The sequence below is a fragment of the Eutrigla gurnardus genome (genome assembly GCF_963514095.1).
Source record: "Eutrigla gurnardus genome assembly, chromosome: 12".
Classification (NCBI taxonomy): Eukaryota; Metazoa; Chordata; class Actinopteri; order Perciformes; family Triglidae; genus Eutrigla; species Eutrigla gurnardus.
Genome location: NC_139926.1, coordinates 21,032,474 through 21,176,652, shown reverse-complemented (window position 1 = coordinate 21,176,652; position 144,179 = coordinate 21,032,474). Strand labels below are relative to the sequence as shown.

The 144,179-nt window shown below is 44.5% G+C and overlaps 6 protein-coding genes across 17 annotated transcripts in view; 4 read left to right on the top strand and 2 right to left on the bottom strand.

The window, feature by feature from the left end:
* The first annotated feature begins 15,741 nt into the window (after window positions 1–15,741).
* Window positions 15,742–21,617, top strand: ackr3a (atypical chemokine receptor 3a). Its single transcript, XM_084022645.1, has 2 exons — window positions 15,742–15,891; window positions 18,481–21,617. The coding sequence occupies exon 2, from the start codon at window positions 18,551–18,553 to the stop codon at window positions 19,688–19,690; it is 1,140 nt and encodes a 379-aa protein (XP_083878771.1). The 5' UTR covers window positions 15,742–15,891; window positions 18,481–18,550; the 3' UTR covers window positions 19,691–21,617.
* Window positions 21,618–29,696: 8,079 nt separating this feature from the next.
* Window positions 29,697–45,740, top strand: rpe (ribulose-5-phosphate-3-epimerase). 2 transcript variants are annotated; one of them, XM_084023305.1, is made up of 6 exons: window positions 43,114–43,292; window positions 43,666–43,745; window positions 43,845–43,984; window positions 44,091–44,225; window positions 44,891–44,977; window positions 45,074–45,740. In XM_084023305.1, the coding sequence occupies exons 1-6, from the start codon at window positions 43,171–43,173 to the stop codon at window positions 45,194–45,196; spliced, it is 687 nt and encodes a 228-aa protein (XP_083879431.1). In that variant the 5' UTR covers window positions 43,114–43,170; the 3' UTR covers window positions 45,197–45,740. The 2 variants fall into 2 exon arrangements, with proteins under 2 accessions (XP_083879432.1, XP_083879431.1); XM_084023306.1 differs by lacking the exons at window positions 43,114–43,292; window positions 43,666–43,745 and adding an exon at window positions 29,697–29,708 and having other exon boundaries at window positions 43,825–43,984.
* A 5,363-nt stretch (window positions 45,741–51,103) lies between these two features.
* On the bottom strand, window positions 51,104–112,794 carry igsf3 (immunoglobulin superfamily, member 3). The gene is made up of 9 exons (XM_084023287.1): window positions 112,556–112,794; window positions 97,256–97,636; window positions 77,618–78,037; window positions 74,677–75,063; window positions 72,049–72,456; window positions 68,872–69,297; window positions 58,117–58,527; window positions 56,062–56,502; window positions 51,104–55,466 (listed from the first exon to the last, which is right to left on the bottom strand). The coding sequence occupies exons 1-9, from the start codon at window positions 112,593–112,595 to the stop codon at window positions 55,216–55,218; spliced, it is 3,165 nt and encodes a 1,054-aa protein (XP_083879413.1). The 5' UTR covers window positions 112,596–112,794; the 3' UTR covers window positions 51,104–55,215.
* Window positions 112,795–127,732: 14,938 nt separating this feature from the next.
* Window positions 127,733–135,694, bottom strand: LOC311022194 (immunoglobulin superfamily member 2-like). The gene is made up of 10 exons (XM_084023286.1): window positions 135,431–135,694; window positions 134,314–134,688; window positions 133,782–134,198; window positions 133,220–133,624; window positions 132,671–133,042; window positions 131,068–131,436; window positions 130,584–130,976; window positions 129,995–130,402; window positions 129,192–129,584; window positions 127,733–129,088 (listed from the first exon to the last, which is right to left on the bottom strand). Exons 1-10 carry the CDS (start codon window positions 135,495–135,497, stop codon window positions 128,883–128,885), a joined length of 3,405 nt encoding a protein of 1,134 aa, XP_083879412.1. The 5' UTR covers window positions 135,498–135,694; the 3' UTR covers window positions 127,733–128,882.
* Window positions 135,695–136,876: 1,182 nt separating this feature from the next.
* On the top strand, window positions 136,877–142,922 carry klhl6 (kelch-like family member 6). Its single transcript, XM_084022223.1, has 7 exons — window positions 136,877–137,249; window positions 137,321–137,486; window positions 138,517–138,966; window positions 139,156–139,393; window positions 139,822–140,024; window positions 140,954–141,167; window positions 141,919–142,922. The coding sequence occupies exons 1-7, from the start codon at window positions 136,993–136,995 to the stop codon at window positions 142,215–142,217; spliced, it is 1,827 nt and encodes a 608-aa protein (XP_083878349.1). The 5' UTR covers window positions 136,877–136,992; the 3' UTR covers window positions 142,218–142,922.
* A 909-nt stretch (window positions 142,923–143,831) lies between these two features.
* The window catches only part of LOC311021579 (uncharacterized protein), an 8,238-nt gene continuing 7,890 nt past the window's right edge, over window positions 143,832–144,179 (top strand). For 8 of the 11 annotated variants that reach the window (XM_084022218.1, XM_084022217.1, XM_084022212.1 and 5 more), the window contains exon 1: window positions 143,833–144,077. In XM_084022218.1, coding sequence (XP_083878344.1) covers window positions 144,026–144,077 — 52 coding nt within the window. In that variant the 5' untranslated portion in view covers window positions 143,833–144,025. Of the gene's footprint in view, window positions 144,078–144,179 lie in introns of all 11 variants that reach the window. The other 3 variants (XM_084022211.1, XM_084022210.1, XM_084022216.1) reach the window with 2 other exon arrangements.

The window sequence follows — 144,179 nt, the reverse complement described above, 5'->3', positions numbered from 1 at the left end:
TAATAAATCTAAATATTAAAACCTATTTAATTTAATAAAAATATATTAAAATAAATGAAATAAATCAAAATATATCAATTATATTTTATTGTTATAGGAAAAAAAACACAATGCACAAATAAATACATAATGAATAAAGAATAAAGGTGATTGATGAATTAACTCGACATGGTTCAGCTACATTTCAGTAAAATATTACAAATTTACTTACAAGAATAAAACTTATGTATTTGTACCTTAAGATGTTTGGTTTGAAAGATTAAATACTTATGCAAATTACTCATTATGTGGTAGTTCATTCACTAGTCAGTGTTTTTTACAGTTCATACAAAGTTAAAGATACAAGCCCATAAAGTTGAAAGTATTTCCTGTTGTATTTTTTTCCTGGTGTTGGCTGTTAGTAAAAATGCTAAACCAACCAAAACCGTTATCGTAGTAAACGATCGTCTCCAATCACAAGGTATCTAACGAGCCAATTAATGACATTAACATGTGAGTGAAGTTTGTGATCCTTCACTTGTTTTGTTTATTAGGTGTGAAGTTAGATTGTTTAGACGCTGGCTGCAGGCATGCTAACGCTAGCACTACAGCTGCTGTGCTAATGCTAGCTGCAGCTGCTGTGGTGGATTCAGCTTTCAGACTGATAAACGGTGATAAACTCTTCAGCTTGTCGTTCCTCCGTATTCTGTGTGTTCTGGACGTGTTGACGTCTCCAGCTTCACGTTTCACATCACAAACTCTGCAGCTGTGAGGTCAGTGTGTCCGGCTCGAGTCTCGAACGCGACTGTTTCTGCTGCTCCGATTCCCTCAGACGACCATGAACGCAGCTTCGTTAGCGACGCAGCTTGGTGATGTAGTTCACTAGACGGACCGATGGTGCAACTACTATGACTGACTTACTGACTAACTCGGCCAGAGAGACACGTAGATGGCTGGCCCTCTACGGGGCAAACAAAAAAAAGCTTTCTTTCATGACTGTCGTGCCGGACTGTTCTATCTCTTTATTGGTGCAGTAACTTTTTATTTCCAGGTAGCTCTACATAAGGTAAGTGTCCTTTTTATTTACAGTTTGTTTTTTTTGGCCTATTTATCACATTGCTGATTTATCTTTACAACCGCTGTGCCACATGTGTCTTTATCTCAAATCAAGTTATATCATCAAACACCATGATAAACAATACAACATTTGATTAATGTCTTAGTTGCATAGCTGCAGAATTCAAGCAACAATAAATACTGCAGATTCATAAATTAAGTTTACAGATAAGTATTGAAACAATGAACAGAATCAGAATAAGTTTCAATGAGTCCTTAGTGTTTTTTAGTTTTTTTTCTATTTTATTTTATTGTTGCGTTGGATATTTAGCTCATATTCAAATTTGGATAATGACTATTTCATAAAGATATTGGAGCTTTACATAAATTGTACTATAAATTATACTGTAAATGATACGAGATAATGTAATTAAGGGGCAGGACAAGATGAGCTGTGCTTCCTCATGTCCCTCCTCGAACTTGAAATATTTTAGTGCTTTATTCTTGTTTTTTTCATATTTGTATGATGTATATCATGTCATGTAAATATTGTAATTAATATCGAGGAAAACAATGGGAAATCAAAACAAATACATGATCAGAATATAAGCGATATCAGTATGACTATATTATAGATCCGTTTTTTTTCTTGTGCCTTTACTACCAGCTTGTGTCAGTATTGGTGCAATAACATTTTCTTTTTTTCCCCAGGTATATCTACATAACATGTTAATTTTAGTTTTCTTCATTGGCCGCCCAGCCTTCAAATTGATCAGATTGTTTAAAAAATCAAATAGTTTTAATGTTGCATAGTAGTCGATCGAAGGATGATTCTTAGGTACCGATCTATAGACTAACTTAATAGAGGGTTCAAATAAATTTGGTAGAAATATTTTTCAATGCGTCAAATGACACCATATGCCCAGTATATAATAATAATAGTCATGTATATCAAGTGGACAAGTTAAAGCTTCTATATGTATCTACATATCCTCCGTGCCCTTTAATATCAGCTTGTGTCGATATTGGTGCAATAACTTTTTTTTTTCAGGTAGAACTACACACGGTGGGTATCCTATTATTTGAATTGTCTATCAATGAATCAATACAGCTCGGGCCGTGGTCATCTCTCAATTTAGTTTCATTGTCACATATATAGTCATACTCATTACAACATGCAATGAGAATTCTTAGGTGCTAATGTCCAGAATGCAACCCAACAATAAACCGATAAATAAATACATTTGTTTTACAGAAATTTATCAGACAATGAACCATTTTATCAGAATTATTTTCAATGAGTAGTTTGTTTCGCTTTAACTTTGTTTGTTTCAGATCTACCAAAGGTATGTATCATTTTAAGTTTTTTTGGTGTCTGCTCACTTTATTTCCTTTTATCTCTATCATTTAAATTCTCTATCATTATCCTTCTACATTCTTTGTCAATCATGCCATGTCTATCTCAAAGCAAATTAAGTATTGTCACATTCATGGTCTAAAACTGGGAAAGCCACTGACACTTTTAAATCCAAATTCTTAATTATTCCTGACTTGTTGGAAATTAGTCAAATAAATGTTATGTCAACAGTAGTTAAGAGCAGATAAAATCATTTGCTGGAGGAGAGAGAGAGCGAGACTGACTGACTGACTGACTGACTGACTGACTGACTGACTGACTGACTGACTGACTGACTGACTGACTGACTGACTGACTGACTGACTGGATTTTAATTGCTGCTTGTTGAGACTCAAAGTCAGCTCAGCCAATTGTGATTTCTGGGTTCAAAATACAGTTGGACGGATCGTTTCAGAGTCTGGAGATCCCAGATGGGTGTCAATGAATAAGGCTTCTATCTCTGGTCACCAAAGGAAGTAGGGGAGAGGGAAACTTTTGCCAGACCCCTGTGCAGGAGGTGGCTCAGATGTCTGACAAAAAAAATGTTTCTACAACATAATCCCATATCTTGATGATCTGGACCCAGTTCGATCCTCATCTATGAATGATTTCATACCTGCAAACCTTAAGTTCCTACAACGGACAGCATCGCAGCCAGGACTCGGCGTGCTAAACCAATCATCCTTTCCACACTCTTGCATGATGGGTTTAGACGGCTTGAAATTATTGGTGGATCCTTGATCTGGAGGGTAAGTTAAACAAAGACTTCGAAACAAAGGTCCTCATAGAGAATTTACTCAGTCTCTCTTCCAGAAAGACCCTTTCATTTCGATTCACAAGATGCTTCCATTCCTTTTGAAACCAAGTTCAGAGGAATTTACTTTTAACCTAGCAGGTAAGTTGTTCTAACAAACTAATGACTTTGTCAAGCGGTAAGTAACGAGGTAAGTTAAAGGGTTGGGATCTGTGACGACGATAAAGGTGTTGCTACACAGATGGCCCTGACATTTTTCAGTTATAGACCATTTCAGAATTCCAGTTTATCTCGATCCACTGCAGGACTAACCTGCAGTGCATGGTTTGGAGCATCACATCCAGGACTCGGCATGCAAGACCAGTCAACCTTTCCCACACTCATGCAGGATGAGTTTAGATGGTTTGAAACTACAGGTGGACCCTTGATCTTGAGGGTAAGTTAAACAAAGTACCTCCTGGAAGAATTTACTCCATCACAGTCTCTGTTCCAGAAATACCCTTTCATTTTGAATCTCAAGATGCTTCCATTCCTTTGAAACCAAGTACAGAGGAATTAACTTTTAACCTAGCAGGTAAGTTGTTCTCCTAACAAACTAATGACTTTGTCAAGCGGTAAGTAACGAGGTAAGTTAAAGGGTTGGGATCTGTGACGACGATAAAGGTGTTGCTACACAGATGGCCCTGACATTTTTCAGTTATGGACCATTTCAGAATTCCAGTTTATCTGGATCGACTGCAGGACTAACCTGCAGTGCATGGTTTGGAGCGTCACATCCAGGACTCGGCATGCAAGACCAGTCATCCTTTCCCACACTCATGCAGGATGAGTTTAGATGCTTTGAAACTACAGGTGGACCCTTGATCTTGAGGGTAAGTTAAACAAAGTACCTCCTGGTAGAATTTACTTTACTACAGTCTCTGTTCCAGAAATACCCTTTCATTTTGAATCTCAAGATGCTTCCATTCCTTTTGAACCCAAGTTCAGAGGAATTAACTTTTAACCTAGCAGGTAAGTTGTTCTCCTAACAAACTAATGACTTTGCCGATGACGGGGTCATCTCTGCATGTCTCAATGTGCTGGCTTTTCCCCCCAGGAAACCATGTCTTCCTACAGCAATCCTGGAGGCCATTTGAATAGACCATCAGGATTCTGTTATGCAAACAGTTTCTTTTGTCAGACATTCAAGCCACCTTCTGTACAGGGCTCTGGTAAAACTCTTCCCTGCCCCTACTTCCTTTGGGACGACCAGAGAGAAGCCTCATCTCTTGACACCCATCTGGGAATTCCAGACTCCAATGGGATTGGTCAAACTGTACTTTGAATCCAGAAATTGCAATAGGCTGAGCTGACTCTGAGTCTCAACAAATAGCAACTCAGACTCTGGACACTCTCTCTCTCTTTTCTCCTGGGCTTTGACTGGAGGGGTTGAACCCCCTCCAAGCAGCAGAACCAAGAAATCTGTCAGTTGAAGCCTGCTTCAGGCCTCCAAGCAACTATGAAGGCCCAGCACATTCTGGCCTTCTCTAAAGTCTTCATGTACAATGTGTCATCTCAAAATGTAATGATTAAAATGAGGTTTAATCCCACACTGATTCTAAGGGCCTTTGTGCCGCACCAAAATTACCTTGTTTCTGTTCCGTTTTCTGCATCCACCTGATACTGCACTGTGTGAAAATAACTTTTTTCCCCTTTATCAACTCGCAACAACTCACAAAACTTTCATTTTTAAGGGTGAGTAAGTGTGGGTACTTTTTTTGTGGTGTGTGGTTTGCGTAAGGCACGCTTCTATTTCGATTGTCCCGACTTGAGCTGTAATTGGTAAGTCTCCTGTATCACGTTACATTTTCTAAAGCCTGAGGTGCAGAAGTCCAGTTCTCCCTCATTTGCAGATGAAATGCCAGACACCCACCTCCCTGTCGAAACTGTTTTAGAGAAGGCTTGGATGCCATAGCGACTGTAGTCGTCCTTTAATATATCAAGGGGTTTTGTAAAAATCATGTTGGTGTGTTTGAACGACGAATGGTGGGGTTAAAAAAAAAGAGAATCATCTCACCGTGGACCCTATCGTGCCCACCCAGAGCCAGCATAACAAGACGACCAGCTTAACAAGACCTTGAACTTGAAAGTTATCACTTGGTGCAAGAAAGACGGATACATGTGCTTTTCAGTGAGACAGGTGCAAGTAGCAAAATAACTCCCCTAAAGGGAGATAAGGTTTTGAGATGAGACAGAAGCCAAAAACCTTTTCAAACGGTGTTGGAAATGGAATGGACTACCTGTGTGGAAACTAAAGTGCATGTTCCTGACTTCTAATTGCTTTTCTCACCAGCGAGAGGTTGAAAGGGCCGAGAGTCTGAGCTACAGCTCTCGTTGGGTAAGAGGAGGCCAGGCCGATCACAGCAGGAACCGGAGAACCGGCAAGACACCAAAGTAAAGTTTTGGATTGTTTTCTCCCGTCTGTTCTCTCCCCTGTTACATTTCCATCATTCCATCTCTTTCTCACTCTGCACAGCATCCTTCCTCCCAGTTCGACCTCCTTCGATCTAGTAACGCCCTTCCTGGTCATATCTGATCTTTCATTTCTTTCATTTGTTTCACCTCACCTGTAGCCACTTCGGGGTGGCTGACTAAAGACAAAAGAGCTTGCAGGCTGGTGTGAACGTGGTCACAGCTGTCCATGATTCGGTAGCCTAGTTTCACGCCAGGTAGGAGGCTTGAATTACGGTTCATTTCCTCCACTGCAAACACCATGGTCATCATCCAGCAGAAGGCTCTGGTCAAAGCTGGAGTGAATTGAATAAATGCAGATTCCGTAATTCAGTAGAGACAGAAAAAAACCTGATATCACATGAGCAGATCTTAATACAAAAAGAGCAATGAGGGGGAGGAAATCTTTCGATCTTGACGGGAAGGTGGCACCAACAGGTGGAAGGTGGAGGGCAGTTATGGGGACATTTGTTGTTGTTTTTTTGTGCTCTTCCTCTATCTTACGACCCGTTTTCTCCTCCCTTTCCCTATCTTGTGAATTACAGAGACAGTTTCATCTCAACAGGACGCTCGAGGCTGAAGATGTGGGATGTTCGAGGTGCAGCTGGCTTTCCCTGCTTTCCTTCACCACAGAGACGAATCATTCCCCGCCCCCATTGTACAGCTATATGCACTATATTCCAAGCCATTAGATAATAGAATCATAATAAATAATTTGTTGGTAATCCATTGAATCAAATTTCATCATTCTAAAACAATAAGCTAATATTTAATCTTAATGTTATTTAAAAAAAATGTTCTCCCATGTACAGGTATGCATTATTTTTCAAGCCATTTCATAATTGAATAAATCATTTGGGAATTACATGATTGTTTTATTCTGTATTCATCATTCTGAAACATTAACGCCACAAATGAATGATGGATGTTCACCTACAATTACGTTTTTTTTTTTTTTTTAAGTTCCATAACATCCATATGTAGGGTAGGGTCTGTCTGTTAAATCAGTTGTTAAATCTGTCAACTAATCAATGAATGTAAAAGGAAATGATTAAACTGATCCATATATTCATAATGGCTGATGGGTTATGTTTGTAGTGTTGTTCAGTTGTCGCATGTTGCACGTTTTCATGCATTTCAGAAAAAGAATTCTGATAATAAACTGATATTTGAACTTTTCCTGGTTGTGAACTGTTTTCTGCACACTGCTAAATGTGAGGACGGTGTGTACATGCTTATAAAAGACAAAGAAACAGATTTATATATATTTCTTTATTTATTCAGTCTTTGCTGTTCTTTCAACCCAAATATTTTTAAAATAAGACATGACATTAGAATTCAGAAAATATTGAATGTAAAGGAAAAACTTAAAATGTAAATCAAGGTGAAGACTGTACATCATACATATTATAGTGTATACTTGCCATCTTGACTCTTTCCAAATGTCCCGTTTTCAGGCTTGATTTTTTTTTTCATTAAATATTTCCTGGTGTTTTTCTCTGGCTTGAACAATATGATGAAACACTTTGGTGCAAATAAACACAGTATGAGTCCAAAACTGGAGGCCAAAATGGCAAATATCCCCACGGCGACAGTGAACTTTCCCGGAGAGCCGACGTACGCCGGGATGAAGGTGATCCACACCGAACAGAAGATCAGCATACTGAAGGTGATGAGCTTGGCTTTGTTGAAATTGTCGGGTAGCTTCCAAGCTAAGACGGTTAACGTGCAGCAGAAGACGGCTAGCAGGCTGATGTACCCGAGCCCAACGCACAATCCAGGACGATCCTCTCCTTATACGTTCTCAGGTTCTTCATCGGAAACGGTGGACTAACGACCACCCAAACGGTGCAAATCACAACTTGAATGAAGGTGAAAGACATGACGGTCATTCTTTGCTGCAGAGGACCGAACCACTTCATGACGTCATGACCCCTGAGCGTGGCCTTGAAGGCACCACGATGGTTTTCCCCAGGATACAGGACATGCAGAGGACGAAGGTGATATCTGCTCCATATTTTGCATGCATCTCAGACAGCAGTCAGGGAGATGGATGGCTTTGAATGTCGATCGATTGTGTCTAAACTTGCGCCACAAGAGGCCCAGCAGGGGTAGGCAACCGTGACACTGCCATGTGACCCCAGGCACTCCACGACCGCATGAGCGAGGGCCCGTCAGGACACTGCTTGCAGTTTTAATGGTTCTTCTTTCCGTGATTACGGCGGAATCTCTGTGTACAAAAAAAACTCGGCTTTGTGGAAATAGAGCGGTTGTGACGTCACTCGATGGCGGTAACGTATTAAATAGGTGTCGGAAATACGATTATCCCACTGACATACCGAAACTACAAGGGAAGGGGAACCGAGAGTTGTTTTTTTTGCTCGTCATGCACATTAGTACGGCTCTTCAAGCTCAAGAGAAGTTGTTGTGCATCATATACACCATGTTGATGAAACAATGGCCGCCTCACGTGAGCAACTGGCAACAAAACAGCAGTGTAACAGGCGCCTGTGTGTTTGCACCAGATGTCACAGGATTAACAACAGGCCAGCCATTAACACTATGACCCAAAACAGACAGGAGAGAGAGAGAGAGATGGTAAACTGCAGGAGGAAGGGAGCTCAACTGAGAAATGAGTCAAATTATTTATATCGACCGTTCTCACTCTTTCAGAGGCTACATTAAAATCCAATCAATTATGCCTCAACAAAAGTCACAGCTTGTTGAACTTTGCCTGTGTGAGAGTGTGTGAGAGAGTGCATGTGTGCACATACATGAGGAAACGGTTCCAAGCGGTTATATTAAGATTGGCAGCAGGAAAGGTTTGTAATGAAGTAACTGCACTGACGTTTCCCTTTATGCTTTAACTCAAGTTAACAAACGGCCCCCTTTACCTTCGCATCACAGAGTGTCCATTGTATGCTCCCCATCATTATGAAACGGAGGAATTTACTCTGACATCGGAGCACATTCATTCACTGAACTGCTCCAATCAGCCTCTTGAATCAGTTTATTTATTGCACCTAGATAAGTTCCCACAATTCCCATCACAGAGAAAAATGATGAGATGATGATAGCCTTGCTGTCCTGAAGCCACTATACAAAGCCTGAAATGTGATTAGCCTTTCTCATGAATTGAAAAAAACTGCTTGAGTATTTGAAAATGTGTGTGTGTGCATCAAAGATGAATTTCTCACGTCCCTATTTTGTGATCACAGCCTGAACAGCTGGTTGGATAAAATGATAAGTGGCAGCTGTGGAGGAACACAAGCACAAATAGAGCCAAGGAGCTCGTTATACAAGGTTCCCAAAAAACACGGGTGAAAAAATAATAACAATCACTGCCTCCTTCCTCTTTTCATGAACTCCTGCAGGATGTGTCTTTCATGCCCCGCTCTTTTCATCCTCACCTCCATCCTTCTTTTGTGTTGGTCTTCTCCTCTCACCAGTGTGAAAATACACAGGAAACTTTTTACCACAATGGGGACTTTTCACACATCTTTTGCTCATTAGGGATTTGAACGTTCACTGGAGACATATCCTCCAGAGGAACTGACTGTATTTCACCACATGTAAGCAAACTTTCACAAATCATCTGTAACATAAATCTGCTGGTAACAAATCACTGGCTCTCGAATCCACACACCCAGATGCACTAAATTGTAGAATAGTTTGCCATTAACAATTAGATCTTCCCCTTCCACATTACGTTTAAAAGACCTTTCTTCTTCTTATTGCTATAATTATTATAGCACTCATTTGTTGCTTTTATTCAATCTATTATTCATGTCTGTGTTTTTTAGTTAATTATTCAAAATCTCTTTGTAAAGCACTTTTTAAACATACTCTATAAGGAAACTTCATTTCAGGCTTGATAGGGACCAGACAACTATGAAACACTTACACGGACGGCCTGCCTCCACGGTTTTGATGAATGGATGGACATCAGGCTATTGGCCTCTATTCAGGCTCTGATGTATGGAGTGCCTGGTACGGGGAAGTTGATCTGATGCAGCAAAGCTGTTTTGTATTTGCGAGCGAGATTTGAATGTGGCTTGGAGGAAGCCTCTCGGTGGTTTGGGGCGTCAAAGTGACAGGGTTAAGACTGCAGAGAGCCATTATGCTCCTCTCTAAAGCCTTTTTTATACTGTAATGAGAAGCAGATCTCTGCTATCTCCACAGCCTGCAGAGGGATGAGAAAAAACACATGGTGAACACATACATCCTGTCCCTTCCCATCCACTTCGGTAAGATCCTCTCCTCCCAAGTTGACTCCTCTTCCCTTTTCAATCTCTGACTCAATCTTCTTTCTGGCTTTTGTTTCATGCATCTCCCTTGGACATTTCTCCCAACTGTCACATATCGGTTTGAACAATGTAAGACTACAAATGGCCTCATATGTTTTTGTCTGTGAGGAATAGAAGTAGCTGAAGCTCCGGGTTACAAATGAGACGATGAGGACAGACCAGATGAATGGGGGTGCTAGTGCCCCTTCACTAGGAGCTCCAGGCACGCAGGGCTCAACTCCAGATGCTGCGTTGGTTGCCACATCCTGGCTGTAATCCCCCAGCAGCGCTGCGTTCGCTTGTGTGTATGCGATCGGTGGCGAGACCATGAATGGAAACCACCTGGGACGGAGAAAAATGGCTTGAGGTAATTTTTCCATCAAATGTTGCTCTGGCGATTTTGATCATTTTGTGCAACAGGGTCATTTTTTAAAGGACGTAATATTTACAGTGTCATTTAGATCTTTCCCATTTAAGCAAGACAGGCTTCATTCCGCGAGCATGTTTATCCCTTATTAATTCCAAACGTCTTGTTTGAGTGCTGTGGAATCGTGTTTATATGCAATAAAGCCTGCAATGTTTGGTTTTTCCCTAAGTGCTCACGCTCTTATAAAACCGGACATTTCTTGTTTGCAAATGGAACGTCACGTTGTCTATGTTACACCGGCCTGTTTACCACCGATGCAAAGTTCCAAACTCCAGTTAAACCATGAACTTGATCCCAGTGACGGAGCATCGCCGAGGCTTTTTAAGCACAGCTCTAGGCCGGCAAGGCAACACCTAAAGGTAATGTAGCCGGCGAGGCTACTGCTGCAGGCTTCTCCAAAACACCAGCACATTCTAGCGGTGCTGATGGTCCATTTTTCATTGAGTGTGACAGGACAATAGGGGTGAAAGTTAGTCACCTTATCTGTGAACTCCTTGTCAGCGGCATGGAGAGGCAGCGTGTTTGTGAAGAATTCGTCAGGATTGTCAGGATAGGATTACTAGATTAGGGCTGCAGGCCCTCAGGGAGCACAGTGAGACGGACACCTTCTCATGCAGCCCGTGGACAGATTCTGTCATTCGCTAATCCATAGTGGACACTAACTGTCCCCCCGAGCAGGACTTTTCTTCATTTTACCCATTTTATATGATCCCAATGACCTGTCACCTGGCTCATGTTAATGAACATGATGTGTGTTGGTGTGCTGAAAGGTTGGAGGAGGAGGAGGGGGGCTTGAGGAAAGCAGATCATGCACTGTTTGAGTTACAGCTGCGTGCGGAGATGATAGACAGAGTCAATGGACTGTATGAGTCACAGCCGGTCATGGTCAAAAGCTAAGCCTGAATTCACTGACAGATTTGGTGAGCTCAGAGACGGAGAAGAGGAAAACAAGAAAAAACAGAGAGAGCTCCGCATGCAAGGCAGCGAGAGACTGTGAAAGGCAAGATTTTAAAATGTGTTTTTTGTAGGGATGGTCGTTGGACATGCTACACCTGCTGAACATCAACATGCTAACATTGTAATTGTGAGTATGTAGCATACTGTTGTTAGCATCCAGGACCAGCTGTTGGCTTTGTAGCCTCTTAGTCTATAACAATGGATCAAATGATTACAAAGGTTGTGGCAAAGCTTTAAATAGCCCACTATGCTTCTCAGCTAGCTGATGAAAATAGTGCAGCACTTTTCAGAGTCAGATATTTATGTACAGAGCCAAACAATGCAGATATTGAAGAGTTATATTTTCCAGTCAGCCAGAACCCCCAGTGTTCATCATATCGACGCAAAAGATACATTAAACATATGTTGTTTCCGCCGCCCCAAGTGGCCAGAAAAATCCAGTTTAACAAATGATTTATTTCACATTCCTGTTCAGCACAAAGCCTCTTCTCACTGATTTTTTTGCACATTTGACATTCGAGCTGTTCTCAGGTTACACTGATATACGAGGGGCTGCTGTGAAGGATGCTCTGTCTGTCAGTGGGAGGAATGCCTTGGTTACATTCCCTGACAGGGATGCACGCTTTTCTGCCAAACACGCACCTGCACGAACACATCCCCGAGAAAACACAAAAGATCACCTCATCACAGGCTCGCAAAAATATACGTAGCCACAAAACGCTGGCTCCAAAACCCCCAAAGACAAAGCCCAACTGAATAAACAGCTGCCAAGCTTTTCTCCTTTTTAATTATTTTGCTTCCTCGCGTTCAAACACTCCCTTCACACGCCCCATCCTCAACATGCGAGCACCGCTTTGAGCTTCATTCACGCAGGCCCTCGTCGTCCTAAAAGATAATTGTAAATGAATAAGTAATTAAGTGAAAAATGAGGGAAGGTCGAAGAGCAGGGGATAAGGAGGAATGTGAGGGAGTGGAGAAATGCAAGGGGGAGCCTCAGAGCGGGAGGGAGGGCGTCTGTTGATGGTAAAGATGTGGTTGAGAATGAGGTGGAGAGGCACCGGCTGAATGGAGATTTGCACAAAAATAGATTGTGTCTGTCGGACCCCCCACGTGATGCAGGACTAGACTACAATAGAAATGGCAGTCATTAGGAATAACTCTCTCAATCTTTCCTCAGCTCTTTTCCCACCCCCCTCCCCTCCTCTTTCTTTTACGTCATCACCAGCCTGTTTCCCCCTTGCAGTCGCCAACCATTTTCCATCCCCTTATCTCTTGATCATTCTGTTTGTCCTGTGTGTGAAAACTTGTACGACAAACTTGGCCTTGTTTTAAATACTGTAGGAATAGTTGAAAGGAGTCATACTGAGTGGGCTCACACGCACTTGTGTTTGAATCGTGTACAAATGAAACCCTGGATGTTGTTTTGAGCACGAACACATGTATCAGTAATAGAATAACAGTATTGAAGAAATGGAATTGCAGTTATTAAACCTGCATTCATTTTATTTTGGGTGCAATTTCTGGCAACATGCTCTCAAATCCACATTGACCTTTCACCTTTTAAGTTGAATTGGCACGCTCTTTAACAAGCGGTTGCCTATTTATACATTCAGCCCTCACACCATTACAATTCATTTGAAGCCACATGACGGATGTCCTCATACAACCGTCACTCTCTTTAAGCTCCGTGTTTGGTCTCTCCACTAACTGAGGAAAATATCTGGCTCATCAGCGAGGCGCTAACTTAGCATGTGTTCATTAGAGCGTTTTAACTGAAAACAGCTGTTTGCTGCTTCTAGAAACACATCTGATGGGAGCAATGAATTATTAAAAAAAAAAAAAAGATTAAAGTGTGAAAGGGTGAAACGGTTTGGAGGGAAAACTGTGGATCACAGAGATCAACCTTGTGATTGGATTAGCCTTAATTACACTTTTACTCTGCATTAAACACTATTTAGTGTTTACAGGTTGTAGCAGAAGTCACATGGTGGCTGGATGGCCTTTTTCTCAACACACACACACACACACACACACACACACACACACACACACACACACACACACACACACACACACACACACACTCATACACATACACACACACACACACACACACACACACACACACACACACACACACACACACACACACACACACACACACACACACACACAGCCACCCCTGCTGTTCCCAGTCCGGCCTCCCTGTGAATGAGGTCTGCAGAACAGAGGTTGGCAGTAGTCTGCAGGGCTACGGATGCTTATCAGAAAGGCTGACAAATCCCCCCCTGATGCTCCTGATATGGAGGACAATGGGTATGCGTGCGTAGCGGGAGCTCTCTTTAAAGCCTCATTGAAACCGACTTCATACTCTGCTCTTTAATGAGGTCAGGGTATGGCCTGCTGGCTGCATTTCATCACTGATTATAGGGCACACAGTCATAATTAACTTCAGTGGCGTGACAATTTATGAGTCAACAAATTCTGTTTTTTCTCTCTCCAAGAAAACACACTGGACATATTGTGGTTAAGTCAATACATCTTTGGACATGCCATAAAAATAATTAATTTCACTTTGGATCTCTGTCACGGCGTCTCAAACCCAATCAGTGTTTTATAAATTCCACCGTTTCTTCCCTCTCTCTTTGTGATTCAGTCTTTGTATTGAACTTGGGGTTAATTGCCCTGGTGGGAGCAGCTGTGAGGCCACCAGAGTTGCAGGTGAGCTTTCAGTAAACACATGAGCCTCCCACAATGCTTTGTGCCGCTTCCAGAGGATGTGACCGAAATGAGACTGAATAAGGCTCAAACGACAATGAAACAGCAAGGCTCCTGCAGCTGATGTTGTTGTTCATCGTTTCAAAACACGCAGTGCAAGTAAAAAAAAAAGAAAAAAATCACCTCAATTTGGTGCAAAACAACAGAAATGGCATCAAATTAAAATCCGGACTAAATGATGGATATGTGTTGTGGTTCGTTATTCAGGGTGTTTTCAGTTACCGGGCTGGGACGGGGTGTTGGGTTTAACCCGTTTGTGGGTTTTGGGTGGAAGCAGACGACAGCAGATACAGTTTACTGGCTGTCTGCGAGTCTGGTTTCATATTTATAATGAGGCGGGGCACCCTTGTAATATGGTTTGAGGTGGTGAATGTGTATTGTGTAATATGTTCATTATTTAAGTATATTGTGGTTTAACGGTTAGCATAATTTTAATGCAATCATCAAATCATGATAGAAATACAATGCAGTTTAAACATTTCTATAAGATTTGAAGTCAAATCTATACAGCTGTTTTTCTAATGTAATGCTATGATATGATAATACAGAATGCTTTCCTATATCTCATAGTATTATGAATACTTTACATGAATGATATGATTGAGGAAGGTATAGAGGTTGACATGCCTGCCATGTAAAAACTGCAAAATACTGCAGCATCTTAACAGGTATTCAAAATGTACATTTTCTGAGGTTTGCGTGAGGGTGTGTTCACACCGTCTGGCAGACGCTTCAGGAGTGTGAAAGTCAGAACAAGACTCAGAAAACTGTCGCACCCACAAGCCATCAGGCTGCTGAATGACTCTGTCACACACAAACCAACTCTGTGAACTGTGAAATGTATATTTGCACATTTGCACCAGGCTCAATGCACCATATTCATTCCACTATCCTTTTATATTTATAGCCATATCTTCATATTTGCACTATATCCATATCTTATCTGAGCCTATAGAAACCATGCTGCTAAACTGCACAGACTGTGAATACTTTATGTTCTTTTGTACATATATTTATACATGTATACCTTTCGTTATTAGTATATATTTGTATTCTTTTCTATCGTATTTGAGTAAACTGCAAAATAAAAATGTCACTGCTCAGTGGGAACTTTGTTTACTGTGTGTGAATACAAATCTTGAATTGTGAATATTATTATTACCGTAGGCCTACATGATAGCAGCAAGTCAATTATAGCAAAACTCATTTTTAAAGATCATTATTGCAGAAAAGCGTTTGGATTTTACGTAAAATGTACTATTTCTAACGTTTGCATATTAATATGCATTAATTGCATTTCTTACATGATAGTCTGTATGATACAACACAGACTATTGATGTACACTTGCAGTGCGGTGCATGCTAGTTTATAGTAGACATGTATAGACTTGCATGTCTTATGGAGCACATAGTTGAAATTGTTTTATTGTTTATTAAAACATATGGAGAGTCGTGAGCAGGAAATTCCACGTGTTCATTCCCTCCTTCTTGCTCGAAACTGGCCGGGCTGCTCGTTGTTTATTGAGCGCCGGAGGCGATGCCATGTCAATACGCGGGGTTGTTAGGACCAGCCTAGGAGGCGTAGCCCCGAGTATCAGCAAGTGCAGCACAAGGAACGGGCTCAGATCTGTTTAAGGAGGCGGAGGGGAGCGCACGCAAGTTTTACCACAGTGGAGGTGAAGTCAGCCTTCAGCGCCAAAGCGAAGCGAGCAACACATCTGTTCTTCTAAAGAGGAGACGTCAGAGAGGGAGCAGGAACCCCAAACAGGTAAGCTGCTTATTATATGAGCTCATTTTGGGGAAGAGAGTCAACGTACAAGAAGTTTCCGGGCTTTCTAACACTTAAAACAACAGAGATGCTCGATCCCAGCAACAACCAGGAATATGAGAATATACTTAATTTCCATTTAACAACTTTATTAACTCTTATCACTACATATATATACAAAAATGTAAAAATAAAATAGAAGCTGGGAGTTCCTATAGCAGTTTTGCATAATTTGAAGTGACTTTTTAATGTTATTTATCCAGCTTCCCCGCGTGCCCGTGCGCTGTTTATTTGCCTCCACGGAGCGGAGCTACTGTATACCGAGCGGACATGTGATAAGAGAGGTTTGTTCCGAGCCTGATAGGAATCAACAATGACAACAATGACGTGATGCGGGGTTTCGCCGTCAGCAACAGGAGTCTGGCTTCGTTCGCCGGCTCGTGTGTGCTGTGCGTAATGACGCACGCGGCAACACTTTTGACTTGCAATTTACGCAAAAAGCTGATGTCGATGCGACGTAAGTCAGTGCTCCCAAACTAAATCTGTCGATAGAGACTGACAGGAGGAACTTCTGACAAACAGCGCTGCACCTGCGCCATTCTTGTCGGGCGCATTAGCACATGAACATCGCCTCCGATCGCTTTTATTTGCTGTGTATTGAGTAACAAAAGAGGTTTCCAGCTAATTTGTAACTGGATGCTCGTGTTCTGAAAGGAGGAGGTACGGAGAGAGAGAAACCGAGAGAGAGAGGAAGAGGGAGATAGAGGGAGACAGAGAGAGAGAGAGAGAGAGAGATGGGCTACCTTTTGTTATCTGATGGTGTGGGTGTTAAGAGGTTAATTAGCTTGAAGCCTGTGGGTCTTCCTGGCACCTTCAGGTATTTTCCATATAATATAAGGGAATTACACAGAGACCATTGTGAGGTATTATCTCAGCAAACCTCTATTACAATGAATAGCACTCTCCAGTGTCTCCAAATAAAGTAAAAGTAAAATTAAATGTCAGGTTTCTGACATTTCTCTAAAGAGAAATCTCATTTTGTCGATTATTGAGTCCCGTCTTCATCAGATATATTCATTCATTCAATGTAAAATCCACCTCAGTAACAGCATCTTTGATGTTGCAGCTGTTGGGGCTTAATGGAACTACTTTTTTGGTATTTTAATAATTGACAATGTATCATATTTTACAAGCTTATCACATTTACACACTTTCAAGCCTGCAAACTAACTGTTAAATCGAGCCTTCACATAAATGTTCTGGATTAAAACCGTGTTTGCCCCTGAAATGTGGTGGAGTTGACGTATAAAGTAGCACAGAATGGAAGTGAGTTAACTGATAACAGATAAGAAAAGCAGCCGTAACACACACTAGACAGCCGCGCGTCTTAATCCGTTCCAGGTGTCCTTGGACACATTTTCACTTTGCCTCTTTCTTTCATCGTCCTCTGTGACTTTTGGGCCAATTATCCCGCGTGCAGCACAAGTCTCCTATGGACAGATGTCCGACGCGCTCACATTTCACTGCTTTCCGGCGTGCCGTGTCACCCAGTGGTCGGTGACCCTCGTTTTAACCTCGGTCGGACCATTTTGCAGGCGTCAAGCCTCCCGCTGATCTCTGCACACAATTCACTCTGTGGGCGTACAAGTCATTCGGGGGCAACAGGGGGGGGGTTAAGCCACTCGTGTTCTGATTTTGATCTATTACCTTTCACCTCTGACCTTCCACAGTGTGGCAGGCTGCCAGTTAGGGGAGCTGAGAAAGACATCACAGCAGAAAAATTGGAAGTGCAGACCATGCAAGGTCCCGGCGCTCCAGTGAATTATGCCAGGTTATTGGCGTGCCGAGGCGCTCCAGACCACCGCCTCTGTGATCTTGCTTATTGCTTCCGTCACCTCACTCGCAGCATTAAATGTACCTTATTTAAAATGTGTTCCCGTGTCATAAGATTCAGATGTGGAATAATGACGTATTCAAGGTTATGAGAGGCCTTTTCTTTGATCATCTGGGTGATGACAGCTCCTCTCTCGCCCTCTCCCTCAACAGCAGAAGAGAAACATTAGATTTCATTTATTTTAATTTTATTTTTTAACCATAACAAGCATGTTAAAGGAAAACATTCTTCAGAATGGCATCAGGTTTCCCACCCTGACCGACGCTTTATCTTGGAATGCCCGGAACGCTCCGGAAATACACCCTGTTTGGATTTCTCGATCCCACTTCCTTATGTCTAATCTGCACTCGGCGCTGGTGGAGCCAATGTAAACATTTATTGTACTGCCCCCCCGACGGCACATCAATCACAGGGACCTCGTAGGTTTGTGACGTGGCAACAGAGAGCTTCTATTAACCCATGAAAAAGCAATGTTTTAACAAGTTAACCGCATTAAGATTCTTCAGGATCTGGTGGCATACCGCAAGTGGCTTTATGTTTTATTAGCTCATGCACTTTGAGTCCACATGGGTGAAATAAGCCATGCTTTATGAATAGAAAATGTCTTCTTAAATATGATACCAGGAGGTAGCATAGTTGTTGGGATAAATCTAGTGTGCTGCAATAAATGATTGGTTGATGTCTTGTTTTTACAGGATCTGTCCGGGTCAGGAGTGGTGTGCGTTACCTCCCAGTGGTCTGTGGTCCTCTCCCAGTGGCTGAAAAATGAGTCTGAGCACCAGTGAGCTGGAGGATCTGTGGGCGTCGTTGGGGGACCTCAACTTCTCCGAAGTCTTCCCCAACATCTCGGGTGGCGTGGACGCCATGGTGTGTGCCACGGCCTTCAACCGTAACGCTCTGCTCTATTCCATGTGCGTCCTCTACACTTTCATCTTCATCGTCGGCGTCGCCGCCAACGCCCTGGTCCTCTGGGTCAACGTCCGTGCCCAAAGAGACTCCACCCCTCGCCACGAGACGCACATCTACATCGCCCACCTGGCGGTCGCAGACCTCTGCGTGTGCGCCACCCTCCCCGTGTGGGTGAGCTCGCTGGCCCAGCACGGCCACTGGCCCTTCGGCGAGGTGGCGTGTAAACTCACGCACCTGCTGTTCTCCGTCAACCTCTTCGGCAGCATCTTCTTCCTCGCCTGCATGAGCGTGGACCGCTACCTGAGCGTGGCGAAGCGCGGAGACAACGAGGGGGGCGCGCGCAGGAAGCTGATCCGCAACGTGGCGTGCGTAGGGGTGTGGCTCCTGGCTCTGGTCGCCTCCCTGCCAGACACCTACTTCCTGAGTACTGTGAAGTCGACACACGGGGACACCATGCTGTGCAGGCCCGTGTACCCGGAGGGAAACCCCCGGGAGTGGATGGTGGGCGTGCAGCTCAGCTTCATCCTGCTGGGCTTCGTCGTCCCCTTCCCTGTCATCGCGCTGTTTTACGCCATGCTCGCCAGCACACTGAGCCGCTCCTCTTCGTCGTCGTCGTCCTCCGCGGTGGAGCAGGAGTGTCGCGTGAGCCGCAGGGTGATCCTGGCCTACATCGTGGTGTTTCTGGGCTGCTGGGGCCCGTACCACGGCGTCCTCCTGGTCGACGCCCTGTCTCAGCTGGGGCTGGTGCGTCTGACCTGTGACCTGGAAAATGTGATCTACGTGGCCTTACACCTCACCCAGTGCCTGTCCTTGCTCCACTGCTGTTTCAACCCCATCCTCTACAACTTCCTCAACAGAAACTACCGCTATGACCTCATGAAGGCCTTCATCTTCAAATACTCCACGAGGACGGGCTTGGCTCGTCTCATCGAGGCTTCCAACATATCCGAGACCGAGTACTCCGCCGTAGCTGTGGACAACCCACCCCAGATCTGAATCTCTGACTTTTAACGCAGCATAAACATTTGAACAGCTGATTTGTTCTTATCAGAATCTGTCCACACGCGGCATCCTTTGTACAGAAATAAGAAATACGCTTTCCACGTAGAAAAGCTCAGCCCGTCAGCGTTGATGGGCCGATTAAAAAGCACTTAGAGAGCAGTTTTATTATTAACAGCTGTTACTGAAATCATATGAATAGTCACTCATTTGTAAAGCCAAAAACAAAAAAACAGTGGCCATAAATGTGTAAAATGATTGCTTGTGCTGTTTATGTATGACGTACTGTGTGTGTGTGTGTGTGTGTGTGTGTAATCTGACAGGCATTGAATATCGATAGTAGAGTAATATTGTTAATCTTTTGATATCAAGTTGTATTTATATACCGTATATTTGAACTGTTTGGCCTCTTTCATGTTGTAAGTCTTCAGACACTGATGTCTCCTCAGTGCTCCACTTCATACAATGCTGCTTCATCATTTTTTTACTCGAGCTACTGACTGGCTCAGTGTTTTAGTCCTGCTGTCTCATTGTTGATCATAACCTCATAATATCACTCACACCAGTCGGATCCTTTCCGACAAAAACAGTTAAAATCAATTTTCAGTCTTCCCTGCAACTGCAGTTTGTAAACTAAAAAAAGTGTGTTCTCTGTTGCATATTTAGAGGAATATTTTTTAGGGAAAGAGTTATATATCACTCTCATTTCCACTAAAGATGAAGCTGTAACCAGCTGCTCATAAGCCTAGCTTAGCATAAGTACTGGAAACAGGGGGGTATTATATTATATATTATTTTTTTTAGAGGTATTATATGCTGGACTATTTCTTGGCAATGACATTCTGTTGTCTTCCAGTCTTTGTGCCAAGGTGAGTTTAGATAATCACGCTGGCTTTAGTTTCACATTTGGTATACAAACATGAGAACGATGCATCGCCAGGTAGGAACTCTGCAAGAAAGCAACTGAGTGTATTTCTCAAAATGTCGAACTGTCCCTCAAAAGAAAGCAGAGTGATTCACATCGCACACGTGGCAAATTATTAACTTCTAAATATTTCCAGACATTTTCTGGTTGCCTCTGGGAGTACTGAGCTTAGAGAGCAAGATGTAGCTCCCGTGTCTTCTGAAACATACATTACTGTATGGTCACTATAGCATTAGTGCGAATAGTGTGTCTCTCTGGTATTAATCCTTCTGTTTCAGCACACAAGCCACAGACAGTGAAAGATTTATGACCAAATGACATGAAAGAATATTCTCGGGGCCTTCATGTAAGCAGCAGCTGTGGTGTGTAATGACCAAGTATTTACTAGAGACCAAATCACACAAAAAAAGCATCTTTTCTTCAGAGTTCTGCATATGTTTATGTATGCGTGTGTGCTGCAGCTCGGCATCCAGAAATTAAGTTTAGTGTGTCATAAACATTGAGTCGTACAGTTTACTCACTGTCAGTTGCAGGAAGCAACATATTCTTTGGATACGCTCACACATAGAGTACATTGTGTCGAGTGATTGGTTGCACATGTACGCTTTTACACTGAAAAGATTTCATTTTGGGATCAGAAAGGACCGGGAACACGAACATGTGTCTACAAGAACAGAGGCATTCCTTTGGTATTGTAACGTTTAACATGTGTTTTGTTATGCATTAAATACAGAAAAAAAAAATGTTTTTCCTCGGTGTTCCTCAGTTTCTTTGGCTCTTGTCAAAATAATCTCTCAACTTAATGTCTACCAGAGAATCCTGACGTATGAAAAAAAAACAGTGCTTTGACTGAAAAACGCAAATGGCATGTTTTTGGAAATGCTCCGTTTGAGGCATTGAATTAATTCATAACAAACAAACTCATCCAGCTAAAACATAACATCACTTTGTGTGGTTCGTCCCAGCTGGCATGAGATTCATGCTCCGGGCAGAGTCAGGGTTCAGCTCGGCTTTACTTTGACAGATTTACTTTTTTCACTGCATTGTCATACCAACTTTCTTTCCGACAACAAAAGAAGAAAGAAACATCCGTCCTGCAAATTTAAAGGCACAGTGACTTTTTTCCTTCCAACCATCCGGGTCAGATGATACCATTTATATGATTTAGTTCTCATCATTTCATGAGTAAATATTGAATATGCTAATATTCCCCTTAACAACTCATAGGGATATCGGTGAATGTCAATTTGCTGTCACACAGCTCACCAGTAGATTACTCCTTTAACCCCAGTGCTTGACCTACTCTCCTACAGGAGGGAAAACACCCCGCTGTTATCCACTGTTATCTTCAGGATACGTGACGCTCCTCCACACCGCCTCCTTGAAATCAGCTGCCGTTTGTGAGTACTTGAGGCTCCTTCAGGCAGCCTCTTCCTCCCCCTCCTCCTATAGGAGGATGAGCTCAATGGTGGCCTCACCGGGACCACCAGGAACATACCACTATAGTCTGAGTGGGGGGATGTGCTGAACTCCCTGGGAGATCCTCCTGCCAAGGTCAACTATAATGTTTAGTTGCATGCAGCTCCAACCAGGGAGACATTTGATCTTTGTTTTACACTGAAAAGTCATTATTGTTTGGGATTTCCTCACATTAAAACCACCTGAAAATGATTTTGACTTTTTCACCTCTCACCTACGTGTTTCCAGTGTTTTGGCCTCCCTTTCAGTCTCTCGTCATGACACCAGCAGTGTTGCCCTTGAGATAGTCCTGCTGACAGGATGTGTTGAAGGTAGTGCAGCCAGCCAGGCGGTCAGAGGTTACTCTGATGAGGAAGCTGTGCAGGGATTTCCAAAGGTCAAACCAAGTGTTCTGCTGATGATACTTTACCTTCTTCTCTGTGACACCGCCTTGATCTTGCGGCACTGCTGGTCACCTCTGCCACAACCAGGCACTTTGCTTTCTTGTCCTTTCTTATTGGAATGAGTTTCCCTACACGAGGCCTACCCGTCTGACCCGAACACAGTCAATCTTTCCCCCCATGTTGCAACCTGCTGAGGACTTGCTCCGGGTCAGTGAACTTCCACCAACTAACTCACGTAACAAGATGACATGTGTAAATTATACAGCTTTGTAGTCACTGGAATGCAGAAAAAGTGAGTTGTGAGGCCTTGTTAACCCCGCCACATGTTCCCCAACTTATAGTTTTAAGTTTATGAAAGGAAAATGTAAAAATGTTTAAGAATATGCAGAACAAGGGATTGCGTCCTTTTTTTATTCCACATAATCTTCTTATTTCCTTCCTGGTGCCTTTGTTATGGACAATACAACTCATGTGGCCTCGTGCTGCTAGTCTCGAGCTAAGGTGAGGAGCGGTAGAGGTCTGATGAACTCGATAGCTCTTCACCTCCATCTTGTTTTGAAACTCTTCAGCCCTGACTGACAGCTCCTGTTTAAAAGCTTTTGTGCAGCTTCCTCTGGAGCCACAACAAGCTTGATAATATCTTCACCTATTCAACACCACTCCCCAAAAACGTGTAAACAGACTTGTAAAATCAATGTAATTCCCCTTTAAAACCCACCCCATTCCAGTTTATATAAACCTATACATCAAAGTACCACAAAATAATTGCCAACCTCGGGGCTTTGGGGCTCTTGAGAGTCTGGGGCCCTGGAGCAGTTATCCTTTTTTTTTCTCAATTGGTAATCCAGCTTTGGACAGAGGTTGTTTAATTTTTTTTTTATCAAACACCCTAGAGCCGTATTGATAAAGTCTAGACACACAAACATGCTCTCTTGACGATGCACACTTTCATGGAAGTCAATAGCAGTTTTAAATATAATTTCACGTTAGACCAAAATCTCATAACAGGATTCCCAACGTCTCCAGCCACACAGTCGACCTCCAGGTGCTCCAATCATGTCTGAATGGACTTGAGGTGAACAAAGTGTAACACACACTTCATGCTGCTCCACAGCTGAACGGCCTGTGTTTTACTTGGCACGCATATATGCTGCGAAGTGCCTCGGCTTCCTTTTACAGCTTATGATTCTCCTCTGTTCCCATTATAAGTTGCTTATACAGGACGTGTCAAACACACTACAGAGGCAGTCTTCTCCTCGGACCCAAACACTCTACTGTGTAAAATTTAAACCTGGCTTCCCAGGCCTACACTCCCCTCATAACACTTAACTTCTAGACAGTTTCACTGTTTGCACTTTTTGTGTTTTCACTATCTGGAAGGCATACAATAATGTAAATCTGTCGTCTGTCCCAAACAAAGGAAAGATTTACAGTGGAATTAGTAAGACAAGCTCAGTGTTTCAAACCTGGACACTGAAATGTCCTTTTATTCTATAGCTGGAAGGTGTATGAGTTACTGTACACTCTTAATGGGGCTATCTATTTGATTTAAAAAGCATGGGAAATGAGCCAGAGATGCAGTCTATTAAGGGAGTGCTGCTTTATAGCAAGATGATAATCTATACCTTATGCTGAGATACCATTACTGAATGATGAAACAGGGAGAAGCTTGCAGTGGTGGAAAGTAATTTCAAATAACAGGACTTTTTTTTTATGTTCTCTCCTATAATTACACATATTCATGCATGCGTGTGTAGCTGTTAATGTGACTTAGGCTACATGATTTCTGGCCCGGTTCCAAGTATTTACACTAAGTTCAATTCCCAATCAAGTCTGTGCTTGTTTCTCTCTGTCTGGCAGGAATTCCACATGAGGACTTTTTATCGAATAAAGTGTCTTGAATTATTAACGAAGTAGAAAAGGAAAGCAGCAGCTGCTCGCGCTCACGGGGAGTTTTTGGTGTGGAAAAAAAGAAATAAGGGCAGAGGATAGGGTTAGTTTAGCACTCCACTCCCGTCAGGAGAGGAGGACAAGTGGTACGGCCAGATGTCGGACAGATGTTCAGTCAAAGGGGAACAGTTAGAGTTAAAAGACCATCTTGAATCTGGATCAAACAACACCAATGGCACATATCAATTTAGAAGGTCACGGCTGATTTAACCTTTCAAGCTCAGGCCTGATAATATTAAATTGAGGGCAGATTCTTTGAGCACACTGGAATGCATCAACAGCAACTGAGATCTAACCAAAGTTTGAATTTATGTTGCTGTGTTCAGGACGAATGGTGATACTGTAAGGATATTTGAGAGCAAATGGACCGTGCACGCTATATTTTCTGTTTCAGACAAGGAGCGGAGTGAAAAGTCCTACAGCTGAAAGACTCCAAAGGGAATTTTAAAAGGGGATTTTAAAGGATTGGGTCAAGTAAATTATAATAAAACATATTTCCTCACTTACCTTTTTTGGTATGTTGGTTTTATTTGTACATGATTTTGAGATATGTCTTCCAATATAATGGAGTATACACAATTATCATCAATTATATTTCCAGGGAAACACATTTTTTCCAAGACCAAACAGTCGCAGTTCAACAAGTTCAAACACATGGTTCAAGAAAAAAAATAAATGCTACAAAACTGTCTAAAACAGCAGTAAACTGGGTGAAAGCCCTGTGATTTTTAATCCATCCACCACCACAATCTCCTTCCTATGTGGACTTCCACCGGCTCATCTGAAGCTAATTTGTGATATGTCAACAGCAAGCGTTATCTACAATGAAATGTGTTTCCCTCGAAACATAATTCATAATGCAGTTTAATTGTGTTGGAACTTACTCTTCAGGAGACCAGGCTGGAACAAAGTGTGTCATGTGAATCATCCAGAATAGATGGGGTCATTGTTGCTGGAATGATTACTGTTGTAAAACTCCTCTTACATCATTTGTATTGTAGAGCTGGAAACCATATCTAAAAAATGTTCATGACTAAACATCCCTGGAAGGAAATGGGAAAATATAATAATTTGTAATTTGGGTGAACAACCCTTTATTTATTGGATATATTTATTACGGAAATAATTCTTAAGCACAATCAATCACAATAAAGATTATTTTCAAACCCACAGTAATACATTTTTTTTCTTTCAAACAGTTGCCTTTTCACTCATGCAGCAGCAGACACAGAAACATTCTACTTGGAGTCTAAATTCAATCCCTTTTTAGCTCTGTTTTTGGTCTCCACCAATTCCAGCAGGAAATATCTTGCTATTTAGCTGCTAAAAGCTCCTCTATGTTTGCCAGCTAGACACTAATTTTGTTTGTCAGCTATTTGGTGCTGGACAGGAAGTGTACAGTATGATTTTAGAGATTTCCCCCTGGAAATAGCTGTCTGCTAGTGCTGGGAACATTTTCATAAGAGCACTGAGACCCAAAAAAAGTTGTCTGCTGAAAGACCAAAACAATTAGTTGAAAGACACACACAAAAAAAGGCAGCTGAGAGGAACTGCTGCTGCAATAAATCATCATTTTTACACCAAACTTTTCCCCCCTATTGATAATGTAAACATATTGATTAGTGCAGCTTTAAAGAAAGTCTGGTTCTCGACAATGATTCCAAAAAGCATACCAGAGCAATTCTCTTATAAAATACATAAGTTTGTCTGACTGAAAACCATAAAATCCTTACTCTCTGGTTCTTATTGTCAGATTGCTTGGCTATAACAACCATGCGTGCACCTCCTGCTTTTATGCTCCAAACACAGATTGGACACAGAGTTCTCTAAAATCAGCTTCACATGTACCATGAAGAATGGGTTGTGACGTTCTCTCCTGTTACCTACCACCCGTGCCTGATAAGGCTCAACCCCTCGTAAACCATCCTGTGGCTTATTGTTAGTGTGAAAGCTCTAATCTCTTCCAGGTCCACAAAGGTAACTGTATAGGCAGCGCACGCAGAGCTGCGAAGGCTTGATATTCAGAGGGGCCCTGATTTATAACACACTCCGTGCCCGAGCTATGGATCCGGTGTTTAGACATCACCTAATTCATCCACCGTCCTGTCGGCTTCAAGAGCTCAGCCTGATGTGCAACTTTGAGCTCGCCCTCCACTCCATCAGCTCAGCGGCACGCTCGTGTCAGAGTCGCTGATGAAACTGCAGAGACGTGTCAGAGGGAAGAGGAGGCGCAGCTGCTTTACGGCTCACGGAGGCACACAAATCCATGCAGGCCATTCGCCTGCGTTATTATTCAAATAGCTGTCACACATTTTATAAGCACCGAGTAATGTGTTTGGAGTTGGGTGGAGGCTGATTATAGCCTCATGTGAAAGTATCTTGTTACTTATATTCAACCATTGTTTATTTAACTAATCGGTCTCCTTATCTTTTCATATTAAGTATTTTATGTCTCTAGCGAGACTGGATTAGAAGCATAACACTCTTACACAAAGAATTTATGCTACACACTAAGAGCTTTAATCGGCTAAACTCATAAATCTCGCTTTAGTACACATGTTGGTTATGTTTATCGTAGTGTTCCAATCTGTCAAATTACTGCTTTCCCCCGGATGCATAATGAATGACTTACCCAGAGAGCTTTGAGTCTGGCGGTAGGTAATGATAGCTTATTTGGGCTTCTGGGAGAGAATAATCAAATGAAGGTGTTGACACACTTTTATCTCAGCAGGCAGTTTGTTAACACTGACAGCTAAAATTAAAAACTGGATATATGTGCTCTTCTAAAGTGCCAAAAAAAAACCAACAACAAAGAAAACCCACTTTTGGCCACGTGTGATGATTTGTGTGTCATGGTGTTTGAATAGATGAATGTCCTTATTTGGTGCCTGTCTGGGGTCAGTCTTTAGCTGGAAACAACACGTCTCTTTATTCAAAAAGCAGGGTGTCAAGTCAACATGACATCCACCAGCACCCTGGTTGAAAAAGCTTCACAAAGTTGCTACATTCACAAGATTTGTCCTTAAAAATAGGGTTTGTCAGGAAACACTGTTGTGCACCAATAACAGAGGTGAAAGTCTGCATTATGGCTATTTTAAACACTAATTATTACACACCTAAAATAGTTATTATTGTCTTCCAAAAATATATAAAATGGTCCCAGCTATGTTTTCCTTCAACAGTAGGACACCAAACTCTAGTTCTAAGAAGAAAAAATGGAAATCCCCAAAGCTAGAGTTTGCAACCTTTGCCTTCCCAAATGAATGCAGCACAGACAATAGCAATTCTGTTTCCTTGCATTCTGATATTGTCATTACAATCGCTGAACGCCCCTCACGTACGATTTGAGCTTACGCCAACGCTCAGCTATTCACCACAGACTACAAAAGTACACAGAGCATGCTGCACGCTGCCAAAGATGTAATGCATCTTATTTGAGTTTGCCTGGAAATTATTCAACGTCATTAGAACATGGGAAATCCTTAAATATACAGCATGTAGGGCAATATCCCCCAAGTCGATATTCTCCCAATAAAAGCATGGATGAAACAAAGAAAATAGATACGGCATGCATTAATAATTGTTGTTTGAGTGTATATGCTCATTCTCCACACCTGCTGACTCTATTACGGGGTGAAAAAGGTGAGCGTATTCTTGTATAATGCTTTGTGACAGTTTTTCAGTTAAAAAAAGAGCAATCATCCCGAATAAATCCCTGATCTCTCCTGCCAACTCCTTCTATCAGTTTCGTCACATTACTATACTATGAATGTGTTGAAATTATTTAACCCTAACCCCCTAACCCTAACCTCCTACACCTAACCCCAACCCTTACTCTGTCCTAACCCTATCATAACCCTAATCCTAAACCTAAAACCCAAACCCAACCCTGAGCCTAACCCCAACCCTTACCCTAGCCCTAACCTTGCTGAATGGGTGTCTGCTAGGAGTTTTAAACGCTGGTCCAAGGCCTGTAGAACCAGCTGGCAGGGTGAGTGGGTGTCTGCTGGTAGTTTTAAACACTGGTCCAAGACCTAACCCTAATCCTTACCCTAACTCTGTAGAACCAGCTGTCATGGTGAGCGGGTGTCTGCTGGCAGTTTTAAACGCTGGTCCGAGGCCTGCAGTACCATTTGGCACTGTGAGTGGGTGTCTGGTGGCAGTTTTAAAGGCTGGTCCGAGGCCTGTAGAACCAGCTGGCACAGTGAGGGGGTGTCGGCTGGCAGTTTTAAATGCTGGTCCAAGACCTAACCCTCTCCCTAACCCCAACCCCAACTCCAATTTGGGAGTTGGGAATTTGGTGAAAGATTGTTATTGTTAAACACGTCACTTTTTACACTTTTTCATATTTAAGATCTTTCCCTAACCTTGATCAAGCTGAGGGCCTGAACATAATCAGAAAAAGGCCGTGAATCCATTATTTGCTTCGTGCAAATGGATATGACATCGCAACTGCAAATATTATAGGGAAAACAAAATGCATACTCATCATAGAGGCAGCTGCAGCTGCATGACATTTTTCCACAGAAACAATTATCGTCACCAAAGATGTGTCACTGTTTATGTCTGTCACCAAAGAGAAAACATCTCGGCCACTTCTCCCTCCGCTTTCTTCTTCTTCTTTTCTGGAGAGCGGGATAGATAGATCTCTGCATGGTATCAATTTCCAGGGAGTTTCTCTCTGACACAATTCCACACCCCGAGGTGAAAACGAATGTCTGTATGTCATTCAGCAACCATGTTGGAGTGTCTTGGCTTTAACAAGAGGAACTCTTGCTCCTCCATAACATCCCAGTTACTCCCCACCGGTGGCCGTGAGACTTCCACTGCTTTGCTAGAACTCTCTCAACTCCTCTTCCATCGTGTTGCAGCGATTTCAGGTTTTCTCCAGCTCAAGCCACCCCTGACGCACGTCATGCATCCTGCTGCGATAAGAAGCAATTAATGAGCGTGCATAAACACACTCGCACAAGCGAGATGAATTACAATTGACTGTTTCCAATACAAGCCAACCTTTGATCCTGAAACTGAAACTTCTGTGTCTCATTGTCAACGAGGTTTGCTGCATTTGGCCCCGATACAATAAGCGCCCAAAACCTGATTGTGGTTTCCGTAATCCTTCTCTGTGTTTAAAAGGAGAGTTTCCTCGCCACTGTTTTCCTAAGCTTGGTTTTCTCAAGGCTCCATAAACTTTTGTGGCTTGACAAATGAGTTTGTAAAACGGCTCCTGAGAATTGAACCAAAATCGCAGTGAGATGAATGGGGAGAGGAAGTCGTAGTTTCCGGGTGTGGGTGAGGGCGGTTTGGGTGGGGAAACCGAGAGCTGACACGCCCGATGTCTGTGTGCGTCTGACACCAAATCTCAGCATTCACCCACACAATTGAGAAAATACAAACATGCCACGGATTGTATTTCCCCTCTGGCCCTGAGTTATGAATGGTAGATTTCATGAGACTGATCTCATGGTTTGTCCTCTTCTGTCCCCTTTTCGTCCATGCAGTGCTGCGTCACCCTCCTGTATCAATTACTACCACATTTATTAGCTTTCAGTCATCATGTTGTCACAGCTGCAGCTATTTCCTTTTTCAAAAAACAGGGATTTTTAATCAATAATATGCGTCATGTAGCCGTTAGCACCACCTATCACCACGATAGGATATTTTTATTGTAGGCGAAGTTTAATTTCGAGTAACTGTCAGGGACTGAGGTGCAGTGGATAAACAATTTAAATATATATCTTCGTTGAATAGTAAGAAAAGAAAAATCAGCATCAATAGCTGGACACAGCTTGGAGATTCACACTCAACATAGAGACCAGGAAAACAACCCTGCAGCGGAGATTCTTGTGTCATGAAACGCAATGTATGATCTTGATAATTTGCATCACTATCCAATTAAGTTACCATAGTAACCTTGAACATCAAAGGACTGTAATTTGGCGCTTGGGGCCAAAAAAAATGCAAGAAAGATGACAGGCGAGATGGAGGGAGCGAGCAATAGATGGAATGTAAATCTTCTCTGTCAGATTTTCTCATTTAAGTGGAAACTCCCTTAATTAAAATGAAGGCCCTTTGAGAAAAAGACAAACAACAGAAAAGGAAGTTCAATTACTCAGAAACATAATTTATTTCGGTGCACTCTCATTTTGAGGTCTTTTTGATTGGCTTCTAATCAGAGAAAAGAGACACGCCAATCTTACAAACTAGACGAAAATTAAAATAAAGTTTCAAACTAAACCTCACAGGTGAGATACGAGGCAATTTACTACTCATCTGTAGTATCCTGCACCAAAATGCTAGCTTTGTCATTGTTTTGCGCAGAGCTGCTAGCATAGCTGTGGACTTGTTTTAACATTGAGCTCAGATGGTTTACATTAAAATACTTAAAAGTTACCAAATATCTAAAACAAACAATGACTGCACAGAAGAAGGGTATCACAAACACAATAGTTAAGATGCATGCTAGCACTTAAAACAAAGGGTCATTGTTTATCTTGATGAAGTATTCTGAATAGACCAACTGTTTGTTTTTTTTTAGTTTGGTCCGCCAACTCCTAAGTGTGTTGTGGATTGATGGATGAACGGTTTCATTGAGGTTGATATGTCACAAGTAACGACTGCAACCCAAACTGGGCTTTCCATCCTGGCCTTACACTTGGTATATGGCTTGTAACTCTATAGGAGAAGGTGGGGGGTTTGAACAAACACCGGTTTTAGGGAGGAGGCTTGCGTAGGTGTGTGTTTCACCACTCTCCGCTACAGTATTAAATAGCTTTCCTTCACATAGCTGTCACCTTGCAATCAATAATGCTAGGATAACACCCGGAACACTACAGCCATCAGTAGCCCGTCAACTCATTCACATCCAGACTTATCCACACATGCACACGATCTCGAGAGCATCCATCATCCATAAATGTCTGGTAGCTGCTCAGACAGGCACTCGTACGAACACTCCGCTGCTCCAGAGCTTCCAGGCATCATCCATCACCTCGGCCCACCAGAGGGGGTCCATGGCAGGGACACACACAGGCAGCGAACCTGATCCGCACCAGGCCAGAGACTGGTCACACATACACACACACAGAGAGAGACCTTTCTCTTGGGGTGGACAAACACAAACACATAAAACACAGGTCACCTATGGGCGCACAAAGGTGCCCTTTTACACCGCTCCAAGCTTTAAAAACAACCCCCCCCTCCTCTCCATCATTATACTGTGTAATTATATTCTGCCCTTAATCCACAATCTTAATTAAATCCTCATACATTTTTTTCCCACTACTTTCCACCCGTTCTCACCAGACTCTCGGCCCCCCCGCTGTGAGGATTATGTTTGCAGTACGGTTTATAAATAGTGCTGAGTAGGTGGCCTTGTAATGGAACCGCGGATATACAAATATCAAAGGCTCGGCTCCCTTCTTTCGACTTCTACGCACATGAATCAAGACGTGTGTTTCACAGATGTGTCCGAGCACACGTGTGTGCGGCATGCTTTCTGCGTACGCCCGTCTGGAAACGTGTGTCATGTCATGCCAGTGGGTGAGAACACATGGTAGCATGGTTTACACCTCCTCACTTTAGGCCAGGCTCAAAAAAAGACTCAGGTTTAGGCTCAAAGATGTGTAGCTCAATTCACAAGCTGAGGGGCAATGACTGAAATATATGAGTATGTAACTCAGTACGGAGGTAAAGGTGTTCATGGCATACAGGCTCGAGAAACATTATCAACTGTGCTCTTCCATTAGCATCAGTCATGAGGCGCTTAGTGTACTTTAGTGTACGTTTGGTCCCTCGTTCCTGATCCTATTCCCATGACCTGGCTCTTCTCAAATGGCAGTGTTCATGGTCCTATCGAGCAGAGAGCAAGAGCCTGATTTACTCTCAATATTGTTATAAAAGTTTTTATTTTAAAGATCAGGTTTGCTCTGAAGGAAAAGCATGAGGGTTGGTCTCCAGTGACTATGCTGGAGGGTTTTTTTTCCTCCCAAATTTGATTTTGTTTTATGTATTTTTCTTTTTATTCTGTTTGTTTCGTTGGCTAGACCACTTTATTATGCTCACTACTTTATTATGTTAGTTTTCTGTTCTCTTGGGCTCACCATAGTCTGTGTACTGGTGTATCATAGCATTCTAGGTGTTATTAGTCTCCATCAAGCCCAAAGCAAAGGTGACATCAGTCAGTCAAATGCATCCCATTTCACCTACCAGGCGACTTCTCCTTTTCTCATCCCACCAAGTCTTTCACAACACCATGTTATGGTCTTGGCTCCAGTCTTACCTTCAGTGGAAGGCTCTTACATTTTGGTGTAGAATGATGGATTTCTGATCTTCCATCTAAGTGCGTCCCTGTTGCAATGTGAGCACGGTGAAAGTGAGATAAAGGGCTTGTCAGTTTGGGTTCAGCAATAAGGCACCGCTGTGGCAACAGTGGTTTTCAGCATTACCTCATTTCACTCCAAGCCAGGGATTTAGTCCCGACACAGCTGCCACATGCTGCCTGAAGAAAACTCACTCCTCTCCACATCAGTATCATGACTTAACCAATCAGAGGCAATCACATAAATGTCACCGTCTGATGTTGGCCTGGTTACATCATGTTTTTCGCGACTTAGTCACCGTGTAGTTTTCCAGCATGAGTCAGCATCGAACGAGGAAGTGACAGTTATGCGGCAATAAATGTCTTAACTCGAATGCTGCGGTGATGGAAGCGGTGTCAGAGAATTGCGGTGCTGTAGGTGGTCGACCTGCTGGGACGCAAAAACTGACTGGTAAAATACAAGCAGAAATGTGGATGTAACCCAAATCGGTCCCTGGAGCAGGATCCAGTCAAAACGTTGGACGTAAAAGGAAACCTCTGCAGTCCAAGGAGAGTCATAACATTGCTCACACTCTTGTGGGAGACATACAGGATTTCATATGTGGAATGTATATTTATCTGACATGTGAACAGCTGTCTTGACATATTTAAACCTTCAATAAGTCGTTTTTTTTGTCTATTTTGCCATGTGGGGGCAGCAAAAACAAGCTGTATCACCTATTTACTCATCCAGGAGACACAGAGAAACATAAGCATGGTTTTGTTTCTGGACACCCATTATAAGTCCAATATCCACACAAGTTGCAGTCGGGGTTATAAATCTTTATCACTCAGTTATGTGAAAAAAGAATGAATCCTTTGTTTCCAAATTAATCAATTTGTCTCTTCTAAGTTGTGTAATGCAGAAAGCTGTTGGGCAAAGAGGGAAATATCACAGTATAACCTGCAAAAAAAACCCCATCTGGACATGATGTGATCTGTGATATGCTGCTGCTGCTCAGGGATGACGCAGAGGGAAAACCTTGAGTCCCACCCTTCGCAGCCTGTGTCTCCATTCTCCTGATCTTTGCCATCACCGAATATCTCAAACCGTCATGGAAAATTTCACTCAACCTTACGTAGCGAAGGGTGATATCGATTATAGTCCATGTTTATCCATAAATCACTCGGGGAACACAGCTTGGAGACAGCTCTCGACAGAAAGTTGAAAATTGGCCCCTGATGACACCATGCTGCTTAAAAGAAAAAAGAAAAAAAAAACCTTCAGAACACTTAGAAGTTGCCAAGGCAATGATATGATCCACCTCTTGTTTTTCTAGTATTATTTTAAGAGGCTTTTCATGGGTTTCTGTTATCCTTTTGTCTGCGAGTAATGTGATTCCGACACCGGTCACTAACACAATAATTGCAACCGTTATCCTGTTCCTTTATGTATTCATGGGTTTGTTGAACATTATATTCTGCCATTGTATTCCTCAGAGGATCCGATATGGATCTGAGTACACTGTGAAACAAACCCCCCACAAGCAGGCACACGCAAACACACACACACACACACACACACACACACACCCACACACACACATTATTTTAAATTTCATTAAAAATCCGGGAACCTGCCAAAAGTATGTACAATTCCTAAGAATGATGGCATTTGACTCTCAGAGTGAGTTGGACTTTTTGCCCAAAAACAGAAAAACCTAAAGATAAAGATGCTATTTTAGATTCCAGATTGGGTGTACTTGAACTTTCCCTCACCTCCAGAGGCAGGGCAGGGACACAGCAGAGAAAACAGAGAGCCGGCCAGGGGAAATTCCTGCCAGGGATCCATGAGTGTCTTAATACCACAGGAATGCACAAGTGAAATTTACATGACCGTCATGACAACTACAGATAAGCAGCGAGATAAAAACTGGGCAGTCCAGACAGCGTTGTGGTTGTTATTCCTGCTGTGACTATTTGTTCTAATTTGCTGGTGAAAAGCTGCGGACACATCAGCACTGGTGTTTGTTTTCAGCTTCATCACGCTGTTTGATGAAAACCTAAACTCGCCAAAGATGTTTGTTTACAACAATCAAGCTTTTCTTTCCATCACAAAACGTGTGCGGTCTGTGTAACAAGACATGCATATATGTAGAACTATCAAAACAGAATTAAGATGATATCAATCTTATCATCTAATTTCTGATGATAAATTATTTTTTAAGACAGCAAAAAAAGCATTTCCCACCCCAAATATATTTCTTTAGATAACAAACTTCATGGAATATTCCAGTCATTTAAGTTCAAATAAGGATAAAGACAACATTAGTGTTGCATTTCTGTATTGCAATTTTAGCACGTCTTTCTTTATTTCATATTAAAGGAATAGTATGACATTTTGGGTAACATGATTTGTTGTCGAGAGTTGGAGAGTCAATTAGAAACAAACAGAACAAAATGTGCTAATTAGTGAGCTTTACCAGCAGGGGTTGTTAATCCTATGATAAAATTACAACTTTTCTCTTGATTCATTAGGTAAGTAAACAATGTGAACACATCTCAATATGGTTCTATTTAGAGTAAAATATGATATGATAAAACAGAGCATGCTCACGGGCATGGGTCTTGGTCTTGGACCTTTTATGCTTTCACTTTCTGAAAAATGTCTTCGGTTGTATTTAGCTTCACTCTCTCATGTCACTTCTGGTTCCAAAAAATACCAGATTAGAGGCAAGATTTTGATTTGATTTTGGCAGGAAAACCCCTCACTATTTCACAACATGAGTTGTATATAAAGTCTGTTAGTTTACTGTAATAACTCAATACTTTTGTCAATGTTCTCATCTAACTCTCAACCAAGAAAGCACAAAATATTCCCCAAAATAAACCAAAGACTTGTGTTACATTATACAAGTAAGATTAAAATTTCACTTCAAACAACAAATAAAGTGTAATTAGGCCTCTTGCATTTTGTATTGCATTTACAATTTGGACAAATGTCTAATCCAATACAAAAAAAAAAAATGTCCCCTTTTTTTTTTGCTGCTCACAAATGAAAATATCGGGTAGGAGAGCAACTGTCGGAACCCAAGCTGTCATCACAAAAATAAAACGCGATCTTAGAGTAACGTGCGTGCTGTAACTGAATTTTTCACAGGAATTTTTATTTTGCTCAAGGGAGATCCACTCCGATGAACCACGAACAGATTTTCGGTCCCCCAGTGCCGGACCACATAACCCAGCGAGGGAACACCGTGGCAGAGCCTGAAAACCAACACGGATTAGTTTCTCTCCTGAACGTCATTGTTGGATGGATCTCCTCCGAAACTGCCAGTGTTTCTATTCGTCTCTCTGATAGTTTCTGCATAAGCGAGAGAAGGCTTTGTCAAGGCTCGAGTGGATTCCTTGTTTGCTTTGTGCTGCACAACTCCCTTTTGTGTCTCCATTCTTGATGATGGAGCAGCTTGTGAAATCTGTTGGCAGGGGGCCCATTGATCCTTGCTCCTCAATTTGATCCATATTTTCTGTATTCTCTTCTTCTCCCCCAATGCTGTTGGGTGTTTTCCTGGCAAGGAAGATAAAAAATAAGTACCCTCCCCTATGGAGCTGCTCAGGCTTCAGGAAACGGACAGGGGCCAGGTTAAATGCTCCGTTAATCTCTGATATACAATTCTTTTATTAGCCATTGATGGATATCACTATGATAACACCATAACTTCATCACCTTTTAGTGCAATGCTGTGCACATACAGTCCACTACTCCAAATGACAGTATAGCTGTTTTTTTACACTCCATCTTCTCTCATCTGATGAGCAAAACAGCGCCGTATAGACGAGTCCATTATTAGATGTTATACACGCTGGCTATCTGCCAGGCCCCTCTGGTAAGCCACTCAAAGAGGCCAGCGCCAGCCAAAGCCCCAAGCATTCCCATGCCAAACAAAAACACATCACTAAAGTCAATATTGGCCCTTTTATGCAGCCAACCAGCAGCAGGAAAAAAAAGGCAGAATACCAGAAGCAAAAAAATACCTCAAAGGATATCTTAAGACTGAATGAAAACACTGCGATACGAGGAACGCTGGGTTGCCAATAACAACGAGCGTGCTGGAGTGCTCTCGTACATCGAGTCTCCAGGGGGCTGTTACCCATCACCCTCCTGTTCTCACTTCCGTCCATTCTCTGTGTGAGGTTAATTGGACGGTTGGATACTTTGTCAGGATGTGTGTGTGCGTCTTGAGAGCCATTCATTCTGGCCTTTTTTTTTTTTTTTTTTTTTAATGGGACGAGCAATTTCCTCCCCTGATAACAGTGCTCGCATGTTTCCCTGCCAGGACCTGCCTCGGACTCAGATGGAGTGTGAAGTTAACATAAATCCAAGCTGTGATACTCCTACGGTGACAGCATCATAAATTTGTTGTTAAGTGCATCTGAAGAGTTATTTTCCTGCAGTTAGAGTAACTGTCCCCCTGTGTGCTGAGAGTACAGAGAGTGGTATGGACAGGTCTTTCTTCTTTTTTTTTTTACTTGATAAAGAGCAGGGAGAACCCAATACCTCAGTCATATGAGAGCTGTGTCGTTATTGTGAAATATCGAGCCTTGAGTCCTATTTTTGAAACAATGTGCCTCTTCTTCTCTGAATTTCACCCAGTGTGGTTGAACCATGGCTTTTCTTGCAAAAGAGGTCTTGACGAAACGAAGGTTACAATAAACGGGGTTGAATCTGTAGAGAAAGCCACTGCCCTTTTATTTTGAAAGTCTGAGCATTAGATATCAGTTAGATCACGTCATCCGTGTTTTGGTGAGTCAGCTGTTGTGTAAGAAATAAACAGCACCAAACAACAAGATGAGAAAGATTAAGGGGGAGTTTTCCTTGTAGAATTACCTTTTAGTTTCACTCCATCTGCATTTATTACACACTGATACACAATGGTGCAGTTAACAAATTATTTGAGTTTTAATAGCTGTGGTGTGATTTTGTTAGCAACTAACTTTAAAAAAAAAAACAGCGTGGTTCCCAGATACCAGTGACTTTTCACAAGGATTTTGGTTTCTCGATATTCCTCGATACCACTGGATTCTTAAGCACCCTTTTCTCAGTGGGTCGAACAGCTGCTGAAAACACCAGATGGGGTCAACATTCATATTCCCACTTGTCATATATATCACATCTTTTTTTTCCACAATAAAGTTATTTTCTCCAAACGTCAATGCTCAGTGCCAAAAGATTTTGCCACAGGTCTTTTTTTCTTCATAGTTAAGTAATGCTCTGCAGCAGATGTGTGTGTTGTAGTAGTGTAGTGCTGCCAGTGTGTTAAACTCTTCCCAGCAGAGTAGAGATTCCTCATGATTCACCGTTCAGGACATTCATGTCTGTCTGAAGGGTTTGGACAAATACATTGGTTTGTTTTCGTAAGATTGTGTCTTTATCAGGTGTGTGTATAAAGAGACGTTTCAGGTTAGGTTGGGTGATGATAAAAACAAAGAAGTAATTCATCAAATAAATAATAAATCTCTTTTTTGATCTCAGAAAGCAAATTCATTAGAAATGGATTTCCCGTTTTCATAAAATAAAGCCCTGCTCTATAAGAGGTCATGTTGTGAGGAAATATCAAACCCTGCTGTGCATTTTCATCATCCAAAGTCTTCTAATATTAAAGATTAAATCAGGTGGATTAGATCTTTTATGAAGTAGGCAGGCAAGCTTTGCTCACATCAACCTACTGGTGGGGCTAGTATTAAAACACACACACACACACACACACACACACACACACACACACACACACACACACACACACACACACACACACACACACACACACACACACACATATTATTCAGAATAAATGTTTTTTTCATTTCTCCACCACTTCACACTGTCATCTTGAAATGTCAGGTTCCCTGTGGTCACATATCAGGCCCTTTGAAGTGACACTTTGTCCTCCATAAAGCACTAAATTATTACCGGTGGAAGGGGCTTTTCACAGTAAATTACTGTTCTATGCTTTGCCACTACGGCTCTGAAGTGTGCTGTGGTCACAGTACATGAAGTTGAGGTCGTGTCAGAGAATATGAACTATGGCTTGATCAAATGCTGTTTAAGTAGAAGCTAATTATTTGATGATTTGGAAGCAAGACAACAACTAACCACATTAAACTACCAGGACTACTGATGTCAATGTGTCTGTGTTTCCAATGGTGTGAACATACAACATACATTAAAAGAAAAATCCGGAAACACATCACAGGCTAAGCAGCGCAGCTAAACACAGAGGATTTTGTTTTCACGCTTCCAAAGTCTCAGTTCACTGTGGTTAATGATTATAGGTCTGGGGCCCTCTGTAGTTACTGCATTCCCTGTGAGTTCATCATAGTAATGAAAAGCCCTTCGGAAACATCCAGTGAACTTTGATATAAAATGACTTCAAATGTACAGACAGTCCTGCTGTGATTGTTCCCTCTCATCCCAACAACATCAAATACTCACCCAATTAGAGTTTGCATGTTGAGCATCTAATACTCCCCAAACCTGAACTCTCTCCACACACACACACACACACGCACACACACACGCACACACTTCCCACCCCCTTTCCGGCAGGAAAACAGGTTTGATTGGGAGCGTTAACCTAGCGACGGGAGGTAGCACCCACCCCACCCTTCCCTTTACAGTTGCGGACCCCGACCACAGGGACATAAAGCCCAGGAAGGGAGAGGCTGCAAGGACACACTGTCCTTCCCGACCATCACAAGAAACAAGTTTACCGCTATCTGTTTGCTCAGGAGGCCGGAGTCAACGGCTGGGCGGGAAACGGGAGGAAGTTTTCACTCAAGATAAATACATCAAAAGTTTGGAGTTGGACCAAGTCCTTAATAATCAACCTTGACAGAGGAAGAAGGGAAAAAACAGTGTCTCCGCTCCTGTTCCTGCCTTCTGTAGCCGAGGTTGCAGGTCACATAAACCCAACTTATCAACGGTTACAGCTCACATACGGGCCGGTGCAAATGTACACGTCTTGGAGAGCACAGGAATTCTTTCCTATATGGAATCAACACATCATTTCCCCTGCAGATTAGCAATAGGAGGCTGTTTTTCCAGTAGTGCAGGTTCCTCACTGGAGCCGAGCTCGCCATTGATTTACCAGATCGTTAATTCATAGTCGGTAAATGATGCCCTTGAAAGGGACTGTTAGCAAGTCCAAACGTGTTTACTACATGCTGCTGCGTAGCGATTAATTAGCTACCTGCAACGGCTAAGTCTAAACCTGCGGGGACACATTTGAGAGTGTGGATAAAGCCACATGCCAAAATTGTACTGTGGGAAAAAAAGAGATTTATTTAAGAGAATACCCTGACTGAATGTTTTTTTTAAAAGCACATTAATTACGAATTTGACATCTAAAAACTCGTAAAAAAAATGGCAAAGGCTTATATATATATATGAAAATGAACACATTCATTTAGCAGAACGGGAATGGAATGAATTAGTCTTCAACTTTTCAACGAACGACAATTTTAAATTGTCTTCACAGATGACCGAAATCCAGGAATGCATGTAACGAGCCCGGGCTCATTAGCACCGCAGACCATACACGCCGAAGCAGAAGTGGAATATGTGCAGTGCACACACTGAAGGATGCTGATCAAATAAATTCTGTTAGTGTTAGGCATTAAATCGAGAGGGGCCGGCCCTGTACCTCTGGTACCTCTGGCAAAAACTCAACCTGCTTTACACCAGAAACGGCTTCACGCTTGTCTTTAATGTGCAGAATATAGTGCTTTTTCTGGGAGAAAAGGTTTTCTGATGATATGAATGTGAGTCCAGTACCGTGTGCTGTTTTCAAGATGACCATATGTCAGCAATGAGCAATAGAGAACAGCTTGACAGCATCCTGAAAATGAGTCACATTCCTGGGCTGCACTAAACCCAAAAAAGGTTTCTTAAACGGGGGCCGTCCAGCAAGCAGAGCCCCGCGGTCGACTGGAATGATGTGCTTGGTGTTGGAGTTGTTTACAGTAAAGGTGAAGAATGTGTCTTTGTGTCAGCTGCAGGAGAAGGAATGACCCCTTTTAAAGACAACACACATCAACTAGGTCGGTGAAATGAATCAACCTTGAGGGTGACCTCTGTCATAATAGACTCCTTAACAACTAAGAAAAAAGGAATTCCTTGAAATATGTTTTAGTTTAAAAGATATTTGTCACCTAATGAACTGGAGTGAATCTTCCTCTGACACTCATCGACTCTGCTCTCACCATAGGACTCTTGTGGAAAGACTAATAAAAGCCAGCTATGCCACCGGGCCACAAAATGACTGTCAAAGCCCGGAGCTCATACCTTCCACAGAGGCCCCAGTTCTTTGAACTTACCCCGGCCTCACCCCTACTCAAATATCACATCTTCTTCTTGTCTGCCAGAGGAACGCCGTGCCACCAGTGTTTCCATCGTTGCTGCGGAAAAATGCAAAAACGTGGGTAAAACTCATAAATGTCATTTGTTATGTTTCGCCAGTCTGGGTATATGTGTGTGCCTCTTTGTGGGCTGAGCAACGCGCTGCAGAGGCTTTTTGAAAACCTCAGCCATCTGCTTCTTGTAAAGCACAACAACTTACACATATGATCTGAAAAAATAGTCATACTGATACCAAACTAGGTGATAAAATGCCATAAAGCTCAGGATTATACAGGTAATAACAAATCATGTCTCTTATGCACAACAAAAACGTCTTTGTCCCTCACCACTGACAAAACTCAGACATCACATGATCAAGTTGGTATGACATCATAGTTGACATTAGTAAATGGGATGTAGCACACAAGCAATGATGAAATAATACATGTCATAACTTATTTGACATTTAATTATTGTATTTAATTGAATTATTAAGGGCTGAAATGTTTTGTTGACAAGCATTTTATACACAAACTGTAACAATCTTGTTTTACTGGAAACCTTGTTGTGTCTCTTTCATCGTTTTCTCATTTTTATGTTGGTGTCAGATAATAAAGCTTTTCTGATGGTTGCTGATCTATTTGTCATTTCTGCAAAAGGGTTCTCATTCCTTTGAGGTATTGAGGTATTTCACAGACCAAAGTATCCCAGCAGGCTAAGCTGTCCTCCATCCACCCAACTGCTTCAATCGATAAAATCCATTTTTATAAAGCCCTGACAACTTTATATCATTAAATGTCTGTGTCCTTCTAGCACCGAGTGTGAAAGATCCATTCTTCTATTGAGCCATTAAACTATCTGTCTGTAGAATGGCAGCGACAGATGGAGAGCTGACAAGAAGTCTGTGAAATCTCAGAGACGTTAAACCATGAAAGCAGCCGCAAAAATACACCGAGAAAATAGAAGGAAGCTGGAGGATTCAAGGAATCAAAAGATTTGGCAACTTTATACCTTTTACACCATTTAGTAAACTGTGTCCCACATTAGGCCTGCAAATGTGTCCTACATAACACAACACCCTGATGTTTACACAACTGTGCCCCATATTATCCGACAAAGAGTCTGAAAGCAGCCCGAGGGAATTGGTTTTGAGGTTGTGTTCACAGAATTGTTTGTTGTAACTTCTCTGCCAATTATTCGTCTTCATAGCCGAGCAGAGAAACACTACGATAAGTGCAGTTTTGCAGGGAAATGTTGCAGCTACAGTAATGGTGCAGGGAATAAAAACGTATCCTATAATAAAAGTCCAATAACAAGTATTGATAACGCTTTTACACCATAGAGAGGCAAGCTGATAAGAGCTTTTAATACTGCAATCTTCTCCCCAATCAACAACCAGCAAAGTGAATCCACTGTCCCCAGTGCATTGCCCCTATGAGCTTTGCGCCATCTAGTGTCAAGAAGTAGGTAACGTATTTTGATGAAGGCGGAAGTGTGAGGCCAGAGATGCAACAAGTTACCCATTGGCACCTAGTTTAAGACCGGAAGTTCTGTGTATATAATAATTATAATACATATACATATAATATATACATATAACATATAATTATGTATCGTTTTTTAATAATAGATAGATAGATAGATAGATAGATAGATAGATAGATAGATAGATAGATAGATAGATAGATAGCTGGGAAATTAAAGTGTAGCAGCAGCATTACACACAGTGACAACACAGTAAGTAAAGATAAAAACAAATAAATAGGTAAAAAACAACAACATATAAAAATAGCAATATAAAAAGTAATAATAATAATTTAATAATATATGGTAAACCTGTAATATAATATATTTTTCATAATCCAATTTAAACATGTTTGCAGTATGTACTGCTCTTTAAGTAGTTTGATATTGGAAGACGTTTAGTTGCTTGTGTTTTTTCCCCTTTTATTTTGAAGGCTATCAGCGGAAGTGGTGCCTTGTGTTGTGGTCATCTCGCTGGGAGGGCTGCATGCAGACAGACACAGCGGCGGTAGCAGCAGCATGGCTTACAATGCGAAGATCGGTCCGTCCATCCTGAGCAGCGACCTGTCCTGTCTGGGCAGCGAGTGCGTGCGGATGATGGAGTGCGGGGCGGATTACCTGCACCTCGACGTCATGGACGGGTCAGTCTATTAGTGAGCTAAGGGGAGCTAGCATGCTAACAAAACAAGCCGATGGGGAAGTTCGTGTGCGTGCTAAAGTTGGCTAACATCAACAAGCTAAACTAGCATGCCAGAAGTTAATCTGGGGAAGACATTATTTATGTAGCTGGATTTATCTGGCTTTGGTTTGTCAACGAAGAGGCTTTTAAAACGTCAGGATGTCAAACTTTATGTCTTTGCAACCGACTTCCTCCTTGCTGCCTGCTAGTCCAGTCAGTGTTTACCTTCCTCTTAATATGCGAGGCGTTGTTTGCAGCCGTTTATGCTGCAAGGCGAGGTGATTTCCTCACAGCTGGAGGATAAATGTCTGCTTTTTTTGTTTCCCCTTTTTAAGGCACTTTGTCCCCAACCTCACGTTTGGACACCCCATGGTAGAGTGCCTAAGGAAGTCAGTAGGCCAAGACCCTTTCTTTGGTGAGAGAAGACCCATCCCCAAACATATGCTAGACCCTATTAACCCAATGAATCTGCTGTGCCTGTGCAGTATTGTAAGAGTGTTGATTAATGTTGCAGACATGCACATGATGGTGTCTCGGCCGGAGCAGTGGGTGAAGCCCATGGCTGCAGCAGGAGCCAACCAGTACACATTCCACATAGAGTCCACAACCAACCCTGGGAACCTCATCAAGGAGATCCGAGAGAGTGGCATGAAGGTGACAACACACTGGTGCCTTCGTGTGCAAAACATATTACCGTCACCGGCTTCAAACGTAAGCAAATGTCTTTTATACGTCCCCATACTAACGCTGAGTTCTGTAGGTGGGTTTGGCGCTAAAGCCTGGTACGACTGTGGAGGAGCTGGCACCTTGGGCTAACCAGATCGACATGGCTCTAGTCATGACTGTTGAACCCGGCTTTGGGGGTCAGAAGTTCATGGAGGACATGATGCCAAAGGTAAGGACGAACCACAGGCAGAGGAAGAGAAAACACACAACCGCAATAACACAAACTAGGCTTCATAGACGATCACACAGTAAATCAGCTCCTTTTTGAGACATAATGAGATAAATACAGAGTCGTAAGTGCACAACTGAAAAGCAGAGATAAAGAAAGAAATCACCAGTATGGCTTCATTTTGCAAAACAAATAAAAAAAATAAAAAGTCAACAGAAGAGCACATGTCAAATGTCCGTTACATTGACAAAAAGGCACATCTTGCCACTCTTTTATGCTCCATGTAAACTGGGAACATAACAAGAATGCTATTATGGCTACAACATAAACACTAACAGTTGTTGTTAGGGAAGGGAGATTACGTAAGTTTCTCCTAAACCACAGAAGTACACAATAATATTACATAAGAATATAGATGAGTTTCACTTTCACTGCTCTCCCCTCTCTCCATCTCCTCTTTTCGGCAAAAAGTCTGGAAGTCTGTCAGATATCGTTTAAATGTCAGACCGATCACAGCCCCAGATAGAAGCACTTGTTCCCCAAAGCGTAGTAGTTTCGTCTGACTAGCGTTCACATTTAGTTCAGAGGATGCCTGGGATTTATCGTCGTGCCGTAGACATGGTGCCGTGTCTGAGCTGTCTGTTTATTTCTGTGCATGCGTCTAGGTGAGCTGGTTGAGGAGTCAGTTCCCTTCACTAGACATTGAAGTCGATGGAGGCGTCGGCCCCGACACCATTCACAAGTGTGCGGAGGTAAGTTACACCAACATGCATGTCATTCACCTCGCATTAAAATCCAGTTTCATGAGGATTTATTATTTTTTTTTAACATGCTAATGTCTGCTGCAGGCGGGAGCCAACATGATCGTGTCGGGCAGCGCCGTGATAGGCAGCGAGGACCCGCGTTCTGTCATCGCCCTGCTGCGCACCGTGGTGGCCGAGGCAATCCAGAAACGCTCGCTGGACCGCTGAGGTGTCGTCTTTGTGACACGTGCCCTTCCCAGCAACACGACGGTCGGAACAGGAACTCACTGGAACGGACTCAATGTGGACATTTCCGGGGCTGAGGTCAGAGCGGGGGCGATGGCTGAATCCTAATCCCTTTTGATGTGAGTGAAGCTGCATCGTGCCTCCTACAAAACTTTCTGAACTTCATCCTGTCCTCCCACCACTATCGCCTCTCTGAACCGTTAACTGAACGCGAGTCTCGTCTCGGCACGGGGACAACCAGAGCTGAGGTTGTGCTTATTTCACATCTGTAAACATTCCTGAATATAGTTTGACACGGTTGTTAGGGGTGACGTCATTATGGAAATAAAATGAGCACTGTGTTTAGTCTTATCTTCAGTTTTGCAAGTGATTTTCTGACTTCCATCCGAAAATACATTTTTCATAGTTTGTGCTCTTTTCTCCGTTTTGTTGAACTGAACCGTTAACAACTCGCCACACTACTGAGCTATGTGCACTTCTAAATTCCATGAAATCTGGTTTTGCTAATTAAAAAGACTCCAATGAAGTGAAGTGTGGATTCTTTGCTGTCTGCCCTTGAGTTCCTAACAAACTGAATAAAGTTGGCAGACCTATTGGAGCCCTGAATTGACCTTTTTATATTTATCTTGGCAAATGTTTTACATGCTTCTAAAAATTCTCCACAATGTGTCCAAAAATATCTCAATGTGAGAATATATCCCTTGAAATTATTTAATTAAAAAGGGAGTTATACGATATTTTTTGATAATAGGAAAACTGCATGATTTTAGGCATTTTTTACATCAAAAACAACAATCATTACATTTAAAGACAAGCTAAAGTGAAACTATGGAACTTAAAATGCAGTAATCAAGTACATTAACTCGAGTATCGAAATTGAATTACTTAGTATTTCCTTTTTATTTTACATTCAGAGGGAAAATTGCACTTTTTACTCCACTACATTTATTTTACAGCAACCGTCAATAATAACACTCCAATATAAATGCAAAATAACCCCAAGGGTTGTAGTTCACTGATACTACATTATGCTCTAAATTCTTCAGTACTTATACTTGCAAATTTGAATGTTGGATTTTACTTAAAACTTAACTTTATCTAAACCAAAACTGTTACTGACTTTTACTACTTTTTCATACACTAGGTGGCAAGTCTGGACAAAAATCCCCTGTAGTTAGGGGGATTCCAAACTAATCATATAATTAAATCGTAGGCGTATATATAATTCAGTTGTAAGTATGAACAAATATTTTACACGGCTCCAGATTATAAAGCCATCGCTGTAATCTATAATGCATTGGTTTCCGTCGTGTGAACAGCACCACTAACAGCACTGCAGAGACTTGGCTACTGAATAAGTGTATTAGAGTACTTTGGGATAATGATTTTAAACTTTAAGTATACTGGGTGTGTTATCTAACCGCCCTGTCAATATTAATCAAGTTGCGTCGTTGTTGGTCAAGTGACGGGCAGTAGCCGTACCGCCGACCGTTTTATCACAACAGAAAGAAATCCACGTTGGTGTGCTGGATCCAGAAATCAATATGTTGCATTGCATCTGTTGAGCCAGATGGAGCTATAGAACCGTTTTCCTGAGGACACCCAGCAAGACTAAAGACACGTCTACAGCGCGTCTCATCTCTTTTGTGCGCTGAAAGAATCCCCCCCTGTCAATGCGAATCATCCGTGACATACTTCCAACTGCAACCAGCTCGCCCTTAATAATGCAGCGTATGTCTTGGAGGCAATTCACAGACCAGTTGAAATATTGATGCCTGAAATCTGTATTTCCATTTCAACGTCACATATAATGGCAGATAATGTCATCACTTTTTGCCCGTCCCATTGCCTGCTCGGAGGTTTCGTATAGGGGCTCGACGAGAGAGTTTGTGTATAATACATGCGTTTTGTACGTCACCAGGGAATCTGACAGACGTGTTCTCTAATAGATGATGACAGACGTTTTGTACGCCGGTGTCACCGCCGCCTCGCAAAATAGACGGGGACCCAATTCGACGTGAGGGTGCAGACGGCAACCTACATGTGCGCCGCGCTCCCGACGCCATGTCGCAGTCTCGTCACCGGCTGACTGACAGCTCCTCTCTCCGGATCACCGTGCACCTGTTGATATACATATACATGCAACGAAAGATCAACAATCAAAGTCACTCATGAGAGGCTCTGGTGCCATGGCAACCATATCAGGTAGTGTCATTGGTGGTTAAAGGCAGTAATGGATGGGAGATGGCAGGGGCAGAGAGTAGAAAGGTCAGATAACCATCAGCACTTCACCTACATCCTCTAGAGCAGGGGTCTCAGACTCGTGGCCCGGGGGCCAATTGCAATATTTTGTGGCCCCCTACCTGAAATCAAAGCTTGGTGTTCGTGCGGCCTGTGCGTTTTTTTTCTTCACTTTATCTGCGTGAGTTGTTCTGTATTTTTTAACACTTGTGGGCTACCGTAGCTCAGGCTCGCGACAACACCACGAATTAGCAACGTTGGTCACTTTTACCGTAATTTCCGGACTATTGAGCGCACCTGAATATAGTATATAGTATAAAGGAGGAAGTAAGAGAAGCCTATGTTCTGATTTGCTATTCGTAAAGATTGAGAATCCTTTTTTTTAATACTTGAACCCCTCTTTTTGTGGAATACTTGATGCGGTCCAGCCTCACCCAGACTCTACCTCCAGCGACCCACAGCTAAGTTGAGTTTGAGACCCCTGCTCGAGAGCAAGTGTAGAATATAACTGAGAACACAGAGAGAGTTGAAGGTCCAGAAAAAAGATTTTACACTGAAAATGAGTCAGACAGCCATCATGCAGAGCTTTTGATCTTCAGAGCAGCGCCGCGAGGGAGCGTCTCAGTCCTCGGCAGAGGTGTGTGCAGACTTCAACAGGGCACCGCAGGTTGTAGAACCACACTGCGGCGAAGGCAGCCGGATCACCACACAGCAGAGCCCTCCAAAGGCACGTCTTGATAGGCCGCGGGGGCTACTACTCAAACCACAGGAAGACAAACCCCTCCGGGGGGAACAGCCAAGCCGGGTTTGAGGTGTGAAATCCGTCAGTTTTTTTACAACGGAGTCTCACACCAGCATCTTTAAACAGACGATGGCGAGAGTGAATGAGGGACCCTTGTATATTATATGCTGTCAAATATTCAAATACATTTGGTTCCAAGAGGAACATGTTTTTTTACATTTCCACCCCATTTTTTTTTATTTTTAATTCCTCTTGCATTTTTCTGCTGCCACTCAATTTATTCCATGTATTCCCGTCTGTATTCTCTTTGCCTCCCTGACTCACCCTTCCCCATTTTCTGGGATCATTATCGAGTAGAATCCTATCTTTCCACTCCTCTCCTCTTCTCCAGCACTAAAGGCACATTAGTGAGCCTCGCTTCGCCTTCTCCTGCTCATTCATAATTACTTGACTTCCCACAGGAGAACAAGATGCATATCGCTGATTAGCTCGCTGTTGTTACCACCATTTACTTATGCATAAAAGCCTCATCTGATTGAGTGTGCCTATTCTTATTAACAATTAAAAAAAACAACTTGCTTAGAATAATATTATAAAAGATCTCTTTGTTTTGCCCTGCAGCAAGGTGGGCTACTGTACAGTATAAACTGTACCTATAATGGTTAGCTGCGCTCTGATTTATGGCACAGTGTCAGAGGCTGCTTCTTCTCAGCACTTGTTTACTGCTGTGTAAAATGCCTTCAGGCATATACTGCCAAGCTTATGTTATGAGCTTATCTCCATAATTATTTATTTGGTTGTATGGATCTCTTCCTATGTAGCCACAACTCTGCTTAGGATTGGATTCAAGGAAATGAAACCCATCCTCCACCCTCTAAAATGTGCGATACATCAAAGCCATGGTTTTTAATGATGACGCGTCTCTGGGGAGAGAAATGTTGGTCGGCCCACCACTTTGGGCCAGACTGAAAAATTGACTCATTCTTGCTTAAAAACGCCTCAGGACTACTTTATTCCCTCCACCAGCTCCTGCACACCGAAGCTACCTCTGGTAAACCCACCTTTGAATAAAGAAAAGTCTTGCATGCATCGACAGAGGACGAGATTAGCTTTAGTGGGGAAGGTCTGGACAAAATGGCCTTCGCAAATCCCCCCTAATAATTTCTATATTTCATCAAGGTCATCCAGCCTGTCAGGTATTCCAATGTTCTTTTTAAAACCTTGCGGAAAACAAATAAAACAATGAATGCCTGGGACAGTTAATTAGCTCTACATCTGAATCTCTAGACTTCCTCGGAGAATAGACTAAATGCAGAGGTCCCTGGGGAGCGTTGCCGTAGTAGCAACCTTAGCATCAGTTTACTCCCATCGCAGGCAGCGCCGGTGGAAGTACGCACACAGTTTTAGTGTTGATCAATTATGGATGAAGAGAGAATATTCCAGCGTGCGTGTCAGTTTGCGTGTTTGTACGTTTGTGCATGTTTTTAATCCATAATGAATGGTGTGGGACCATCGGTGGTTTTGTTTGTTTCGGTGTCAGCAGGTGACGCGTGTGTGTGTTTTGTGAATCCCGAGATTCGGTTTTTCCGATGAGCAGCCTTAACTAACAGGACCCATAATGCAGCTATTGATTCTGTTTTCCCCTCCCTGCATAATTTACATAGATCACACTGCCTTCGAGATCACAGACTGCTGCTAATACATCAAGAGGAAAAACTGCAGTTAGCACAGGTGGTGCATCTGTTCCTCCACTTTCTCTTCAGCTACGTACTCCAGATATGAATGTTACAGTCGGCGGATGAAGAAGAGTTCTCGGCGTTCTTATCGACTCACACCAGGGTGAGTCATACCACACAAGGCAATGCGGAATCAGACAAAAGGTGAGTGCAACAAGCTGTGCACGGGCCTCAAAAGACTTGTCACACTCTACAAGCTGCTAATTTCAGAGCTCTGCCTCCCTTATCTCTCCTCTCCCGCTACGAAACAGAACATACCCTGCTTATACATAGTGGATGCTGAGCATCGTGGGTCGAAAAGTCGACATGTTCCCGCCGCGGTGAAAGCAGGAGACGGCGTGTCCTGTCCTTGCATCGTCTTCAGCGCCTCCTCGCTGATAATAAATCATAATCTACTTGCCAGACGACTGCCCTGCTGCTCCGGATCGTTAAGTACTGTCTGCCCATGTGTGCCCTCTGGCGTGTGCGTCCGCGTCAGCGAGGGCTGTGGATTTGTGAGCGTTACTTTAATGCAAGACAGATCTTTCCTCATAGCATGTGAGCTTGAGAATATTGGAGACGGAGAACAGAAATCAGTGGGACATAGTTGGATAGTGCTCGAAGGGGGGAGGGTTCAGTCTTTTTTCTTTTTGCACCCTGGGAAGTTGTGACGGAGATGACTGACAATAACATCAACAGTATCGGTGTGCCTGCTGTAAGTGCTAGCAGTGTCAATAGATCTTTGGACGTGGGGGAGACAGATCGTTGCTGCAAGAGTCGACCAAAAAACTCCTTTAGGGGAACCTCCATGCATCACAACCCAGAAAACAATCCACCGAACTGTGATTTCTCTTCCAGCGAACGCCGTTCCCCCCCCCCCCCCGCGCGGCACCAGAGATTAATGGAATGGCTGGCAGCATTTGTTCTTGGCTTCATTGGGTATGCGTTCATCAGTATGAGTGAATTCATGGGGAGGAGGAGTCAAAGAGCGGTTTATGAATGCCACGGACGGGTGGAAGTGATGTGTGTGTGTGAGAGGGAGGAAGAGTGAGTAAGTCCATCTGCGTTGGGTTGAGTTATGAGTGGTGATATGCTGTGGTTGTCAAACAAGAGCCTGGTTAACTTGCAGGAGGCCCTCTAAGCATAATTTATCCTCCGACCCAAAACACACATACAAACACAAAAACCCAACTTTACTCGGAGTAAATAAACCCTCAGAGGTCAAAGTCCGACGCAGACTCAATAGGACCGAGCTACTGGCAGGGCGTTCACCTCGAGTTCACGGCTAACGCACATAACAACACTGGATGTCCAAATACTGCAAAATGCATATAGTTGGAAGCAAAGCAGGAAGATGCACTGAATGTATTTTATTGCGATAAACCGACAATAGCAAAGTGCCTTTTCAATGGTCACAATGGCAACTATTTGATAGAATAACAAATGAAAAAAAAAAAAAAAAAAAATGTAACCCATGGTCATATAAAAATACATCACTGAAAATAAAGCATCACTGGCTGAACTGAAAACATCACCACAAACTATGTTACACCTAAATCTGGAGCCAGCACACAGCCAATACATGCAGCCCTCAAAACACAGCTACAACGCAGTCAGAACGCTCTGAGGAATCTCGGGAGGCAGCTATAGATGGTATTAATATTAGAACTACAAAAAAAAAAAAAAAAAAAAAGACACCACTCAGGGTTCAACTGTACAGCCCCGTTGGTGGCGGCGGCACTGTGACATCACACACTGCGGCCTGCACATCCCGACCCAAACGTCTAGAAAGATGAAATGAAATGTTCGTTGGGGTGATTTTTACACACTGATGCTGACTCAGCGGTTCAGTGGCACCATTTCACAACCTGCATCTGTGGGAATGTTCAAGGTGTATAAAATGCAATCATTCAGCCAATAAACACTCTCCAGTAGTTTTTTTTTTCTTCCTTTTTTTTCCCTCCTTTTTGTTTATGAAAAATAAAATCAGCTCCCTATTAGCATCGACTGCCAACGCAAGTCAATAAGATATCCAACCATTACTGTCAAAGCACACAAGAGCTTTCCGACGGCTCCATCAATTATTCCTCGTCGGGCCGGAGAATGGCTTTCCTGCTGTTTTTGATATATATATACGCTCTGTCTTGCAGGAGCATCACATCAGAAATCAACAGGAGGCTAAAGACTGTTTATAATGGAGAGAAAAAAGAGAGGTAGTCCACGCGCTGAATATTGCAGTTTAATGAGGCAACATTTTGACCGAGAAAAGTTTTCGTCAGGCAAACACCCTTAAGTGAGAAAAACAGGTGATATGTACAAAGAGAAGGACAACTCCGCCGCCAACGAGGAGATCACAACTTACCACAAATTCATTTTTCTCATGCACAGCATATTTCTGTCATTGTACATTTGTCAAAAATGTGTATTATACAGAATATAGTATACATTCTAAGGCTATGAGTTTATGTATATAGTGGATACATTTTTGTTTTTCTTGTAATTGTAGCTGAATTTCCAGTTTGCCACATAAAAAAAGACTTTGATGGTCAAAATGTTGCCTCGTTAAGTTCATTAGTAGATGCAATATGCAGCCGGTGTAATACTCGTCTCTGTCCGGCACCTCGTACCCTTGAAATCACTCTGTAAACACGTCGATTAGACAGCTTAACCTTTCCTTTGAAGACACTGATCGATCTAGTTGTAGCTGAATTTGCTGCATGTACATCACATTGCTAAACCCCCCCCTCCCCGTCCTAAACAGCTCCAGCGTTAGTCGGCGTGGAATAGTGGGCGGTCTACATGAAACGGACTGGTTACCTTGAAAAACAGTGAAGGAAGTTGAAATCTCAGAACTCGGTGGCTCGTGTCAGTATCAGCTACGTACTTTTGGCTTCTTTTTTTTGTTTTTTGTCTTTTGGACATAAATCTGTTTAATGAAGTGCATAAAAGCAAAGCATTAAAAAGACAATTATGAGCAATAATATTAAACACAATCTCCACAACAGCCATTCTTGAAATAGATTACTTCACAAGTCTCCAAAGGGCATCTGGAACTGGCAGTCATGTTGTAGATGACGAGGGGGACTGGGCTTTGTGTCGACGCAGGAAGTTGGTGGAAGGGAGGGGGGAGGGGCACTGCTTTGTCACACAAACACAATGCTCAAAGGGTTCAAAGTTTACAAAACATCAAAATTCCTCCTGCAGTATTGTCATGCAATATACATGTTGACACGATTTGAGACGAGTTCTCATCAGTCAGTCCAGTCTGGCAGTGAAAGGGTTCGGCCCAGGGTGGGTGGAGAACTTCACAACCTCTCCCGCTTTGACGCATTCCAGGGAAGGTGACGCAGGTGTCCAACCCCGCCGCCTTGCATCAGCGGCGCCGAGGACGACGCCTTCGAGCTAGAATCCATGATTGGAAGATGTTGTAACAGTTCGGTTCTTTGATCAAACATCCTACCTGGGTGTTACATCACATTTCACTAAATAAACGCGACTCAGGCAAAAAAAAAAAAAAAAAAAAAAAAAGCATTTAAGTGAATTCATTTTTGTGACTCGCCTGTTCAACTATTGTACACGTAAAAGCCACAGTAATTTTCATTATAGGTAATAGATATACAGTGTTTTGACACTGACCAAACTTGACAACCTGGTATGAAATGCTACAGACTGCAATGCGCAGGACAAATCTAGCATTTCTACATCTACCACATTGCCAACACACAGGCTATTGACATAATCTGCTTTGTGCAGTTGCCTGGCAACACAAACAGCACAATTTCTTAGAGAATTTCAAAGCAAAAAAAAAAAAAAGAAAGAAAAAATTTACAAAGCTATGCAAAGTAGTAAAAAAAACAATAAATAGAAAAATCTTTAAAATAAGCATGAAAGTCAAACACTTGCCCCCGGCCATCAATTTGTTGCCTTATGATGTGCAGTTTTTAAGTGTTTAACTACACATGGAAATCTACAGCGTGGCTCTTAACGAATCAAAAGTCTTCTTCTTTTTAATCTAATATGCATCTTGTGAGATCTTTTAAAGACTGGATGGAGTGGTCGTCCTGGGCAAACGTAAAGAAATGTGCAATAATTTAATTTCAGTCAATAACCCCCGGCTGTGTCGTTTAAGTAGGACAATTCAACTGATTAAACACAAGTGTAAAAACGACCCTTCTTGCCCTCAAGGCCGATAAACACACAGCGGGAGGTGAGCAGACATATTTACAATCCGCTTCCAAAACCAATCTCACTTTAAAACTTCAAACATCAGGTGCAGAGAACAGTGTGGAAATAAGGAGGTCTTGACACACAAAAAATAAAAAACGAACTAAAAAACAACAACAACCTTATATCAAAGTCCATATATCCTCAGCAGGAGAGAGCTGTTCATTTACTCACCATCATTTCCGACATCCCCCCCCCTCTCTTTCTCTGTGTGTGTCTGTTCGGAGAGGAGGAGGAGGAGGGTAAAAGAGCGGAGCGGTCTCTCACTAAGGCCAGAGTGTCTGGCAGTGTTTAAGTGGTGCAAGAGGACCTGGTCCGGCCTGCCAAGGCAAATTCATTGTGGAGGCAGGTGGGCCATCGCACATCCTCACTTAGGACACAGACTTGTGTGTCCTTGCCTTTGTCTCCAATGCAGGCTGGCAACCAAGTCATCGGCCGCGGACTGAGTCAGTGAGCACGGAGGATCACCATGGCAACCAACATAGTGGGCCAGGCTGCGGCTGCTCTTGGAATCGGTGCGGAGACTTTTTTTTCATTTTTTTGGCATCCACTCAGTTGCCGGAGTCGATGATAGAGTTCCCTCTCTTAAATGTTCTTCCCGGATTGGCCGATGATCTCAAGTGCGCAGTTTTGTTTGTTTGTTTGTGTCTCTCTCTCTCTTTCTCTCTCTCTCTTGAAAAATAGACAAATATTCGGAGTAATAAAAAACAGAATGCAGCTATGAGTTTCACAGAAAACAAAAGTGAGAGAGGCTCCCGTTACTCTCTTTGTCCTTCAATTCGCCGCTCGCACACGTGATCGTGCTAACATGGCACACACATTCCAGCCTACACACACACACACGCACACACACACACACACACGCACACACACACACACACACACACACACACACACACAGTTAACGTAAAACAGACAGCCACCAGGGTAGGGATTTTTAAACTGACTAATTCAACACAGCAGTGAACGACAGTAGGGTCTGAAGGTGGAGTCCAGATCTGCTCCCTGGCATTATGTTGGCTAGAACCTCAATGTGCGTGAGGGGTGGGGGGGGGAGGAGGGGGCTATAGGACCCTCGCTTAGTCGACCGAGCCGGGGTGCAGGCTGAGCGCGGGCGGGTCGAGGCAGGTGGGAGAGTAACTGAGGTGAGGTTCTTTAATCCACAGGAGGGGGGCGCCGTTCTTGCCCTCCTGGCTCTTGCTGTTGTTGCGGCTCTTGTAGCGCACCAGCAGCAGGGCGATGAGGAGGATGCCGAAGATGGGGAAGGGGTAGAAGAAGACGAAGTAGAAGAGGGAGTCGTTGGCGCACACCACGGACTGGAGGTTGGACTCTGTCGACAGAGAAACAGACGAATCAACGTTTTTCACGGATGCAAAAGCGGCCCTGAAGTAACTAAACAGTAAAAAAAAAGTAAAAAAACAAACTGAAATGTACTTTAAATTGTGTGTCGTGTAGAATGCCCTTCTCACAGTTACGGATGATATTCATCCGGTTGTTTACACTGGTGAATGAATCCGTTTGACATCTTTAGATCCCGGCGCTGCTTTTCAATACTTAACACCGGGGGGGCCGTCTCCGGCTCTGCCGTTAACTGAGCTCCTTTAAAATGAATGCTGCGAGTGGGGGAAGCCAGATCATCCAAAGATGACACATAATATACCTGAGAGCTCTTTAATTGGCCCATAATACAGATACTCTAACGCAGAGGACCTATTAGGATTGCGCAATATGACAGTGTTACCGTGAGACGAAACATCCAAAGAAGCAGCAGTTAATTACATCCTGTTCTATCTGTGGAGAAGCTCCCCGGTTTTAAATTGCCGGTATAATATTAGACGACAGCCATTGATACGAGTTTTGTCACAGTGTTCATTTTCACCTGCTATCAGAGAACATTAGAGGATTTTAGCTAATTGAGGACTTACCTTGCTGCATCACGTTGACGATGGTGAACCCAGAGTTGTTGGTGGCCAGGCGGTACCAGGCGTTGCGCGGGTTGAGAAGCCACTCCTCCACGTGGCAGTAGTATCGGCCCGCGTCTGTCGGCCGCGCCCCTTGAATGGTCAGGCTGTACTGGTCCGAGGTCATCCTCTCAAACTGCAGGCGGGAATTGGGCCCCGGCTCCTCCCGGGGGCTGCAGTTCCCGTTGCCGAACACGGCGTCGTGGCCGATGGAGAACACGCACTCCCTCTCGTCCTCGCCCGGCTGCTCCTCGTCCACCTCGTCCTCGGGACGCTCCACGTACCAGGACACGGAGAAGCGGGACTCTCGGGACGACTGGGAGGGAATGCTACAGCCCAGTCGGATGGAGGTGGACTCTTCCACGGTCACGTTGGTCTCCAGCTCCTCCACCTGCAGTCGGATCTCTGCGGAGAAGATAGGAAAGAGAGACAGATGGGGGGCAGAAGAGTGGAAATGTATTGACATTCACAGCATTTCTTGGGGAAATCAGGCACCATAGCACAATGTTTAGTCAAAATGACATTAACTGTGGCTATTTGGGAACCTATTTAAACCAGATATGGTAGATAATGTCATTAAAAAGTGATTCATCATTTGAGTAATCAAGGCAAACTTTTGCTGGTTCAAACTTCTCAAATGTGAGTAATTCCTGATGTATTTTCTAGAATGAACATCTCTGTGTTTTGGACTGTTGAACAGACAAAACAAGCAATTTAAAGATGCTCGGCCTATGGGGAATTGTGGTAGGCACTTCAACTTAATACTGCAAACAACACGAAACGTCAAATGGGTCAGCAAACAGGGACACCAAACTTTCAAAAATGTGTAAACGGAAGACAAAACCTACAGCTATCGCCAGTCTTTAAGCTTTCCAGCAAGGTTAGATCCAACCCCAAGGCCAGCGTGTCTGTCTGTCTGTCTGTATGGGAATGATACACCCTTCAGGGTTGGTACAATGACCCAGTTTCACTGTGGTTATAAAAAAATAAAATAAAAAAAGATGGCAGTGAAGACCTGGCTCGCTCGGGGTGCTCAAACACACACACAGTTTGGAGTGGTCTCCTTGTTAGAGCAACATGAGTAACAGAGAGGACAGCAGGAGGGCGGGAGGAAAAGGCGAGTGTTGGCACTCATCTCTCCTCATCTCTCCTCACGACAGGCAGATTCCTGGACGGCTTCCTTGCTGGATGCATTTTTTAGCAGCTTTTTAAATATCCATGCTATTTGTACAGCATATTCTATTAATCATATGTGGATCTTAATGGATCATTAAAATTTAAAACCTACATGTTTATGTATAATATACTTTACCTTATGATAAATATTAACTCAGGCCCCAGGAGAAGTTACACTAACAACCATGTGTTAACATTTGAGTTGAAATTAGGCTAATATAAGGTGCATATATTCCCACATATTCCATATTCTGCATTTGTATGGGTCGTTTAAGGAGTGGCTTCCCCGTCTTTTCCCTGCCAGCCTCGCTGTGACCAGAGTTCTAGTTGGACAGGTGCCCTATCTGCATTATAAACACCTGGCAGATGAACAGTGCTCTCTTTGACGGCTGAGATAAGTCACCTTCAGCCGGTGCGTAGAATATACTCGTAAAAAAAAACAAGAGCTAGACTGTAAAGGAGCATGTGATCATGAATGTGTGAATAAAGGAGCTCGGGGGAAATTCAGGAGAGAAATCGAGAGTTCTTTAGGCTGCAGGATGTCAGGGTTTTAGTGGCAGTATTTACATCAATGCTTTTGATTTTGAGTACTGGACAGGAGGATTAGATTCTCCTCTATTCCTTCTATGACAGATGGCATGACTTCAACCCGTTTCTTTGCCACCTGTGCTCTGCCCAGGACAGGTGTAAAGTCATCAGAGCGAGACGGCCTTGAGCAGAGAATGTGGGAGTGGCCAGGGCAAGGCCATTTGGAGGGGGTGGATGGACAATGTTTAACTGGTTCCCTGCAGTGGGAATAAATAAGCACTTGTTTAAGACAAACAGCTCTGACCGCTTGCTCACCTGGCTGCCTGACCAGAACCTGCGTGAACCCCGAGGACTCCCTGGAGAGCCGGTACCAGGCTCCATCTGGGTCACTCAGCCACTCCTCCACCAGGCAGTAGTATGTCCCAGAATCGCTGTTCTCCGCCCGGTTCAGCGTCAGCACGTAGAGGCGGGGGGACAGCCTCTCGGCCTGCACTCGCCGCCGCAGCCTCTCCTCTTCCGCGTAGGCGCCGTACTCGAAGGCCCCCGAGCGTTCGATCCTCAGCAGCAGCTCGTCGGCCTCGGAGCCGGTCGCGCGCCTCACGTACCACAGGACGGCGTGCTGGGAGTCCTGGCTGGTCTGGGAGCTGATGGAGCAATTGATCCTGACGCGACTGTCCTCCAGGTACACCTGAGACTGGTTGGTCTTTTGCACTCGCAGCTTGCTCTCTGCAAAGAATGAGGAGGGAGGAAAGGGGAGAAAAAAAGACAGTCATTCCTTTGGGTGCAGGGGAATGTGAGCACCGGTGACAGGTACACAATGCAATTTCTGTCTGGTGACAGACGACCCGTAGCTGGGTTTATTTCTGGTGGCAGCGGGGCAGGAAAAGACAGTGGTGCGAGGGTGGTGACAGAGACAAAGAAAGAGATACGGGGGAAAGAAGAATGTCAGGGATATCAAAGTTGAGGGGGTGGTAGGTCTGTAGGAATCAAAGGACAAATGTAACGTAAGATCTTGAACAGCAGAGGAGACGAGGGTGAAGGGGGTTTGTAAAGTTGGGCTATGGATATTATTAGGTGGGATACAAGAAAGAAAGAAAAAAAAAAGCGGGACAGGAGGTCTGACAGTCTGCCAGAATGTGAGGAGATAGAAGGAGCACATTTATATGAAGTCAAGCAGGGACTGGAAGAGAAGAGATAAGAGAAGGAGGAGATGATGGAGAGGTGTGACTGAGATGTCAGGATGGAGGTGAGGCTGCCCTGAGTGCTGTGACAGGGTTGGTTACAGAGACATCGGCTGTGGGATAGGATTAGCTGCAGGTACATCAGGGGTGACTGTGGCCACGGCCCCACTGTAAAACGCTTGGGGGGGAGGGGGGGTGATTAGTTCAGCACAGGGCATGAAGAACACACACACACACACACACACAAAACATGGGGTCACAATAAAAACAATGATTTACACCATACAATTCTTAAGCATGACAGTCCATGATTTGTTTCAAACTATTATAATCTCAGGTGTATTTTCCTGCACTCAAACGCATCTTGAATAACTGTAGAATGATTCCGTGCAAACGTGCATCTCTCACAGCAACGTTATCCTCGGCAATAACGATTTGATTGGCAGCACTTTCTAGCGTTGGCGCACCGCCGGCGAGCCGTGAGTTGTTTGTTGGCCGAGGTCAATTTGGGGGAAACAAATTCTCTTAATTGATCTAAGCAGTGGACAATTGCGGGATGTCATGTTGCCACCCCTACCGCAGACACGAGAGGAATAAAAAACAAAAACACATCATGGTAAACCAATAAAATCTATGCACTAGGGTCGAGTATTGGCAAGAACCTCACGATACGATACGTATCACGATACTTTGGTCACGATACGATACGCATCACGATACTTTGGTCATGATACGATACGTATCACGATATTGCGATCTAAATAAAGATGAAAACACAAGTACCTGTATATGTACATCAGATGATATTGATCAGAGGACAAATTGAGTCAAAACTGTTTCATTCAAAACAGCCTCTCCATTTTATTAATTCCCATGAAATTTACTGGAATAAATATTGAAAATAAAATGAAAAAGGATAAAGTACTGCATTCACAACACGCGATATATTCCCGTATAGATATTTTTACCCACCCCTACTATGCACATTTGCACAAGGCGCCCATCAATTGCAGCCTATAGTTTAATGGATTGGATGTAAATTGGACTATATGGATATTTCATGTTCAAAAGCTTTCACTCAATTCTGACTCAGATTCATCTCTTTCAAGTATTCGTTAACCAGACTTGGAGATGTGAATGTGTAAGACAAACTTCTTGACAATGATTGCTTCTTTTGTCAATGAAAAATAAAAAAATAAAAAACTCAAATTGGTGCGACAACTTTCAAACAATTCGCAGCCTTGACCAGGATTTGTAAAACATGTTTTTTGTTTGATTTACTGAAACAAGTCATATAAAACTCCATTCAATTTTCCTCTCTATGCTTATCTCCCAATGTCACGTCCCCTCCGAGCTCACAATAAACGTTAGTATCACTGACTGACTGCAGGGTCACGGCCGTCTGACCTGGAAACCTTTCCCCTCACAGATCGCTGCGCGTGCTCAAATGCTAGCTGCTTGTGATTCTGCACATACATACAGCATGTATGCTTGCGTTTGAAAGGCGTACGACTGCCAGGCATCGCCAGACCACCCTGTTCGCACGAGCATCTGAAATAAGTCGTTATCACTGCCGCGGTACCCACAAGAGACATGGTAGGAAGCCTGACAATCTCCCCCCATCCGGAATTACTGCCGAGCCCGCGGAATCCTGGCTCTCTTCTTCTTCTTTTTTTTCTTTTTTTTTGAAGGAGAATTACCTCTGAACCTCCTGAAGTAGAACCATGCAGGATTGGATTGGCACAGGACAAAGCAATTCTCCGCCGTTCTCATTTGAAGTTTGAATCCGCAGCCAGGAGAAAAACTGGAGGCTGAAAGCCTGTTGCCGTACATCAGTGTTTACAGAAATGCCTTTTCAAAGCTAAAACAGGCTAATTATTCAAGCCCTATTAGGTAGCATCATGAGCTATTACAAGTAATCGTAACAGAGCGCTCACTCAAGCAGAGAGAGAGGGACGAATGGGAGAGCAATCGGCAGAAAGGCTGGTAATAAAAAAGAAAGAAATAAAGGAGAATGCATTTTTTTTTATGTCCCAAAACAACCTTAAAGTCGCCACTCCCTGCTGAATCCTTTGGTTGTGAAAACGCCTCAGTAAGGGAACGGCGACTGCACAGACGGGCCCTGTCACATCCTCCGACACGTGTCCATTCCCTCCGAGAGTGAGGTTTCTTCCTTCCAGCGCAGCCATCCTCCACATATACATCAATGCAACATCTGCTGACGCAAGCAGCAGAAAACAGGCTCAAAATTCTATATGATGTATACAAGTCTGTGTATAAAGGGTGCTGATGAGGGCAGATTGTGGGAGGCGGCCCAGCGTAGGAAGCCACTTCAATCATACGTTGTTCGTGTATAGTAGCGCCGGGGTTCCTGCGTGTCAGGCTGTCAATACCTATTTTAAGTGCGATCATATGTTCTTTGCTGCTGTGTTTCTTTAATGAGCCTCGAGGGTGCAGCAACAAGGCAACACAAATCCGTAATTGGAAACCGTGTCTCACTGCTTTGCATTAGTTCACATGACAGTCAAATCTGGGTGAGAATAAAAGTGCATGCCCATTTTACACGCACCAGAATATTTAAAAAATGCTCCGTTTTGGTCAGCTTATTTTTTTTATTAAATAAAAAAAAAAAAAGGATTTGAAGTCAATTTTGAGGTTAGCCTTGAGCATAAATCATGACAGCGTCTCGTACTCATCACCTGCCTCCGTCGTTTCCAGGGCAACCTCGTCTCCATGAACAACGTGGCATGGCTAAGATTTTCAAGTAAGGAAGGCAGACCCAATTAAACCAGAGCCTTTCGTTTACATCACCAGACAAGAATAAACAAAAACATGAAATCAAAATTAAGAATCAGGGTGTGCCCAATAACAATAATGATAAAAATAACAATAATAATAAGACATGATATGAGCTGTATCCAGCCAGACTAGCTCTTTCCCCCTAAGGCATCTCTGCTGCACTGGAGGTACTTGTGTTTCAGCAGTTTGCTGGGTTTGTAGTGCCATTACGGTACACACAGACCCACACAGTACAGTCACTAATTGGCTCATTGAACCCCTTGTCTCGCCCCCTTGCCATGCGTGCCCGATTTGTCTCCTTTAATAGCTACAGGAACTGCACAGTTGAGACAGAGCTGTCTTTATTTCCTTTATTTATCAGCGGAGGTAAGCATACAACAGGCTACAAGCGGCAGTCCAGTTTTGATACGGGGAGACAGATAAAGTGCACACCAAACCCCAAAAGCCCACAAAACTGTTGTTCATGAAGCGGAGCAGATGAAAACAAGCTTGAGTTCGGGGGGAGGAGGAGGAGGAGGAGTGTACGGTTATGGTTGGTATGTCAGCTCTCGCTAACCACAGCTCATGCACACACACACAAGTGTTTTTTTTTTTGGATGACTTCAAAGGAGCTATGAAACAAGCTGAGTGTTCAGAGGATGAGAATACAGCACGCGATTGCAAATCAAAGAATGTTATCCTTTATTCTTTTTGTAGAGAGGAAATTCAATTCATTCTCCACCTCTGTTCCACGCTGCTGCTCCAGGTGAAGTCTTTTAATGCCCTAAATGTCCATTTCCCCTCCATCACAGTCCTTTTTTTTTTTGGACCAATCATCACCTCGTTCCTCCCTTCTGCGCTACCAGTCGCCCACTCTCTCCTGATCGCGTTTTAACTAATTGCCTGACACTAACATGAATATTCAGCGGCTTCACCTGTGGGTTCATGAATATGTATGAGGGCCTAAATGAGGTATGAACACAAAAAAGGCGCTGGTCTCTTTAAATGCGGTCTAATATGTATTTGATGACCACTGAGCTGACATCATATCCACTGGGCCACAGATGTTAACGCTTTCACTTAGTTAAAGGAGGCCAACGTGGGCAAGGAGCGGCGAGAAAGAGACATAAAGAGATGAGAGGGATGAATAAGAGTAGAGCGGTAGACACACAGAGAGGGATGAGATTCTTTAAAGAACACATGATGGGAGGAAAGTAGGAGCGTTAAGGGATGTATCACCAAACTGAACGGATATTCACAAACACCTACCAACAGCCGAGGAGGGAGAGCCGAGTGTACAGAGGGAGGGAGAGAGAGCCTTGGAAAAGATGAGAGAGATGTAAAAGACAGAAAGTGAGAACATGCGCCTGGGGGGATTTTGGGAAAGCAGCAGGCAGTCTCTCCAGCTCCACTCCAGAGGACTTATAGTCTTAATGGCTGCCTGCTCCGCCTTTAGCGTTAGCATTAGCACAGCCACGGGCTAATCCACGGCCAGGACCCCGAGCATGTCAGGACTGAGGGCTTTAGACACGCCCTGATCCCCTGCAGAACAGCTTACTTTGGCTTGCTGCTCCTTGTCAACCTCTGCAGCCACACACACACACACACACACACACACACACACACACACACACACCCACCCACCCACCCACACACACACACACACACACACACACACACACACACACACACACACACACACACACACACACACACACACACACACACACACACACACACACACACACACACACACACACACACACACACACACACACACACACACACACACACACACACACACACACACACACACACACACACACACACACACACACACAAATGATCCACAGCCCAGCCCCGTTTGGACCTCTGTCACAGGGAGTCAGAGCGGGCCGCTACTCAGAGACAATGACGGATGGGGTTCCCCTGACTGAGAAGTGGCTCCTCTGCCTAATTCCTATGCTAATGGCTGCGATGTATCTCTGATCCCATTGTGTCAGAGGGATATTACCACTCCTCATTCCTTCCCTTTCCAACTCCCACTACAATATCATTAAGGCCGGGCTAATTAAGGGGATCTGTGCACGTAACGGCAGCCGTGAACACACCAATACACGCACACACACACACGCAGCCTCCACCCATACAATCCCTATTCTTTACCATCGGTGCGAATACACTGATGCACTGACTGCACTTTCCCTCTCCCTGCTCGCCTGTCTGAGTAAGTGATTCTTGGACGCAGGCTGGCCCGACGGGGGGAACGGATGCACGAGAGAGGGGTGAGACAGGGGGGTCAGGGCAGGAGAACTCTGGGAGATTAATGGCCCAAAAGAAGATGGCGAGGAGGGGAGACAGATCGAGGCGTACGCTTGTGTGTGTGTGTGTTTGAAAAGGGGCCTGCCGATAATCATAAAACACATTATGCGCATTAAACCACAGAGAACAGCGGTCATTCAGTTACTTTAGGCTAGAGGCTTGTGTGTGTGTGTGTGTGTGTGTGTGTGTGTGTCTGTCTATGTATTCAAGAGGCGGCACTGCTGAGCCTCTCCTGCTCTGCTCCTACTATTAGCCACTGATTTACATGGGGAGCAGCAGCACTGTGGCTAGCTCTGAGTTACGACTTCAATTACAGCAGCAGCAGGACACGCACGCACACACGCACACACACACACACACACACACACACACACACACACACACACACACACACACACACACACACACACACACACACACACACACACACACACACACACACACACACACACACACACACACACACACACACACACACACACACGCACACACACAGCTGCTTAAGAGAGATGGAGACACAACAGAGAATCTCATTGTAGTTGTTTAGTTTGGGCTGAAATAGGAAATGAGGCCTGGATCGGATTGGATTTGACAGAAATATGTGCCTGTGTTCCTGCATCAGAGGGAGAGCGAGTGTTCGGGTTTGCCCTTGTGAGGAAGAAGACACGGGGAAGGAGCCTGACCTTGAATGTCTAAAACAGGCGTGATTAATCAAACATCTTTCATGAAATTATTTTCTGTTTCACTGCACCCCCTCAAAGGCTCTTCATTTATCACCCGTTACGACCCCGGCGTGTGCACGTGTGCAGACAAAAAAAAAAACACCACCACGCATGCACTCTGATCACTTGCGTGCGTGGGAGAGGCGGGTTGTGTGTTGCAGGCACGCGGGCAGCCTGTGTACGCAGAGTGCCGCCTCAGGTGAGTTTGAGGGCGAACCGAAAATGATATCAGCTGCAGCCCCGGAAAAGATTTACAACCCGGACACGAACAATAACACCGTGATAAAGCCGCTATTGTGTGCAAACAAGCGTGGCTGCCGTGCTCTTATTATTTATGAAATACTGACAATGGTGAAGAAGCTATTTGAAGAAAAATGTAAACATAATTGAGAAGAATTATGAAGGTTGGGGGGGGGGGGGTGAGTGGGGGAGGCAGGGAATTATAAAATATTAAAAAATCACAAGAGTGAGAAAGAAGCTGGGGGCGTGCGTGGAAGGAAACATGCAGCTAAGTGAGAGTGAAGGGGAAAGAAGACATTAAAAGAGACTTATGGGGAGAGTGAGAACAAAAAAAGGGAAGACAGAGATGGAGAGCGACGATAGGACGGGCCTTAATGAAGACAGGCAGCTCCTATCTGGGGCCCCGATGAGCAGGAATCTCCGATCGCCACGGTGACGCCAGCGCTATCAGTAATGGCTGGGTGGCAAACACTTCACTGGCATGAAAGGGAGCGCACATGTGGCATCCGCTGGTGCCAGCCCGTATTAAAATGGGAAGATACCCACAGGAAACGATATGAGAGAGGAGGGAGAGAGCATATAAGGCAAGACAAGATGAAAAAAAAAAAAAAGTAGGATGCATTTCTTCCCTAATTCAAAGAGAGGGAGCAAAACAAGAATAAGCAAAACAAAAGAAGGCATGATGTTTGATCGTGTGAGGGAAAGGTAGCCAGGCAAGCGTAGGTGAGAGTGTCGAGATGAGGAGAAATTCTAAGTGGGACACCCCCCCCTCCCATCCCATCCCCCCTCCATCATCACCATCATCATTCCAGCTCAGCCAATAACCAGACGGTCTTAATATCCAACTCCTCATGCCAGACACACACACGCGCACAAAATGTGCACATGCCACACACTCAAATGATGAGAAAAATGTCTTGAACTCCCCAAACCATCATTAATCTAAACTCCGCTTCCATTAGGGAAGATTCTGCATAATTAGTTTTGCGTGTCTTCCGTGTGTGTGTGTGTGTGTGTGTAGTTTGAGTTATGAGTAGATGATATTAGATTGTGTTGTAGAGATTGAGGCTCTCCCCGGTGATCTGCCATGCTGAACATGTGTTTGCCATTATTGTATTTCAGACAGAGACAAAGAGAAAACTCAATCAGGTGAAATCTAATATTCCTGCGACTGTACGTGGAGCTGTATATGCCGTGTTTATGTGTGTGTGTGTTTGTGGAGATCCTCTGCCGTGAGGGCCGATATTGTATGGCGTTGAAGGTAAGATAATTACACTTTTGCTCAGGGAGGTAACCCCCCTCCTTCCCAGTGTGTGTAGACTGCATGTTTGTGTGTACACCAGCATGATGGTGTTTGTGCTCCTGTGTGCGCTGTGGTTCCCTGCATGAAGTCCGTGGTGGGTGATTCGAGCACAAGGCTGCCCTCACAATGAACATTAAAACTATTACATGTGTGTGTACGTGTGCAGATCATGGCGGGGGACTCCTCTAATATGACCCATGGGACCGGGGGAAGGCGGCGCGCTGCTAATGCGATGTGGAACAGGAAGCCAAAGGCCCGGGCAGCGTGCACCTCGCAAATTGGGAGTGCCGTGCTGACCGTATGACTGCTTCTCTGTGGGTTTAGGACCCGCTTTAATCTACATCCAACAACTTCGCCACTGCTAATCTAAGATGCATGGACGCCGGATCAAGGGCAACCTTTCTGATGCTCGTTTTCACTCCCCACTTTTGATGTTTCTCCTCTAATTTAATGAGCAGCGGCATTCCGGTATTTGCAAACCGTCTTAAGTCAGGCGTGTGCACGCGTCCTGCTTCTGAAGACAAGATGGTGGTGTAATAGACCATCAGAGAAGCCCTTCTACGGTCGTGTGTCCGCAGTGAGGTAGGCTTCTGCCGATATGCTAAGTAAGCATATGGAAGCTCTCAGAGGAACAACACGAGGGACGCCGTTTGCAGCGGCAATCATGCAAAAACGTAGACATGCATATATATATATATATATATATATATATATATATGCACACGTATGCTGGTGAGGCAACTCATACATATTGAGCAGGTACCTCTGGAAGCATGACTGTAAGTCTCTTAATTATGGATCTGGTCAGATGCTGCGTTGGCTCACACCTCATCACACACACGCTCTCCCCCCTTTATCCCACTTCTTTTGAGAGAGGAGCTGAAAATGCCAGCCTCTCGTTTAGCCAGGAGTGGTTAACATTTAGGACAACAGAGAGGGAAAAAGGCAGATGGGGAGGAGAGGCGTGAGGCAGAGAGAGAGAGACATCCTACATGCTGACAAATGAATCACTGGTCTAAATGAAGGTCTGACTGCATAACAACAAAACACACACACACACACACACACACACGCCTGAGCCAGGTCGTTATGAGATAAAGAAATTGCTCACTCGCCCTCCCTGGTGAGGTAGTGCCCTTACACACAGAATGATCGCACCGTTATGGTCACTGATTGGCTTTTCTGCCGGCAAACTGATCCCATCGTCGCAGATACTGATGGCATTACCAAGGTAACCGATCACTTTGTCATGGAGACGCTGTTGGGAAAAGGGAGTGGGAGGAGGACCCAGTATTTATTCCCCTGCAAAACGGGTAAAACAATGTAAACTGCCCGACTGCCTAAATTAGCATCCAGGGTGATAAGTCGATCTCCAAATAACTGGCGAAGGGCCCGGGGACGCTGTGTTCTGCGTGAACGGCTGAGGTCAGAGCACAGTCAGTCAAGCAAGTAAAAGTCTCTGAAGTCGGATGCTTCTGCACGAGAGTGTGTGTGTGTGTGTGTGTGTTTACATCGGTTTGCATTCATCCGACTCGATAGCAGCAGGGAATAAGAGGCAACACTGTATTTGTGACTACATTCCACCGGCTCACTTTCAAAGTGTTATTGATCACCGCAGTCTTCCTCTGAACTCGATACGGCCTCTTACTTATCCTCACCTGAACATGGAAGGGACCTGCAGGCAGGCAAAGACACAAGCCCTGCACATATCTATGCACACGATGCTCCTGGTCACAAATCTAACATTACAGAAGAAAACTCTCATACCACCCACACTCCTTGCTCACACTCCTCCTGCCAAATCCAACAAATCTGGACCATGGCAGGTACTATAATGCTTTGCTGGACTACTTTGAAAGCCAGACTACAGCGGTTTTTCTTTTCTTTATCCACGGGATGAGTATTCGCCTCAGGCACATTCACCTGAATAACTGAAGCATCATACTGCCGAGGCACACCAGACAGGGCTAAATTGGGCCGGTGTGCGTTTGTGTGTGTTTGCTGTTTGTGTTCAGCCACTAATTGGAACGTGTCTGAATGGGTTTTTTCCTCTGCGTATGTGTGGCAGCATCGAGGGCCAATGAGGGTGGTGTAGACAGTTTAATGCTTCCGCTGAGGGAGAAAAGGTTCAAGGACAGATCGCTCACTCTTTATATATATCTCTCTCTCTCTCTTCTACGTCATTCACTCAGTTTTGTCTCTCTTCCTGTGGGATATTTAGCAATACATTCATGAGGCTCCATTAGGAGACTCCACCCTGCACACACACACACAGACACACACACACACACACACACACACACACACACACACACACACACACATCCAATTAGTGTCTAAACCAGAGACTAAGAGCAATTAGAGCAGGCAGACATCCTCTAAGCTCTGCTGCATTCACTCGATGTGTACATGTGTGTGTGTGAGTGTGTGTGTCTTGAATCGGTGTTTATTCCTGTTTGTGTGCCGGTCTGTGTCCGTTCCAATTAGGTGTTTCTCTGCCTGGCAAGCGGATCTGCAGCATTACCTGGCTGTAGGACACTGATGCCGAGCAGGTTGGAGGTGCGGTTGGCGACTCTGCTCCAGCTGTTGTCGTAGTTCCTTCTCCACAGGACGGCGGTGCACTGGTATTTGCCCGCCTCGCGGCGCCCGGCGCGGGTCACCGACAGCCGGAAGTTGGTGTTGGAGTGGGAGCGGTCCACGGTGGTGCGGGTGCCCAGCCCCAGCAGCTGCTCCCCCCACTGCAGCGTGCCCTCGCGGGTGAAAGTCACCAGGTCTTTGAACTCCCCCTGGCTCTCGTCGCCGACTTCCGAGCCGGCTGGCATGAAGCGCCAGGTGACGGAGGTGGGGACGCGGGGGTTGTGGCGGGGCTTCACCAGGCACAGGAGGTCGAAGGAGTCGCCGAACGTGACGGATGGCGTCCGTGATGAAGCGGACACCATGAAGGAGGACTCTAGATGGGGGGAAGAAAGTGGAGAGCAAATGTTAGGATGTGTGAAAATTGTATTTTTTAATGGACTAATGATGAACCCTTCACACGTAGAGTACCACTGATTGCACTTAATTGCACAACACAGCCTGGCGGGGTGATTGAGTCCGTTCTCAGCAAATGATGTGGATTTCCAGGAAGGAACATTCCTTTTGAGCATGGCTACCAAGAGGAACAAAGCCCCCTGCAGGTAAAAATACAGATGGTATTCACTGTGGACTGATTCTCAACAAGCTATCATTAAGCACCTATAGAACCATTAAGCACGTCCTATATACCCTATGTCTGTGTTTCAATGCTCAACAGTGCAAATCTAAATGAATGGGTGATGCAAACGAGGAACACCCAGGTGAGAGATTTCCTCTAAGCACCGATGTTCGATCTACATCCCGACTCCTTGCCAAGTCTTAACTATCCTCATTTAACTAAGAAGGTTCACCCAACTCCATGTTATTGCCAAGATTTATCTACACAAGAAGGCAAGGGAGTCAGGAGAGAGAGATGGACTCCTTGGTCCCTGTCGTGCCATATTAGAAACATAAAAGACAGGGGGATGTTGATTAAGCTGGATTTTTTTTTTTTTACAGATCAGATAATGATTTTCCTTGAGACTTTGCAGATTTCTCCACTATGTTCTTGTCAACAGCCACGTCACCTTCTCTTTGTCCCTCAACCTGTCTCCTCCTCTGACAGCCATCAAGCCCGCTGTCCTTCAGGGTGTGTAATCAATGGCTTTCTGTCCAGACTTGGCTACTGCTGGGACAGCCGCCTGGGGACATAATTCTCTAATAGACAATAACTCTCCCCCCCTCTCACTCTCTCTCATCTCCCTGCATCCCTCCTCCATCCATCCATTACTCCTCAGCGTCTGCCTGCCTCTGCGGTAGAAAAGACGATTTCACCCCAATCCATTCCCCATACAACTCCGTCTCTTTGTCTTTGTGAATAAACATGAATGCGTTTGTTTCGTTCACTATACAAGATTGAGTGGGAGACTACTATGCATTGGCTTGTGTGTGTGTGTGTGTGTTTTAGGCTTCTTTTGCCACCCAAGACACCCTGAGGGCCCCTTAAGCCAATCAGCTGGAAACAAGACTCTCTACCAAGCATCTTTGTCTTCACCGTGGCAACAAAAAACACAAGGCTCCCAGAAGACAATCCCCAGAGGGTCTACATTGAGGTACAGTGGCCATATATAATACATCAAGCCTCAGCCTCTGAAAAACACAGTCAACAGGAAAGGTCAGAGTGAAGTGTTTTTCTATGCATTAGGTGCAAAGACTAAAGGAAGAAGGCAGAAGCAGCAGAAGATAAGAAAGTTGAAAAGGAGTTCTGTCTGCATGCAAAGTTTATTTCCAATAAAACTGAAGTTGGAAGCCAAAGTGGGAAGAATGAGGATGAAAATCGGAGACGAAGTAAAAACACACACATTGACCGTCACACAACGGCGCGCGCTTAGAAAATCCTTTGATCAACAAGCATGGAGGAGAGAGAGGGAGGAGATGTCGAGGAGTGTAACTGAAGAGCGACGGGCTGCCTCGGACTTCCAGTCCCCGATTTGCATAATGCGTCCCTTGTTCCTCAAACTAATGTTTCTGTTGTTGCCCGAACTTAACAAATGGCCACTTAAAAACCGACATCTCTTCGCAGCAGCACCGCTGTGTGCTGCTGCAGGGAGCTAATCCGTGTGTGTGTGTGTGTGTGTGTGTGTGTGTGTGTGTGTGTGTGTGTGTGTGTGTGTGTGTGTGTGTGTGTGTGTGTGTGTGTGTGTGTGTGTGTGTGTGTGTGTGTGTGTGTGTGTGTGTGTGTGTGTGTGTGCGTATTGAGCCCAGTGCTCCTGGTCTGCCAGCTCCTCACTACTCCGCTCCAGTGGCTTCCTCAGCCTGTACCGAGGATGTTCAGCTTAACTCAGCACTGACAGAGGAGACCCACAGACTGTGAAACACATTGCTGCTGCATTTCCATTCTAATAATTCTGGCTAATCCATGTGTGTGTGTGTGTGTGTGTGTGTGTGTGTGTGTGAGAGAGAGTGCATCTATGATGGGTGTCACAGAAAGCACTGCTCCTGATGTGTGGCAGGTGGTGTGAGTGTGTGTGTCATAACAGCGAGCGCCGCATGAATAAACCATGTGGTATTCTACCATGTGGACCGCATGTTCTGCCTGCGCCATTCATCAGTCTTAAGCAAATCACGAGCCGTGTGCTTCTCTTTGATTTAGGGTGCATGTGTGCAGCAGACCCACCGTCTCGTCAGAGTCTTACTATGCATTCGGGAATTACATTCTGTAGGGGGGGGGCTGCCCTGGATACGTATATATATATATATATATATATATATATATATGTGGTTGGTTGAGGACTATTTCAGGTGAATAAATATTCTATTTTGTTATTTTCTGCAGAGCTATTTTAAGTAGCGCCTCTAGACTAAAAGGTGAAGGCACGCAGTCGTGTCAGGAAACCTCATTAGAAAACGGCATGCATATTTATTCTTCAAATGTACTGGATTTTTAACATTTGAACCAAATAATGAATCCACAAGCAATTGAACAGAAACCGTTAAAAAGGTACATTTAGTGAAGTAACATTTCCACTGTTTTTCTCTCTGGCCAGTGGGGGGGGCTGCAGCGCCCACAGCACCCCCTCCCCACTACACCTTACCGACTTTGAAAAAAAAGACCATTTTGGGGTTAGATCAGGTCGCCGTGACTTACCAACAGTCTTGACAGCGACGGTCTTGGTGGCCGACTTCTCCCCGATCTTCCCCCAGTTCAGCTCTGGTTCAGTGCCAGTTTGAAGCCACTCAAAGGCTACGCAGCGGTACTGGCCCTCATCTCCAGGCAGGGCGTTGTACAGAGACAGCGAGAACGTGTCGGGCCGCACCTTCTCCACGCGGATCTCCCCGTAGCTGGAGCGCTCTCTGTAGGAGGGGCTGTGCCACACGGTGCCGTCCCGGTCCACGGAGGCCACCTCCACGGCCGCCGCCGTCGCCTGCTTGTCCGTCCACTGCCAGACGACAGACAGGGGGCCTGTGGTGGAGTGGACCGAGCAGATCAACTGGATCACATCGCCCTCGAGGACCTCCGAAGAGTTGCTGGCCAGTAACACTGTGATGTTGCTCTCTGTGATGACAAAACAGGAGAGAAAGAAGTACAGGAGTTAGAAAAAGTTGGCGATGAGGTGTGTGAGGATGCATGTGTGTGTGTATGCAAATGCATGTGTGAGAGGACCATAGTATGGTTTTGTATCTATCTAAGAGGACCGGGCCTCTTCTTTGGGTGAGTTTGTGTGGGCTGAGATCCTCTTTCTGAACCCGATGTGGCTCGTTGACCGAGTCCACACGGGCACCGGAAAGATCACAACGGCACTTCAGAAGAGGAGAAGGATACAAGTCTTTACTGGCTCCTCTGCTTTTTTCTTTTCTTTATCTCGACTGTCATCCCTTCGGTGTCAATCAAACACCACGGAGCTCCGGTTGGCCCAGAAGCTGTCTTAGCCCTGCAGGGCCAGTGCTGCTGTCTCTTGGGGATGTGGCTTAAGGTTTCTCACTTTAAAAAAAAAAAAAAAACTCCCCTCCCCCTCCCCAGGCCAAGCTCTGCTGCTTCCCTCTGAGCTCGCTGGCCCTCCTAATAAGCAGGAGCTCTCTGTGAATATATGGAATAAACTGGCTTCTTACTTCTATCACGCTCAACTGAACAAAGGAAAAAAGCCTTTCCCCCATCTTTCATTGAACCAGTTTGATAGTCCCCCCCCACAACATATCGGACTCCCATCACCTTTTTTTACACTGAGATCTAAAGAGAGTACTGCATACTATAATACAATAAGGTACATACATCCTTTTTCCAATAAGATTCTATGGTTTCAAGACAGCTTTGCTTCACTTTAACTGTCGCATTTCCTTCTCTTTGAACTTTATTCATTTCATTTTCACATTCCCCCCCCACCAGCTCCTTCTACTCTGTTTTTTTTAACTTCTCCTTTCAATAAAAGTATATCTCCTCTCTGCTTCCCCTTCCCTTGCACTCGTCCTTTCTATCTAAGACAGAGATTTAGGGTGGCATGTTAATCCCCTCTCCCTCTCTCATTGCACAGGTAAACTCATCCATCAAGTCCGATTTGTCAGAAGTGGTTACGTCCATTTTTCCTTCGGCGTCACCTCCGTCTGCCTCCGACTCGTCAACTTTAACCCCCGTCGCACCCGATTACTAACTCTCACCCAATTAGAGTGATGAGGCACGTCTTGAAATTGCGTGTATGCGTGCGAGGAAGCAGACAGACAGTTTGTGCATCGCGTACATGCCTTCCTGACCACTTCTGCTGTATATCACGGAAGTTCTCCTCCAATAACCGTAGCCATTATCCTGTGTAAACCCCATAAACATCCTTTATGGGGCATTACGAGATTTCGCTGGAAAAACAAAACCTCCCATACAGACGGTTCCCTGGGGACTGCTGCAGGTCATTGTTTTGGGCTGATTTAGCAGAGGAGGGGGGGGCAGAGCGGTCAGGATAAGGTACCGCTGGCTGCATGAAAGGAGATACTTCTCCGTGGCGGTTATTATGTTTTATTATGCTGGCAGCAGCTGGCTCCGCACACGGTCCGAGCCCCACGAGGCATGGCGGTGCAGAGAGAAGAGGGGATGAAGCAAATGACCCTCGGTGGAGGGGCATTCTCCTCCTTCCACTGAGATAGAATCTCAGCGAGAGATGAGAGGATTGTGAGAAGGGTTTTTTCCCCCCGAAAGGTCCGACTGTAAATTTGCATCGATCAGCTGCGAGCTTGACACAACCCCGCCGGCCCGGCCCCTGCTTATCCCAGCTGAAGAGGTCTACCCCGGCAGAACACGTTCATTTAGCCGGGGGAGCCACTTAGACGGCCCTCGAGAGCTCGCCGCCTTTCTCTGCTTCTTTTCTTTCTTCACGCTTTAATTTCATGGCTGTTAGCTCAGACTCCTTGAGTCCGGACTCTTCTGCTCTCCATTATCCCGCTATAGTGTTACCCCCCCCCCCCCCCCCCCCAGCTAAGCCAAAGAAACGGGAAGGGCCGTAATGCTGCATTACCATTCCTTAGCAATCCACTCAAACAGAAAACACATCAGGAATAATTTTACTCTCATTCAACAATAGTGGCTGTGCAGCTATCTGTTATAGGCCACCTTGGAGAAAGAGCGAGGGAGGGAGAGGAAGATACAGCGAGAGGAGAGGAAGAATCACAGCGTGACCACACGGCCTACATGAAGATAAAGCGGTTATTATGAGAAGCTCATCATTCTTAGCGTAATTGACAACTAAGGACGGGACAAGTAAGCCGGTGGCCTGGTGAACAGATTATTACTCACTGAGCGGCTGGACTGTGATCTGGACGTTGCGGGACCTCTTGCTGCGGTCGATGAAGTCCCCCGTGGGCGTCCTCTCCCGTTCGGTCACGCGGCAGATGTACTTGCCGGCGTCTTCGGGGCGAAGGCTCTGCAGCTTGAGCAAGTGCACGTTGGGGCTCTCTTTGCGGACGGTCATGTGTCCGGCGGCTTCGCGGGCGACATAATCGGGGCCCAGGACAGGCACGGCACTGGGGCCCACCACGGCCACCGGTGAGCTGCTGAAGACCCACGACACCGAGAAGAAGCGCTCCGGGACGTTCTGGGCCTCGATGGTGCAGCGGAGCTCCAGCGGCTCACCGGCCGTGAAGGACCGTCGCTCCGTGTTCACCTGGATGCTGAAGTCCCGATCTGTGGGGGGGAAAAGATCAGTTATGTTATGTTTAGCAGAATCATTTCTGATTGGACAGAGAGAGAGAGAGCTTGAGGTCACACAGTGCATCAGGTAATATGCTGATCTAACAGAGAGCCCCTCCCTTCCCCCCCGTCTCATTAAAATTGTCTTCAGCAGTCGGGCGCTCTCTTCTCCCAGACAAAGTAAACACAGCGAGCTCTTCCACTTGGCCACATCCCGCTCGCTGTCTGTGCAGAGTGTGTGTGTGTGTGTGTGTGTGTGTGTGTTTTAGCTTTATTTGCTGTATTAATTTCCAGAAGAGAACGGTACGTATCAGAGACCGCCGCTTTGCCTCTCAGTGAGGTGGTCGCCCCCGAGCTGTAATTACAAAGACTTTAAACAGACTTCCTGAGAAACACACCCGTGTGGAAAAGTTCAAAGCCTGCTGTCGGTATAGAATTTGTTATGGAGGGGAGGGAGGGAGGGAGGGAGAGCGATATTGTTTACACGTACACAAATGTATGAATGCACACACACACACATTAAATATTGACACATATAGGAACATGCAGGCCTTGAAGCGGTTTTTATTCAAAGATAAAAAGCATATACTGTCAATCATAGAAGTGTAGGAGGAATGCGTACTTAATTCTCCATTAATAAACGTAAAATTATGTATATAATAATTGATGATGCAGCAGTAGTGCACATATGCCAACCAAAGGCAGCAGGACGCTGTTATGTCCTTTGAATGGGATTAATCATGAAGAAAGCGGTGCAAAGCTAAAAGGCCCGTGAGCTGGTTTGCCGAGGATTGGTCACCGCTCAGCGTGGCGCTCCCTAATAAAAACATTTTTACAGGAAGAGTTCAGCTAAGAGGATGCAGCGAGGGCTTAAAACCGCCCCACAGGTGCAGCATGTGTTAGCGTTTGGAGCTAATTAGGAAAGAAAAAGAGAACTCGGTACGAGTAGCAGAAGGGATGAGGAGGAAGCGGATGATGGAGAAAGTCTGGAGGTAGGAGGAGAAAGAAAAAATGATGAGACATGACTGCAGAAAATGAGAGGTGATGTGAGAAAAGGGAACAAGGGAGGAACTGAGAGGGGGGAAAAAAAACCCCAAGAGCGAAGGGTGCATTAGGATTCTGTCCCTTGCTCCTCTCTGATGCTGGCTGTGGGTTATTAGCTAGTGATGGGGGCTGTCTGGAGATCCACTCCATCTTTTATAATAGGAGCCCTAATGGAAGAGCTGCTGCTTCTCCTTTCTAAAATTTCTAAATCACTGTCTGTCAAATATGCACATGGACAGATGCAACATGGACTACAGTTCAGCCTACAGGTGTGCCTGCATGGTAGTAGTACATTCTAAGAAATCCAAAAATGAGTCCGTGCACAAGTTGGAGCACTGGCACCTGGAGCCACACACACACAGCCGTACAACTCTGCCGTATTCCCTTTGTCACGTAACAACATCTCCATCCATTATAGATTACAGGGAAGACGAAGGGGCGTTGAGAGGGGAGCTCTCTGTGCCTTTTGTCTCATCCCCTGAAGTAGCAGGAACTCGTCTGACAAACCCGCTTTACATCCGACATTCCGCCCTCCTCCTCATCCACCCAGCACTATCTGGGGCACCATCAAGTCGTATTGGTCCGGAGTGGATCTGGTGCTTAATGGGGGGAAAGGCAAAACGATTCCACTTTGAAGTGATTTACTGGCATGAGCCAATCGCCACCGCATGCCGCCTTGGTAATTGAGCTAATGTCAGAGCGCTTTATCGCCCATCTCCGCGGCCCTTTTCTTGGAAGCGCACAGGGAGGTTCTTTATGCATGCTGAATCACGCTGCGTCGGGGGGCCGCTGGGGGTCAAGTCGGGTGGGAGGTTACACGTACATGTGTGGAGTCGTAAAAGCCGCCTTTGTTTCGGGTCCATCAGGTCTCGAAGGTTGACGGCTTATAAGATCGTATGAATCAGCCTCTCCAACAAAACCACTCTTTCTCCCACATACTTTCATCGCGCCACCCCCTTGTTACTCACTCAACCCAATGTCTCCCCTCGCCTCCCTCTTCCCCTTCCTCCCTCTGTTGGTAATTCCCCTCCTCCACTCCATTAGACAATCTCCTCCTTCAGAGTCGGCAACCGCACTAAAGCAGCACGGTTTCTCCCACTTATGCACTGGAGCACAATCTAGAATGGTGTAATTGTTGGCGAGGCGTGATTGGGGGGAAAAAACACGTCTGGTTCCTGATCCTTGAGCCACTGGTTGCCTGGGAAATTGTAAATGTGGGAGCCATAGGTCTCCCCCCCTGTCAAACACCCATGCTGTTTGGAGCTGGTTAAGTTATTCTTGGATGTGCTTGTAATGTTGCCCATCAAACAGACACAAATACAAAAGTGGGGAGTCTGTGGAGGTTTCGTTAAGCCCTTTTTAGGAAGCTAATGAGCTTAGTGTGAGATACTGATCAGCAATCAGACGAAGCCGGCCCACGTGCAAAAGGACAGGGGGGACCTAAAAGAAGAGCAGCATTTTTAACATCTTCATCCATCCCTTTTTTTTTTCCCTGTTGACTCACCAGTGGGCTGAATGCGGAGCTGAGTCTTTTCGCTCTGCTTGCGGGTCATGGCGAACCAGCTCCCGTCCGTGTCCTGAATCCACTCAGCGGCCTGGCAGTAGAGCAGACCCTGGTCCACCGGCTGCAGCTTGTGAATGGTCAGCCTGTAGGACGTGGCGCTGGTTTTATCCAGCCTGAGGTCCCCCGCCGCCATCCTCTGCCGGTACGGCCCCCCGGAGCGCAGCACGAAGTCCCTCGACAAGGTGACCAGCTCCTGAGGGGGCGCCGCCGTGTCCTCCGGGGACCGCAGGTACCAGCCCACCGATAAGTGAGTGTGCTGCAGGGTGGTCCGGGAAACTTCGCAGGTGAGCTGAAGCGTGTCGCCCTCCACCTTGGACAGAGTCTGGGCCGGAGCCGTCACCGTCAAGGAGTCGGCGATGACTGCGAACAGAAAAGAAAAGAGAGAATCAGCACTCGCGATTTGAAATGTCAGAGTAGGTTAGAAATCTCGTAAAAGTGTTATTTGGTCCCTTAAATACCACATGGACCCTTGACCAGTCCACGTAATGCTGTTGGAGGACTCGCCATAATGGAAGAGAAAATAAACAGGCATTCTATTGTTAGTTAGTTCAACATCTGATTCCCTCCCGAGTGTGAGAAAAAGGTGTAAATGTAAGATTCTTTTCCCCCCCTGAGGTGACTGCCCTCTATTTCCTCACCCAAACTTGAATTTCACATGCCACGGGTGCGTTGATGGCGTTTTCTCTATCTCACACAAACCAGAAGCCTCCAGAGACCCCTCCGGCACTCCTTTCACACTGATTATATCTCATTTGGTGTTGCTATAGTGAACATAAAAGCTTTACACTGGCCTCTTAAAGCCACATTCCCTCTCATTAAACTTTTCAAACATTTTCTTTTTGATCGCGCACACTAAAATATACAAGCAGCGAAGCTGAAATTGCTGTAACAAAATTCCTCCCAGCCCCTTCTATCTGAAACACGGCCGAGAACAGAGGACGGACTTCAAGCCAGATGGTTGAGAACGGCGGAGATGAGAGACGGGGGAGGGGGGGGACAGAGACATCAAGACGTGATGATTTCAGAAAGCAGCCTGGAAACCGTCCACGCATCGACGGAAATAAACACATATAGCTTTTAAAAGAAGGAGCTGAGGGAGTATTTTGGGATATGAGCCAGAAATACTGTGTGTGTGGAAACAGAGAGACTGATAAATACCGCTGACCTACCATTCAAAAACTTTATACATTAGTGACATCCAGTTGTGCTCTCTCAGCTGTTTGGATGTGTGTGGCTGGCTGCCATGTGATCCTACTCATACATACACACCACCTATGAGACAACAGGTCAGTGTTTCCAACGGACGGCAGACGAGGATAAAATGAAGCGTTCTCGCTCTGCCGTGTGACTGCGAGCGATTCTTAGACGCCACAAAAAGTGGAAGTGCTTTGTCAAGATGTTTGGCTAATCCGGGCTCTTAAGGGATTGTCACTGCGAAGACTACAAATCAGTATGTCTGAGGTCAGTGCTTCTCCTCCACTCACCCGAAGAATAAACACTGATGCAAGAAAAAAAAACACCTTTAATTGGCCAGTGCAGGTACATGCTACATGCCTAGTGTGTGTGGGAGAAGAAAAAAAAGCACAGGAGTGAAAATGAGCGATGGGGTTTTGCAGGAACAGAGAGACCAACACCACTAATGAAACAAACGAAGGGGGCGGGGGTACAAAGGCAGAGAGATCACAGAAAAAAAGATTGAGGAGGCGGAGAGAAGAGGCTTTGACATCTGGTTATTAGAGTTTAACAAGACACTCAAAGAGAAACAGCCATAAAACAGAAGTGGCAGGGAAAGAAAGTGAGTAATCAGGTGGGTCAGACTCGGTGGCACGCTAATGAGATGCGGCATTGTGGCGGCGCGTACGCTGAGACAACGGATAAACCGCTTCCCAGCAATAGTTTTGAAGCGATGTTAAATATACTGACATGGTCTAAGGGAATATGCCCTCTGATGCACTTCTTCATTACCCTGAGTGTTTGATAAACACTCAAGCAGCGAGGCAAATTGTAGTCCGGGGCAGCAATAAAACTATTCTGCTGATATATTTGTTTGTTGGTTGCATGATGGAATGACTAACATGGGAGTCTTCGTTGGCCTGTATTCGTGTTCGTATGCCGGAGCTTACAGGTTCGGGCTGAGCAATCAGTTCCTGCTAATGGTTGGAACCGCTGGGTGATAATTCCTCAATATCATCATTTACTAACGTTCAGAGGAATCAGATCGGGATGGTATGGTATCTCAGGTTATTGTTCCGCAAATGTGTTGTCGGAATAAATGTTATCTGCGTAATTAAAGATGAACACGGATGGTGAGTGAAGTGTTACGGATAAGATGAGTCCTTGTGGTATCGAAGTTATTAATCTGTTTGATCACTTTTGTGAATCACTATGTGATTTTACAATATACATATCCATTCAGAAATTACACATTTTAATTAGTGTGATATAGATTTAGCCTGAATATCTCCATGTTCCATATAAGATCATAACTAGATCAAATAAAGGATCATTTTCATTACAAAATCTGCTCCACTACCAACTGGTGTTGCCTCACTCCGACTCTTCAGTCAACACCGACTGAACGTCAGCCTTCTTGTAGACATGCCGTTACCACAACAACACACCTACGCTACAACCTGCCGTTGCCGTGGCAACCCTCCCACAAGACGCCGATGGCCTCCGAGAACAGCCGGGGAGGTTACTCTAACAACACCCCACCCCCCCTTACCCCCTCCGATAGAGCGACACCCTCTGCGGACCCACATGGGTGATCCCCTCAGGACGGCTTCATATATAGACACATTCAACACTTTATCTTTATCTCAGGTCCTCTGGGCCAATCAGATTCCAGCATACAGATGTGTCTGAGATAGCACCAGCCAATCTCAGCATTTCCAAGGGGTCAGACGGAGGTTATAAACACACGGAGATCCTCCGGTAGCCCCACTGAACTCAATCTGGGAAGGATTAAGAAGAGAATGAGATGGCATTCTCTGGCACACACACACACACACACACACACACACACACACACACACACACACACACACACACACACACACACACACACACACACACACACACACACACACACACACACACACACACACACACACACACACACCCTTTCTCATCACTTGTGAGGACACTGTATTGACTTTCTTAATCATCAGTTGCAGCGTGTCCAACTACCAAACCATTATGATAGCCTTAACGGACAAATCTAGGGACATTCTAATTTGTTCTTGCAGACAAAACACTTTCTAAAAAAAAAAAAACACCAAAAAGCTAAGACCTCAACTTTAAAAACTATTAAACAACAATGAGCCACGTCCATGCAGTTGGTAACACGTGTCTTCCTTAAAATAAACAAGGGCACGGTAGTTTATCTGACAAGTCAATCTCACACACACACCATCCTGCTGTGCAGCAAATTCCAGATTTAATACATGTATTTAATCTCCCCACTAGACCCAGAAACACTGCCAGAGAACGTCTGCTGAGGTTGATTGGAATGCCTCTTCAGTGCATTTACAACAAATTCTAAAAAAAAACATTTAGCGCCGTCATTTCACCGCTTCAGAGGAGAAAAAAAACAAAAAAAACTGCAAATGGGTTCAGTACAACTCAGTGAGCCAGTCTTTATAACCATAAAATAAACAAATGCATTCTATTTAAGGACATGGAGCAACTTAAAGAGAAATTTTCTTCACTTTGTATCCCATCCGCAGAGAGTGGAACCTCCGAAACACAAGCAATTAAAACACTTCTGACTGATAAATCAGCTAATCACAGTTTTAAAACGTGTGTGGACGCAAAGAAAAAAAAAAAACATGCCTGTGTTATTCTGCATTTTGACTGACACACACGCTGTCAATCCTTTATAAATCTTTAAAACGACTCTCTTCCTGCTCAACCCCATCTGCAATTTTTCCGCTTTCATCTCACTCCGTTCCTGATCTACCCCTCCTCTCCCAGCCCTCTGAAGTGAGCAGCGGTTGTCATCCTTCTAGCTGGACTTTTAAGTCCAGTCACACAGGGATAGAAGTGGGGGGATGAGGGGGGGGCACAGGGACACGGAAAAGAGATTTTCTCAAAAAAAAAAGGCAACATGAGGAGAAAAATGATAATTTAAGAAGACTGATCAGAACATTTCGCATGCACCCAAACCTTTAACGTCGCTGTAAAGTGATTATTGAAGCCGTGGAAGCAAAACAGATTCCTTACAGAAAGAAAAACAAAAAACAACAGAAAATCAAAATAGCAGTGTTTGTGGGAACATGTTTTTCAAAAAGACACTGTGCTCTCTGTGATGGTCTGGTCGTGGGAGAAGCTCATGGAGCTCCAGAGATTCGCGCTGCCCTCTGGATGTTAGAGTTCTGGCTCAAATAAGTGCACAATGTCGCCTTTTCAACGACGCAAAACAACACATGCATGCACCCACACGTCCCACTCCATTGTGTCTGTGCAATGGATGTGTTTATGTGCCTGTTTTGAAAGTTGAAGGTGTTGAATGAGAGTGTATAGGCAGCAGGTCTCTGCCGTTTATTTTATGGAGAGTGATGATAGCTTAGCCTCAGCTAGGTCAGTCAGGAAATGGCAAATCAAATATATTAAATATCAAAAGGTGGGTTTAATATCCATGATGGCCATATATTTGAATATATGTGTACGTAATGTAACAAGCTGTATGCAGTCAACAGGAACCTCTCTGAGAGCTGGCTGACCCGACTAGCTCCGCCGCGATGCCGACTTCCACAATGCGTGCGTGTTTGTTGTACATCTTACTCCACAGCTTTAATCTGCTGCCACAAAAATCCTCCGCTGTCAGGAAGGCATTCCACAAGATTTTTTTGGAAACTGGCTGTAAGGATTTGCTCCAATTCAGCCACAAAAGGCATTAGTGAGGTTGGGCACCGGTGTTGGTGGGGAGGGCGGGGGAGGGGGGGGGGGATCAGGCCTGGCTTACAGTGGGTGTTACATTCCAAAAATCTTTCAAGGGGTTGAGGTTACGGCTGTGTAGGCCAGCGAAGCTCTTACATACCAAAAATCTTGGGCTGCGGTCAAACAGGCTTGAGCCGAAGTACCCAGCCCTTCATGGACCGGCTACCAACTTATCTCTGCCAAAACAGTGCAGGGGTCGCCAGAAAAAGGCTCATTGAATTACTTATTTCTGCTGTTTTACCTCACGATTGTCATGAAGAAAGATAAAATAGTTCCAGACTTATAGCCGTGTTGGATTACAGAACCGTGTGTTGTGTTTTTGGTGTCTGATAAACCTTTAAATGCATTCATCTATTACCCCAACTGGACTCCATGGATCACATTCCCACAGCGATTTCTTTGTTAGACCATAAATTAAGACACCTGAAATGTTTCCGAAACCCTGGAAGCACATTACTGTCTTAAATGCCATTGCAAATCACAACTGTGGAGACAAACTCAAAGCAAGAATCCAAATCCATAAAAAACCTTAATTAATGGGGTTACCACATACTCTTGGCCCTATTTGTATGGCATTCACGCTGCAGATGCTCGACTACAGCCGACGTTTTTTTTGGCCGTGTAATGGAGATAAGTGTCCGTGTCCGTGTGTGCATTGCTGCAAAGCAAATGGCCATTTGGCAAAGCCAGTAGGGTAATTATTGTTAATTACTCTGTGAAAGTGAGAGCACTGCTGAGAGGAAAACAGAGCGAGTGGGCGATTCCTCAGCTCCGCCTCATGCGAGCCGGGCCTCGTCGGCGAAAACAGACGTCACTTACTGACCCGGTACGCCTGGAACACATGCAGGCGTACCGGGTCAGGAAGTAGGGAGATAAATACAGAAACTGTGCCTACACCTGTCTTTCCTCACACTATTATCCATTAGCCTGCCCGTTCACATCCTCCACTCCTTTGTTCTTCTCGGTGAGAGCGGTTGATGAGTCACAATGAGGGATGAAGTGGTTCGACTAGGAAATTGGAAGAGAGAGGGAGAGTAGGGTAAAGGAGGAGGAAGAAAAACAAGGGGACAAACAGGAAAGAGGGAGGAAAGGAGCAAAGACGAAGAAAAAAAAAAAGGTAGTGCTCTTTTGCTTGATGTATCAAGTAGCCGACAGCACACATTCTTCATGATCGCTGGGCAGGAAGTGCTAAAACTACCTCACATCGATAACGATTCCGTTTGTAGCCTATACATAGATGGTGTGCTTGTCACTCTGACTCCTCTGAAATCATGCATATACCCACACCAACGCACATCCGCCGAACAATACAGAGCGAGCACTTCTGGAACTCAAGCAGGTCTTCAAACGAAACCACCACGAGCGACCAGAAAAGCAAACTCTGATGAACCGAGGTCTACAAACCCCATCCCCAAGAGCCTGAACTGATAATAAGAACGGGATGCAGAGTTAAAAACTAGAAAAAAAAAGGCCAGCGTTAGGATCATGCCTTGGAGCCAGAAAGGAGACATGAGGGAGCCCTCTTTAACGGAGAAGAAAGGGGCGAGTGGAAGAAGAGATGAAGACTGGAGTTGAAGTCTGCCGTGTGGGATCTGGGTGCACAGCGGGAGGCTTTTGCATATTTATGCAACACAGGCATAAAGGCGTGTGCACCTTATGGACCCGGGGAAACAATTATGTGTTTATTAAGTTCTAATGTGCGTTGCTACAGCGCCGTTATTAGTAGGTTCTGTTGTTTTTGGTTTTAATAAGCAATGAACGGTACCAAGAGATATCACGTTCCCTTAAAGGAATACTTCACCCATTTGCATTAAGTTTTGTATCGTTAGAAACCCGGTAGTGGTTTTGAATGGTCGTGCATCATTCCCTCATTTTCCCAAGAGACGGGAGATGTCCGGATTTCTACTGAGAAGGAGGCTTCGATGGCGCAAATATCGTCGGCGGCGACTTTGTTTAGAGGGGGTGAGACTACAACACTAGTTCCTCATGTTTTCAACCCACTTACAGGCTACTATTACAGACCAGTGGTGGAACCTCACTTCAGACTCGGGATGTGAGTGGAACTGGACCGGTCCTTTTATAATAAAAATGCCACTCGGAGTGACTTTTATAGACTTTCATCCGTCCGTGATGCATAAATCCCGGGGATCCTGGGCACTTTAGTAACATTCGTTTGTGTTTGTTGTGTGTCTAGTTGTTAGCCGATGCTATAGGCTACCAAAAAGAAACCAATAAAAACATGGCAACATAAATCACTATCTTGCTCGAGGAGTTATAACTTATACATGCTCACACATGTTTGTTTGAAATATCAACCCCATCACATGTTTAGTCTCTAGTGAGGTCGGTGACAGATTTACCTTCCAGAATTCTTTATACTCCTGAAACAAAAGGTCTTCCTTCATTTCAAAGACGAAAGGATGCTTCTCATTTCTAGCCGGTAATTTGCTCTAACGTTTTTTGGTTTCTGGAAAAGCTACAAAAAAAAAACAGGCAACATCCTTTCAAAGTCTTTAAATGCTGTGCCTCAGCGTCGTGCACACCGCTGCAGCATGTGGAGAAAATCCAAAGCTCGACAGGCCTGCCATGTCTGATGATGCTAGCTAAGCTCTGACAGGACAAGGACGGGTTAAGCAAACTGCCAATTATGAGTAAGTGCTTTTAATACAATTTGCATTTAGGGATACGATTCGAAATAAACAAAAAAAATATATATATACATACATATATAAATGTATTCCTTAATATGCTTTAAATGTAATTACTGCATGTTTTGTAGTCCATAGAGCTACAGTTTGATGGTGTGTTGATCATGCCCTTGAACACCTCGCATTTAATGAGAAAGCTAACAGCACATTCATTCGTCTGAATGTGGATATGACACTGAGGACTCACTTGCAAATGTTTGTAAATAGCAAACAGCTTTCAGATTGCAAAGCTGGTTAGTTGTTTGACTTTGACTCAGCTAATTTCCTGGTCAGAGCAGAGGCATAAATGATTTTTCACATTCACATTTCATTAACACATCGCACTAATCTATGGAACAACGGGCAACCAAGGAGCCGAGGCATTTTCACTACCGTATAATTACTGTGTCGGCAGACTGTAGGACCTTGATTGCGTGCATTCTAGGGTTATCAAGTCATGGAATTAGTTTGAATGAACACTGAGTTGAGTTTAGTCTTGAATGAGTCATGTCAGAGCTGTCGCTCTCTTTTTACAGTATACTCTTTTTAAGTTTTAATAGTATTTTTATTTATTTATTTATCTTTTGAGGTCTTTCTACTGTCTTTTTACCGTACTTTACCAAATCTACCTATGGTTTCTCTTGCTCTGCTGATATGCATATATGTATATATATATATATATGTATATATATATATATATATATATATATGGATGGACCTTGTGTTTTGCTGTCAAAAGCAATTTGTAAGCTGCCGTTTTTAAAAGTGCTTGAAAAAAATGATCGAGGTCAAAACGAGGCTTCCTTTCTGAGTGGATTGGGTGCAGAATAAATGAGCTCCTTGTGAATTATGAATGTATTAACAGTTGTTTATTGTCTACATCACAGATGGGTATTCTAAATCACATAACCCCAAAGCATAAACCATTTTGAGGAGGAAACAAACTAACAACTTAAAACTAATTTGCCCTATTATTACTTAAACAAGGCGCTACTGGTTGAAAGTCTCCCACGATCCCGTGTGATCAAAGAGGCTTCCGCACAGTCCTATCATAACACAGCACATCCAATCTTCTACAAATGTGGAGGGAGATTAAACAGAAACAAGGGAGGGGTGTAGGGAAGGGGTTGAGAGGATATGAGAGAACTTACAGATGCCGTTATAAGATTTTCAGTTGGGAGCTGTGAGGTCTTCCCGCTAATGGAACATCAGTGGGTGTGTGTGGGTGTAAGTGTGTGTCCTGTGCTTTAACACAGAGGTCACAGCGACTGAAAGGAAAAGGCTTCTCCGTTTAATAAAAGGCGTCTCTGAAGCATTCTCCCACCGTCTACGTACGTTCTTCTTCAGGCTCTGTCCTATTTTTCTCCTCGCAATTTTCTCTTCAATCTACGCAATCCCCCCCCCTCGGTCCACGCCCCCTCTCTCTCTCTACCATATTATCTGTGAGTTTCTTTTTTTCCCCAAGAGACGAGTTGCTTGTCAGCACCCAATTATCACTTATTCCGGCTCGTCCTCTTCGCGGCCGCCTTAGAGCGAGGGGCTGAATTTTACATGTCAGTCAACCGATGACCCCCGTCAATAGTTGTTGTCCTAGGGAGTCGTAGATGTAGTAAGGGGAGCAACATCTGCTCCGTGTATGAGAGGGAGAGGGAGACAGAACTGAGTCAGACGCCTGTGGCTATTACAGCTCATTTATACCTAAAGTTAGAAGGAGAGGCACATCAAAATCTGAGTTTCTCTCTCACACACATCCACCCAAGCACACAAACACACACATAGTCAAGCCTGAGGGGACAGCTGCTCTCTGACACACACACACACACACACACACACACACACACACACACACACACACACACACACACACACACACACACACACACACACACACAGTATAAGTGACTGAGGTACTCCCCTCTAATCCCAAACATTTCCTCCAGACTCAGCTGTACTGGGTCACTGAATCACACACAGTCCCAAGGGCTGGCTGTGCTGCTTATTAGCATGTTTGTAGAAGAACACACAGTGGGTTAATAACACAAATTTTATGTCCTCCAAAATGCGTTAATTACTAAAAAAACTAAGGGAATAGCCGTTTTACAAATGATAATAAACAAAAAATAATAACACAAATACGTAGAAATACGTCCGAATCCTCCTTTCCAATCACAAGCTTCACACAGTTTGTTTTATTGGACTTCTACGCATGTGTCCAGGTTTCCTCGCCGGACGAATAACGACAACAAAAGGGAGAAAGTGGGAGAAGAAAAGAAAGATGGGCAGCGAGCGAAGGAGTGGGCTTTTGTTATTGAAGCAGGGAGAATGGTGACGTGGAGTTAAAAAGGCTGAACGCCGCGATAAGAGAGGGATCCGTGGAGGAGAAGGAGCTTTCAAATATGAGACACTGTTTACACAAAGGCGGGCGAAGAGGATTTAACACTAACTAAGACGCACGCAAAAAAAAAAAGAAAAAAACCCACACGGGCGCGCAAACGTGTACACAATATGACACAACCTCTCAGTGAGGCCCAGCCAGGAAATGAGCCTGAGTGAGTGTGTTTGGAAGACGGAGAGTAAGCGGGAGATTATAAGGCAAGGCGTGAGAGGAGGGGTAGTCTGAAGAGAGGTGGGAGTATGAAAGACAAATCTTCCTAAGAGCATTTGAGAAGAGCTGTGTGCAGAGCTATCGTTGACTACAATCCTTTGGAGCATCAAAGATTTGCTCATCATGCCTAAACACATGATATATTCCTTCTATCCCCCACTCCTCCTTGCTCCCCTCTTTCTTTTTCCCCCCCATCTCATCTGCTTCAGAGCCACTTTCTCCATCCGTTTCATCAGTCGTGCGCGTTCTCTGGCGTTTTCCATCTTCTTCGTCTGTTCGCTGGGAGAGAGAGAATTAGGTACGGGGCACCACCCCTGTGTTTGTCTCCGCCATCGCTGCCGTCCTGCAGGTTGTTAGCACACGTGCAGGCTTTTTGCTCCGTCTGCCAACATCAGCACAAACACACGCCCCACAGCCATTACCCCACACACACACACACACACACACACACACACACACACACACACACACACACACACACACACACACACACACACACACACACACACACACACACACACACACACACACACACACACACACACACACACACACACACACACACACACACACACACATAAAACACCATGTGCAATGATTCACATCCACACACACACAAGACACCTTCCCACTTGTACACTATAAACGGCATTTATCAAGTCTATTATGATTCTAATATTACTGGAGGTGCACGTATTAAAACTAATAAGCTCCATCCCCTGTGCTGCACTTGCCATCCCCCCCCCCCTCTTTTTTTCTCTCCATACCCCTTAAAGGCGCTCCCACCATCTCCCATCATCCCTCCGTCCGCCCCGGCCCCAGATGGTAAAGCGCGGTGACCAATTAAAGACTTCCCTGAGGATAGAACCAGTTATAGCCCCAGCCATCTGACCGTTTCTGTTATGTGAGTGTGTGTGTGTGTGTGTGTGTGTGTGTGTGTGTGTGTGTGTGTGTGTGTGTGTGTGTGTGTGTAAACCCAACAAAATATCACTGTGTTTTAATCAGTATACAAAGACTTGTCTTCTGGCCAGTTCCACATGGCTTCCGCCCCCCTAACAAAAAAAAAAGGTACGCTGGCGAGCGAGTCCAGGAACACAGTCATGTCTAAAAGCCTTTTGTATTATGCATAGACACACAACGGTTTAGCTCTAGAGTGCCGCTCGTTAGGGCACGTTGCAAGGCTGCGGGTTGAGTGGATCGGAGTGTGGAAGCTGGCCAGAGGTGCGGCGTATTATCAGGTGTGAGCACGTCGCGTTACGAGAGACGGTGTCTTTGAGGGAGAGAGAGAGGAGAATGGAAAGACAAATGGAGTGTAGCTATGGGAGGTGGGCAGCACTCGATCACCAGGCACCCATCCAGCAGGGCAGCAGATGAGGGAGCAACTGTCTGTCTGAGCTGCCAGCGCGGAGGGGGAATTAGGCATATGCCAACCCCAACCCAACCCACACACACACACACACACACACACACACACACACACCTCCCCAGTTAACAGAGAGAGACGGGGACAGGCCACGTCTCTGATGTGTGTGTCCCAAAGTCAAGACGTTTAGCTATTAATATTAAATAATATTGTGTGTACATTTCTGGATTCACAGATTTTAGATAGCTGTGCGTCCCTGAGACGGAGCTTGAGGGTCATCGTCTCGCTTGCCTCGTCGCCGCCTCCCCAAAACGAGTATGGCATCCCAGCCGTCTCCGCTCTTACTTTTTACTTCAACACTCGAGAAAAAAAAAAGAGCCCGCGGCTGGCTCCGCAAACCCACACTCAAATCCATTACATCAGATGTTTTAACTAAACCTCTGTTTCCCATTGCAAATAATGAGCCTGTGATTTGCATGCTAATGAGGTGGGTGCAATGCTAATCTTTAAACTGGTATCAGCGGCCTTTAATGGCAGACCCGTGCCAAGAACGGGGACGAGGAGGTGGTGACTCGTCTTATGAGGAACTCAACTACGGATCTTGTATGGAAGAGAGGCTTACAGCTGATGTCTGCGGGATGAAAACGGTATTGCTGTTGAACCTCTCACCACACCCACGTCTGCTAACGGCTACATCACTGCCAAGCACTAGTTGGCATTGGGCGGGTGGAAAAAATTACCTGGGTGCAGCTACTCCCTAGTCTTTGTACATGTCAGCACCTTAAATAACCCGCCTCTAGTGAGGGTGTGAGTATATATCTGTGCATCTGCTTGTACATATGAGTGTGTGTAAATGGGTTCTGACGCCCGGCGTGTGCAGTCGTGTCGGTGTCAAAAGGGGTTATCAGATGCATAGCTTGAACCGGGGTGGAAAAAAAAAAAAAAAAAAAAAGCTCCTGTCTCCTTTGTGTTGAGATCAAGCTTCAAAGCGGCCCGCCGACATCAAACAATGCAGCAGCGCGAGGATCCTGGACCACAGTCCTGGAGGCCATTATACCGCGAGCGCCGCTCTTTCACCAGCACACATTTTAACGACGTGAACACAAACACTCGTTAGCAGCAAATTCATTCACATCCATATTCATGCCGAAATTCATATTCAAAAACTGTGGCTGTGTTCTGTTAATCTCACAGAGAAGAGGCAGCGGGCCCCTGAGGGTTAGCGCTTAGCTAAGCTAATCAAATCAACTACAGGGAACAGTGGCGCATCTTTAGCCCATTATATAAACATTAATAAACATATACGCTCGACACCGACACGCGCACACACACACACACGTCTTTGTTAGCACATTAAATCCTTTCTCATTAGCCTAGCTCAGTAGCGTGGGCGATGAGCTAAATGCAGAGGATCTGTGACTTCGTTTATACTTTCATAAGGGTAACCACCAAAATGTGCAGGGCATTGTATGCTTGAAAGTGTGTCTCTAGGCTAAAAGAACATTCAGCTCCATGTTTAATGGCGAATGCATCCTAATGAATTAGCCTGCCATCCTATTGAGCAGCAATATTTGGAGCAAGAGCAGTGTGTGGAATACTTGGAGGGGTCTGAGGGACCTTGAAAGCCTCAACTTCTGGAGGACTTCACAACACTGGAGCACTAAAAAGGGGCTCGATTGCCAGGTATTTCACACACTGAGCAAGAGGCAGGGATAAAAGGGATAAAACACACCTTCAGAGTTGAGCCGGATTCCAATTTATATTCGGTGTAACATGGTGGCGGATGAGCGTTTCTGTTCTCAGGTCCCTTTTTTTTTTTTTTTTTTTAAAAAAAGGTACTATCTATGAAAGTCAGCTAGGTCACAAGATCTTTCACGGGTCCTGCGAAAACCGGACATCCATAAATGCATCGCTGTGGTCCCTGTTCGACTTTGGCAATGATCGCGGTTAATTTGTCCAATATCCAAACTGCCCCACATTTGAGTTCAGCCTCCGTGATTCCATGTGAGGATTACTGTTGACATTTAAAATTATTCTCAACCACGTGTAAGCCTGAACCCACTACAGCTGTCCCCGAACTGCACATGTGCATACAGTATAGTACAGTTATCCCTACCAGAGAACTGTTTTATTCACAGTGTCACATGTTCTTTTCCCGCATCTGTACTGTCTACAGTGATCCGCCGGGGTTTTTTTTAAAGCCGTCTTCAGCGGTGTTCAGTAGAAAGGATGACTTCTCCCGATGGGAGTGCTACAGCACCGTCTCTCTCCGATTCAATTATCCCGTAGGTGCGACGTCTGTCCTGACTTGACGGCTGTGGCTATGCCGTGCGACTCGCCAGCGTCTCCGCACGGCGGGTCCGAGTGGCAGCGATGTTATTGCGTTGGAAGCCCTGTCCGCTAAAGTAGATGAGATGTGCAAGGAAATGGCAAGCCAGACATAGTGATAAAAATCTCTTTCCATTTGGAGTCCTGCCTGGTCTGCAGCTTACAGCCAGTACGTGCTTACAACACACACACGCACACACACACACACACACAAAAGGCAGAGAAGGGAATGTAATAGTAAATGAAACTGAGAGGTGATGGTAAGGCCAGAGAGAGGGGGAGCAGAGAAAGCTGGAGTGTCACTGCAAGTAGAGACGAGGGAGATAAAATGCTCCAGTCAGACACAGGCCTCTGCTCCCAATCAATACCAACAGACACAGAGATACAGCTTCCCCTTGTCTATTCATCGACACTTTCTCCACTTTATATTCCTTCAGTAAATCCGACTGTATCTTTCTTTTGTCGACGCAAGACTTCACCCGTTTTTTGCCTCCTCCAAAGAAAAGAGATCCTCATCACTTCTCCTTTATCTTTATTCAATCGCTGGTTCCCTCCGCCGTCTTATGCCATGTGCTTTAATCACCCACCGCGTGCCTGTTCTCCTGTGATGGAGCCCCAAAGAGCAGCCGTATTGACAAACCCATATACCTGCATGGCCAACGCCAGCTCGGGGGGGGGGATGCCGAGGCGGTGGACCAGACTCAATCGACTCTGGAGCTTTTCGGATTGATGGAACGACGGATTCGGATGATGATGACAGAGGTGGAGTGGAGGCGATGGATATGGGAGAATGCGGGGGGAGGAGAGGGGGGTCCCGGTGTCACCCCGGTGTAAGAGATGGAATGCAGGATGACATCTCCGCATTGTGTCTATCTCATTAAGTGAAGTAGAGGAGTGCAACTTGGCAGCGCCAGCTCCCTCGTGAAAAGAAAAGGTAGGGGGGGGGGAGACACAAATCAGACACACACACACACACGCTGAGCTCAGCAGAAGCACAATTCAGCCACCCTTACCCTATATGTATGTTTAGCCCAGGCTCAGCTGAAATGTGCATGTAAAACCTGTGGTCTGCTTTACAGAATTCCAGCCTACAGCAGGTGTACAGATTCCCTTTCTCCATGAAAAAAATGGAAGCAAATAAAAACGTAGACGGTAAATATGAGAACGAAAGGCGTGACCGGAGAACCGTGGTATTTTGCCGCGGTGTGTTCTGAAAACGATTTGCCGAAACCCCTTTTCCTTCTTCCTTAATTGAAATTCCCAGGTCTCACGTCAAGCCTCTTCCTTCGGTCCCTTTTCTTTCTCCGTCTCCTCAATTTGTGCTGGCTAATTGCATTTAGAGTTTGTATGGCGGTTTTTTTTGTATCTGCATTAACCTCAGGAGTCGCATCAGGCAGAGACTATTTAAAAAGGCACCCCTATAGCTCCAGCGGTATTGTGGGTAATGCCTCGGGGGCGGCGTAACCAATCACATTGGAGTCGAGAGGAAGAGCTCATCATTTATTGGTCACACACACTATTCAGTATCGCCCCGCTACCCATTTCCAATACTGCCGCGTCTGTCCCCATTTCTCTCTTTTTCAATTTCCTCGTCTCAGCCTTTTCAGCCATCCATCTCACTTCCCACCCAGCTGCCAAACTTAATTTTTTATAGTGTCACACATCTGAAGATTAACGTTTTTAATGCTTTTCTCCTGTCCGGCGACGGCGAACAACAGGAAGAAGAGAGGCTGCTTCGGTTTTTGAAAATTCGCCCAGCCTTTTTTCTCCAGCTCGATTACGATATTACTACAGTGCTGGGAATGAATGACTGCTGCCAAGTGCGGAGGCTAGGATCTGTACGTACGCCAGCACGGTGACTCCTATGGTGCTTTCTAGGACAGCGAGGGTATACGGGAGCTTTCAGAGAGAAGAGCGGTGGGATTCTGGCTTGCTGTTGCTGCTAGCTGTTGGACTCACTCGCACACAGGCTGGTGCGTAGGACAAGGACAACCATGATGGCCGTGTCAGGCTGTTGTCCTTTTCTTCTGCAATCTGATGTGTAGGAGGGAGTCAAACACAAACACACATACATGCGCACGCGAGCACAAAGAGACGCACACAAACGAATGCAACTGATTTACAGCGCACGTATGGATGTGTGCCCACTGCACAGAGGAACTACAAGTGACCTTTGGCCTCAAACAGCTGCACAACACCTACATAAAATGCAAGCCTTTCGAATGAGAAATCATGGGTTTCAATTGAACTGCATTCGTTTACCAGGATGTGGAGCCTTCTCTCTGCATGGCGAACGCAGTCGAGCAAACTTACGTTACGTTTTTTATTGATATTAACAAAAAGGCAAAAAAAACTAAACAGCAGTTTGGAATAAATCCAAATGTTTCCTGGAGCCACGGTATCCTGTAGCTCACGCCTCGCAGCTTTAGAACTGTCACTCAAAAACACATCAAACACAGAAAACATGCCACAACCAGGCATTTGTGTGGCATTTGATTGCTATCCCTTCATTATGATGAAGTTTGGTTTACTCCTCTCGGGCTTGTCAATCCAGTGGAGCCGTGGAAATGTGGAACCAAATCTTTCAGTATCGTAATGGTTGCCTGACCTGAAGCCAATGTAGAGATGCAAAATGCCATGGCAATAAGGAGTTTGTACTAGGAGTAAAAATGAAATTGCGTCGAATATTCACGCTACTCGAACTCCGTTTTTGGTCTCCACCAACTTCTTGGCTGTAAAATACTCCACTATGTTCACCAGCTAGCGGCCACTTTGTCCATCAGTTGTTTGGTGCTGAGCAGGTAGGGTGCAGTGGGATTTTTAAGCGCCTGCAGCTGCTGGAAACAATGTTTACGAGACCAGTGAGACTGAACCAAAACAGTTCAGCTGTGGGCTGTAAAACCATGAACTGAAATACGTGATGGATGGCTTTGGAGCCGAGGGGAATTGCAGAGTTGGGTGATGATTCTCTGCGGGTTTTTGCCACGACGGGATTTGACATTACACGCGGATTAATTCTTGATCTAAAAATATTGGTAATAAACGCTTTAAGTACGTAAGCCAATATTTCATTTACAGGCATCCTTATAAGCCACTCAGTCATTGTGCCCCCCCCTCCTTCCCTTCAACATCTAGGAGAGAAATAACAATGGAAATGTCAAATCCAACCTTTTTTCCTGTATTGGAAAATAATGAGTTTCCTGCATGGCGATGTCACTACCTGATGTAGTGGACATAATTCAGTATTTGTGCCATGATGGCCAATTATTCTTATCGCATGTGTGATGTTACTACACTGCCTATAGGCAGAATGGGCACTTAGGGGACTGAGCGGGGGCTACATTTTCATTTGATTAATCCAAGTTTAGTATCACAGAGGGTAAAAAGACACGCACACTTCCTCTCTGTGATGCTGTTATTTCCATTAAAAAAAAATAAAAAGCATCCGTGCAAAGAGAAGCGGGGATCTCTCCGGGTTATCGGCCGCATGCACGGCGGAGGTGTCCGGTTCTATTTGAAAGACAATACGACAGATGAAAACACGGCGTCACGGCATCAGAAACTGCTCTCCTCCACCTCAGGCGGCAGCTATTAAGTTCCACGATAATGGCCCTCCTCTGCTCTTTGTGCAGAAAGGTGGACGAATGAAAAGGCAACCCTGTGAGTAAGCCTTAACAGCAGCACTCGGGACACATATTCCTGCGTGGCCTTCTGTCCCGACAATTAACCCAACCACACCAGCAGACGCACTCACACGGACACTTCTATCTGGTATCCTTCCTGCCGCGTTTCCTCCACGATACTCCCCTTGTTTTCCCCCCCTTGAAACACCCTCTCAAAGGCAGCATCAGCAATTTCCTTTTATATACACAACAGCGCAAAGAGCGAATTAGAGAAAGAGGCGAGGGATGATGAATGGAGACGGACAGATGACAGGATGAAAGACAGTAGGAGGAGGGAGACATGAGGGATATGAGGGCGAAGGGGGGGGTTGGAAGGACAAGGTATTATTGTTTGGGTTCAAGGAAGTGTGCAGCTGCTGAGGGGGAAATCACAGAAGGGCCCGAGAGCCCCGGCATAGAAGAGAGGGGAGAGACCCTGACCTCTGAAAGTGGGTTAAGAGGTTAGAGACACAAAACGGCTCAGATAACAGTCCTCAATTCTGCTCACACACACAGCTCTCTCTCTCTCTCTCATGCACTTCTATAAATACTGTGCTATCAGCAGTGCCGTTTCACAGTGCCCTGCGCCCGAGCCCTGCCCCACATTCAGAGCATGCTGCTCATACTAGAAAATGCAACTGCTGAGCACATTGATCCGCCGAGCACACAATGACTGTTGAACTGCAGCCTCCCCTGATGGGTGGAAAGGAACTATATAAGAGATAAGGGTGTTTCTCAATTCACAGTCAGAGGCTGTAGCACACAAATAACTTGCACTTTGACCCCGAGAGGAAAAGGTCAGGGATGAAGGCATGGAGTTATGAAGGGAATGGAATCTCCATCTATGACAGCTGTGTCTTCAGGACTGCGGGCCCCGTCTGTACACATCTCTGGGTGAGGGAGAGAGAGCGAGGGCCCGAGTGGAAGACAGAAACGAATGCTACTGTTTGAAACAGTCACACATCACGCCAACACACCGGATGCGTTACAGAAACAGCTCTGGGCAAGGGAAGAATTCAGTAGATGTAGGAAGGAGGTATGTGAGTGTGTGTGTGTGAGTGTGTGTGTGTGGGGGTGTGTGTGAGTGAGATTGGAGATTTTTTTTTCCCAGTCAGAACACAACAGGTGGGACTTTGTGTGAAACTGGAGTGTAACACTTCCTCTCATCTCACTCCTTCCAAAAGGAGGACAGCCTGCAGCTAGTTTATAGACGGTCTCTGGTTATTGATTTCCTCGTTTGGGATACAGCTAATGACTCGATTTTACATTTAAATAAGGCATCGTATTAAAAGTTCACATTTCAAAGGCCTCAGACCTTCATGGGTCCCCAAAGGCCCCCCGGTTGAAAGTGTTATTGCAATTTAATTTTGAATATGCAACATCCAGGGATAATATGCGCTGAAATTACACATGAAATATATATATTTAAAGAACATAGTAATGCAATATTAATGAACTGATTCCCATATATTGCACGTTTAATCACAACACCCCTGTTTCTTTCTCTTTTCGTATACCTAAGTAAATGTATGTTTAATCCAATTGCTGTTGCACTAAAACCTGGGACAGGAAAGTGTTCCAACATGCAATTGCTGGTTGTTTTTTTGGGGGGGAAGCTGTCAAGTGTATTCTACCATGTGCACTGCCTGTTAATTAAAGGCAAAAGGGTCTTACAGCGCAACTTTGCCCCTGGATCCCCAAGCAGGGAAATTGAGGCCAGAAAACAATATTAAGACAGAACTTTAATCTCTTAGGTTAGATTAGGTCATCCAACATTAGCACTAGCACCTTGAATTCCCTCTGTGCTGTAAAGGTGTTACACTTTACGACAGTGAAGCAGACTTTGACTAGTGCTGCCCTTGTGTTTAACACCTTGATCAGATGTAACACTGACACATTCACAGCCGTATGTCACCAAAGGAGCGAGTACATGTGGAAACGTGATACATCCGTGTATAGAAAGTGTGTGTGTGTGTGTGATTAGACACTCACCAGTGAGGTTGGTGCGTGCGCTGTAGGACCCCAGGTAGCGTCCGTCTGTGTTGGGTGTGTAACACTCGAACAGACCCTGGTCCTTGGCCTGCACTTTGGTGATGTGGAGCACCGCCGCGTCGCCGGCCAGCCTCTCCACATAGATCTCTTTATTGTTGACCCTCGCGGCGTACAGGGCATAGGCGTAGTTCGGCTGGGCCGTGCTCACGATGCGGATCTCCCGGTCTGCCACCGAGGGCAGGTACATGGACCACTCGAAGTCCTGCTCCATCCCTTCTTTGTAGCCCGTCACGTTGCACGTGATGGTCACGTGGGAGCCCTCGGTCCGTACCAGCGGTCCACTTTGCACCGTCACCACTCTCTGAGCCACGGCAACACCGGCTACAGGCGGAGGTGGGGCAAGAGTGATGGGGAGAGGGAGAGGAAAGAAGGAGAGAGGGAGGATGGGGTGAGGGCAGGGAGGGAGGAAAGAGAGAACATCGGTTACAAATCTGCAGTTTAAATATTTAACACTGGCAGAGTTTATGTACCTCACATCTCCCAGGAAATACAGGAACAGCGTGACATGTGCAGCTAAGCATTCTGGAGAGTGCTTACTGAGGCTGTGGCACACACACACACACACACACACACACACACACACACACACACACACACACACACACACACACACACACACACACACACACACACACACACACACACACACACACACACACACACACACACACACACACACACACACACACACACACACATAATGTAAAGTGTCATTATCAATTAAATCGCCATGTGGACACACATTGTTTTCATTAACACAAATGTGATGCCAGTAGGTGCAGAATAATTACATATACATTAACACTGTGGAGGTCAAAACTACAACCTGAAACGGTTCACACACTAATTCATCACAAACCACCAGAAATAGGAATTCGTTATGCAAGGATCTCCTCATATTAACGCCAGTTTTATTTTGATCATTTGACTAAGACAATAGGAATTCAATAAGGATACACTTCAAAACACTTTGTTGGAGGAGGAATAAATAAGAAATCTTCTACTGTAATGCCCTATTCTCTCATTTACATACAACGTTAAACCAGTGGAGTGAACCATGAGCCATGTATTGTACACTGTGGCATACTAAGAACTGGCATTAGCATTAATCTCCGAGTGAAGACTGATTATTACTATTCGGTATGTCGCTCTGTAGCCTATATTTAGGTAGACAGCATATGTTGCATCCACACACACACACACACACACACACACACACCAAATACTCACATTCACATCTAATAAACGCACGCACACACACACACACACGACCATTCACCATTCAGGGAACAACTACAAACATCCCTCTCATTGGGGCCGGAGACAACAGAGCACTTACACATACCCCCCAAATCCAGACAGAGACAGACGCTGTTTCCTGTCTGCACAAGCAACTGGGGACTGCAGCTGTGTGTGTGTGTGTGTGTGTGTGTGTGTGTGTGTGTGTGTGTGTGTGTGTGTGTGTGTGTGTATTTGATGTGAATGTGAGTATTTGGTGTGTGTGTGAGAGAGAGAGAAAGTCTGTAAGATGCTGTGTCTGTGGGCACAATACTCTGCATTAATAATTCACCAGAACAGCTTTTTAACTTCAACATCCTCTCTCCTCTTGTGGTAACTTTTTCTTACATTTCCACTACACCCGCCACCTTTCATTTACTCCTATTTATGAAAGTCCATTTACACCCACGTGTGTGTGCGTGTGTGTGTGTGTGTGTGTGTGTGTGTGTGTGTGTCAATCCATGAGCATGAGTCATCATATGCATCATCCTATGTTTTAATTGTATTTGTCTATAGTAAGCTTGTTGTTTTTTGTTTCCACTCATAAGCTGACAACATATATACCTGGTGTCTGACCTCACTTGAAAACTCATTAATTTCCTCCTCAAGAGATCCCCACAGTTCTGACCTATACTCATGAATGCTGCACATTTCAAAAGTAGATATGTTAACTTTGTTCTTGAAGAAAAGGAAAAGTTTTCTCAGCTGCCTCGAAGCTACAGCAGGAAAATCGTGAAATATTATAGTGGCAGTAGAAATAACAAACAAATGTAATGTGCATTTCCTACAATGCGTTTTCTCTCCATCTCCATGTCTATCTACACTGAACCATGGCTTGGTATAGCATGATTGGTCATACAACGTAAACCATAACGCTTCCAATACCAGAATCCAGAAGTGGTTTAAGGGGATTTATTGAGAGCCGTATCATTTTAATTGGCCCATATTAGCCTAAAACATATATTTTTGAAGAATCTAATCTGGTAATTGCTGTTAGAATGATTCGGAAATGATGTCATTATGTAGGTTTAGCCAACAAACACAAGCTAATATAATGGTAAACAGCCACCTCACTAATGGTCAAAACCATAAAGCAGCACAAAAATAACAATTAATAACATAAACCAGCGACATGGTTAACATTACAAACACTAACGATAGAGAGAGAGAGAGAAATTGGACGATATCCATATTGTACAGGTATCTCCTAATTATTTCTTTACACAAACAAAATAGAACTAATCAATAACATACTTATGTGTTGTTTGTTTGTCCGTCTGTAAAACAAGAGGCCACAACCTGCAAAACATTTGGCATCTAAAACGTCAGTTAACGGGAAAATCCTTCCACAGCGAGCAGACGGCGAATACTCTGAAGTTAAAAACCGAGATTGACAGAAAGTCTATAGTGAGGCGTGCTGACTGAATCCGGCTGAGCACATTACAGTAAGAGGCAGCCATCTCTTCTGACTCAGACTCTGTGCTCCCCGTTATTCTCCGCTGTGATGGCAGAGCGCTAACCTGGCGGCGCCCGGTCTACCCACATCCAGCTCAGATCAGGTCAGAGCTGTACCGCTGCGTCACTGCTTCTCATGTTGCAGCTACTCATCTCCGACTGCTGGAAATATATTACTCATACACCCCCCCCCCCAAAAGAAAAATACTGTGTTGGTGCACTAAGAGCTTTCCTCCGCTCGCCTGTCTCCTGTCATCCTCCTGAAACAAGCTGCCTCGTACTTCTGATTACTCTCACTGCCTTCCTGCATGTTTCACCCATCATCAATCCTTCCCTTCATCCTGCCATCCTCTCCCTCTCTCCCTCTCTTTCCATATTCCTGTCTTTTCTGTGATTCTCTGCATCTTTTCAGACGGGATTTAAGCAGCTCTGTGAAACTTCAAAGTGTCCATCCCACTGCAGGCTATTGAGAAAAGGCTGACAATGACATACCAAACCCTGCAGACCATCAACTGATCGCTCTATTCTGCCACCCTTCCACAATAATCCCATGCCTGCGAGCCTCACCCCCCCCCCCTATTCCTCCTCACCTCTGGCTGCGCTGCCTGGATCGCAGAGCCCTTATTTGCTCAACAAGGCCTCAGATTGTCTATTATTAACGCTCCTCATCTCCATTTCTGCATACCATGGATGTCTCTCCAGGCCCCGCTCCTCCTCTCTCCACACTCTCACCCTCTCTGGCTTCCCTGTTCTCGTATCTCCTCTTTCATCTCCGCTGCCAATCGCTTCCCACAGCCACGGCTGTTGGCCGGATGCAGGAAAACACGCGTCCCCGCGTTAGATAATGGTGAACGACCACAGACGCGTTCTCTATCTGACCTTGCTGTTTGTCGGCGAGAGCATTCACGACGATGGGAGCAGATGACTGCAAGCGCACACGCGTGAACACAAACACACACACACTCGCACGCGCACGCACTCACACAAACGGAAAGCTGCAAAGAGGATTATGCTAAGTGGAAGGGGGGTTAAATACTAATCCAATCATTTGTGGCCAGTGTCTTATTCTCAGTGGAAACAGCAGGGAGGCCACTAGCATTCATGCCTACTCACACCATCACTCTTCTATGACACATGATAATTATACACCAAGAAAGGTGTATAATAAAAACGCGGCAGGGTGTAAGTAGTACAGAGGACGATCACAGCAGTGCGGAGACTGTGCTAATGTGGAGATACGAGCCGTCCATCACGTCTTCTAACTTTGCTTCGATTCCCAATTGCGTTCACAAGAGTTTGTAGACAGTTAGTCTTTGAGTTCCGATACTATCGATATAGGATGACCTCCTTGGTTCAGAGACTGACAGACACTGGATGAAACGTGGAGTTACTTCATTTAATCTGGGAACTCTTGCAAGAGGCTATATTTCTGGTGTAAATCTTGTCCCGTTGCCTCCGGATTCTACATGTGAATGCAGAATCTGTTCATAGAGAGAAAACTTGGTATTTAAGAGAGAATATTCGAAAGAAATGCTTCGTGTGTCGCCAATTATTTGGGGGAAATTCACCTTATAAATCACGTGATAGGAGGTAAGTCTCCTTTTTAAAGGTCCTGATAATCTAATGTTCCAATCATCTTCTTATTGTGGAGGTTGGGTTCTACATAGAACACATTTTTTTTAAGCTAAAGTGAGAACATTACCATTGATTTCGGCGGAGGCATTCATTCCAGAAACCAAAAGTGCATGGCGTCGCCCACCTCTGATGGCGACAAGCAAGTCCTCGTCCTCAAACTTTTCTACCAGAAAAAATTCAGGCAAATTTGAAGGAACTCCAGCCAGTGAAATATGAATTAATTATGAACTAGAAGAGAAGAGTCCCATCTCCCCAAGGGAGGTTCAGAGACTCCTCCAGATCTGAAATCCTGTGAAAACTCTCAAAACGGCGAGGTAGCGCCGAGCGAAAGGAGGCGAGCGAGGAGGAAGCTAAAGAGAAGACGACCGCTGCCTCCGGGGGGGTGCCGAGCGACACACAGATGCACAGAACTAACTGAATATACAAGCGTGCGGCTGACTTCTGTGCTGCTCACACACACGTGTGCCGGAAAGAGAACTAAACGCCGGAGAAAGATGAATAACATAAGAGTATTCCCCTCTCCACACTTCTCAGCCCTGGTTAACCATTCTCCAAAATCACTCAGCGTTTCTCTCCCTCTAGGCCCCTGAAAGCATTTGACCCTGTTAACATCATTACCAGAGAGAGCACCAGTGTGAGGGAGACGGAGATTCCAAGATGAGGGAAAACTGGAGGGGAGGAAGATGAAAGCGGCGGAAAAAGGAGGGAACCGCATTTCACGTTCACACTCGCAATACAATAGGAATCCCGCCTGCAATTGTGCGACAAAATAACCCTGCATGTGATCATCGCGCGGCGAGATTATAATTGCCGTTTCTCCCATCCCGTCTCCTCTTCTTCATCTAAATTGGACACGAGAGAATTCGTGCCTCTGTTCGCACCGTGTTGTACATTGTCCTTGGGCACTGAAGGGAATATTTGGCTGCTCGCTCACTGTACGTAGCACTGGGTGTAAGCATGTCATCCTAATGTAAACCGTGTAATTGAGTGATGACATCACCCCCACGCTTTCTTCCCCACAGCTGTCTCAGATTCTTGGATCTGTGATTGATGGGCTCTAGGCAGTATCAAATATTACAATTCAGGTCTCATCCTCTCTCTTTTTCCCCCCACTCTTTGTCCTTCCTGCGCTGATAATCATCACCTGCGTCAGAATGTGGAAATCGGTGAAACGAGGGCTGTCATTAACAACCTCTGACCCCTTTGCCAGCTTCAAAAAAATGTAAATGTCATATCCACTGCTGTGTTATTATCGAGGGAGTTTTATAGACGGACGAATGAGACTTCTTCTTCTGTGAGAAAAGCTAAATGAATTTCAGGGTTTGAGAGAAAACACTCGCTGCTGGAAGCCTGTCAGCTGGGAAACCGGCATTACACTGTGTGTGTGTGTGTGTGTGTGTGTGTGTGTGTGTGTGTGTGGGTGTACGAGAGTCTGACATGGAGGAATTCAGCGAGAAGGGAAGACGAAGTGTTCTAACTTCCATTAGAGGGCCAGTTAGACAGGCCGGCGGTGCCGCTCCAACAGCTGACAAACAGTTACAACAATTGCCCATTACATCAACGCAGCTCTAATCAGGGCGAGAACAAGGGAGTGAAGGAGAACGCCGAGGGTGGGCAGATGAAGCGGAGAGGCCTGTGCCGTGGGTCGATGTCACAATTTCAAAATCTTTTGCACGGCACAAGTACAGCAGGCTGCTCTCACTCAGCTTTCGTACTAAAAGTAAAGCACGAGATTTTCGTATGATTTCCTACGTATTACACAGAGCTGTAGTCACGTAAATGATGCGCTTTATGCTGGTAGTTAGAGTCCATCAGACCTAAACCTGACCATAACCTTCAGGGGGTTTAGCTCAGGAGGTAGAGGGGCTTAGCTGGCGACTGCAAGATAGTCGGTACGATCCCAGGCTCCTCCAATTCTAACCCTAACCTCAACTTTTACCCTAACCAACAAACGAAAGATCATATACATTCACTGAAGGATTAATATGAGAAGAAAATCCATATTTTTTGGTAGGAATGTCATCAAAACGTACTTTAATGCCGAAACAGCTTTAAAATGCTGCATTATGCTGCATTTTTCATTATGAATGAAAGGAATGGAAGCCGTTTTTTTTCACCGCAGGGAATCACGCATGTGCTGCCTGCGTCATTTTCATATTCATAGGATAATACACGAAAACATTTTACATAACTTTTCATGCGTTTCCATACGAAAATTCATGAGAATACGTTGAGTACAGAGAGCCAGATGGTATCGATGGTATATATATGCAGGGATTACAAGATAAAAACATGTTACATGGAGGGAGAAAGAATGGAAAAAAATCACTGAGGGAGTTTTTGTAATCCAGCAGTGTTGAGGAGGACTCCCCAACATACTTTTCACAAGCCTTGGATAGCAGGAAGCATAGCCGGAGGGCGGAGAGAGAACCGAACACAAAACCCCAGACACACAGTACGTGTACGGGACACGGATGGAGGCTTCCGCACATGGATGCTCCCTCCCACTATCTCCAGCTGGGGTGCAAAAGGTTTACATGCAAATGTCTCGCGTAGTTCTCCTCTCTCTGATGCTACAACTGGGCCAGAACTGTTTTTACATTCACGTGTTCTTGAGACTGAAACCACAGCTACACCCTGTTACCTTCACATGGTAAGATAATGCTACTGTACCTGGAAGCACCTTTAAATCTGACTCATAAACATATTTTTTTTTTTACATATTTTAAATGGTGTGTTAAGTGCTGTACTGTCATTCTTTCGAATGTTTTTGCTTTCAGGTCTCGTGCCATGTAGAAAGCCAAGTCCATGTAACTCCCAGCACTTAAGTCCATTGTCGACTTGTCTTAATAGCCACTTTCCGTGATTCACGTCAGTGTCTACAGCGCTTAAGTGGGACTCCCGCTATGCCTCACACCTGGGTCATGCCGTCCTCTGCTCTCGCACTATGCTAACTAGTCCTAATTTATGGCCCCCCCTGGGCTACAACAGTCATGACCCCACCTGTGCTGTTGCTCATAACAGCTGGTGAGACCAGGCTCCAAGCAATGGGGGTGTTTTAAAGGGGGATTCGTGTGTGTGTGTGTGTGTGTGTGTGTGTGTGGATGCGTTACTGTACACTGCAGGTGCGTGTGGCCATGACACTATAAATGTAAGTAAGCGTAGGGGCGATGCTTGCGTAGCAGAAATGATCCGTTTCATGTGGGCTGATTCAGATTTCCTTCCATCCATCCATCCATCCATCTCCGGTGCTGCTAGTTTTTTTGTATAGTGTCGACAACAAGGAGCAGATGATAATCCATCCTTCTCTGTTGAACAGCTGCCTCGTCGTCCTCCCTCCCACACCCTCAGCTGCTTCGCTTTCCCGTTTGACCGCATAAAAAACGGCATTCATGTTTTATTGTTTCACGCCGAGTGATCACTGGAAACGGACGCGTTGAACTTTCATAAAAAACCTCCTCAGAACAATTTAAACAGATTCCTTCTCATCTGGCGAAGAAGCTGTTTATCATCACGTCGCCTTATCGCTCCGTCCCCCGACGCGGAGGTGAGGAGAGGCAAAGCGTGATTACGTTGGAACTTCATTAAGAGAATGATTACGCCACTCCGCCGCTTAGCTTTGCGGCAGTCAACGGGGATCTATAATTCAGTTACTACACCACAGTCACATATGGCACAGCCACAGCGGCATCTTGACTTATAAGTATAATTAAAACCGAAAAAAAAGTTTGTGCGCGTCCTTATCAACCCTATTACGGATGAATTATTCAAAAGGCATGAGAGGCAGCAAGAACGACGGTGAGAAACTGCAGCTGAGAAGCAGCGGCTCGCTTTGCCTCCGTCCAAAAGGCCACAGTAACAAATATTGTGTTTGAGATGAACTCATTGGACTGTATAATGCCTACAGTCATAAGGCTGAGCAATGGCAGGCTCAGCCAGGACACACACACACACACACCTTACAATACCATACAATACTGAATATAAGCCTTTCATTCAAACCAGAGATTACAATGCGAGCGGGCAATCAAAAGCTGCACATAAAGAATATACAGGACGTAATCATGCATCCATCATTCCCCTCAAGAAGGCAGATTGCTGCCGAATTGAATGCGCTTGACAAAAAGGAGCAAATTCTCAAAACGTGCACTCCCGGCTTCGACGTCAAGTCATCAAGACGACTTTCACAAATAATGAATGAGGATATCAGTGATATAGTTTGCATATTGTATTGTCAAATCGACAGTTCTGTGAGAGCTCGGTGAACATATGCGGTGTGCCAAACGGTTAGTCGGCACGGACGTAATGAAAAGAAGATGGGACTGTCTGGGAGACACATGCACGTTGTTAAAAAAACATCATCACTTCTTCTGTTTAGAACGGTGTGGGAGACAAAAGGGTCAAGGCAAGGGACAAAGGCAAAGTTGCCAAAGTGGTTTCCGCCCATACACACGCACGCACAAACAGACACGCACGCACTTCCAGTGCATTGAGTGCCTCAATCCACCCCCTTCATCAAACCCATTAACTAAGGACACCTGCTACCCCACTAACCTCATTCCCCCCGACCCCCAGTCTTAACCAAACCTCAACCCTCTCACACGCACACTCGCACACTCCACTTTGTCTGCGTGACAAAGCAATGTGTGTGTCGCATCTTTCACTCAGATTATGCAAAAAAAAAACAAAAAAAAACAGCTCCACTGATAATATCCTGTCAACCATTACAGCCGAGTCGACTGAATGTTTGCGTTAATTGTTGTAAAAGAATGTGAGGCTATAAAAACACTCAGCTATCTTCGGTCATTATCCATCTTGTGCCTTGTGCACAATTAAGCCCAACAGCTGTATATACTTTATGTACAGTGGTTCATTTTTCTTTCTTTTTTTTGTGTATGACTGGCAGCTTGCTATCAGTTCCCACGTTTGCGAATTAAGCTGCAGATTGGAAAGGAAACTAATTAACTATTAATTAGTCTACTTCAAACAGACTTTTTTTTTTTTTTTTTGCTGCCATTGTCAGTCATTTTGCCTTTCAGGCAATAAAAGACATGCGCTTGTAAATTCATGCATTTATGCATAAGCAATTAGACACAAACACACACACATGCATCTCTTTGGTCTGAGGTGTTAAGGGGGGGAAAGAAGCGCGTTACCAGAACATAATGGCAAAGTGAGTGAGGTGCTCTTCATCGTTGCGTAAGAGGATTAAAAAAAAAAAACAAGGAGGGGGGGGGATGCATGTAGTCACTTATATCAGTGCGCACCTTTGGATGTGCACACCGGATAAAGTGTGTGCCGCTGAATATGGATCATGAGTGTGCAGGTGGGGAGCGGTCGCCATAGTTACGCCGCCTGGTGTGTATCCCACCAGCGTGGGATCTGCTCTGGTGGAGGATCAAGCATGGAGCAGGGGAGCGTGGCTGCACCGCAGGGCAGGAGCCCAGAGCAGTGTGTGTGTGTGTGTGTGTGTGTGTGTCTGTGTGTGTGTGTGTCATTACTCCCAACACAGAACAGCAGAAGGGGGAGGAGCAAACCATCTCCCGAGAGGATGTGGGGGGGTGGGGGGTGATCTTTTAACTGGACAAGAAGGTGCTAAACCGCTCCGAGGTAGATTTTTAAACAAATATTCTTCCTTTGGCACTGTAAGGACGATGAACATATCTGGTTGGGATCACCCTTGAGGGTGGTTTGTAATTAGTTCCCTTTGAAGAGGAGGTGGGCTGGGCATAGCATTGTTTAGAAACGAGTGGGGGAGGGAGGTCAGGGGCTATTCACTGGAAGAGGAGGAGGAGGCAGCTGGAGGAGGCTACCGTTTGAGTGAGCAGAGGCAGAGATATATGCAAATCATCCTAAAAGAACACCTCAACGGTTTACAAACCCAATGGCTAAAAGCGTGGTTGTTGGGTTGTTACCACCGAACGCAAAGACACGGCACAGCGGTGCGATCCCGGCAGGGAGCGGCGACGTGGGACCGTCCCGACAGTAAACCAGAGGTGCTGCTGCTGAGTCACAATCAGACACAAAGCAGACAGCTTGCCTCCGCTCCGGCTCCTGCGACCGCCACGTCCCCGACACCCTGTGAAAAGTCTCTTAGGAACTTTGATTCACTTCACACAGTCACTCATCTCCTCAATGTGGACTGGAGAGACACTCCAGATCTGGGTCACGGGGGGGGGGGGGGCCTGGGGGTCTATCTATGATTATTCACAACTAACTTCAGTTTTCCCCCAATCTCAAATTTTCCTTGATCTCTCGACCGAGAGGGAGAAACCTCGCAGCAGAAGACAGCGGGGTTGTTGTAGTCGAAGTGGTAGTTGGGTGTGAGTTTCTGTCGCAGACTGTGAAGTCTGTATGACACGGCAATTACTTGCCCTGTGGGTAAGACACGAGACACTAGCAAGCAGTATTTGACTTGCAACAAAGTCCCGATCCTATTGATCCATGACCGCTAGCTCAGACCAGACGCTGACCTGCTGATGGCCCGCGTCTCCACTCCCCCCCCTTTAATGAACGCTTACCGAAAACCTACCGCACGGCTGGTGGATGATAGCCAAGTCGGTCCTGTTCCTGCTTTCCTATCGTTTGCTTTCTGTCACTCGAGTCAACAATGTTGTGATGTGAAAAAGACAACAGCACAAAAGGCGTCTTGTCATGGGTGTACACAAATACGCGGTTTCCAGCGCTTGTGATGCAAACAGGCGTGTGCGTGCGACTGCAGAAAATAACAAGGGGAGCAAACGGCACGGCAATCAGACAGCTGCACAAGCCCGTATTTTCTGCTCACGGAGAGAAGTAGGTCCTCTTGTTTCTGGTGGCAGCAAGGAGGCACAAACAACGAGGGACGAAACTTGGGACAATCGCATTTTTAAAAATCTTCCGCAGCACCGTATCAGCTGTATAAACAGCCAGACAGTGAGTTATTGCATTTTTCTTTTTTTTTTTTGCACCACCGTCTAGACTGCACTCTCTGTTGTGTCAGCTGAGGCTTACAAACACATGGAAAGCATTCCCAGTGTGACAGCTGACTCAAGATGCGCAGCCAGAAGGACGCATTGGTTTGACCCCACAGGAACTAAAAAATCCCCCGTCATTTTGAGGCGAGGAGCCTCCAGTTGGTGTTCTTATTCGGGACGGAGGAGAGGCCCGGGTGGGCATCTGGGTGCAGCAATGCAATATTTGAAATGCAAGCGGGTTGACTTCAACATTTCCGTGACCATACAAAGTAAAAAAGAAAAATCCCAAGAAATAATTATGACACGTTATCTTATTTTTGTTCCTCCACTAAATAGCAATAAGATGTCACTTCCTTTTCTTTCACTGTTAAATATAAACTCATTTAATGAGGAAACATAAGATGCAGCAGTTGTGACAATTGTCCCAGCGCCACATCAACAATCAAATATACTTAAGTGGGTATAAGTGCTGCCCTTCTTCCTCTGCACAAAAGTTTGTTCTTTTTTTGGAGGGGGGGCGCAATAGCTATCCCTTAAAATGGAAATGGGCTCTTAAGTACCGTCATGTTCTTTGATTGGGCCAATTACAGAGGGCCAGCTTTTATACTCCCAAAGTTTGATGGCGCTACTTCAAGAACCTTAAACTTTTCTCTTTTCAAATGCACCGTAATGAGCCGGGATAACAGGCTATTGTTTCAGCGTCTCTTCTGGCTCGCAACCATTGATCAAGAATAGCATCAAAAATTACTGTTAAAAGAAGCGTGAAACGATGACTGAAGGGAAACGTCTCCTGCAGACAGGGAGACAGCGCGGACACGGAGGCGGAGGAGGGAGAGATGAGATGCTTTTAAAAGGCCATCATATCACCGATTCAACTTTATGAATTTATTTGTCTTACCGTCCAGGCAGGTAGCCGCTAGTTTTCATCTGCTTGCATAGGCTTGAGTTGTGTAGCTCATCAGTGAAGATCAAGCCTGCGTATTTATTCCATTATTTATCTTTCCATTCTACTTTTACTGAAGTTTCTGTTATTGCCACGTGCTTCGCTCAGATTGATTTGAAAAGTCTATACGCCGCCTTTCCTCATAAGAAATAAATGCAGATGTGATGCATGTTTAAAGGCTGCCGGTGTATTTCCATAACCCATAGGAATAAATGGAAACCGATGGATGGGAGGAAGGGGGGGGGATAAAGTAATAGAAGTGAAATGCTGCGTTGGGTTTTCAGAAAATTATCGGCTGAATTATGACGTGAATATGCAGCCGTCAGCGTGATTCTGTGAGGGTTTATTGGTCGTTATGATCCTTTTCAAATGAGAAGCCACGCCCCCTGCCATGCCCTGCTGTTTAGCTAGCCAATGTGAATTATTTATCACATATTCCCTATCCCTACGACCAACCATCTGACAAAAGGTTTGTGCAAATGCATTCATAACAAGTTCAGATATCGTGTGAAACGGGGTGAAAACAGCACCTGCTCTTAACCGACTTGGCAGAGATAATCAAGCTATATATAAAACATGGATGACTGCATGTGGCAGCATGTGCATCTTGTCAGGCATAAGCTCTAAGAATTTCCCCCTCCGTGCAACGTGGAGCTGCTCTGAGACCAGCTTCTTAGCGGAACCAGTGGCAGCTCATCTGAACCTGGGCTGCTCTCCCGTCAGCGCCGGTAAATGAAAACAACTCAGGCATTTCACAGTTAAAGCAGCCAGCCTTGCAACTTATTACATTTCAATTTAGTTATATAAACTGGGTACGTCTGAGGCACTTTAGGCTGGCTCCCCCGTTTCAAATGCACTCTCGCACAAACAGAAGCACACCCCGAAAAAAAAAGCCTCTCCGCGTTGCACCGCACAAAGCGCATGCCATCTTCCTCGCCGTCTGCAGGGTGGGATGGGGGGGGTTTGAATGCAGACATCCTGTTTGTACAGCTAATAAACAGTCATTCCTTCAGGCAACTCTCTGTATATGCTTTACATCATATACCACAGAGCCACAAATAAGCCCGGGCGCGCGCACCCACTCACACCTGCTTGCAAACACAGGCAGCAGATACAACACTAATATAAGACTTGCCTTCCAAGGAGTTGTGTAAGTGGCACCTCTGGGTTTAACACTGACTGATACAGGCTTCAACGAACACAGCCGTCATCCACCGTTATTTTAATTCTTCTTCACGAGTCAACAACATGTGCAAACTGAGAATAATGGCAACATCAGACAGCTGATCACAAGCAAAAAGACGGGCAGAGAGCACCTTTCATTGAACACAGGTGCGTGTATGTACACTAACAGATATGGGAATATAGTGCCAAACATGTATATTTACATGCTAGCACCATGGGGCACAATCAGACCACCTTTTGTCGGGGTGATTTGGTGGTTTTGTTGTGTTAAGAGGGCAGATAGGTATGGGTTACACCCATCTCAAGGTCCCTGAGCCCAATGTGACGTCTCCGAATATCTTGTTTTGTCTCGGCTTCCAGTCAGTATTCTATCATGGAAAATTTGGATTCGAGAAACCACAACAGCCACAACATTTTTTGCTTCCAAAAGAAAATTTGCATCAACTCGTTTGCCTATTTATCTTTTTTTCAATCAACTATTTCCCCTGAGGGGATTTCATCAGAATGAACCACATTTAGGTGAATTACCAGCCTAATACCATCAGCAATAATTCTGGCAACACGTCGTCACAGCGTTAGAAAGTATCCCGAGTCTCTGTTGTGATTTGTGTCCAGGCACACGCCACACAAAACAACTCCTTCCTAACACCTGAAATGTTCTTCACATCTCAAACCGCTCTTCCCTGTTTCACCAGATGATTCATGGTTATGTAATATGAAAACCCTCCGTTATCCAGCCTACACTGACAGATAATATCTGTATTGTGACTGTGTGCAGTCTTCTCTATTGTACACGGGACAATACATCTCACGTTGTCATTGGGAGAAGTCATTTGCAGCCCCCCCCTCCCCTCCTCCTCCCCATCCTCCTCCAATCCCAGTAAAAGTGATTTCTGATGTGCTGAAAGGGGACATGAGGCAAGATGCAGACTGGTAATCCTCTTGGCCAAGTGGGGGCCTCCAACGGGGTGACTTCCACTCCCACTCCTACTCCCACTCCCTGCCCCCCCCACCCACCCTTCCTCCGTCCCCCCGGCAGCGCTGACAGGCCTCCCCGTCCAGGAACAGAAAAAGCCATCTGGTGTTTGTTTGGGACAGTTCAGAGGCAGGATGCACGAGTGTGTATACGTCTGTCGGCGATCACGCCTGCATGACGGTGTGCGTGCGTGTGTCACCGAGTGTCATCGGCTGTGCATGCTGGAACTGGCATCCGTCTGACAAAACCAGTAAATTACAGGTATGTCGCAATTGTGTGAAAAGGGGGGGACACACAGTGGCTTCACCTTACCAAGCCCACTGAGTGTCTTCACATCCTCTGGATGACTTCATAGCCTGGGGGGGATGTGAGATCCAGGTGTGACCGTGATGCACCTCTGTGTGTGTGCGTGTGTGTGTGTGTGTGTGTGTGTTAACTACAGACAATAGCAGGCTTTCCTATACCATCAGCTCATAAACACAGCAGGTCAGACTCTACAGGGTTAATCTGTGACTAGAAGTCCAAATATCACATTAACCTAGTTCAGCATGCGCACGCACACACACACATAAACACACATATACACACACACACAGCTGGTCACGGGCATCTGTCATTATTGCAGTGATTATCGATGTAGCCTACTTCCACCTGACTCATGATGACTATGTGTCGCTGGCCCCAACTCAAACGTAAACCCACGGTGTGTCACACAGGTGTGTCGCTCTAATCCAAACAGAGATTTAGGGGGGGAATCCACTTCACATATGAAGGCTGAGAGCTTTTTTTTTTTTTTTTTTTAGATGACTTACCAAGCAGCGCGCAGGCGAGAAGGAGCGCACCGGTTGCCATTGTGTGCGTGCGCGTGTGCGTGTGTCTGTGTGTGTTGCCCCGCAGATCCACTGGTTTGGTTATATTCCCTTCGGATGAGCCGGGCACGTCTGCTCGGGTCTGACAGTGTGGTTAACCGCTCGGGAAGGAAGATCCACGAATCCGACAGCAGCGGTTTATCTTGAGATTCAAATCCACAGCCGGCGAGTGCGGCGGTCTGCCAGCGTCCACACTCCCTCTCCCTCTCTCTCCCCCTCCGGATTAAAAAGCCTCGGGTGTCGCTTCACCCTCACCTATCTCGCACGTATCGCTGACGACGTGCGCGTATGCCAAGGCGACCCAACCCACTCTCTCTCCCCCCCTCGTTTACTACGCATCCGAGACTGCGGAGGCGATTCACACTCGCAGCCCCGCTCGGTTAAAAAAAAAAAAAAAGTCCCGGCGTGACTTGCGCGTATTTTGGGAAAACCCGATGACAGGAAGGAGGCTAAAAGTGTAGGGTGCAAGAGGGTGTGCAGATCCGGGGTGCTGGATGAGTCCTTGCTGTTATTTTTGACCCCCCCTTCGCTGAGAGCAAATCCACAGCACAAGCTCTCGCTGGCTTCCTCCACGGCAAATCCCGGAGACTCTAATCAATCTCCCACTATCGCTCCGCAGAAAGCCCGAATGGGCGGGCGCTCTGGATGGAGCCGACACGGCTTTGTGTTCTGATATAATAAATCAGATTAATCAATGAATGGCTCCAAAACGCCGGGTTTCCCGAGTCGTGCCGTACACCTGAGCCTGCGTCCTAATTAAATGCGCAAAAAATAAAAATATCTCCCTCAAAAAAAAAAAAAAAAGAAGCGTCTGCTTAATTATAATCTGTCTGGAAAAAATAAATGCTGTGATCCCCGACAGAAACAGTCCGCCGCGTCCCTCCTTCTTCCAAGGTTATTTTCCCTGTTTCCTGTATTGCAAATCACTTTTGTTCTGCTGGCAGTTTGAAAACTTCCCAGCGTGCCGTCTTGCCCCCACCCCCCCTGCCATGACCACGCCCCGGCCGCGTGGGACACCGTCCGCTGAGGGCAAGGAGGGCACATTTGCATTTCTGAATTAAAATGCTAGGCCAGGACCGACGGCTTGAATAGGTTAAGCGAAGTGGAGGGCAATCAAGCCTCTAAAGCTAACCAATTTTCTCAAGGTTTTTTTTTTTTTTTTTTTACTTTGCAGGAGAAAGTTTAAAAAGGCTTTTTGAGGCTGACAAGAATCATTATGGCACAAAATCACCCCGAGCTTGAGGTGTATTGATTTGCTTGACTCTGTGCTGCAATATTAGGAGGATCTAAAAAATAGACAGGGAGAATGGAGGATTGCAGAAAAACAGAAAGTAACACGGTGAGATAATTCTGCATTGGTGGGAAGCTGTTTCTTTCTGGGAACTGATAGAAATGTAGAATCCCCCCCCAAAAAATAAAAAGATCTAACTTAGTCAAACCCAAAGCTCCTTCCGTTGTAATGCATGAATAAATGAGCAGGCCTTTACATGTGCATACAAAAAGTATATTGCAATGGACCCATCTGGTATTCTCTCCATCAACTGGGAATTGTGAGTTCCGAACACTGCCTGAATGCAACATGAATACTTTTTTTTTTGGAAGGAGTAAAAATGATTTTTCTCCCTTTGCTGTGCTCATAGATTTCAGCTCAGATAAGACTTCCTGAACAACCGGTGAAATGGGTCTGAGCCCCGAGGCTCTGAGAAAGTTGTTTACAGAGGACATTAACAAACCGTAACCTTGCATATGAAAAACAGTTACAGTTGATTTTAATGAAAGAAAAGGGAGAAAAAAAAGATATATTTGCCCTCCTTCTGTCTTAAACTGTGTCATGGAATTAACCGAAAAGAGAGTCATGTTTACACGGAGGAAAACAAATGCTTTAGCAGACATTGCTGCCAGCAAATAAATAAACCAGAATGGGATTAAACAATGGTATGAAGCATGTGGGCTTCACCAAAGGTCCATCCAGGTCCAACGCAGCCGAACGAACACAGAGCGGGCTAGGTAGGCCATGTGCATTTACACCTGGTCTACATATTGCTGCACCTAAATTTAGCTCAGTCCTCCACAGACTCCTTATTGCATGGACGAGCGATGGCACAGTTTGCACAGGCAGCTAAAAGGGCAGGCGTGAAATGATGTGAGCCCAGAATAATATTAGCACAGAAGATGAGCTCACCTTTGATCCCTCACACCAGTTTTTTTTTTTTTTTTGGCAACTATCCACAAGTATGTTTGCTTTGACAAAAAAAAAAAAAAAAAGGGCTTGAGAGGAATGTTTGCAAGTATAGTGGATGCTGGGGAACACAATAGGTCTCCATGGAAACAGAGTCGGCACTGTGCGCACTTCATAACGAGGTCCGTCACCTAAACTGTTGATACAGACCTTCTTTTTTTTCTTTTTTAACATCATCTTTCGTAATTGTCCAGCATTGTTTCAGGCCCACTTTTGTTTTTTTGTGTGTTTTTGTTTTTTATCTTAATATTTCAGCACCCTTACAGCACTGTTGAGCTGGTGTCGGCAAGGTTACATGGGATAGAACAGAGAGGCTCGGTGTGGGGGAGAGAGAGATTTGTTCACTTATTTCATCATACACACATCTTCATAGTAAGTCCCAAAAGTCTATGAATGATTTATTGGACTTCTCTGTGCATTTTTCTTTAGTCTCACATGGATATCAGTTTTACACAGAGGAGTGCGTGGAAGCAAATTTACGTACATACATATTCGGATGTTTCACATTACATTAACGCAATTGTGCACGTAGCAGTGTCACTTTGACTGACATGCGAGACGTGAAACCAGACAATCACGGAAATGCAAATCCACTTTGTTGATGAATCCCAACTGTGGGCGCCCAGAGAAAACACGGAGCTCGGCTGCTACGCAAATGATCTCCGGAACAAATAAGAATATTATAAATAAGTAAACAAAAGCTCTTTGTTCTGATGTAGTCAAAAAAAAAAAAAGAGCAGTAGATAAAATGTCAAATCCTTCTGGTCCTATTTATTCCAAGAGGCTTCCCTGAGAGGAGTGAGAGAGCAAGGTAGAGAGGGGTGGAGGATTACTCCAGATGGTTAGAGAGCAGAAACATTTAATTGTCAAACAAAAGTTATGTTGCAATACGTGGTTCCTCTGAATTAAACATGTGGAGAAGTGGTTAAAAGGTAAAAGGTTGTGGGCATTGCTTATGGGGAGAACGCAATCATCAACAAGTATGGACACATTCACAATCCTAACATCCTAATCCATGCATACGTGGTGGGTTATGGTGCTCCTGTAAGAGGACCAGCCTGACATGTTGTGGGTTTTTTTGACAGCCGACTGACAGACAGCGGACAGAAGGCAACACACCAGCCGGGACCAACCAGATTCAAGAGTGGCACTTTATCTAGGATTTAATGTGAGCTGAGTCACTGCACAGTCAAAGTAATACACTCCAATTCCTCACGCCACACTTCACATCGGCTCGGAAGATTACACACTGCATTGTCAGATAACCTTTGATTATATACAGCTGAATGGTGGAGTCAGATATGCAATTTTGTCTTTACGCTGTAAACCAAGTGTCACAAGCTGTTCATGCTGAAAAAAATAATAAAAAAGAATCAGTTATCCAAACTCCGAGTCCTGCACAACACATTCATGCTGCTTTACATTCACAGTCACAGGGCTTTCCTTTGCAATGCACTATCCCACCAGGAGTACAAATCACCACATTTTCCTGCAGATTAATTATTCATCATATGGGCTCTTAATGTAGAGTACTCATATGAAATTCATTTTTTCTGCCTTTTATCTGTCAGTGTCTCCTTTCATCTATCACCTCTGATAGCCTTTCTCCTCCTTTCTTTATCAATCCTGTACATGTCCTGTACATGCCTTTTTTTCCTTTCAACTTGAAAGCTCACATTATTTCTGTATAATTATGTGCTGATGTGTGTGTCTGAATGCATGTTCGTTTCTCAAAGTGCACGCATGTGTTTGCACTGACCCCTGGTTTACATGCATGTAAGCGTCTGCGAAACATCTCAATGACACACAGGCGTTTGCAGTAAACATTAATAGGTTCATTTAAATCTCCTCTGTTTGCAAATTACAGCAGAGCTGCAACGAGCGCCACTTGTAATTTCCGTTATCATTAGCTGACAGGTGGTTGCAAGAAATATCCCGTATTTATTTAATTGCAAATGATTACTCCAGCTGAATGTGACAATTAAAGGCGTTTTTGAGTGAAGTCAACAAACACTCTTACATCTGAGCAACAATGGATGCTTTCAACCAGCTTGCTGTTGGTATTATTGCACTCCAGGTGCTACATAGACAGACAAGTGTGAGCACCAGAGCCACCAGGCCACACAGAATAGCACAGAAAGTCAGATACAATTCTGACTTGTGTTTGGCAGCGGCGTGGATTAAAAATCCTCTTGTGTCATGAAGAAGGACAGCTGGGTGCACTTGTTCATTTCGCTGCACGAGGCAGAACTAATTATCCGGGCTCTTCATTAAAAATAATTTGAGTTTGTTTCATGCATTTGTTGTTGCATTGATCCGTCCTCTTCCCTCTCCGTCTATCCGTCTTTGTCTCTCTTTTCTCGTCTTGATTGGGTGGGTGTTGCCCACTGTGCGAACACAGCTGAATGTCATACATTATTCATTTGTAATGTACTGGACAAAGTGACACACACACACACACACACACACACATACACACACACACACACACACACACGCATACACACAGAACCACACAATGTATTCTCGGGGAGTAGCTCGTGACAGCAAGGGCATCAAGGTGAGCTGAAACACGCTGTGAAGATTGTTCGACTTTACGCCCCAAAACACAAACCACATTACACAACACGAACACATTTCATCATCAGCCCTCGCAGGTGCAGGCTTGTCCTTTTAGCTGTTGGGTAACAACAACAAAGCAGATGCTATCTATCACCGGCAGGCTTAAAAACATAATTTGCTTTTCATGGTCACACTTACTGGCGCGTTTGCTGTCTGTATGCAGAACAAGGTAACTCTAATTCTCCCACTCACACCCATGAAAACCCGACACGAGTCATGGCCGGGGGAGAGGACCTATGTGGGCCACAAACAAAACAAAAAAAAGGCTTTTGGCACAGTTATGATGCCACCAGATTACTGAATCACAGCAATCTGTTAACAAAGGAGGGGCACTGCATGTGAAATCTATTAAACTTAATCAATACATGATCGATACCTTGCATATAACTTAGGAATGTGATATTTGTTTCACCTCAATTGTAGATTTTGGTGTCAACTTCCAGTCCTCTATACCAGTATTTTTCTGCTCTTATAACTTGTTGCAATTGCATAAGAAGATTTCATAGGGAATCCTAATTGATTAAGATATACATACAAATAAAAATCCTGTTATATTGGACCGCTTTATTCAGGTTGTCTGTTGTTATTCTTAAACAACCAACGTTAATTAACTGAAAGTCTACTGCTCTGCACATTTAAGTCTGATATATGTCTGTGAATTAGCAACGATGTATATTAAACAGTGGCCATTAGACTGATTTAATTCAACCAGGAGTAGCAGTTCAATTAGTAAATGGGTCAAACCTGTGTCAGTTGTGTGTGGAAGTGGTATACCGTGAGAAAGGACGGGCTTCATCTGGCAGTAGGGACATTCAGCAGCAATTATTTCATAGAAAACTGGCTCATAATTAATGAAATGGACATTACTTCTTCTCTGTCTACAGTGTGCTTCTCGTTCAGGGTCACAAAGGGGATGCAGTCTACCCAGCATACACTGGGATACAAGCCATACGAAACACCAAAATGCAATTTACTCTTTGTTGGCAGGAAGGAGGAATACTTAGAATCTGCAGATGTATCCTTGTGTCCCTGAGGAAACTCCTAAACCTATGAAAACTGAAAAATGATCCAAACTGTGAGGCCATGAACTTGTTGGTTGTGTCTCTGCAACCGTGCTGAGAAAACGTTATGGCATCATCAGTGGCAGACACACACTAAATCACACAATGCATGGTCTACAGCAAGTAACTGAGATAAAGGCCTGTTACTGTTAGAGCTCAATGACTATTCTGCTTTTCACTTGTAATACGTGTTCAATGTGAGAAATTTAGTAAATAGTCTGCCTGCATATTATCCTACCTACCAACCAACCAACCAACCAACCTACCTACCTACCTACCTACCTACCTGTCAACCTACCTACCTTCCTACATACCTTCCTTCCTACCTACCTACCTACCTACCTACCTACCTACCTACCTACCTACCTACCTACCTACCTACCTACCTACCTACCTACCTACCTACCTACCTACCTAACAACCAACCAACCAACCAACCTACCTACCTGTCCACCTACCTACCTTCCTACATACCTTCCTTCCTACCTACCTACCTACCAACCTACCAACCTACCTACCTACCTACCTACCTACCTACCTACCTACCTACCTACCTACCTACCTACCTACCTACCTAGCTACCTAGCTACCTAGCTACCTACCTGTCAACCTACCTACCTTCCTACCTACCTACCTTCCTACCTACCAACCAACCTACTACCTTCCTACCTACCTACCTACCTACCTACCTACCCACCTACATACCTACCTACCTACCTACCTACCTACCTACCTACCTACCTACCTACCTACCTACCTACCCACCTACCTACCTACCTACCTACCTACCTACCTACCTACCTACCTACCTACCTACCCACCTACATACCTACCTACCTACCTACCTACCTACCTACCTACCTACCTACCTACCTACCTACCTACCTACCTGTCTGCCAACCTACCTACCTACCTGTCTGCCAACCTACCCCACATACCCACTCTGCTTGTTTTTACCTGAGCACTATCACAGAAAATTAAATTGACAATAAAAGATGATATTGTATCACTTTGATTGAGATCAGGGCAATCTTTGCTCTGATACTTCATCAAACCAATCAGATGGGATATGAGAGTTAACAGATAAAGGTCTTTGAGCCAGTTGTATGTGTGTCGTCTAGCGGAGGTAAAGCCCAGGGCTCCTTAAGTGATTGGGTCAGCCCGATCCTATCTCTGCTGCCTGCCAAAGAGAAGGAACATGAGCTGCTGCCTTCCTACCTCGGGCTGAGTCAGGCACTTCACTTTCTTAAACAAACATACTTGCATACGAATCTACACACACACACACACACACACACACACACACACACACATTTGGACACACGGCAGTGCACACAGCAGCAGGACACACATGGCCTATTTGAAAAACAGCCCCTGATACAAATGCTATCTCATGTTGGCAGTCCCATGCAAAACACTTCCCCTAACATGCCTTTGAGCCTGCTCTCTTTTTCTAGCTCACCAACATTCATGTGGGTTTTTTTATTCTTTTTTTTATGTCCTTCAGCATTCATAAACAGAGGTACACAGTGCTACATATCTTTGCTCCTGTCGACTGACTGTCTTGTTGGAGAAAGACTGTTCTGCAGAGGGAGAGAAGCTACAAAAACATCTACATGTGCAAACCTGCAGACGGTCATGCATGCACACTCCGATGTTGCACAAAAAAACTAACTTTGACACACCTCAAAATTGCAAAATCAGAGCCCTTCTTACCTCGAGGACCCGAGAGTCTAAAGTATGAATCATAATATTTGCACAAGTTTTGACATCGTGATCTTACATCAAGCTGCCGAAAGTTATAGTTGTGGGTCTGTATTGATTTTAGGAGTTCAATCTTCAGGACCGAAGGCTGTTGGAGAAAAATCATTGCAGTTCGTTATGTTGCTTTACTGTAATGAGAGTCATGTTGAGGCATATTAGTTGAGACATAGCTTATTAAGCTGTTGTTAATGTTCCAGGGGTTATGAGTTCAAGGACTTGCTCCAGGAAATTCTGTGAAATAAAAATAATCATATTGTTGATAGGTCTGTTGTGAATTAGCTGAACTGTGAATCAATACATACAAAAGTGGATTAAACCTTTATATTTAAAAAATAAAATCCCTTTTTTATTTTTAGTTTCTGTCAGAGGAATACTGAATACTTGCAACAAACATACTGTCGATGCCATCAATTCTAAACATTGCACTGTATGCACATTCATGAATAAATTAAATGTGAATGTCTGCAAAACAAACAAACACTGTATCGAGTTGGCGCTTGTGCCATGCTTCATACTTTAGGCGTTCTGCATGCCAGTTGTGAGCAGCACACATGAAGTAAAGCTAACGTCGGAGCTCCCACCTCCCCAGGCTTCGTATCTACGCTCTTCTTGGACCACATTCTTCAAAATGACTGTACGAGAAAGCGTGAGAGAGTGGGGCGGCAGGTGGGGGGGAGAATTAGTTTTCTTCTTTCTGAACCAGGCCGGGGCTGTTAGCAAAAGAGTTTTAATTGATTTTGAAGAAGTAGCTGTTGGGAATGCCTCTCACCATTAAAACATGCTCGACAGATAGAAATTAAAACAGCTTATTACCACATCAAAGGCGAAGCCAACCTCTTGTCATATGTGTAAACTCAACTGCCAATTTTGATGACACAGAGCATTTTTTGGAAAAAAAAAAGTAATTTATGTGCCTCCCTTTAGCTGTGTTAAGGTCAGCTTATTGAGTATGCTAGCGATATGCAATAGCCATTATCCTTTTGGAGAGGGATTGCAGCTCCACGCTTATCACTCGGAGGGGCTGAAGGGGAGTACATCATCGTAGCAGGATGTGGAGCAAAAAAAAAATGATTGAATTTTGTCTGTTAAGTATTGGAGTTTGTTCATCCTCTGAGGTGTTTGTCTGAGTGATATGTCGTTCAGTCATGTGTTCCCCGCAGCTCTGATATCAGACATTCTCCAGCACAGCATGAGGCTCAGCTGTGGGATAAAAAAGCTGCTTACCAACAGAAATACCAATTACTGCACACTGCATCTTGACGGCTAATGGGCCTGGTGTGGCAGCGAGATGCTCAGGATGAAAGACTTGTATGTTCTGTTACGGTGAGAAGAAAAAAAAAAACCTGTATCTCAGCCCTCAGCAGCTTGTTTTAACGACCACTACCAGCACAGCAGATAGGACCTAATGCTGACACAAGGTTGTGCTCATCTTTGCCACTGTACAGCTTTTCCTTTCAAAATATCCTGTATGTGGTTCATTAAAAGCGGCAGCTGCTATAAATGACCCTAAACCAGGATGTAAAACTCCGATAAGCTATTACTTTTTCAGAAAAGTGAGGCTAAGCGTGACAAACATGCTGGCGGGCTACGAGCTTGTCTCCTGCTTGATGTTCGCCGGGGTTTGCCTTTCACGTTAGCTGTGACGGCAGCAGATTTGGCTATCTCTGCGAGTATTAAATGCGAAGAATATATTTGTGTTATTAGAGCGGAAAAGAAAAAAAAAAAAACTAGCAACATTCCTGGCAAGTTGTAAACTATAAATACCTCTTCGGTCAGTATATTCTCCATATTTATTTCAGTGTAGGTAATAGTTTAAGATGGGAACCAGAAGTTCTGTGTGATCTCAAGAACAAAAGTTAAAAGATAAATCAGCAGTGAATTACACCGGGTAGAAAACTGCTTCTGAAATTCTCTCTATGGGTGAAATGATCAAGTATGCTCCACTCTCGGTCACACCCCAATCAGCGATGTTTTCAATCAGCTGCAAAAAAGAAAAATGCTTTCATATCTCTGATTGCAGTGTGGCTCGAGAACGTGATTTAAACTTTCAATGCAGCAGCAATCTTTATTCTTTGAGTAGAAATCACGATAGACGAAGAAAAAACTGCTTTACAATAGTATTCACAATAAAGGATTACACTCACCCCCATCAATACTACATTAGTGGCATGGAATTCAAATGCTGCAAAAATTGGCATATTGTGCTTGTGCCTGCCGGGTAATGTCCTTATTCAAGGTTGCGGACCATCAATGATATAAAAAAGAGCAGCTTCTGTGATGGCTGCATCCGTACTCTATGTAATTAGGCCCAAGACTGGCAGATGATGAATAAAAGAAAACGTCGCATTAAAAGTACCACGGGACCTCTCATTACCTCCATCATGACTTTGAATCTGCCTGTGCTTCGGATTAGAAAAAAAGGAAGAAAAAAAAAGAGAAGAAGATCCACGTAGGTGCTCCGAGACGTGGACCAGACCATTTCTGTGCCCTGAAGGCTTACTGTGTCACACTGTAAGACCCTGATGATGTGTGACAGGCCTGGCTGCCTCAGTGTCACATCAACCAGCTGCTTAGAAAGAGAGAAGCTGCATGAGAGAAATAGGGAAAGACACGCACAGACATAGACTTAAAGTCCTTCGGCTGCATTTCTCCATATTCTTACCATGATGGAACAGATAATACGTGTGCCAGAAAATACACAAATAAGGATCATGAATAAGATATAACGGAGATTAATGTCAGTCAGAATTAATTCACAATTCCTTCTTTTTTTCTTCTCCCCACTTACTTACTATTAATACTCGCAAGGTGATGGTTACCATGGTAGCCACAGGATCTGAAAGGGTCTGAAAAACAAATACAAATCTAAAGATAGATAGATATAGATTGAAATAAACCTGATTAAGTGAGCATGTTCATGGCATGTGTATAACAAGGAAGTGTCTGTGTGTGTGTGTGTGTGTGTGTGTGTGTGTGTGTGTGTGTGTGTGTGTGTGTGTGTGTGTGTGCGTGTGTGTGTGTGTGTGTGTGTGTGTGTGTGTGTGTGTGTGTGTGTGTGTGTGTGTGGTTGCAGATGTATACAAACATGAGTGCTGTAAATGAGCCAGGCCCTTGGTTGAACTGTACAGTGTTTGTCAGCTAATTAGCAACATGAGTTAGTGCGACAGCAGCGTGGGGAGCGCCTCACATGCAGAGAAAAGCTGATGGGAGCTGATGGGCGCAGCAGCGCGTCGTTGCTGGTGACTTAGAAATGGGGGGGGATTGGTGACAGCATCTAAACCGCTGCTAATGAAGACATCAGCTCACTAGCCGTCAAAAGTGGCGTTGTGGCGTGACGATAATGCTCAGACGGTGCAGAAAAAATCGTCAGATGTACACATGCCAGCGCAGAGAAGAAAAGCATCCGTGCCTGTGAACACAATTATCTCACTCCGGCAGGGATGCTGCTGCCCTGGTGGCGTTGCATATACAGTAGCTAGTCAGATGTGCAGAAGTGAACTTAAGGAAAACAGCAAATAGAATCAGATCGGCTCCGTCTGATTTGAGCTGTGCTTCAACATAATGATTCTTACTGTATTTGCCTGCTTTATTTGGGCGGGCAAATACTGTAATCCACGAAGGCTGGAATATAGCGGCTTCAGCAAAGTCAGCCAAGACTTTGTATTTGTTTTTCATTCCAGGAGGCTCTCATTTTGGTTATGGTGTTACCATGGCAATTTGGAGGCCGTAGAACATGCATCTCTCAATGTGAGTTTCATGGGAGAAATAAGCACACATGCTGAAGAAAAGTTCTATATGCTGAAAAAACAACATCAAGCAGACGGGCTGCACACTTGGACGAAGATTCAAAGACAGAAATATACAGCTTTTTCCCAATCACTGGCAGCAAAACTGTAGCAGCAATCTCTTTCTTTCATTCCTCTCACAAAATGTGTAGCAACAAGGTGGTTGAAGTCCAACAGACCGTGACATTTACTGCCCCCCCTCTAAACATTTTGGAGGCCAGACCCTGATGGCTACTGGGTGTGAGGAAAGCCTTCAGTGCCGCGGGCAGATATATTGGCTGATTAGCGGCTTGCTGATAGAGTTCCCTGATAGCCGCCCCGGCTATATTTGTTGACCGGCTCTGAAATCCCGTTGAACGAATGTTTTGGAGGCAGCTGACATTTTCCTCCGCTCTCATTCCTCGGCTCAGAGGCCTCTTCCCTGCATTTATCAGAATCAGATAACGTCAAACTGTGTACACACACCTACACACACACACAGGATTGAATCACCTAAACGGTTGTTTCCCCCCTCTTTTTTCTTTTACCCAGGAAAGTTCAATCACAGCTGTGCTGAAGTGAATAGTCTGACATGTCAGACATCATGCCATTTCTGTCTCCTTGGCGATGCTTTGTTTCAGATTGTCCTTGCCAGCACATCATCCACAAGCCAAATAGATGCACGGTGGCTCCCGATGTGTTCCTTGTGTTTACGTCATCTGTAATTGACATTGTGCACCTGTTGCCGCCCGCTGTCTCTTTGATATAAATGCCCGATGATTTATTGAAGAGGATTTCTGAATGAGCCTAGGATGAATGATGACAGTCACCATAACGACTGGCTGCGAGGCTCGCACTGCAGGAAAGCAGCAGTCTCACAGTAAAAGCCCCTGCAGTCCTATAACCGAAGCATCGATGTTGTGTTTGTTTTATCAGTCTATCAGCCGAAAGTATGTTGAACGTTATCCCAAAAGGAGAAAATCTATTTCTGGTTTGTTGGATGTGTTTTGCTGTCTTGCTAAATGGAGGGGTCTGTGGAGGATAGGAGCGATGGAATGACAAAGGAGGAGTGCGCTCAATAAACAGTCAGTTAGGATTCTGTGTTTTATTCATGCGACCACCAGCACAATATTATAAAAAACAACAACAACAACAACAAAAAGATGGATTGATTTCATTTTGAAATATGAACTTGTCACTCTCCTCTGTTTTTTGTTTTTTGTGTCAGAGGAGACACACGGCTCATTGTGGATATGATTAAAGGCAGCAGTGACAGCATAACACATGCACATATAGCACACTGACATGAAAGACACATGCATCACAACAGGAAGCACACCGATTAAAGCGGCTATGGGGTGTTCCTCTGCACAGTATATGAGAATACAGCTGTGGGGGGAAAAAAAAAAGAAAGATAGGGAGCTCTGAATTTGTTGAGAGCTCCCTTGACAGGGAGCAGAACAGGCTATTACTTCATATTGCACCATTTAAGATGTTTTTATTTTGGACTCGCTAGCTCCTTCTCTACCCGCCGACACTGTCTCTAGGGATAACAATCAGCCCTCGACAAGAAAAAGGCAGACGGCTCGTAACATTTTGAAGAGTTTGTGTGTCTATATACTTGTGTGTTGGGGGTGGGCTCCCATAAATGAGGTAATTCCCTCTTTGCGTTTGCGTCAAGAGACCGCAGCTGTCACTCGTGCTCCGCTCGCTTCGACGTTTCTCAAATGTCGAGATCCGGGTGACAGTGTGAAGTCTGAGGTTTCAACCCTCTCACATTCACGTCCTCTGAGACGTCACGTCTGCACCAAGATGTCCAGCTTTATTCTCTGAAGCGTACTTTCTCACTAAGCTCTAAGCCAAAACAGAGCTATTATTATTTTATTATTAAGAAATCTAAAGCTTCAGGTCCTCAGATTAGGTGAATTTGACTCTCACCCCCTATATGTTAACCTGTTGACGACTAGGGGTCTCTGTCCTTGTGGGTAACAATAGCTCCCTCTAGTGCCAGCACATTCAAACCCATGTGGAGAAGCATGCCGCGTTGGGTTCAGGCGAGGAACAGAAGGCAGTTCTGTCGGGCCTGTGCACTCTGGTTGTGGGAAAAGGGAATATCAAAGGCAAGACAGGGTCATGAGAGACTAGAGAGGAGTTGAAGGTATAAAGCAAAGAGATTCAGAGAGCTGAGGTGAGAGGAGGAAAAAAGTGCTTCAGACTAGACTTTCCGATTTCAAGAGAGACGTTACGTAATTCGGTGCAGATGGTGGTTTGAGTATCTCTCTCCTCTTGTGTCGCCCCTACCACTGCCAGGACACATTATCCTCCAGTTCAGAAGGGTTGAGGGGTAACTTTGATCACGCACTGTGCATGTGTGAGTGTGTGTGTGTGAGAGAGAGAGAGAGAGAGACTGTAAAATGCACAAAAACATAGAAGAGAGAGTTGTCGTCATTCAGTAAGAGAGGCAGGAAGCACAGTAGACCACATCGGACCCTTCTTGCAGAGAAAAGCGACATTTTCACTTCCCATAACAGTCTAGTCAATAGTCAATAGTCAATAGTTGTGCAGAAATTTTTACGAAAAATGTAGAATATAAGCACAGTGATCGCATTCCACGAAATATACCTTTCATAGCTGTACATTCATGCTGCTGTAGTTCAGGGAGCTGCATTTTAATGGATTTATGGAACAATGACTATCATCAATCTAGTCCATTCATAGCACATGAAGGACGGAGCATTGAGCAGATGCCAAATCAGATCTGGAGAGAGATCATAGCGATGGAGATAACCGGCTCAAAGCATCCAGCTACATGCTGGCACACTGGGAACCCAAATGCCTTCCAACACCTATGAGTTTCTGATATATGGAAAGGGAAGACTCATAAATCCTGATGCTCGCTCTGAGCACTGGATCCAATGTCGGCGCAAGAACGGATGAACTGACTGTTTAATATGTTAATGTTCAGACTTTTTATTAAGGCAAATTGCATGATGAGGGAGTTGGAGCACGGTTGTCGTCGTGCGCTGTAGTTCGTCCCTGTTAAATCTAGTCTTCTCTGCACAGACACACGCATTGATTTGCCTCCCAAATTCAGTGTTTCTTTGTTTGCTCTGACGGGCATTGCCATGGAAACACAAGGCAGTGGTACTACAGTAAAGTTAAGAGGGAAGCTGTAAGGAGCCAGTCCACCAGACTGTGAAGGGGCTGGTATAATTCATGAGCAGAGACGCTACATGTACATCCTCTCTCTGGGGTTGAGAAGAGTACCTGCCTTAAAGGTCCTCAGTTAGTCCCTCACATCTTTCACATCTGTTTTAACGTTAAGTTGTACACAACTGGTATACACTCATCAGGCGAGAGCCTTTCTCTGTATGGGAGTAAATCTGATGTCTGTTTCCTCAAAAGAGAAAGCAAGAATCCGATTCTATTCTTGTCTCTTACACAGATGTTGGGTGTTAAACATTGATAGGCCTGATGCGGGCAGAAAGGGAGGGAGAGGAGGAGAGTGACTGCTTTCCTCTCCTTTGGTTTTGATTTGATTACTCGGCATCCAATTTTGTTGAGTAGCAACATCTGTTAAAATGCAGCAACTGCATGATGGCAGCAGTTCAGAATGCATTCATGTGTGTACAAGTCCAGCCTGGGCTGGACAGTGTAAAACATTAAAACATTTTTTTTTTTTCAATTAAAGAGATGACTTTAATCTTTACTTTAGTTGCCTACTGCACATCTACATTTGTAACATCCCACTAAATTCATAAGTATAAATATGTAAAACAGTTTGCAAATCATTTACAAACCAATGTGAGACTATAATATATATAAAAACACTTGTTAAAACTTGTTAAAGTGGGTTTTATCTCCAGTCTTGGTTTCAAGAAATCAAAGATTGCTTATTCAAGCCACTAGCACAAAAATGCTCCCGCTGTGCATTATTATACCAGGCACTTACTTCTACATTGTTCAACCATTATGGATGTGCAACCCTTTGAAACACCCTTGGAAGTCAGATATTCCAATAGTGGATGTTTAATTTTAAATCCAATGTGGTTGAGTACAGCAGATTCAAGCTTCACCATTACATGCTGTGCACGCTGCACATGCACCAACACAGTAAGTAAGACTTGAAGGCCGTGCCTCATCTATAGGTGATACATTCACAATCGCATGCAAATGTGACAAATGTCTGCAGTGGCAGATTTCTACTTCCACTCTATGAATGTAACCTTTTACCATGACTCTTTCAGCCAAAATGCACACTCACATGTCAGCATGCAGACCACAGTCATCCTGTGCTTTAGCAGAACCACAGAACACTTCCTGGTTGATTATGAGTAACTTGCATGAGAAAAGATTCAAATGTTGTGACATTTTGCTCAGTTGCTGATACTATTTGACTTCTCTATTTGACTACGTTGCTGCATGATAAGAAATTCATTGTATTGTAGGTTTAATGACAACAAGGTGATTTCGCTCAACTGTCCATTGCTGTAAGAAGCTGGTATGTATGCTGGTGATATATTTTAGCTGTAAAATGTAAATTGGCTGTTCATTTTTAAAGATATAATGAATTTCATTAATTCATAAAGGCAAGATTATTCCCAGCTTCACAGGGAGTAGAACATTCAAGCGATTTTTTTTATGGAACATTATCAACAGATTCATTTAAATTGAATGATTGAACTGTGAATAAAAATGAATAAAAACTAAAATATGTACAGTGCAAGTTGTTGAACGATAAAACATTGCATATATTACATGGCACATCAAAAATATATAACTGCATTTCCCCCTCTGCTCTCTTGCTGTCTCCGTGAGGTTCAGCTCTCTGCAATGGCTTTGGAGTTGAGAGGGTGTTGCTCTGCCCACAGAGACTGACCCGGTTTATTTCCTCCTGAGACTCTGCTCCGGAATATCATCAGCACCAGAAGGAATACGACCAACAGTGAGCAGATGACAGTGGCTATGAAAACACCCATCCACATATGTGACTTGCATTCTGGCCCAGAGATCGCTTTGACATCTCCTGCAAAGAAGAAGACAAAGAAGTGGTTTCGTGGCTTCCATATATGCATGATTGAGATGATTTTTACTTAAAGATACCGTTAATCATATTCGGATGTGTTTACCTTCCGCATGGACATTAACAGTCAAATATCCTGACTTTTCCACTGCAACCTTCCTCCACCCATGAGACAGAGATGGGAGCCACTCCTCCACCTCACAGAAATACAGGCCACTGTCTTCAGGACTCGGATTCACCACTGTAAGGCTGAACTGGTCGGGCAAAGGGTGTCCAAATCTTAGCTGTTCGCTCCTTCCAAACATGTATCGCAGGGTTGAGTTACGGTAAGCTGTGAATATGGGGTGTTGTTCGGTTTCCGTCTCTTTCTGCCAAAACCATGAGACCTGGAACTGGGATTCACTGCTGGATTGTTTGGTGATATGACATGGGACAGGGAAATCCTGTGATCTGCTTATATTCAATTTCTTCTCTTCCATCATGATCGACAGTTTCTTTTCTGTAAATAAAAAAAAGCACACACAGGTAAAAAAAAACACATTTGTTCAACTTTAGTTTCACAAAGCAAAAAAAAAAAAAAACATATTCAATGATGCGTGATTCCATACAGATAGACAGAGAAATCAGAATGGAAAGACGAGAAAGGCCAGATTAGAAGGCTTAGCAAAGGGCAGAAACAGAGCACAATTAATCTATAATACTAAAGGAGCAGAGCCAGGAGGGCATATGACCTAAGAAAGCAGAAATAACAACATACATATACCCATCAACACCACAAGTGGTTGATTTGCTGAGAAACAGGACAGTACATGTGTGGTTGTGCAGCACAAGACAGGAAATGCACCCGTGCAAACACACAGCCACATTTTAAAAAGCTGCCTATGAAGAGTTCCAAAGACTTGATCATACCTGCAACGTTTACAGTCAGCGTGATTGGGGCAGCCCTGTCTGAGGCCTTTTGCAACCAGTGACCTTCATGATCCAGCTGGTATTGGTCCACCTGGCAACGGTAAGCCCCACTATCACCCTCATGGGCCCTCTGGATCCCCAGATAGATGCTGCCCTGAGTGGGCCTGGAGAGACGAAGCCGCCCCTGCAAGCCTCTGAGCTCCTGGTTCTCTGGGTAACTGAGCAGGCCTGTGTGATCGAGCTCCACCAGGGCATTTGTGGTGGAGGAACCATGTCCAGTGTAGAACCATGCAACTTTGAAGAAGAAAGGACTGGAAGCACCGGAGATGAAGTTACACTTGAGCTCCACCTCGTCTCCCTCCCTGGCAGACAACGTCTGCTCATTCTTGTCTAAACGAAGGTCATTGGCTGGAGAAAGAAAAGGACCAATAGATAATTATGGTAACCTCTCATTAAGCAATAAGGTTGGAACTTTGGCCGAGCATGTTCATGTAGGACATCAGCACGTATAGTAAGAAGAAAAAACTGTTTTTAAAATGGTAGGAACCATTAAGTACCTACTGAACTGAGTTATTTAACAGAAACTTACCAGGCTCTCTAACTGTTAGGTTTGTTGTTCCAGACACTGGCGAGAGCTGATACCAGTTATCATGAGGATCTCGCAGCCACTCCTCCACCTTGCATATGTATGGGCCACTGTCTGAGATCTGAGCTTGACGAATACTCAACTCAAAACTAGGGCCCTTAGTGCGCCGCATGCTGATCCGCTGTCTGCGGCTCGGCTGCACTTGCGGCCCGAAAGTAACGAGGGCGTCCCGGTCCGAGCTCAGGATGGTCTTGTTTTCTCCCTGTTGCTGGAGCAGCCAGGTGACGGCGTAGCGAGAGGACGCGGAGGGTTCTGAGGTGACATCGCATTTGATTTCAATGTCTGTGTTGATATCGCTCATCAAGGTGGGAGTGGTGGTCAGACGGAGTTTGCTCACTAGGAGATGGAAGGGAAAATGAAGTCACAAATGTTGAGAAATGAAGGGAAATCCAAAGACAACATGTGGTGTTACAAATCTCAACAGTACCTGGATCCTTCACCCGAACAGCCAGCTGGTTGGATGGCGGCAGCTTCTTGTGTGCATTCTCCAGGAAGATAGACACACTACATTGGTAGTTTCCTGCCTCCCTGTGGCTTACACCATTGATAAGCAGATAGTGAAATACTTCATTCGGTTTGTTCTCTACTTTCAGCTGGTAGCTGTGCTGGTCTCCAGTCCAGCTGATGGCACCATCAGAGGACAGGGTCAGGATGTGATCTATGTTTTGATCACGCTGCAGACTCCAAATCAGCGTTATGGGTACGCGTGGCCCTCTAACCCGGCACATCAGCTCCACAATTCCTCCCACGGTCACGATGTTGCTGCGACTGATCAGGTTCACTTTCACGAGCGATTCTGGAAGACAAATCCAAATAAGTCCGGGATCCGGTCTTGTGATCAGGAGGGTTCAATGTGAAAAGGAGAGATAACGTTTCCAAAGAACTGTCTGTGTGGTCTCTCTGCTTTCCTCACATTCGCACATCATTTCTCAATAAAATGTCCTTCTTTAAAACAATGTCTAGTTCAGCAATACAAAACCTAGCACTTTTCAAGAAAATACATTTTTCCGTCATTATATGCAAATGCAGTGAGGCACTCTAAAGTCTATGCTTCAGTGCCATTTTAACAAATGCTTGTTGACATAGCATCAAGTCTAAAGCCCTGGAAGGAAAGCCTCTAATATCTATTTCACCCCACAGCACAAAAGGTTTGGACAGAAAAAAAAAAAAAAAACCTGGAAATTCATAGTCTTGCAAAAAGTGTTAAGATTGTGCTGATTTAATTTTTTTCTCACGATTGTGCAAACATGAATGTCCATCCTAAATGTCTATCTGTCCAGTAGGCCATATTCTGGACTAAACACAATCCTTTGCTTTGCTACTTATCTGGAAAATATATGATAATTGTTTAAAATGTGTTGAACACAATCTACACTACTCACAAAAAATTAGAGATATTTGGCTTTCCGGAAATTTCAGATGAACCTAAAATGCACTATAACCGTTACTGGTGAACTTAATTTGACCTTCTCTAAACTTTAGAATGCACATGTCCAACTGTTCATTGTTTCAGTACTTTTAGCACAACTTGCTGTTCTCTAACACGGAGCTGAATGTCAAAATACAGGTGTTTGATGCTTGAATTGACCAATCAATGTCCTGGTTCAATTAGAACTGGTATTTAAACAGTCCTCTTCATCATGCTGTTCACATTTTGACATCATGAGACCAAGACAACACTTAACAATTGATCAACAGCACCTCGTAAACAGGATGTTGAAGTCCTTTGGTCACGTCCTTTGGCCACATGACAAGTTATTGAGACATTTACATGTTATTTTGTGGTATAACACCACTGTTGCTAGCTTTTGTTTCAATACATCGTTTGAGATGAAGAAATCTCCATTGCATGCTTCGACTTAAATGCCCTTCTTTCATGATATAATATCACTGTAGCGTGAACTCTTTATATTATAGATATCCCATGAATTTCACCCAAAAGCCAAAAATCCCTAACTTTTTGTAAGTATTTGTGTCACTCTGCAGGTTTCATCCTATGTCTTAAATCATTTGACGGAAGCACGTCTCACCTGCAGGAACCACAGTCACGGTTGCAACCTGTGACTGGCTGTTGGTCTTGCTATTGATCTTCCATTCAGACACGGTACACTGATAGACACCTGCATCAGAAGGTGTGACTTCATCGAGCTCCAGGGTGAAGGTGTCGGTCGCCGGACGAGTCGCCTTCACTTTGCGACTCGTGAACTCCCCCCCTTTCTCCATAACGCCCTCCTGGCTCAGACTGATGACGCCGGTGAACGCGGCCGCCGGCGTGGATGCTGATTTTCGCTGCCAGGTGACGGAGAGCTGACCTTTGACCCCGCGCACTCTACAGGTGAGCTCCAGCCTGTCACCTTCGTTAACACCCGTGGGGTTTTGAATTTCAACTGAGAGCCCACTTTCTGTGATCAGACAGGACGAATGGAGAGATAATAATGTGAAACACAGTAACTTATTATCTTATTTTAAGATATTTGCAAACTTCCGTTACAAAACTAAAATTAAGAAAATAAAGGTTAAATCATGCTGGATTAAATGTGGGCGTGTCTCAGTCAGAATGGGCTTGCTTGCTGACTGACCTGTGGCTGAGATGCTGACCAGCTGGGAACTGGAGTCCTGGGTTGCTCTCTGTGTAAACGCACCATCCTGGCCTCTGCCCTGGAGCCACGCTCTGCAGATGTACTCTCCTCCGTCCTCGGTCGTGACGGGCTGCAGTATGAGACGGTAGTCTCTGTCCCCTGTGCGGGTTGCCCTGAGCTCCCCATCTTTGGCTCGCCCGCTGTACCCGGACCCCACGGACAGAACGCCCGTCGGGCCGATGCGGGCCAACTCGACGCCTCCCTTGAGCCACGCGACGGAGAAGAAGCTCTCCTGCAGGTTCTGCGTATCGACGTTGCAAGACAGCGACAGCTCCTGCCCCTCCTGCAGAGTTTCCGACTGTGCCGAGATTCTCACCACCAGAGACGTCATGTCTGGCACCACCTCTGCTCAGGGTGACAAAAAAGTACGAGTGAGGCAAGCACAGACGCACACATCCTGTCAAGAAGCAACCGCATAGAGGAAGAGCAACCAATGTGTCAACTCAGATCAAAATGTGCTATTTAACAGATAACACCAATTAAATGACAGCTTGTTTCTAACCTCTGGCTTTGACACTCAGGGTCGTTGCCTCTGCATCCTTCTGTGCGATGGTATACCAGCTGCGGTCCGGATCTTGGATCCACTCCTGAGCCTGGCAGTAGATCCTGCCTTGGTCTGAGTGCTCCAGCTGAGCCACGCTCAGCTTGTACGTGGCCTCTCCCACTTTGTCTAACCTTACAAGTCCAGCTCGGTAACGCCCTTCGAACCCCGGGCCTGGGCTAAGAGTGAAATCTCTATCCAGAGAAATGATCGGCTGAGCGTTGTCCTCGCCGTCTTTATGGAGATACCAGGCAAGAGACAGATGGGTGTGCTGGACGGTGTTGCTGGAGGCTTGGCATGTCAGAGTGAGAGCATCGCCCTCATTATGACTCAGTGAGATGGAGGCCGGAGATGAAACACTGAGGGAGTTGTCAATCACTATGGCACCACATCCGAATCAGAGACAAAGACATATGAAACACATGTATTTTGCTTACAAAACAGCGATGCAGTTACATTGAACAGCTAGTCTTTAGATTAGGTGACTGATTACCTTTCACTGTTGTCTTGGCGCTGTAGGTCCCATCATACTTTGATTCCTTGTTGACCACAGAGCAGTCATAGTCGCCTTCATCGCCTTTCTCTAGGCTGCGTATCTCAAACAAGACTGAGTTGGGAGTCACATGTGTCAGAGTGATATCGTTGCTCCTCACACGGTCCGAATACACGGCGTAGCCAAAGTTTTGGCCACCGCTGCTGATGATGTTTATCTCAAATGTTGGATTTGCAGGCTTTCTGATGCGGAATTCGATTTCTTTTCTGGCGCTGGCATCGGTGAAGCCGCTCACGTTGCAGGATATGGAGAGCGGAGAGCCAGCCACGCGATACAGAGGCCCAGCCTGGGCTTCAGTGTGGACTCTGGCTTCTCCTGATGCACACACAACACACAGATATTGAAGAAGGCGTGTTTGATAAATGTCTGTCTCGCTTCCTGCTGAAATATTTAATTGATTTCAACGTTGGACAAATTATTGTGTTCAAGATGGTGCACAGTCAGGTCAGGTGTGCAGAGATTATTTTTCAAAATAAAGCAAAGATTTGTAGTCCTCAAGTTGCTTTACACGTTGTAAGAAATATCAACTTTTTGCAGCGTACAGTGTGAAATACGTATTTATTGTATCCAACAAGTGCCTGCTAAAAGAGGAAAGGGTCTCTTACAGGACATTTATGTTTTACCCAAAAGAAAGGAAGGAATTATTGCTGCTTTTTCAGCTTTATTTGTCAGTCAATTGTTTGCCTACATCAATTCAATTATTCTGTAAAAACACAGTGAGAATCATCATATGAATAATTTGAATTTTGATAATTTGGTTTCAAACACATAAAGATATTTTTATTTCTTGTTTTTATACACTGTTGCCCATAAAGTTTGAATATTTTGTTTTCAGACACAATCCTCTGTTTATTCCTATTTGATTCCAACTTTATAGGCGACCCTGTATATTCAAGATGGACACAATGATACACAAATAATTATGTTCCGCACCAAGTTTCTTGGCTGCACTTATTACCTCAGTTTAAAATTACTTTTAATGTTTTTTTTTTATTCTACCATATTCTCACTGACCAGAATACAATCCAACTACAGCAATTCCATGTAGGCTACTTACCGCAGTGCAGGAGTCCCAGACAAACGAGTAAATTGGCGCTCAGAAAAGCTCGCAGGGAACACTTCATCTTGATCTGCCTCAGAAGTAACAGCGTTCACACCAGTTGTGACCAAGCCTTTAGTCAGTCATAGAGAGACATAGTGGTTAAAGCTTCCTGTAGATACACCAAGAGGAAGTCTGAAGTATGTTCTGTACTATATAATCCAGACAAAATTGGTTGCAACATACTGCAGTTGCAAATGACAGCTTTCACAAATTTAGAAAAAGGTCAGACAGGACTTGTTTCAGACAGGTGACGCACTCTATCACCATCCTCAGAGATCCACCAGCCTGTCCCCATGTTCAAGGTTCTGGACATAAAAAAAACTACTCTGACCAATAGAATTTCAGAATAAAATGTGTGCAACTTGAAATCAACGGTTAACAATAGTAATCCGGTAATGCATCAACAAGTGTTGGAGATAAAGGCCCTGCGATTTAATTTTGTTGCTAGGAAACAATTTGGGCCTAAGTTTGACCTATTTCAACAAACCTTTAAAAAGGAAGTAAGTTTACACTCATTTAGATTGTGACTGAATGGTTTAGTAGACCGATGAGGCAATAGTGCCACTTAGAGGAGGAGATGAAAGCATTCCTGCTGCAGCTGTGTCTTTTATATTCACATTTCATTTCTTTTTTTTTTTCATAAGATAAAAATATAAAGCCCTATTTGAATGGAATAAATATATGCATTATAAACCCACCTGTAATACTTTATAAGAGAGGTGTGCAAATATTTGTGCAGAAGGACTCCAGAAATACAGTAGTGCAGCTCTGGCAGCCATAATGTGCAAACAATTTATAATGATTATAATATAAGTCTGTCTATATGGGTAAGTATTCATAATAAATGCATAATAAATATCCATGATAATACATTATAATATAAAATGCTTTATACACAGTAAAAAATGTAATAAACACAACAATACATTTTAAACAATAAAAAACAACTAAACTACATGGTAATCATAAAAATAATGAATGTATTATTGATTATATGATTGTTTTAGATAGCAATTAAGGATAAAAAAATGTTTTTTTTTATCTTTGCTTGCTTAGTTTCATCTCTTTGTGCATTAGGGATTAAGGGCCTTCCTCAGGCCGCCTCAGTCACTAAGACAATTAAACAAGACGTGTGATCATGTGGACAGAAAAGGTCCAGAAGCACAGCAACATGAACACGTCGATCCACTTCCAACACATGCACATGATGCTGAGTGTGTTCTTTATTTGGCGTCATCTGTCGGAGGAGACCTAGACTCTCTGCGTTGAGAAACGAGCACAGTTGGGTAACTGAGGGGAAATGAACTCAGCACCAGAAGGAGGAAGTGTGTTGTAACAAGCATTGCTGCATACGTATGTTCCTCACAGAACAGGAATAGGAAGAGAAAAAAAAAAAAAAAACACAAATCCACATGTCGAAGCGACACAACTGTTTGCGAGCGGAAACCACAGGGGTCTTTCTACCAGTGCAGGTGCAACTTGGTAGCTGCGTCTTCTGAGTTTCTTGGCTCTGAAAGATGAGTGACTCACTGGAGAGGACTACAGACTGTCCCTTGCCGCTTCTTGTAGACGACTCCAGCCGAGACGAGGAGAAGGACAGCCCGAACGGCTCAAGGGAGCTTCGTTGGGAAGATGGAGGTCTACCGGCGGAGCTGCAGAGAGGGATGGAGACCCTACGAGTGAACAGGGAACTGACCGACATAGTACTGTGTGTTGAGGGACACGACTTCCCTTGTCATAAAGCCATACTCGCTGCTGCCAGTCAGTACTTCAGGTAAAATATGAATCCTAGAATCTGTCTCCACTGTGAAGGCACTTCTAATTTCTTTGTCTCTTTCTGTGTAGGGCCATGTTTTGCAGTGGTCTGAAGGAGAGTCATGAGGAGAGCGTGGAAATAAAGGGGTTGGACAGTGGGACGATGCAGTCTCTGCTGGAGTATACCTACACCAGCCGTGCCCTCCTTACACACTCGAATGTCCAGAGAATACTGGAGGCTGCCAGTCAATTTCAGGTAAAATGAAGGATACTCAGTTGTCTTTGTTCGAGAGTTCCTTCGAGATCTCGTTGCGTTACAAAGTGTTCTCCAGGAAAGACAAGACGTTCTATAAAAAGTGGACCGTAATCATCAAAGAAGCTGATTTTCTGACTTAAAAAAAAACTCAGCGTAAACAAAAACATTGTATACGATTCAAAACATCCTCAAAAAATAAATCAGTCAGCAAAGAAAAAATATTCTCAAGAGACTCAATTGGGTGTGAAAGGGGTTTTTATCAGATGAGTAACACTTTCTATCCACGTGTGAACACATGGATGATCATGTGGTTCTTAAGTGGAAACTAATTTGAATTAGAGTTGAACTGCAATGCATATTGATGGCTTTTTAATTAGGTGTGACTGAATTATTATCACTCAGTCGGGCCAAGTGGTGCATTAAATGCATGCTAGGAGACACTATGAAGAATTAGCAGCAAAAAAAAGCATTTTATTTACATTCAGAGACAAAGATTTTAGAGACTTTCCCACCATTTAGTGGAAAAAACATCTCAGTAAGCGATAAGTGAAAGAGGGAAGTGAAAGTTGGCCAGTTGTTTACACTCAGGATCAGTTTTCCATACAGGCTTAAATTAACCACACAGCTGTGCTACACAAGAGGGGAGGCAGGGTTTTTTTTTTAAGAAAAATTTGAAGCATTCTCGTTGATATTGACTTCTTTAACAGGAGTTAGAACTAAGAACAAATAAGATCAAGGTACAGTTCAAAGATGTGCTCGTGATAATTACATTGTTGTTTATGTAACACTTTTCTAAATGGAGTTAACAGAATTAGTCAAAAATGCTTCAACAATAAGTTTACAGTAAAAATTATGACTTTATTTGGAGACTTTGGGGTTTTTGAGATACTTTTCATGTAGGCTTGTCAATTGTAGTTTTTAACTCTTGTCAATTGTAGTTTTTTCAGTCTGATAAATGTAACTTTCTCTGCTTATCAGAGACATTATCCTTCAGTTTTCATCCTGATATACAGCCTTTTTTCTCTCATAGTTCCTGCGTGTGATGGAGGCATGTGCCAGCTTTCTGAACAAGTCTCTGCACATCGAGACTTGCGTTGGGATCCTGAATCTCGCTGACAGCCACGCCTTGACGGCCTTGAAGACCGGGGCTCAGGACTACATCGCCACCCACTTCTCTCAGGTGGTCCAGCAGCCCAACTTCCTGGAGCTGCCGGCGGATTCGCTGGAGGCCATCCTGCAGAGGGACGACCTCGACGTGAAGTGTGAGGAGTGTGCCTTTGAAGCACTCATGCGCTGGGTGAGAGCCCAGCAGGATGAACGCCACCCTTCGCTGGCCCGGTTGCTTGCACAAGTGCGACTGCCGTTGTTGGAGCCTGCTTACTTTGTAGAAAAGGTGGAGTCGGATGAACTGATTCGCAGCTGCAGTGAGGCTTTTCCTTTGCTGCAGGAGGCCCGCATCTATCACCTCTCCGGCAGCGAGGTCAGTATGCAGGAAAGACTACAAAGATGTTGTTGTGTCTGACATTATTAATTCACACACTGCTGGCGGGCTGTTTTGAAAGCATCTCTCTGTCTACCAGTGGCAAAAGTTTTCCACCGACCTTTAAAATTGTGCACATTTTTAGTCTTGCACAAATAGGCATTTTATAATATGATGTTGCGTTTATAGGTGGTCTCTGAACGAACCAAGCCCCGGGTGCAGCACTTTCTCTCCGAGGTGTTCCTGATCATCGGGGGCTGCACCAAACAGGAACACTTCATTCCCACAGTCACCTGTTTGGACCCCCTCAGACGCAGCAGGCTGGAGGTAGCCAGGCTGCCAATCACCGAGATGGAGGATGAATCCCAAAACAGGAAATGGGTGGAATTTGCGTGCATCACCTTCCGCAACGAAGTGTACATATCTGGTGAGAGAAGTCCCACGTTTAGGTTTTATATTACACAAAGAAATGGCTTGGTTACTGTAATAAGCAACAGGAGATCCCCTACAGTGAGGATGAAAGTGAAATTGTTCCCCGTCTGCTGATTATGAATCTGCCAAGTTCTCATTTCTTAATGTACTCTCTGGAAATTCTCTTATTTGAACGTTATAATCGGTGGATCCATAGTGTGCGACTGAACAAAACAACAGGAAGTTTCAGTTATTGTGGGTTGTTGCAGGTTAATTCAGGAACTGACTCCTCAGCTATGGTTCCTTTAACTGGTCAACAACGTGCTCACTGTAACGGTTCAGACCGCATGGGAGTTTTTCACAAGAATGATAATTGTGTGCGCTCATAGATTCAGTGGATTCAGGGAAGGATGTGTGTTTTCTCTAATGCTCCTGTTGTTGCAGGAGGCAAAGAGACACAGCACGATGTTTGGAAATACAACGGCGCCCTGGACAAGTGGATCCAGATCGAGTCCCTCACAACTGGCCGCTGGAGACACAAGATGGCGGTTCACGGGGGGAAGGTGTACGCAATCGGTGGATTTGACGGGATCCAGAGACTCGATAGCGTTGAGGCCTACGATCCCTTTCACAATCGCTGGGCACAGGTAAGCACTCAGTAATTCTACATTATACTGCTTTTGTGAAACTTTGCAATGAATGTTCCTCAAGGCAACAACAATTAAAATGTGTATAATTACAATGACATTGAAGAGCATTGCTTATAGTGACAAACCCGCAGAGCATCACCTCATCATGCAGTTTGGACCTAATGGAGCATTTAGCCGCTAAAGAGCCAGATACTTTCCTCAAGATGGTGGAGACCCAAACAGAGCTAAAAGGAGAACAAATAAATAAAAAAACTTAATATTGATCAGGCAGCCAGAAACTACTTAAGAATCCAAAGGTTGTGTAACTGTTTGCGAACATGCTCACAATATCAAAGTTGTAAATTTACAGCTTGATATATTAATAAATTACTAAAAAAAAAATACATGTGCATGAGGTAACAATTATTCATTATTTATTAAAACTCAACTCATTATTATGAAATTATTACTTCATCGTCATTTTCATAATAACAAAATTGCACCGGATAGATTTTATGTCATTACAGTGGTTCTATTTGAAAATGCCCTTTTTTAAAAGTGCATTTTTCCCATTTTATTAGCAGCAGCTAGTTGTTGTTGTTGTTCTGGCTCGCCGTTGCTAATTGGCGTATTCTGGCAGCAGTCATTGACTTTCAAGCTGAAGAGGCAGGGGACGCGTGATCGTCTGTTTATTATGAAATACAGAGCAGCGTGAAATACAACCGTTATTGGGAAAATACAATTATGACATAAAAGCACACTCATGAAAAAGGACATTTTGGGGGAAAAAAGCTTCTTATCTAATAAAAAATAAGGTCCTGTATAACTGTGCTGTAATTATTTATTTTCACTGTCATGTGATTATTGATTTCATAAAATAAAATAACGATATTCCCTGCCTGTTTTGGCTGAAGCTACTCCATTCCATTATCTGGCTGTGCTTGCAGGTGACACCTCTCGCGGTAGCTGTGAGCTCCTCTGCTGCTGCAAGTTTTGACAGATGGATCTATGTGATCGGTGGCGGGCCCAACGGAAAGTTGGCGACCGATAAGGTTCAGTGCTGGGAACCTGGGACAAACTGCTGGGAATTGCGGGCGCCCATTCCCATCGAAACCAAATGCACTAACGCTGTCACATTCAAGAGCTGCATCTACATCGTTGGTGAGTTGACTGTAGTGGATGGTAACCGAGTACTTTTTTCATTACATGCCTCTTTATACCTTTTTTCCACTCTATTTATTGGATTTTACAGTACATATGCGCTTATGCAATATGATGCAATAGATGACATTGCTCAGCAGCATATGAAATAAAACATATAATATAATTTAATATATCACAAATGATTTAACCTCCACCAACTAAAACGATGAAATGATGTCCACAAATCCATAACTAACAAGAATCAATTAGCATAGTATACTAAGTATTACTGTATTATGAGTACTTTTCTTTTTTATACACTGTTGCCCATAAAGTTTGAATATTTTGTTTTCAGACACAATCCTCTGTTTATTCCTATTTCATCAATAATCACGTTTGACCAGGTGCAATGATGACGTTACCCCATTAAACAGGGGAAACCCTAACCCTAACCCTAACACTGCGTAACATTTGTTTGGGGCTATAAAAGACAAGACGTTTGCAAATGACTCCAGCTTTATGGGAGACCCTGTATGTTTTACTTGAATTACAATATTTATTATTTGTAATCTAGTATTTTTTATTATTTAAGTGTATAAATACTTCCTATATCACTGTGAGTCAGTGGCTTCTAATAAGGAGTTTCATTCCCAGGTGAGAAGAACACAACGTGATCAGGGATGCAGTCACCTATGACACACACGTGTGAATATATTGTCTATATATATACATTTCTCCACTTTAATATGGCTTCTCCGTCTGCTCCCAGGTGGTGCCATGCACGCCATGTACTGCTACTCGCCTCTGTCGGACTCCTGGTCCCTCGTGACCCGCCTAGCGGAGAGGGCGAGCTGCGCCATCGCCGCCTGTAACAACAAACTCTTCATCACCGGGGGGCGGGATAACAAGAACCAAGTCATCTCCACGGTGATGTGCTGGGACTTCACTCGGGGGATGTTGACGGAGGAGTGTGTTTTACCTCTGGGGGTGTCGCATCACGGCAGCGTGACACTCATGAAGTCCTACACGCACATCCACCGGATAGCACCTGCTTCAGAGGGCCAATGACGCACACTTGAACAGGACGTGGGAAGGAACGCGCTCATTGTGTGTCAACATGTGTCACCTTGTCAATCACAGATACACACTCCATGTTGTATAACAGCTGCAATCGTTGAAACTTGACTTTAGACTGATATAATTGAATGTACAACATTGACAACAGATGAAGACTTTAAATACCAAGAAATACACTGTTTCTGGGCTTTTCGGTGAACATTAAGAGTGCAAAATCATACTATAAGTGATGGACAGGTGCTGGCAGGAGCCGTGTTTGCATGAAACAAGTATGGATATTAATAACTACAAATATGCATATGAGCACGAGGTTTGAACCAAAGCTCTATGGCACCTGTGTTATTTGTTTTCTTCTTTTAATACACACACACACACACACACACACACACACACACACACACACACACACACACACACACACACACACACACACACACACACACACACACACACACACTGTAATATGTGAAGCTCTTCGTGCCTATCTTCCAGTAAACACTGCCATCTAGTGGTCGATATAACTCAGTTTTATTTCATTCACAACAAAATCAGAACCTCAAACATATATTAAATTGCTACCAGTCAATTTAATATTTCTGTGTGTGAACCCTTTGTGTCAAACTATTTTTTTTTTTTAATATGTGACCAGGTGCTATTAAATATAAGACCCAGAATAAACTAGAACCAGAGACTGTGTATACAAAAATATAGATTTTATTTATCCTGCATGGGATCACAACAAACAGCAAGACTGTAGACTATGGGATGAGTTGAGTAACAGTTAAAATGAAAACAAATCAAGAAAATAAACCAAATGAAAAGTAACCAGTGTGGGATAAACTGCACACCGAGGGAGGTTAGTGTTGAGTCATGCTTAATAAAGATAGTTGTCACCAAACAGGCTACATAGGTAAAGTATAAAGTAACCCACCACTACACAAGAACCAAATCAAACTGGTTCTAAAAACACTCAACCTATATTATCTATTGATTGATCTCAATATTCCCAGCAAGCTAAAGGGACTAAACCACACTACAAAAACACACATGCAAGATGGCTACTCTACTGAACACGTACATCAAGTAAACGAAAGGGTGATCTCAGGTGAATCCGTGGAAATGCAAAAGGCCCAGGTGAGCGTCCCGCCCCCATTTATGGACTCTGGGCGTCTGCCTGGATCCTAGTGCCCGCCCTTTTTACTTCCCTTCCACAAATACATGACACAACTTTACTGACTTGGACTCCGGGAACATTCATTGACATACAGCCTGTCAAACGAAGCGTGTCGAGCTTCCTGCATATTTTCAAAATAAAAAACACAGACGTGACGGTGACATGCCAGGTAACAAAAGTCATTCAAATCTTGAAATCAAACAAAGCTTATGTAGAATGTGTTGAGTAAAATAGAAAGCAGTGAACTTGTTCTTTATAAAATGAACATGTAGTAGCCTATTTAATTTAATAATTAACCACGCGTCCAAATCCAGGGTAAATGTCACATGGTGTTCGACCAATACATGAGAGGAGATCTCGATTTTACTTTGAAGGCAGGAAGTCGTTTGTGAAACTAGAGACTTGCTACAAAAAAAAAAAAAAATACTTTCGCTTTTCCCACTGACGTCCAGAGACACCTCCTTCCTTGCGCAATGGTTTCTGGAATTGTGTCCTAACCTCTGAGGAAAAGTAATAATCCGTGAGTTTTTTCTCCCGTCTGTAATCGGGAGGGGAAGGAAGGAAGGCAGTTAAAGAGGTTGGCTAATCCAGCAGGCAAATCACGCCACACATCTGCTCCTCTCAAATGGCTCGTCGGTTTTTCCTGGTCTTCCTCCTCTGCTCTGCCTTCTGCCATGGTGAGTTTATGGATTATGTCGTTTGGGATTTTGTAACCTTTGCACGTATCGCGTCGACATGAAAACACGTCCGCGCAGTTCAAACGTTGAGTGAGCCTGCAC

Bases quoted from the DNA above. Each gene is read 5' to 3' on its own strand.
- rpe (XM_084023305.1), top strand. From the start codon at position 43,171: ATGGCTTACAATGCGAAGATCGGTCCGTCCATCCTGAGCAGCGACCTG. The intron at 43,985-44,090 runs GTGACAACACAC...TGAGTTCTGTAG, and splicing joins TCCGAGAGAGTGGCATGAAG to GTGGGTTTGGCGCTAAAGCC. The intron at 44,226-44,890 runs GTAAGGACGAAC...GCATGCGTCTAG, and splicing joins TGGAGGACATGATGCCAAAG to GTGAGCTGGTTGAGGAGTCA.
- klhl6 (XM_084022223.1), top strand. From the start codon at position 136,993: ATGAGTGACTCACTGGAGAGGACTACAGACTGTCCCTTGCCGCTTCTT. The intron at 137,487-138,516 runs GTAAAATGAAGG...TTTCTCTCATAG, and splicing joins AGGCTGCCAGTCAATTTCAG to TTCCTGCGTGTGATGGAGGC. The intron at 141,168-141,918 runs GTGAGTTGACTG...GTCTGCTCCCAG, and splicing joins GAGCTGCATCTACATCGTTG to GTGGTGCCATGCACGCCATG.
- LOC311022194 (XM_084023286.1), bottom strand. From the start codon at position 135,497: ATGAAGTGTTCCCTGCGAGCTTTTCTGAGCGCCAATTTACTCGTTTGT. The intron at 133,625-133,781 runs GTTAGAAACAAG...CACCCTGAGCAG, and splicing joins CCTGAGTGTCAAAGCCAGAG to AGGTGGTGCCAGACATGACG. The intron at 130,977-131,067 runs GTACTGTTGAGA...TCCATCTCCTAG, and splicing joins TGTTCGGGTGAAGGATCCAG to TGAGCAAACTCCGTCTGACC.
- ackr3a (XM_084022645.1), top strand. From the start codon at position 18,551: ATGAGTCTGAGCACCAGTGAGCTGGAGGATCTGTGGGCGTCGTTGGGG.
- igsf3 (XM_084023287.1), bottom strand. From the start codon at position 112,595: ATGGCAACCGGTGCGCTCCTTCTCGCCTGCGCGCTGCTTG. The intron at 78,038-97,255 runs GTGAGTGTCTAA...TTCTGTTCGCAG, and splicing joins CGCACGCACCAACCTCACTG to TCATCGCCGACTCCTTGACG. The intron at 56,503-58,116 runs GTGAGCAAGCGG...TCTTCTCCGCAG, and splicing joins GGTTCTGGTCAGGCAGCCAG to AGATCCGACTGCAGGTGGAG.